General features: G+C 46.2%; 1 protein-coding gene across 2 annotated transcripts; it reads right to left on the bottom strand.

The window, feature by feature from the left end:
- Window positions 1-19,964: 19,964 nt before the first annotated feature.
- On the bottom strand, window positions 19,965-93,187 carry UBE2H (ubiquitin conjugating enzyme E2 H). Of its 2 annotated transcripts, XR_012637634.1 has the most exons (8): window positions 93,060-93,187; window positions 61,933-62,009; window positions 61,004-61,078; window positions 42,988-43,027; window positions 41,096-41,148; window positions 35,896-36,024; window positions 26,503-27,839; window positions 19,966-25,656 (listed from the first exon to the last, which is right to left on the bottom strand). XR_012637634.1 is itself a non-coding variant. In XM_074942735.1 (7 exons), the coding sequence occupies exons 1-7, from the start codon at window positions 93,110-93,112 to the stop codon at window positions 27,715-27,717; spliced, it is 552 nt and encodes a 183-aa protein (XP_074798836.1). In that variant the 5' UTR covers window positions 93,113-93,187; the 3' UTR covers window positions 19,965-27,714. The 2 variants fall into 2 exon arrangements, 1 of the variants encoding a protein (XP_074798836.1); XM_074942735.1 differs by having other exon boundaries at window positions 19,965-27,839.
- Between the last annotated feature and the right edge of the window lie 28,709 nt (window positions 93,188-121,896).

Raw genomic sequence — 121,896 nt, 5'->3', positions numbered from 1 at the left:
CACTGTGGTCTTCATTCAACAGGAAGGGCCGTCGCCTTCGGCCAATATTTCTAACTACAGATGCCCTGTGGATCAGCTGAGTCTGGCAGGCCCAGAGACGGCGAACCGCCTTGCTCAAGGGGGGCGGGCGCCTTTGGTCCAGGGAGATGTGATGAATTTAGATTCACTGTTTTCTCTTTCCTGCCAGCATCTGCTCTGTCTGGCTAGGGTTTTGATGATCCTCATCCAGGTCTCTGTGAGCTGTGTTGTGCTACAGGGGGCAGGGGAGGGGAAGGGAAGGGGTATGTTGGGGGCGGTAGGTCAGTGGTCATGGACTGCAGGCAGCTGTAGGGTTCCACAAGGTCATAAGCAGCTTGGTCCCTTGGCTGGGTTCTATCCTCTCTGAGAAGGGAGAGCCATGAGGGGTCCACTAGCACGGTTGGGCCATATTCCCTACAGCAAGGCAGTAGTTGTTTGACCAGAGTGGAGAGCGATTCCCAGGCCCCCAACACCAAGATCAAATATAGGGTGTGGCCGGCCTTGTAGGCAAGCTCTTCTGGTTGAATCCCATGGTAGGAGGGGTAGACGTGAGGTCTGGGAACAGTGTGCCTGAGTTACCAATGTAAGCACTGAAGTCTCTCAGTAACAATGAACCATGGAGACCCACCATCAACTGGAAGCAGCTCTTGGCCTTGCACAGAGTCACCACACTGATAGGGTGGCTTGTCAATGGGAAGAACCTTCCCCCTCTCCCCCAATCAAAAGGTCTGGCGGAGCTTCTCCCTGCCTGCAGGCCCCAGGGGAAGGGATCAATTTCCTTTCCCATACACCCTTTATTCTCATCTCTTTGTCTGTAGGAAAAGACCCCAGCTCCAGCAGACACTAGGAAATCTACAGGGAGGGCTAGGTACCTAGACACCCGATCCAAAGCCTATTGAAATCAGAGGAAACACTTCAAAGGGCTTTGGATCGGGCCTTTACGTACTTAGCTCGCTAGCAGGATTCCTCGCCCTGGACGCTGTTGTGAGTGGCAGTGTGCCTGGCCTTTGGCAGTAACACTTTTCGCAAGGGTAAAAGCATTTGCTGAAAGCTTACTTCCTTAGTGTTTGCCCAGCGCTTTGAGATCCCCAGCCCGCAGGCTCTCTAGGACCAAGGTAGTGTTATTACCAGCGAAGGGAGATCTGGACTGGGAGTGACTCCGATGCGTACAGGAAGCAGAGGGGGGCTCGCCCACGGAGGGCCTCTTGTGAGAACTGGGCCTACCCATTTGCCCTCATTGCAAGTTTGACTGTGAAAAGTGAGTGTAAGTTCACAGGGTGTCCCAATAACCTGTACCAACAAGGGAAAAGGTAGGAAAGCGAGCCAGACTGAGACACCTAAGGGACACTTGCTATTCTACCCTGTCCCCGTGCACTTGGCTAATACTCTAGTAACAGTGGAATGGAGTGGGCTGCCATTCCAAGAGTAACAACTCATCCTCGCTGCATTTCAAAAGCCGGACCATTTGAGCTCTTTATTTCACAAACACAGAGACGAGCAGCCAAGGGTGATGCCCGGACGTTGCCCACAGCTGTGCCAATCCCATGCAGCTGTGACCATCCCTTGGTCCCCGCAGCCTAAGACCAATACCAAGAAGTCACAGGGAGATTTTTCTGCTCTGCCGCTCCCCCCACAAGGTGACTTCATTCCTTCTCTGTGTCTGAGCCCCCATAAATATTTCAGTATCATGTATCCCTCGCTGTAACACAGCCGGCACGAGAGATGGCCTCCGATAATGACAAGCAGAGGCGGTCATGCTAGACAAGTCCCCTAATTAATAATCCCAACAACAGCAGCATCAGCAGGGCTCAAAATCCCATAATCGTCTCCTCATGCATAGGTGCTAGAACTATATACTATATTCCATTATATACAGGGTTTGCAGCTCGGTTCATTGGCTCTCAGCACCCCCACTTTACAAATTGTTCCCGCGCCCCTGCTCTCAGGCTCAGGACCTTACTCCTACCCTGGTGGGAAGAGGGTGGGAGCTGGGGGTGGGCAGGCATCAAAGCGTCCTACGTCTGTAGCCTTCAAGAAAGAACATTGTTACAACCCCCCCCACAGAACACCGCTCTGCTGGGCTACAGTCTGGGAACTGGCTCTGCGGTGCTGAAGGTGTTAATTACTGGAAGACAAAGGACTAGCGGGAATACTGGAGACCAGGGTAAGGATTGGCAGTCTCCATCCCTCGACAGAGGGGTGGATGCTGTAAGCCAGGGGCTAGGACGATGGCTGGGAGACTTGCCCTGCTGGACTGTGGGTTCAAATCAAGCAGTGGACAGCAGCGAGGGGAAGCCATTCCCATCCATGCAGATGCACTGTCTCCTTGTCTTAGTTTCTCCATCCTTGGTCCACGCACAATTCCAGCTTCTGCCCTCGCCACTGCTCTTGTTAAGGTCTCTGGCTTCTCTGTTCCATCCTGCATCATCTCCCCCATTCTCTCTAATATTGCCCACCCTTGGCTCTCACAGCACGGCCCTCTCCTAGCTCACCTCCTGCCTCTAGCCGTGCTTTCAGCATCTCTTTCGCTGGGTCCTCCTCCCCTCTCTCAATTTCCCACGGGGCTCTTGTCCTTGGCACCCTCCCTTTCTCGCTCCAAACCCTCTCTCTGGGTGATCTAATCAGTTCAATCAGTAGGCCCACCTCTTGAATACTGCGTGCAGATGTGGTCGCCCCATCTCAAAAAAGATATACGGGAATTGGAAAAGATTCAGAAAAGGGCAACAAAAATTATTAGGGGCATCGAACAGCTTCCGTATCAGGAGAGATTAATAAGACTGGGACTTCTCAGTTTGGAAGAGAAGACTAAGGGGGGATATGATAGAGGTCTATAAAATCATGACTGCTGTGGAGAAAGTAAATAAGGAAGTGTTACTTACTCCTTCTCATAACACAAGAACTAGGGATCACCTAATGAAATTAATAGGCAACAGGTTTAAAATAAACAAAAGGAAGTATTTCTTCACACAATGCACAGTCAACCTGTGGAACTCCTTGCCAGAGGATGTTGTGAAGACCAAGACTATAAAAGGGTTCAAAAAAGAAATAGATAAATTCATGGAGGATCAATGGCTATTAGCCAGGATGGGCAGGGATGGTGTCCCTAGCCTCTGTTTGTCAGAAGCTGGGCATGGGCGACAGGGGATGGATCGGTTGATGATTACCTGTTCTGTTCATTCCCTCTGGGGCACCTGGCACTGGCCACTGTGGGAAGACAGGATACTGGGCTAGATGGACCTTTGGTCTGACCCAGTATGGCCGTTCTTGTGTTCAATGCCATCTTCACATCAATGATTCCCTGCTCCAGTCTCCCATCCCAGTGTATTTCTCTGATGTCTCACTACTGGGTCCTCCTCCTCCACCATATCAAGTGCAAGCTTCTTCTTCTCGTTAATCTGCCCCTTCTCATCCCTTGGCCTTCATTTCTTAGCACATTGCCATTCTCCTCTTTGCCAACACAGCCAGTCTGGGCGCCCCATTTGACTGCTTCTCCCACCGCCATGCCTCATGGTAAGATAATGAACAAATGTGTTTTAAAAAAAGATCGGTATCTGGGGGCAGATGATTGTGAACTGAAAAACCAGACTAAATTCAATGACAAAGTTGTTGGCTATGAACACGCAACCAATGATTCTCCCCCATCTATACGTGACCTACACAGGATACGTTAGCAATGATTCCTGTCTTGATTCATGGACTCACAGTCCCTCTTAAACAGGAGACATTTAATGAACAACTAAATATTACAGACACAAATTAACAGCCTTCCACACTGCTCCCATTCCAGCTTGATCTAGCTTGTTTACCAGGAACAACACCCTGCTGGAACTCTATACAGCATGGAGACATCTAGTGGCTGAGTGATAGAACTGCAAGTAAACATCTCTGCTAAAACTGGTTGGAAATTTTTTGTTTAAACTTTTTTTTTTTTGGTCAAAAAATGCCAATTTGTCAAAATCTGAACTGTTCCAGGGGAATGGGTCAGTTTCAACAAATTTCCCAACTCAAAAAAGTGTTGCTTTTTTTTTCCCAAAAATGATCACACGTGCCATCTGACATTCACAAAATGAAAGGTTTTGGTTTTTCATTTTTAAACAATTTTTTGTTTTGAAATTTAACTTAATTTGCACTAAAAAAAGGTCAAAATCAGAACAAGATATTTTTAAATCTATCTGAACCAAAAAAACCCAACAAAAAACGTTTGGCTCGCCAGTTTGCAGAAACATTCAAGATTGAGGTTCCATCCTGTTTCAAGATGGAAACATTTTTCAGAACCTTGACAATTGTAGCAGGATGAGAAACCCATTTCCTGTCCAGCACTACTCACTGCAGCTCTCTGCTACGGGACTCAGATCTTTAGCTCAAACCCAAGGGGCTCCTGATTTAGTCTCGGAGATTCCCAGATTCCATCCCCAGTGACAACTAACATGATGGTCATTACAAGTGGTTTGCCTAGCTGTAGCCAAATCTGATCAGCTTGTCCTCAAGGGAAGGAAACCCCCCATGAGTTGACTCATTTTGGCTACAGGAGAAACATGATTTTGGTAATTAAATATTCATGGTAAATAGGCCTAATGGCCTGTGATGGGATGTTAGATGGGGTTGGATCTGAGTTACCCAGGAAAGAATTTTCTGTAGTATCTGGCAGGTGAATCTTGCTCATATACTCAGGGTTTAGCTGATCGCCATATTTGGGGTTAGGAAGGAATTTTCCTCCAGGGCAGATTGGAAGAGGCCCTGGAGGTTTTTCGCCTTCCTCTGTAGCATGGGGCACGGGTCACTTGCTGGAGGATTCTCTGCTCCTTGAAGTCTTTAAACCACAATTTGAGGACTTCAATGGCTCAGATATAGGGGAGAGGTTTTTCACAGGAGTGGGTGGGTGAAATTCTGTGGCCTGCATTGTGCAGGAGGTCAGACTAGATGATCATAATGGTCCCTTCTGACCTTAGTATCTATGAATCTATGAAACAGTTGCCAGCATCATATTTTCTTGCTGGGAAAGCAAATTGCAGATGCAGGTTGTGGTGAGAAAGGTCAGCTTTGAAGACTGGCTCCAGGCTTCCTTCTCCTGGAGCTGGCTACTGAGGCACACCAGGGACAGCTAACTTACCGAGCAAGTCTATCTACCCTGCTTCCACCACTGAGGGGATGGGCGGGAATAGCCGCTTTCTGTGGGAGTGGGAGATAGACTTCTATTGCCCCCAGCACCAGAGAGAGCAGAGAACCAGAGAAGCCCATTTGGGGAAGGTGTGTGAAGCAGCCACCAGCTGATCTGAAGAGAAGAGGAAGCACATGGCAACTCCAGGAGAGGCCCATATGCTGCAGGATGGAATGGGAAAAGCACAGAGGTGAAAGTAAACCCGGTATGGTCTGGTACGGCGTACCAGCAAGAGCTGGTACACAGCTGACCTTACCAACATGGGGCAGCTTCCCCAGGCCCCGGACCCTTTAAATTGCAGCCAGAGCCCCACTGCCAGAGCCCCAGAGCTCCAGTGGTGATTTAAAGGGCCCGGGGCTCCTGGCTGTAGCTACCACAGTGGAGCCCCTGGCTCTTTAAATCACTATTTAAAGGGCCTGGGGATTTAAAGGGCCCGCCTCTTCTGGTTGAGGCCCCGCCCCTTCCAGTCGAGGCCCCACCCCCCTGCTCAGGACCCCGATCCTGCGTACTGGTAAGTCCTTTAAGTTACTTTCAGCCCTGGAAAAGCTGGGGGAGGGTTCTCAGTCTGCACCTGGGTGCTGCAAAATGGTTACTCCTACAAGCATCCACCGGCACACTGGGTGCTTCACACAACCACGCAGAGACACGGCCCTGCCCCAAAAGGAATATAGACAGGAGACAAGTGATGGCCATAAAGTAACAAAACAGGTGGGGAAGAGGCAGGTGGGACAAGGGCTGCAAGAACAATTTATTTCCCAAGCTGTTCTGCAATCCCAGCCCAGACTCCTCTCCTGGAGTCTGGATTTCTCAATTAAGAAATCAACGACGAGATAAGTGACAAGAAAGTTGAGCTCTAACCTTCTCCCCTGACTTGGCTTTTCCTGCAGTTCCTCCTGGCAGACTGCTCAGCCCACACTCTAGATACTCTCCTGCTAGAAAGCCACACCTACCTCCCTTATGTCCAGGTGGGACAGAGTCACTCATTCCAGTGACTCAGCAGAACCTACTCAACCCTTTCCCAGTGGACTGACCACCTGCGAATGGGACAGGGTGCTTCAAGCTAGCCCGTGACATACGATTGCTAGGTAAGGGACAGGCACCGCTCCACGGCTCTGCAAGATACTTGAATTAACTCCCTTCTCATCGAGGGGAAGGCAGGAAGGCGTCTTAGGGAAGGGGAATTTCAGGCGATGGAGGCAGCTCGGTGCACAGATGGCAGGAGGGTGTCTAAAGCACAGCGTGGAGCGTGGAATACGCCAGGAGTGGGAGAAAGAACTTCAAGAACAAGGGAGGTTGGGGAAGAGGGAGGCCATGAAGCAGACAGGGTCAGAGGCATGGGTGTGGGAGGAGCGAGGTTGGCCTGTGAAGGCCAGGCCAAAGAGCATGAACAAGGGGGAACCTGCGGGGGGCACTTAAGGAGAGGGAATGATGTGGTCACAACGGGCCTGTAAGGTGATTTTGGTGGTAGATTGCCAGACGCATGGGCAAGAGGAGGTTGTCGCAGCAGCACGAATGACCTTGACGTGACAGGGAATGTGAGCTGCAGCCGTGCGCCGGACCGTGGATGCTGTCTGGGAGAGCGCCCAGCTCTGGGTACCACGTCCTGCCCAGTTCATGCTGCGTCTCACACAGGCCATGTGCTGAAGCCACTGCTCCACGAAGCACACATTGTGGCAATGTCGCCGAGTGGTTACAGCTGGGCACTGGCAGTGTAGACGTTCCCACTTGGGCTGGAGATCAAGCTCTGAGAGCCACTCCCTGCCCACTGCTGGGCTTCAGAGCCCAAGCGGTAGGGTGACCAGATGTCCTCATTTTATAGGGACAGTCCTGATCTTTAGAGGCGCCTATTACCCCCCACCCCCTGTCCCAGTTGTTCACACTTGCTGTCTGGTCACCCTCCCATGTGGGAACGTTGACACAGGCATTTTTAGCCCCGCAGCAGAAGCCCGGGTCAGCTGACCAGCTCTAAGGTTTGTGGCTGTGTAGACATAACCTCAGGGGCTTAGAACTCCTTGGGCGAGAGGGAGGGTCGGTGGCGGTGCGAAAGGTGAGCATTTAACAAATGGGATCACAGCACCGCAGAGACCCCAGCCTGCGTTCACGAAGCTGCCACGGGGCAGAGAGAGGCAGCCCTTTATGCCCAAGCAATGCTGCTCTGTGCCATTGCTCTGGCTCACCGGAAAGCAGCCTGGCCCCAGGTCTCAACACGCAGGCTGAGTTCCTTTCTCCATCAGCTCATCATGCATTAGTAATGGCCACCAATCTGCCCGGAGCTGACGGCCCTTTTTCCAGCTCCGGGGGGGGAGCTGCAGGAAGTAACCAGAGCCTGCAGCGCCTGGCTGAGTAGAGCAGGCTCAGGTATCATCCGTGTTCTCGATTTCCCGTGCACAGGAAGGGTCAGCGAGCCAGGCACACCTACAGCCACGCCACCCAGGGCTGGCCTGAGGTGGCCTCGATCCACCAGCAGGGCCTTCTCCTAAAGCCTCGTGCAGCCATCTCCAGCCAGGGGTCAAAGGCATCGAGCTGAACCACCCCGCTGGGACGCAGGCTTTGTGGGGAGCTCTCAGCTCTGCCTCAAGTCTCAGGACATCGGGCAGCACCAGAGGAAGGCTGGATGGAGGAGTTCTCAGCAAGCAGCAGCTCCTGATGCTGCTGGTTGGGTTACAATCATAATCATAGACTATCAGGGCTGGAAGGGACCTCAGGAGGTCATCTAGTCCAACCCCCAGATCCCTAAATGGCCTCCTCAAGGATTGAACTCACAACCCTGGGTTTAGCAGGCCGAGGCTCAAACCACTGAGCTATCCCTTCCCCTTGTAATGCTGGAGATTTATGATTTGTATTATGGAAGTCCCAGTTGAGACCAGGACCACACAGAGAGACAGGCCTGCCCTGAAGAGCTGAGAGTCTAACAGACAAGACAGGTGAAGGATGGAGGGGAGCCAGAGGCACAGAGCAGGGAGACAACATGCCCATGCTCGCAGAGCGGGGACCAGCAGTAGAAGCCAGGCCAGCTATAAGCCGGGGAGAAGCCAGGATCTCCCAGTCCAAAAACCCCAGGCTTCTCTTGCTTGCCCCAAGGCGAGTGGTTCTGGGTTTGTTAGCTGCAGGGGCAGGAGCTTAATCGAGGGCTTTCAAAATAAAACCAGTGGCCTCTTAAAGGCAGTGGCTCCGTGCAGCCAGATGCCTCCACACAGCTGCCGGTTGGGTCCCATGGGCTCTTTGCTCCCCGGTGCCGGGGTTTTCCCCGGAGTGGGAACGTTCCCCCGGCAACAGGTGCCTGGGCCTGACCCAGTCGGGCTGACCTCACTTCACCGCGTTAAGCGGCTGGGTGTCAGATCTGGACAAAGGACCTGCCGTAAGCCTGCTGTGTGCGTCCTTTTCAGCCAGGCCTGACGCAAGCCGGGGAGGAGCCGCCCCCGGAGACCCAGCCTGCCCTGCCAGAATGGCCCTCCGCTGGGGAGGGCGCCGGGCAGTGGGCGCAGCAAAGACGGAGGCTGCAGCTATGGGGGATTACACTCGTGTTGCTCACGGGGAACCATGCTTCCCTCCCACTAGTCTCCTCCACACCCACGCACGCCACCCCCCGGCACAAACACAACACTGGACCCTCCAGGGACCTCAGCCTGGCCCCGAGCTCAGGGCAGCTATGAAATAAACCTGGGGGAACAGGAAATGCTGCAGCCCCAGCATGGGGGTCAGGCTTTGGCCAGCACAGCATGGAGTGCGAGGCCAAACAGGACTAGATCATCTCATCTGATCTCCTAGGAATAAACAGAGCCTTGCACAGCATCTCTGTAAAGGCCTTTCCAGGTGGGGTGTGTGGGATGGGGCAGGTGATCGGAGACACGCCGTGCAGCCGTTCTCCAGCGTGTTACCGGGTCGGGTCCAGCCTGGGCTGGCTGCGGGGAAAGCTATACCCTGCGGCTGGCTGCGTGGGGGCCCTTATCTGAAATGAGCTGGGTCCGGGGAGCTGCGGCCCGTTTGCAGCGTACAGGGGCCAGTCACGTTCCGTGGCCAGAGGCCGACCCAGTGGCCAAGGACTGAACGGGCCATTGAGAGCGAGCCCCGGCTGCTCGCTGGAGCAGATACCTCCGGGTTGGGGCTGGGGGTGCAATAGCCACAGGCTGGGCTGAGGGACCCTTCCGCTGCCCTGGCCTCAGGGCTTATATGCCAACGGCAGCTCCGGGGCTGCCTTCCACCTACAGCAGAGAGAAGTGGGGCTTTTAGATGAGGGTCCAGGCCGATTCCAGCATCATGCAGGAGAGATGCCCCGGAGTGGGCGGGGGGGGGGGGGGGGGGGGGGGTCCCCCACTGGGGCCAGGGAGACCAAGGCCAGCTAGGCCCTCAGTCACGAGCACCAAGGGGCATCTGCAGCTGCCTGGTGTCAAAGCTGGGCGGGGGGCTGGGAAATGAGCCCCTTGGTACAGCAGAGCAATCCGGGAGGTGCTGCAGCACGTTCCTTCGGGGGGGGGTGTGTGTCACATGACCCGGTATCTTGGCTCAGGCCTGTCAAGCCTAGATGACATCATCCCAGCTGGAGCCCGGTGCCTGGCCCGCGCCGCCAGCACCGCAGAGCCGCAGAGCCTGAATTATTTAGTACGAGCTGGAGTTACTGCTTCGACCTCATCCGCGGCGCTGCAGCTGCAGCAGCCCCTCCCCCCGCATGGCCCCCCCTTCCCTGGGCCCTGCTTCGCCAAGCCCCAGGGGCTGAAGTTGCTCGGGAACCCCTGCGCCTGAGCTTCATCCGGCCCCGTCCCTCAGCTCCACTGCATGGCATCAGCAGGGCCTGGACTGCACTGCGGACCCAGCCAGCTGCATCTTCCTGCCCCGGCCCACAAATGGGGGGACGTCACCCCCTGGATACAGCTCCAGGAGTCAGGCACGCTCACTCCGGGTCCAGCCTGCGGTTTTGGGGGTGCCATGGTCGCCTTTGGCGTTTGATCCCATGCCCTCTGGAGCAACCCCCCACGTCTCAACCGCTTGAGCTCCAAAGCCAGGCTCTGTAACAGCTTCCCACGATCTGCGGGTCAGGGAGAGACAGGCAGACAGTTACAACTGCATTTCTCTGCCCTTTGATCCCAGCTGGCTTTAACCCCACTGCAGTGCCAAGCGTGACACACCGCTGTGGGTCTCTCGCAGGCTGGCAGGTCCTTTGCAACCGACAGATAAGGTCATGGGGACAGGAGTGGAAGGGTAACTTCCCCCCGCCTCCCTGCCGCTACAGGGGAGCCAGAGACGAAGGCAACTCATTGCCAACTTCCCTCCAAGCCTGGGAAGTTCCATCCTGGCCCTCTGGGACGTGGTCATCTTAGTGGGAGCAGGAGAAAGGGCTGCCCCACCCCTGCCTGTCTGTGCCCCTGGGGCCAAACAGAGGGGAGGGTGGCCGGACCGCACCCTAGAGACCCTGACTGAGTGCTCAGCTACTGTAGGATGCCCAGAGAGCAGCCACGGCCAAGTGTGATTTCATGTTTGGTCTGGAGGTTACCTCGCGGCGGCGGAGGGTCCATGGTTATCAGGGCTTTTGCTAGCCCTAGGCTAGATCACAGTCCCAAGCACTCCCTGGAGTTGCACCTGAAAGTCCTAGGGACCCTTCAGCTAACAGAGAACCTGGTGCATGGGCCAGCGTGCCACCAATCCCTGCACGCCCTAGCTTGCTGTGCTAGCTTCCCCCTGGGGCTAGGATCCACCCCGAGACCCCGCTGCTAGGCTCCAGAGCCCTGTGGAGACAGGGACTTTGTTCTCTTCAGCCCAGGCAGCGTGCACAGTGGAGGAGAGAAAGGCGTGCCCTCCTCCCCCGGGCCAGGCTTCACCTCAAAGGAAGGGGTGACATTCCCACGGTGCTACTGGAAAGTGGCAGGTCTGGAGGAACAGCACTGAGCCCAATAGGACTTAAGAACACAAAACACCATGCCAAGCAGAGAGCAGACACGCCGGATTGGTGCAGGAGGTCAGATTCTGCCCGGACTTCCTCCTTCCTATCCGCCTGCTGTCTAGCTAGTACAGGGCTTAAAGATAAGGGACATTAGAAGGCACCCAAGCACATTCAGGAGCTACTTCCAGACGGTTTTCCCCGAAGGGAGGAAGGACGGTCACATGCTTAAAGCAAAGAGCGAGGTCGCAAAGACTCCCTCCATGTGGCCCCGCTGCCCTGAGTGAGTCACTGCACCGATCTACATCTCCATTTCCACCCTATCTAAACCTGGGATCCCGGCGCTCACCTAGCTCCTGGTGAGGATCATCACATGGGAAGTGCTTCGAGAAACTCCGCTGGGAGGAGCTCCCGGGAAATGAGGCCCCATGCCTTGTTTGACCGATATGGGGGGTTAGCATAACCACAGGCGTCTAGACAAAAAGAACCCGAGCTCCTAGACTCGGAGTCTCTCTCGCTCCTGAGTTTTGCAGCCCTCTGGGCCGATCCCAACTCAGTCACTTTTGCTAGAAGTACGGATGTAAGCAGTGTCAGGATGAACTCCACCCTGACATCTGGTGGTGAGGTGTGGCAAGTTGTGGAAAAGAACTTCAGGGGCCGATCTCATTTGCATAGGCACACCCACCCCGCCTAGAATGAGGCCATAGCTGCCCAAATGGTCACTTTGGCTGCTGTGGGATCCCCAGTGTCTCTGTTATTGGGGCAGGAAGAATAAATTGTTATTACCCTGATTATGGGAACTGTGCTTGGAACTGTACTTGGCCTTTTGTTATGATGGAGGGACTCACCATCAACTAAGTGGCACTCGCTAGGCAAGGGTCATGGGTTCCAAAACTCTGTGAATTGAGAGAGGCTGGGGACAAGTATTAATACTTGGTGGTGTGGGCCTCTTGGTGAGGGCTTTACATGCTAATTGCACTTCCTCCTCTCTCTACTGTAGACTATCAGAGCTAATTTTGGTTCCATTAGGAGTCTAGTTACAGGCTGCTGAGCTCACTTTGGGCTAATGGTGCACCAGCACTGAGGCTCCCCTACTACAAGCTGAATTCACCAAAAAGCTGAACTGACTAAGAGCTGAAATCACTGAGCGTTGTGTTAAGTAGTGGGGGAGCCTGAAGATATATTGTGGAGCAGTTCGCGGGACGGCTGGAGTGCCTTGTGGGCAGGCTGGTGGAGCAGTTCATGGGATGGCAGGAGCTGCTTGTGGGCCGCCGAGCGGAGCTGAGCTGAGCGAAGGAGTTCGTGGGGCAGCTGGCGGAGCGGAGCGGAGCGAAGGCCTATGGAGCTGTGGGGCGGTCAGCTTCAGATCATGTAAGGTGCCTCTTACCCCCGTCCCATCTCCACCCAGGTTGGGAGGTAAAGCTCCGCAGATAAACTTTCGAACTCTGGGGCTGCCCTGACCAGGGACAGAGACTTTTGGGTCACTGGACTTTGGGTGATTTGGGGTTGCTGGACTCAAGAACCAAAGGGAAAGGGGCATGCCCCAATTTGCTTGGGGTGGGTTTTTTTTTTGCTCATGGGTTGTGTTATGAATCCTGTTCGTGGTGTTTCCCCAACATAATACCACATTGTTTCTCTCTGTTATTAAAAGGCTTTTTGCTACACTCAGACTATGTGCTTGCGAGAGGGGAAGTATTGCCTCTTGGAGACGCCCAGCGGGGGTGGTATATATTTGTCCCAGGTCACTAGGTGGGGGCTCGAGCCGGTTTGCATTGTGTTATTGGAATGGATCCCCTAGATATTGAACCCGGCCCTTGTTGCTGCCAACTCTGATGGGCAAAAGGGTTCCACGAAGAACCAGAGCTCACCCCCCTATCCCCCTCCGACATTGCTACAGAGGCTGGTCATCACCTTACACACACACTGCAGCTGCAGACCGAGACCAGGGTGCAAGCTCCAGGCAGATGGGCTGAGGCCGAAGACTGGAGGATTTTAGTGCCAGCACTAGTGGTTTTAAACAAAAAAAACCCCCTCCTTTTGTAAAGCAACATGGCCTTAATATACGCAATAGCGTTTCTACTGGGCCCTGGGGGGAAGGGGAACTTCAGGCAACAGCTGCTGGAGCCCAATCTTCAGGCCTTCATCAGCCCCTCCCAGGGAGCAGCTCCCCACTTCTCCTTTGGGGGGGTGTAGGGAGGAGAGAGCTATTGCAGACTAAGCAAGCATTGGGGAATCTTTTTAATATATACACTGCCCAGGGTACGACCTGCCCTCATTTCCCCAGCGGGGCAGCCCTCTGAGAAGCTACCAGACACCCAGCACGGCTGCCACGCTGCTTTTAACAGACTCAGAAACGGGGGGGGGGAAGGAAATCTGAAGTGCCAGGTGCAATCCCTCTCTGTATTAAAAGGTTGCACGCCCTTCCCCAGCACTCATTGCAAGAGCTTGCACAGCACTGGCGTACGTAAAAGTCATAGCTAATGATATCCTAGGGGGATGTCTCAGCGGTGTTGGACAGGAAGCTGCTGCCCCAGGGTGCCAGCTGGCAGCATGCAAAGATCCTCTCTCTGCTACGAGCCAGGGTTGGCGACACTGTTCTGCTCGGTCTGCAAGGTGGTGTGATAGACTGGCTCAGTGCACGTAATTATCGCCCCCTGCAGAAGGTGGCACTTGCAACAGTTAGCATCAGTTACTTCAATGAAGGCGAGCTCCTGTTGCGCAAGGAGCAGAGGACGCTGTGCTCTCTGCACAGCCGTGAAGGCCCTGGAGATCAGCTGGTCGCAGGTGGAGGAAAGTTTATGGAAATAGTGCAATCCAGGCCCCTGGCTGCAGCATTCTGAGCACGTTGCCCAGCCCAAGAGCATCCACCACCGGCCCACACAAGCCTGCACCATGCACATTCCTTCCCGATTTAGGCCCCAAGAGCTAAGAACTGATCCTCCCATCGCTATCAGTGCGGCTAGCTGTTGCCAACTGTAACCATCAATGGGGAAACCATCACCGTGCCGGGTGTGTTTCTAGGGGGGTCCCGTGGGGAGCAGTTTTAACATTTTCATCAATGACCTGGAAGATGACAATCATTACTGAACATTTGCAGCTGATACCAAGACTGGGGGGCAGAGGTGATGCATGGGGCAGGTATGTGGGTCATGTAGCCCCCTCCCTCCCCCCATTGCTCGGTGACATGGTGCGCAGGGCAGCTGAGCCGGCCGAGGCAGGAGGAACAGTTAGGAGCTGCAGGGAGGGGCCGCTGCTTTCTAGGAGGGGGTATGTGACTTGAGCTGTTCCAGGGTTGTGCCCCCTCAGGTCATCTCTGACCAGGGGAGTAGTATTGAAGAGGACAGGTCTCTGAGACAGAGTTAGCTGCATCACTTGGTAAGCTAGGCACAAGCAAACAATATGCAGCCCCATGTTAAGTGTATATCTTTAGGAACAAAGAACGCAGGCTATGCTTACAGGATGGGGGGGGGGGGAAGAAGGGGCTCGATCCTGGGAAGCAGTGACTCTGAAAAGACCCGTGGATGACGGTGGATAATCAGCTGAACATGAGCTCCCAGTGAAAGCGTGTGGCCGAAAGGGCTAGCATGATCCTTGGATGCATCAACAGGGGGAATCTTGAGTAGGAGGAGGGAGGTGATTTTACCTCTGTGTTTGGCACTGGTGCAATCGCTGCTGGGATCCTGTGTCCAGCTCTGATGTCCACACTTCAAGAAGGATGTTAATCAATTGGAGAGGGTTCAGAGAAGAGCCACAAGAATGAATAAAAGATGAGAAAACAGGCCTGATAGTGAGACGCAGAGGAGCTCGATGTGTTTAGCTTAGCAACGAGATGGTTAAAAGGGGATGAGATCCTGGGCTCTTCTATAAAGCAGACAAAGGTATTAACAAGACCCAGTGAGGCTAAACAAATTCAGACAGGAAACAAAAAGGTGCACATTTTTTACAGGGAGTAATTAGCCATGGCAACAACTGCCCCAGGGCTGTGGTGGATCCTCCCCCACTGGCAACTTGTAAATCAAGATTGGATGTTTTTCTAAGAGAAACTCTCTAGCTCTAGTGCAAATGGGAAGTAACTCAAGGCAGTCCTATGGCCTGTGGCATACAGGAGGTCAGACTTGATCTCAGTGGCCCCCTTCCGGCCTTAATCTATGATCTGCACCTGCTTAGGGTCTTCCATCGCTATTCAGCTCAGAGGTGAAGTTACATGAAAGGGGAGCGAGCTGCACATCTCCCACTAATGGTTTAGAAGGGGTGCCCCTACCCCCTGGGGGAGGATAGATCCAGTTGTACAGGGATAGATCAGAGGTAGCTCATAGGTTGGCTCTGAGTGTATGGGCCACTAAATAGAGCATTTATTAGCAATAAGGGCTGTTCCTTTGGCCTCTGAGACGCAGGAAATGCAGGGCTGGCCCTAGAGCAAATGGTGCCCATCCCCCATTTGTTAAACTTTTGAACACCTTATGTTGTATTGCATTTGTAGCCCATTTCATGACTTTGATGCATGACTGATTTATCCCTGGCATACAAGAGGATGCATTTGCATGCTAGGATCTGTAAATCTGCAAGCCTGGCACCCCGCTCTCCCCCAAACCCAGCACCCCTGCAGTTGCCTACCCCTATATCCAACCCTTGGGAAATGTATTGCTCCCCCACCATGCCCTCTCCAAAGCATTGGTTGGGAGGATAGGCTGGCAACTACCAGCATTAACAGGTGAGCAGTTAATTACCCCAAAGCACTAAGGTCAGCCCATGAAGCTGAGCTATGGACACCAGCTAAAAGTAAAGCACAAGAATTGAGACCAATCAGAGTGAGAGAGTGTGTGTGTATTTTTTATTTTTTTAATAAATAAAATATTTATACATACACACACACACACACACACACACACACACACACACACACACACACGCATCAGTCGGGCACAGAATGCTGGAAGAGGATCAAGAGCCTCTGGGTGTCTATTTCCAACTCTGCCATTGACCTGCTGTGCGACTCTGGATAAGTCACTTTGTTTCCCCATCCATCATGTCTTATTCAGATTGTAAGCACATTGGGGCAGGGACACTCTCACTCTGTCTGTACAGCACAGAGGCCACATACTAACAAATATGTACGCTTTAATAATTTATGGAGCTATAACCAGGTAAGAACTTTCATACAAGCATAAAGAGCACATCCCTTCAATTGTAATTATGTGGGCTTAATCACCTCCAAGCGCTTGACAATTATTTAAAAACGCAGCCAAAGACCAGAAATTATGCAGCAGCAGGTTCCACCCCACAGAACAGTAACTAAATGGACCTTTAATTAAACAAAAGGAAAAGATAACCCATTAATCTCCCTCACCCCAAAACCTACCTTAAGATGAGCTTTGCCACATACCCTCCATGTCAGTTAGTTTCAGAGCAAGGAGTGGTCGGGGGTAGACCAGTGCATTGTTAGAGTCAGATGAATTTTCATGCAGTAGTTTGGGGCATGATGTTTTCAAAAAGTGGAATTGTAGAGAAACAATAAAAGGTAAAGTTTCTATAGGGATAACACGGATTCAGTGCAAGAAGCCTTTTGTCTGTTTCTCAAGATGCTGTTCTGGAATCTGAAGACAGCTGCTGCAGTTTGGAGCCAAGATAACCACACAACTGAGCCACAGCTACCCCACCCAGTGAATATTTGACTCTAAAACTACTTTAGTTCTTTCATAACACCCCTCTTCCGCCCCCTTAAGGTGCGGGAGGATTTGGGGGCGGGATGGGTGAGGGTTTTCACGGTAAAGCAGCTCAGGTTCATGCAATTAAACCAGCTGGAAAGTTCACCATGCAAGGCCAGGTGAGAACAAGCTGTGTTCAGAAAAACAACGAGAGTCCGGTGGCATCTTAAAGACTAACAGATTTATTTGGGCATAAGCTTTCGTGGGTAAAAACCCCACTTCTTCAGAAAGTGAAGCACAAGGGCCACCTACTGGACTAACAAAGAATGGCTGGCACTTCTATCAGGTGCCAAGGGACACGAGTGTCTCCGCGAAGATGGTTAAGTGGCCCTGTGCAGGTAGCACAGGATCATGGCCAGCCATGCTGCACAGTTCTGCTGGGTGACCTGGGCAAGTCACTTCTCTTTGCACCAGTTTCCCCTTGCGTAAAATGGGGATAGACCACCACTGACTTCCTTTACAAAGCGCATTGACGGATACCAATGAAAAGTGCTATATAAAGAGCTAAATATTGGTATGGTAGGTCTTGTTCTAGGGGAGACAGCTGGAAAGTAGAGGTTCTTAAAGCCTCAGGTTAATTCCTGGCATTGGTCAGCAGTACTCACAAAGGTATCAGGACTAATATAGCCAGAGGCGTTGATCAGTTCAGGGCACCAGTGTGCTAGGCTCTGTACAAAGACAGACAGCCCCTGCCCCAAAAGCCCTTACAGTTTGTAGTGTTACTCTCTCACCCAGACCTACAGCATCACAGGAAGCAGGGACAGAGTATTGTCTTTCCAGAGATTGTTCTTCACGCCGTTGGTGTCTCCACCCCAGTGATGGGCACACAAAAATCTGTGCAGCCCAGTTTGAGACAGACCCATTATCTGTTTTCCTCAAGTGGAGGGATGCATCAGCTTCCCTGGCCAGGGGGAGAAAGACATCAGATAAACTCAGCCCCCAGCCTTCCTCTCCTGTGATCTATTGTGAACACACAAAATGGCAACAAACTCCAAGCTCGCCCTTTCGGTACCTTCCCATATGCGGTGGACCCAGTGCTAGTTGGAGGTTTTACGAATTTCTGCCATTCCAGCTGTGTCCCATAGAATGACCCAGCATAGCTGGCAACAGCCCTGCAGACACTGCACAAATGCACTTGGTCTCAGTGAAAGTAGTTAGCCATTGTTGGGCCTTAAACCCTTGACATCTGATGGAAACATGGCCTATGTCTTGTTTGGCCAGTAGGTGGCCCTTGTGCTACACTCACACAGAGACTGGAGGGGACATGTGCTGAGGCTTTTGCTGTCAGAGGTCTGCCTCCAAACAAACCTGCAAGCTCCTGGCCTGGAGGGTGCTATCCCCCTCGCTGATCACGTGCAACACGGGATGTTTCCCCAGATACTAGGCCAGGCCCAAACTATCGATATTGAGGATCTTCAAGTGCACAAGACACTGCAGGTATGCATCCGATGAAGTGAGCTGTAGCTCTCGAAAGCTTATGCTCAAATAAATTTGTTAGTCTCTAAGGTGCCACAAGTCCTCCTTTTCTTTTTGCAGGTTAGGGCAGTCTCCCAACCCTCAGCCCACTTCCCACATTTCAAACAGCTCTTTGCCCACATGGGACTACGGCACCATGAGATGTTACCAGCATGGGGGGTACGTTCTTAATACCCCAGCTTCCAAGGTATTGGAACTGCAGGTCAAAAAAGGCCCCGAACTGGCTGGAGCCAGAGCCACTGTACTAAACAGCAGACTGGTGGGGGAATGATGGTGGAAGGAAGAGCAAGGAGGATTGAGTAGCCATCCATAGCATGATGTGGTCTTGGGCTCCATTACGTTTGAGCTAGGAGCAAGTGAGAGCGTGAACACACTGCAGGCATCTGATCTAGAATAGATTGGACAGGCCCTGTCAGATCTTCAGAGAACTTCCGCTAGAGGAAGTCTGCAAGTGCTGGAGCCGGTGTTTGCAGACACAGAAGGGATGGCCTTACCAATCCTTTCAATTAACAGGGTTATGAACAGATCTTCTAGGAGAGCTAGCTGCTTTGACCTCTTCTGCCCATGGAGACATGTGCAGGATGCTAGGAATTGCTCAAAGTCCTTGATTGAGGTCACTAGGTGAACTCCTTTCATCTCTTTCCTAGCATGGCCAATTTAGCTGCTGGAGAGAGGAGGCGGGTGGGTCAGTCACCAGAGGCCATCAATAGCAACTGTTTAGAGGTTGTTGGTACCAAGGATGTAGGGCTCTCTGAAAGCAGCCACCTGACTGGCGCTGAATGCACCACGTCAAAAGCTATGGGATAGGGCTAGCATCGATGTCTGCGCCACACCCTTGGACTGGGAACTTGAAGCAGTCTATGGACCAGGAAAGTTGGCCACCTGGAGCACGTATGGTAAAGGGAAGCGGTGGCACAGAGGTAGAAGCTACTCACTAAGTCACATACCCTGCATTCAGGATGCCAAGAAGAGTGGCATTGATTGCCATGTTCGAGCGTATCCAGAAGGTAGGCAGGTGTCAAGGGTGTGCTAAGACCCAGGGAGTAGCAAGCGATGCCCAAATGACACAGGCCTCTGGCCTGTCTCCAAATGCAGCTCAAGGGGTGAAGCAGAGTCAAGCATCAATGGAGGCATGTCCAGTTCTGCCATTGCCTCAACTCCACTATACAGGCGCTGGTTAAATGCTTTCAAGACACTAGAGCAGCACTCAGGGAGCTCGGCAAGTCATGCCTAGCAACTGACGCAAAACACTGACTCCCAGCTGGGTCATTTTGCTGTTACCTTCAACTACATGCAAAGAAGCTGAAACACCTTTCAGGGGATTTCACAAGAAACCACCCTGTTCTCCCCGAAGCCTCAAGCAGACCACAGCCACGGGTCCCCTCTGACCAGTCTCAAGCTTGTATTTGGGGCACTTTGGAAAGCTCACTGGCTGGTTCCCTGATCTTCTGCAAAGAGGGAAACTTCTGAAGGACAGAAACACCCACAAAAGGGACCACCACCACAGATCTGAAAACCCCAATGCCAGCCATGGAGACATTGAAACTCTGTGGGCCTCAAACCCAGTGTTCTATTTTTTGAAGGCACAAGGAGAACAGATGAGGCACTTGCAGAAGGCAAACCTTGCTCTAGGAGAGAATGCAGATAGCTCTGTCAAGTGGTAACAGTCAAGAGGAACCAGTGGGCAAGCAAACCACCATTCATACAATTCAGGGATAGCAAGCATCTATTAGTTGAAGTAATCCATCCGCCTGGCCAGCGTAGGAGCGTTGACCACAGTATGTGCATTATCCAGTCTTCAGTAAAAGACGTGAGCCATTGGAGGCCAACAGGTCTCATCGCTAGGAAACGCTTCCTGATATTCAGACCATATTTCCTTTATTCCTAGTTGTAACCCATTGCATCATCCCACATTCCTCTCAATCACTGGTGTTCACTCACCCAGTAATTATAGATGCTTATAATCAATGAACCCAGGGTGCATTTACAGAGGGAGTACCACTGCAACCCCAGGGCATATGGGTGAGGATGGTGGCTTTATAATCCTAGTTTGGAGTCCACAGGATTCTTGTCAGCAGAGGTATTGCAGGCCTGCACTGCCAGGACAGAGTGAAGATTGGAGGTGCATCCCCACTCCAGGCAGATTTCACACTACCCGGGATCTGAAATCTGAGCTCTATGTATATCTTTCATTACAAAAACTAATCACTCCAGCCCCATAAAATTTGTTGGGTTTCTTAACTTTTTTTTTTTTTTTTTTTTTTTTAAGTGTATCTGGCACTTCCTGCAACTGAGATTCCCAGAATGAAGTGCAGTAATTCCAGCTACATCCCCTTCAGATATATGTAGATCTTCTTGCTGCTTCCTGCTTCTGCATCTAAATGTAATGATGGATGGTTTTTGCAATGCAACACACTTCCCCTCCCACATTGGAGAGGCAGAAGAACTGCATGGCAAATTTGATTCTCATTTTGTCTCCCTGACACCATTCCTAACTTCTCCAGGAAATCATTTTATGTCTATAAACTCACTGGCCTAGCCACTTCACCCATATGTGGCACTCTATTTGATCAGTTATAACGAGTTTACAATGAGCTCTACCTTCCTTTGGCATCATCCAAGCAATGGTATACTCAATGCAATTTAATTAGTTTCGATTCATGAATTCCACAAGTCACGTGACGGAAATGTGAATTCAGGACTTGGAAGTGGTTACTAATCTCACCCTGCTCCCTCAAACCCTCACATTGCAGTAGTGTCCAGAGGTCTCAATCAGAAACCAGTTTAGTTCCAGCTTAGAACGAGAGCTCAGTTTTTCTACAGACATTACCAAAAACTCCACTTTTGGGTCATGAACAAGCAAATTTAATGTCAAAAAAATTCGACACCTTTATGATCAACTAGAGACAATTAAATTACAATGAAATGACCAACTCAATGAGAACTATAGGCCCAAGACACTAATTGTTGCAGCAGCTGTGATAGACATCCAAAGTATTATCTGTGATAGCTTGCCTTGCTGTAAAATAAGCATCTTCCCTCTAAAACAAGCCAGACCCGAGAGGTTTGGAAAAGGGAAAACTTAATTCATGAATAAAAGTGCTTGTTCACCATAACAATTACACTGCAGCTAGGACGATAAATAAAATAGCCATCAACGTTTTCTCTCTTTATACTGTATTGTGTCCCGTGATTTCAGAAATACAAACAAAAGCCTTTAAAAAGTATGTCATAATAGCAGTTACTTTTTTCTTCTCATTTTCAAGCTACATCTTGTGTCTTACTGATTTACCAGCTGAAGAAACTGCAATGAATTAACTTTCAAATTATTTTTAGTAAATATTTGTCATCACATTTGTGTTATCAGATCATGCAAGAAATATATGGTGGTAGGGGGGAGAAAAGGACTGAACAGGATAATAGAAGAGTGCACTGCATTGTAGACAAGATACGGATTTTAATTTTCTCTTGGTACATATATCTATAGTGTAATCCTGAGAGGTGCACCACAGTTTAAGAAATGGACTCAGCCATTGGTGGTTTGTGAGACCACATGTGCCTATCACATTAACATTGGTCCTTCCTCCCCCATTACAAACACTTGATGCATCTTGTTTTGACTAAGCTCTTTAGTGGAGGGACTGTCCTAGTATGTCTGTATAACCCCTAGTACAATGGGGCCCTGCTCTTGGTCGGACAACTTGGCCCAACAACAATACAAATATGGAGTGCAACAAGGCAGCTACTAAACCATGCATTTCAACTGTGATGGCTGCTTAGAATAGGGCAGAAATAGCTTTTCCTATTTAAAAAAGTGGGGGGAATTCAGGTAGACCTGTAACTGGAATAAACCCAGCACACACATACCATATCAAAACACTAGAAAAATGAAGACAGCCACAACTATTGGAAAATGTAAATGATTTTCTTCAGAATTCAACCACAGGCATATTCCTCTGGAGAGCTAAAAGCAGTTCCATTGGCTTTTTTAGAATAAGCAAGTCCCCTCGCAGATGTAAATCAAGATTAGCAAATTTAGCTAATGAAACCAGAAGAAGCAGATTCGCAAGGGAAAGGCTATCGAAAAATCTTTGCAAATATTGTGTCTAGAGCATTGTACAGTGCCATATGCACTAGATATATGTCCCTGCCCCAACGAGCTTACAGTCTAGTTCAGACACGACACAAAGGGTAACAGACGAGATAAAGGGGGTCCATTAACAGATTGTGATGAACAGGCATGAGCCCAAGCCAGGTGGAAATGTTTAGTACACATTTGACATAGGGCTCTCCTTCCCTGTATAAAGTCCAGATTACATTGGCACATCCAACATAACTACTGTGAGGCATGTTTAATAGGGCACTGGCTTCATAAAAACCTCGAACTCCAAGGACAAGTATGCATTTTGAAGCTAAAAACTGTGTTTCACCTGCTGACCAAGCAATTGTAATCCCTTACTTGTTACTCAGTACTTGTTACTGAATGGCTGTGCTAGCTTCTGAATTCAGACCATTTCCTTTGATGTTTAATACATTTCAGATTCAGTTTTCAAGAAAAATGTACAGATCTCTTAATTGCTTCTTACATTTAGAGGAACTTATTGAAAGAGCATTGGTTATGTCCTTTAGGAGTACAATAAGAATGACTGACACACAGTGTGTACAATACTTTTATACCCACCCTTCAAATCCACTTTCCCCAAACCCTCCTGCATAGATGATCCCACTGCTGAGGTCTCAGCCTTCCAACTTTGGCACCGTTGTCTCCACATGGTCCTTGGCCAACTTAAATTGCAAACAACTTGGAACCACCCCCTTATTCCCTGCAATTCACATTTTATAAAGTACTTGGCATGATTTATGTAAATATAATGCACTAGGTATTTTCCTAGCAGAGCTCACTTAAAATCCATTCCAATAAGATGAAGAAGCCTGCTCATTTGCTTGCTCACATTACCAAACACATTTAGGGCATAATTTGAATTTACAGCAGTTTTGGTTGAAACACGCTTTACTAAAACCTGCCATAGCACTTTGTGGAAAATGTGGCAAATAGAGCCATTTAGTGTTGGCCAGAGGCAAGTTTCACAAACCATATCTGTGAATGGGCCTACAACCAAAGAAACCAATTTATACTACTCTAATTCGGTTCTTTTACTGCACCAGGTATAGTACAGCTATGTTCAACAAACTGACTTAATAACTTAGTTACACCAAACACTGCACTCTGCATATGCAATGGGATACATTTCCACCAAAGCATCTCCTACAGAAAAAAACCTGGACTGGTTTTGACGGCAAAATAATGGGCAGTCTGGTTAACAGCTGCTGTTGAACCTCAAGGGCTGGAGGTTTATCAGACAGGAGGCACTGGAGATGCTGCCTATGAGAGTGAGACCTTACTGATCAAGTACCAGTCAAGTGTCAAGGTATATACATCTTTTATTTAAAAAAGTTTACAGTTCTTTAATTATACACAACTATTTGAGAGGTTATATTCTTAGAGAAGAGGCATTTGTCATGGTGACAGGCATGCCCACTACATCATCACAATGCAAGAAAAAAGGGAAAAAAGAAAATAAAAGAAAAAAGCTTAGACTCAAATGAAGGGAAAACACCCTTTATCTCTTCAAGTATCACACAACAGGTATCAAATACAGTCAGTAAAATAATGGCCATTTCTCATGCTGCACACACTCCTGCTAAAGTGCCGGCGGAATTCAGATGAGCAGAAAGAAGCAAAAGAAAAACAAACCAACAGCCCTGCACTCTCCTCAATGCTCCCTGCATGGTGTGATATAGATCTGACATTAAAGGTCCGGGGGGTCCTTGCATACCTGAGAGCTGCCACTTACAGAGTGCCCTGTGACTAGTCTTGCTAGGACGAAACAAAGCCAGGGCAACCCAGCTGCAGCACAGGTGACAGCATTCTTCATCCCTTACGGGGGGAAAGGGACTCCCTCTCCCTGGTTTGTGTGCACTGAAGGCAGATAATGTGTGTGTGTGTGGGGGGGGGGCGGCGATCAAACGCGGATATGGGAGATTACAGAAGTGACTATGTAGTTAGTATTCCCATAAACCTAGTTGGCCAATTTGAACTTCAGAGGTAACAAACAGCATTTAACTTCCATTTTTTCCTCTCAGACCGAGGGTTTACACATTACCAGTTAATTTACAAAGCATTATTCCACTCAGTTCACATCAAGATGCCACTCCCTTAGGATCAGCTATCACCAGGACTCCCCTCCTTAATTATTTTTTAAGTCTAAAATTGTCATGATGGAAAGTCAAATGAACGAAGAAAATACACTTGGAAACCTCAAGGAGAGTCGAAAACACGTCTGATGAAATTCAAGATTAACCTAATTGGCAATGTATGTAGCTTCTTGAGACGCTTCTGCAGATCTGGGGCAGCTTTGATATTTCTCAATTTGTGTAAGTCACACAAAGCTCAAGAATAAGGTAACAAGCTATCAGACGTGAAGCCGAAGAGCCTACTTCCATAACAACCATAATAGGTTACTAACAAGCTTTCATATTCAGGAATTCATTGAGAGCACAAATCTACATACAGTGGATCAAACGTAGTCATGTTGGAGTAGGCTTGTTAATTTCCACCTGGCTGATGCTTTGAGATTCAGTCATCTGAACAGGGAAGAGAATGGCAGTGCTTCTTTCAGAAAAAGAACATTAGCATTTCAAAAGAAACTGGAACTGAAAAAACCCAACACTGGGCATCCTGCTTCAAAACTATTCCACTTTTCTCTTCCAGACTAGGGGTGTGTAGTTTATTTACAGACTGTTCTTGTTTGAGATGGGGAGGGAGGTGAAAGATGGGAGAAGGGGTAGAATGAGGCAATAAGCAGCTGTTCCAGTCTAGAAAGAAGGGAAATCCCTACAAGAGTTTTACACTAGGCCATATTCCTTTGAACTGCAGGTATTTTGACAATTTACTGTAGGCTTCCTTTCCTGCTCCTGCTGCTATAGGGGAGAATGATCAAACATGAAATATACCAAGAAGATGATCTTTTCAACATGCTGCAGGCAAGGGTATAGATTTCATGTGTAAAGCGCCATTAATATCCAAGGAAACATCTTGCTGGAGAAGTTCCAGATTTAGACCCACAAATACCTTGCTTCGGCTGCCTGTATGCACAAAGTAACGTGCAGACGAATCAGAGCAACATGGACAACTAATAGAAGCCAAGCTGCATCTTCACACCTAGAAATCACCGTGGAAAAATGTGTGCTTACTTTTCCAGGAGTCTACCTTAGACTTGCAGCTCTAATTGGAATTCTTTTGGAAGCTTACGACAGGAAACCTTTTTATTAGAAAACTGGCTTCTTCAAATGAGAGAGATGCATGAAAGTGTTCCCTGTGTTAAACCTGGTCATTGAATAGACTGGGGGAAGAGTAATACAGTTACCTGGAAAAAAAATTAGAGGTAATTAGAACACTATTTTTTATACAATATTGAAAAAATACAAATTTTTATTGTTTTGTTGTTTTTAAACTGATATCACCACCCAGCACTTAGACTACCCCTAATTAGCACCTACAGTTAAAGGTTATAGCACAACCAAACTCCTAGTTCAGCAGGTAAGCAAGTTAAACAGTGCCAACACAGTTCTGCCCCCCCTCCCCAAAGTAATGAGAAAACAGCGTGCTAGATAAGAGTTAAAGTACACCATTACATGTTAAATAGTTAATACTACCCTTCCAACAAGCCACAAATGCTAGATAGAGAACTTCAGCACAGTAACTAACCACAGTCCTACATTACTGCTTTTAGAGAAAAACCTTTTGCTTCATGCCCGTAATTAACATAAAATAAGTAAACCCTTTGTATGTTATTTTTATTAAGGAAAATAATCATGCTAAAGCAAAATTGTACTTTATAGTTTAAAAAAGGAAACTGATTGTGCTTTATGGATTAAAAAAGGACTGTATCTTTCAACCCCATCAACTCAAACCCAGGTGGCATTCCTAAAAGAAAAACATTTGTGGGACAATGAAAAAAAGTGTTTACTCAATCCAGTCTGTCATTCAAAATTCTCTGTTCAAGAGTGGGTTGAATTCCACATACTGTCCTGCAAGTTCCACCAAAAAAATAAAGTATCTGTCTATCCAAACCCTTCAGAAAACCCTAAGAATACAGCAAGTAACATTCAGATTTAAAATCCATCTTAGTTCGGATTTCAAATGCACAATTATCCAAATTCAAGTATCACTGGCAACCCAGGTAGGCGTTTACTGTATTAGGTTCTCTTACCATTAAATACAAAATAAAAAACTTAGTATGTTGAAATACACCAGAAGAAATCAAATTTTTCATTCAGAAGAACTCTTGAAAATATTATTCGCTTGTTTTCCCAATTTATGGTTTTTATTTTTATTAATCTCAAAGATTCCTAGAGCATTTTTCTTTGTTAAACTTTAGTTTGGTCTGTTGTACACACACGCAGATGGCTACCAAGCTGCTGCAGAAGGGAAAACAGAAAAACAAAAATGGGAGAAAGAACGTGCCAACGGATTCATGGACTATGGCCAATGGGCCAATCTTCATGGGTCTGAAGCTCTCAGCAAGGCTAGTCCATCTGGTCAGAAAACCCTCTTTTAGGAGATGGAGAGAGAGTTTGCAAGGTGTTTGATCATACTTCAAGCAAGAAAGAAAGCTTGAAGCTATTACAGGGTAGCAGTTTCAAAACTATGACAAAGAGTTTGCCTTTGTACGTGCTCCAGGTAAATTAAAGCACTGTTCATATAGCATTGTGTTTTTTCCCCCGAAAAAAGGGAACAGCTCATAATCCAGACCAAGAAAATGAGTAAAGTCCAGATGAAGGCTTTCCAAAGTCCCAAAAGCAAATAGATGAGTGGTTGTAGGTCCCTATAGTTCAGAGGGTGGGCAGAAGTCCAATATAAAAGTGTACTTAAAATCCAAGTCATTTTTTAAGCTTCGATGCTCTGAATAACTCCGTGCACTTTTTAAATGCAACTCCACATAAACTAGGATAGCGAGTTTGACCTGAAGGAGAACTTTATTTCACTGTCTGATCTAAAAATGTTCTCACATTATCCCCTAGACTTTTTACTTTGAGAAAGCGCTGTTCCATCTTATCATCCAAGGTGGTAGCTGTGGAACCACTGATAAAAAAGGAAATCTTTAAGTCCCTACCTATCAGAGCAGCTGTTTGAGCTGACAGTTCAGTAGCACACAAGTTGACTTGGCCAAATGGAATTATGAATGCATGCATTCGGGCTGCATATTGCTACCAAAATGGAATGTGGGAATATGCTATATACCTTGGGTTTGAGAAATGACCAAGAAATCAAGATCTAAAGGGTGATATATATATCAATGCTATTATTCATAAAAACCTTGTTTAGTAATAAAAAAAATTGCTTTGTTTAAATATGAATATTATAGTCTGCTTCTCATGGTTAGGAAATAATAGTCTCTCTGAAAAGCAGGTTGCTTCTTCTACTACAATTCCATATCCTGGGCCTCATCTTCCGAGAAGTCAGACATGGAGCTCTCTGATGAGCTGTCCCCGGTACCTTCTTCCTGTTCTTTTAGTGCTTCTTCTGTTGCATATTTCTGAATGTATTCTGTATGTGAGGAGAGAAAAGGGTATAATCAGCATATGTTTGATGCCCATAGCCATTTATAAAAATGGGTTTGTACTGAACATGGCTGAATAGGAAATTAACAGCCTGTGGGATAGTGCCATATATGGACAATAAAACAATGATTACATAAATTAACATAGGGATTGCCATATTGGTTTAGACCAAAGGTCAATCTCATCTGACAACAGCCAGTATTAGAGGCATCAAAGGGAGGATAATGCAGGAAGTCCTGAGGCATACATGTTGATAACACACACTGTTAGGACACTGAACACTAGACTTGGAGTTAGAAACAGCCAGTGCCCTTTCTACTTCTGCACATACACCAGTTTAAAAGCCTCATGTTCAGAACCCAATTGCTATAAAAATGGAAATTCATCCCATATTAAGGTGATCAAAGGAGAAAATCCAACCTAGAGGTCAGCCAAAAAACCCCAACAACCCACATTGTCATGAAACCCAAGATAAGAGCAGGCCCACAATGCTGTTAGGGGCACAACGGGTTAGGCTGTGAAAATTCACAGTCATAGCAGAAGTGATCCCAGGCCTCCTGGAAAGGAAATAAAATCTGGGACATTCTACAAGGGCTATCCTTGGTCATCAGGCAGGAAGGCTGAGAGCTACTGTACTGGTCTGTCCTGCTGACCTATAATACAAGTGGGTATTCTCCCACAAAAGCATATGCCCCAATATGTCTGTTAGTCTATAAGGTGCCACAGGACTCTTTGAGACCTATAATACAGTATCTTGAATACTTCGTTTTCATTTTATGTATCAGCAATTGCTGTTAGTACCACAGCGTGGCAATGCCATTGTGAATGGGAGGCAATACAGTGCGCACAATACCAAGGGGAAAGGAGAATTGGAGACCCTGTCAAGATACAACCCACATTATGGAAAAGTCTGAGAACACTGCTTTATGGAATTAGAGACCTAGGATACTGGCATAACTTCCAGAGAAGGAAAGAGATGAGAGAAGATGAAGGTTGGAGAAAAGGCTAGAATAAAGGAATAAAGATTTACTGCTTTTAACACAAATATTTGTGTTCCCAAAAATAAAACCACAACAAACACCTCTCTATCCCGCAAGAGACAAGCCTTGCACTATACTTTAGTATCAGACAAGGGCAGTGATAGGAGCAAAGAAAAAATTCCAGAGGGCTCTCCCCAGGAATTCCCAGCCATCAATTCCCAGACATTTAATTCTAGGAGCTCTAAACACAAGCACCCCAGCCAATGTCAGCTACTACAGTGGTTCCTAGAAAGAGATGAGGTTTCAAAGCCAAGACCCAAACCATGCAGGGCTCTAGTTATCTAGATCAACAGCTAGCATTACAACCAAAAGCAATTATGGAGCCAGCACAGGTCACAAAACTGGTTTAATAGGATTCTTGAAGGCAAATGCATTTTGTGCAAACTGTGGCCTGTGCAATTTTCTAGTGTAGCCCCATGCAGAATGTACAGTAGTAATCCAGTTTAGGAGCTGGATTATTGAGACTATGTCCAGATATGAGGGTCACAATCACCTTATTACAGGTGCCTACGGAGGAGGCTCTTGGCTGACACTACCTGACATTCCAAGAGCAGCCATGTCCCGAATTTGCAAACCTCTTGAAAAAAGGGTGTACATGCAGAGACGAAAGTAAAATCAGATAATTCCTCCAACCCAGTATCTTTGGGTAGATCTTCACTGCAAAAAAAAAAAAAATACAAATCCTGTGGCACTGAGCCTCAGAGCTTGGGTCAATTGACGTGGGGCTCAGGCAGCAGGGCTAAAAAGAGCAGCATAGATGCTCCTTCTTGGGCTGGAGCCTGGGCCCTGAAGCCAGGCAAGGGGGTAGGGTCCTGGAACCCAGCCTTCCACCTGAACATGACTGCCTACACGGCTATTTTTAGCCCTGCAACCTGACCCCACAAGCCTGAGTCAATTGACACATGCTCAGACCTGGTGTTGTGGGTTTTTCTTTGCAGTATTAACATACTGTATGTCTTGTCTGGATTGAACTTCAGACAGCTTGCTCTCTGATTCTGTTCTCAACTAGGCACTGGGAAAACATGGCACACCATCTAGGTGAACAGCTATGTAAACTGAGCTCAGTCTGGTCCATCCCTCTAGTCTGGGAGTAAGGTACATGAGCAAGGTGAGGAACTTTTCTTATGCTGTACCAGCTCTGTGGTTAGATTTCAGTTGCTAATCTGGCAGTTTTCACAGGATGGACATGAGCAGAAGGCAAGATGGCTTGCTTCTAAGCCCCAAAGCAGATTTTTTTTGAGCAGCATCCATTCCTTTATGCTTAACAATGTCTAGCTCCCACAATAGGAGATGTTAATGAATTCCAATTTGTATCAGGAAATTCCAATCTAAAGGACTTGAAAGTGTTGCTCTTTTCCTTAACTCAGTTTCATGGGGCAGAAAGGAGGGAGGATCAGTCTTGCACAATGTATTTTCCCTTCCACCAGCCCAAATCATGGCTAATTGGCAATCCTTTGTTTCATGTCATGCCAAGAGAGATGTGCTTATGAAACTGTGGGATGTCACTTGTAATGCGAGATGCCAAACACACATGACCATAGAAACTTGCATTTAAAAAGCTAGTTTTGTTTCTTAAGTAACATTGATAAGCTACTTGCATCTTTCAGTTCAGTAGAAGAGAATGTTAAGCTGGACGTTAAATCTTTGGCAACATCTTTCTTCCCACTGCCTCCAAATTTCTGCAGATGCTTATTTCTAGCATGATGTACAGCTACCCACAGTACATCAGACTCTTCAAACAGTTAATTGTCTATAAAGGCACCAGCTGGCTAAGTTGCAAGAAGCCAAGATTTCTGGAATTGAGGCTATGGAATTAGGCCACTAGACGCTTTAATACCTGCTACAAGAATAGACTCTGAAGTGCTGTTGAACTACAGGGACACTCTGCATTTAAAGTACTTGAGCCAAATGGCTAAAAGGGGCTTTCAAACTCCTATGGAGGCACATGCTGATGTCTAATGACAAGCAGCTTCTCTCTAATGGTTTAATTTGCATTGTTCACCTGTGAGAGGTTGCTGAAGTTTGTGTCATGAGGACTTGCACGAACTGCTCAATAACCATCGTTCCGTAAACACTAGGAAGCGTAGAACATGTGCAGTGACACTGCATGCAGCGTGAAGACATTCGGACTGTCAGGCTCCCTACCCTTTTGGAAACTGTATCATGAATATAATAATGTGATCAAGGGAAATGTCCTGGTCCTGTGCAACAGGATCTTGTATACTAACAAGAACGATCTGCTCAGAGGCAGCATTTAACTTCTTGGGTGCCAGTTTTGGTGAGCATCTTGCTTATCAATTGAACATCCAATAAAAAAAATTGTGTTATTGGCCCAGATAAACCTTTCAGCACACCCCAGCAAAAGGATCCCACCCTTCCTCTTCTGAAATTTTTGGAGATCACAAGACTGTCTGAGGTGTTGTGTGTGAACACCTCTTCCCATTCGTAACCACACAGCATCCCTGAGTTCACCACCACTACTGCTTATGTGGGGGAATAATATTAGGAAAGCAATTAGATACAGCAACTAGCTGTCACCCTGACATTTAGCAGGTAAAAACAAGAACAGGAGCCATGTGACCACCTGCCACTTCACGGACCCTCAGGAAGTGCTCCACCGGCCCAAGGCCCACAGCTTATAAAGCAGAGAGGCAACTTTAGTTCAAATAGATATTTACCATTGCCTAGCCATCAGCAGGATGTCCATTCATTTTAACCTCTGGAAATTCGACTTCCAGGGAACTTACATGTCTAAACAATTAACCCTCTTTTTGGGTTAAACTCATGTTACACTGGAGGATCTAGTCATTTTTCAATCCATTAAGGAAAGATGACACTGAAGTGTACATTCTGCTGGCCCTGTAGATACCATGGGAAGTACATTTTCAAGTGTCTAGCGTAAAGGTTTGAAATCAAGATTTCATACCAAGACTGACCCAACATTGCTTCAAATATTTTAGCCCCAAAGGAATGCCAAACAGCTATATCTATACCCCATTCACAGCTCTGTTAGTATTTAACCATTTACTACAAATATGCACCAATATCAAGTGCCAGCCCCAATTCTCTTTTTAAAGGCACAAATGGGAGTTAAACATTCAACTTCTTTTGAAGGCAGTGGGATTTGAGTGCCTAACTGGCTCTTTGTACCTTTGGAAAAAAACATCTTCCCCCCCCCGCCCCCAATTTCCTCTATTCTAGGATGGAAAGACTAAAATGGTTCTCTTACCTCTACGGCCATTAACAAGTTTATATATCTGAAGAGTGAAAAGCTGTACTTGTGTTAAACAAAACATTTTCCAGCTGTATACACAATAGTTGCACCAATGGACAACTACAGGTTTCATTATGAATCTTTATTTAAGGGTTTTGCACTTCATAAGGATTATGGCAGGCTGAGAACTTGCACCAGGTGTCAGTCCTAGGAACAATCCCCAAAACACACATCAAGCAGATATTTTATGCCTTCATAACTAAAAAAAGAGGAAGTAAAGGGAAGAGGCGACAAATTATGTATTCACAGTACTTAATTTTCCAGAGCAAAGAAGTTGCTAGAATCTATTGCATCAATTCCAGTGTGTCCAAGACTTTTTTTAAATACTACCATTACAAAGAGGGATTTCACAGAATGGCAGTGTTTAGTTCTAGCTTATTGTTGTCATGCAAAACTGGTAAGACGACAGTATTCAAAGTGGAGGCATGACTCTTATGCGTACGGTATGTAAGATAAATTGATTACAAAGTTCTGAAGGCATAGCAAATCACAGAATGTAGGACTGGAAGGGACCTCGATAGGTCATCTAGTCCAGTCCACTGCACTGAGGCAGGACCAAGTATTATCTACACCACCCGACAGGTGTTTGTCTAACCTGTTCTTAAAAACCTCCATTGATGGAGATTCCACAGCCTTCCTAGGTAAATTTGTCCCCAGTGCTCAACTACCCTTATGATGAGGAAGTTTTTCCAAATGTCCAACCTAAATCTCCCTTGTTGCAACTTAAATCTATTTTTTCTTGTCCTGTCCTCAGTGATTAAATTTAAACAATTTATCACCCTCCTTTTTATAACCTTTTACATACTTGAAGACTGTTATGTCCCCCTTCAGTCATCTTCTTTTCTCCAGACGAAACAAACTCTTTTCCCCCCCAATCTTTCCTTGTAGGTCATGTTTTCTAGACCTTTAATCATTTTTGTTGCTCTTCTCTAGACTTTCTCCAATTTGTGCACATCTTTCTCGAAGTGAGGTGCCCAGAGCTGGACACAATAGTCCCACTGAGGCCTTATCTGTGCTGAGTACAGTAGAGCAATTACTTCTCATGTTTTGCTTACAACTCTCCCAGAATGACGTTTCCTTTTTCGTGATAGTATTCTCTTGTTGACACATATTTAGTTTGTTATCCACTATCACCCCGAGATCCTTTTCTGCAGTATTCCTTCCTAGGCAGTCATTTCCCATTTTGTATTTGTGCAATTGACTATTTCTTCCTAAGTGGAGTACTTTGCATTTGTCCTTATTGAATTCATCCTATTTCAGACGATATCTCCAGTTTGTCAAGACCATTTTGAATTCTAATCCTGTCCTCTAAAGAGCTTGCAACCCCTCCCACCTTGGTATTGTCCGCAAACTGTATAAGTATGTCATTATCCAAATCATTTATGAAGACATTGAATAGAACCGGACCCAGGACAGATCCCTGCAGGACCCCACTCAATATGCCCTTCCAGATTGATTGTGAGCCACTGATAACTACTCTTCGAGTATGGTTTTCCAACCAGTTGTGGTTTTCCAACCAGGTGAAGGCAAATTACAGGCCACGGGCCAGATGCGGCCCGTCAGAGGTTTCAGTCTGGCCTGCGGGATTGCCAGCCCCGTAGCGCAGTGGGGCTAAGACAAGCTCCTTGCCTGCCCTGGCTCCGCACTGCTCCTGGAAGCGGCTGGCACCACATCCCTGTGGCCCCTGGTGGAGGGGAGCACAGAGGGCTCCGTGCGTGCCCTTACCTACAGGCACCGCCCCCCGCAGTTCCCATTGGTTGGGAACAGGAAACCGCGGCCAATGGGAGCTTTGGGGGTGGTACCCACAGGTGAGGGCAGTGCGCAGTGGAACCGCCTGCACTACCCCCACCCCCAGGAGCCACTGCCGGACATGCTGGCCACTTCTGGGAGTGGCGCAGGGCCAGGGCAGGCAGAGAGCCTGCCTTAGCCCCGCTGAGCACCACTGTCACCCCAGAGCCACTTGAGATAAGGGGCACCAGGCTGGAGCTCACACCTTGAACCCCTCCTGCACCCCAGACCCCAACCCCCTGCCCTGAGCCCCCTAACCCCCTGTCTTGAGTCCCCTGCCTCACCCCTCCTGCATCCCAATCCCCTGAGCCCCTTCCTGCATACTACACCCCCCTCCCACACTCCCTCCTGCATCCCAACCCCCTGCCCCAGCCCTGCATACAATTTCCCCACCCAGACATGGCCCTCAGGCCAAAAAGTTTGCCCACCCCGATCTAGGCTATATTTCTCTAGTTTCCTCCTGAGAAGGTCATGTGGGACAGTATCAAAAGCCTTACTAAAATTGAGATACATCACATCTATTGTTTCTACCCTGTCCACAAGGCTTGTTACCATCTCAAAGAAAGAGCTTAGGTTTGACAGGATTTGTTCTTGACATTTATCACCTTATTTTTTTCTAGATGCTTACAGATTGATTGTTTGATTTACTCCATTATCTTTCAGGTATTCAAGTCAAGTTGACTGGTCTATAATTCCCTGGGTTGTCCGTATTTCACTTTTTATAGATAGGTACTCTATTTGCCCTTTTCTGGTCCTCTGCGATCGCTCCTGTCCTCCACGAGTTCTCAGAGATCATCACTAATGGCTCAGATCTCTTCAGACAGTTCCTTAAGTATTTTAGAATGTATTTCATTGGGCCCTGCCAATTTGAGGACATCTTGTTTAAGTAATTCTTAACTTGTTCTTTTCTTATTTTAACCTCAGAACCTACCCCAGTTACACTGATATTCACCATGTTAGTCATCCAATCATTGCTAACTTTTTTGGTGAAAACTGAAACAAAAAAGTCATTTATTTCAGCCATTGCTGCATTTTCTCTCCTTTCCTCCTCGTTGAGTAATAGACCTTCCCTGTCTGTGTGCTTCATGGTTTATGCGAATCTCTAACTATTAGAGACCCAGATGAGACCTATATGGGGTCAGATTATCCAACACCTTTCTACTGAAGAGTTCCTATACCATCTCTGGAGGTATCTGGCACTGATCCAGCATGGCAATTCCTACATTATTTTAAGGGAAGCCTGACAGTCACATTTATGCACATGCACCCGCGCAAACACAACAAAATGGGGTGAGCTAATGGCATGACCAGTGCACAACATTTTTTGTTGTTTACTTTTAAACAAACTGGGAAAAAACTGCCAGAAAAATTTCTGTGCTACTTTAGCTACAAAAATATTCTTAACTCCTCCAAACTTCTGAAGTTTGCTTTTAAAGTTGGGGACCTTCGGAAACAGCCTTTAACTTAGTTCCCTTCTGTCTAACTTCTAATAGTTTGCCAAGACATTCCCCACATCCAAGCTAAACAGAACTGTTCCCACACTGTATTCATAGAATATCAGAGTTGGAAGGGACCTCAGGAGATCATCTTGTCCAACCCCCTGCTCAAAGCAGGACCAATCCCTAATTTTTGCCCCAGATCCCTAAATGTCCCCCTCAGGGATTGAACTCACAACCCTGGGTTTAGCAGGCCAATGCTCAAACCACTGAGCTATCCCTCCCCCCCTACAGACCAGCTTTAAATTTAAAAGGATAGTGGTTCATCCACTCTTCCCAGAAGACTATCCCCAGTCTAAAATTAAATCGATTTATTTTAGAGCCATAGTGGTCAGACGACGAAAAGGTATTTAAGATGTATAGTGAACAGAACAAGTTTCTTCTGAACAGCAATAGATCAAAGTGATACCATTAAATTTTTCAACATTCCATTGACTCCCTTACCTTTAATTTTCTGTTTGTATTCTTCCGGTCGGTGGAGATACATGGCTGCAGCGTCACCATTTAGAGGATCTATGGGGTTAGGATAGGCCAGCAACTGGGGCAGGAACGACTCAAATATATTGGTAAGATCTGCAATACAAATTAACACAAAAATCACATTGCACATCTACATCTCAAACCCACAGATAACCAAGTTAAACATCAGTGAAACTGTGTATTGCTATAGTCAGACATTAAGATGGTGTAAAGCTTATGGAAGCTTAAATTCATATAGGTTTTCCTGTCCTAGACTGCAAATATAGTTGAGAATTTGTGTGATAATGGAGCTTCCGACACTTTGTGCCCAAAGTATTTTACACTTCTATAGCATCTTTCATCTGAAGATCTCAAAGCACTTTACAAACACAAATAAACTTCTTCAGCATCCCTATGGAGATTCGTGAAACACTATTACTTAAAGAAAGGGAGGCAGAGGGTAAATGATATACCCAAGCTCATACAGCAAAGATAGCAGGAATTAGACCCAGACCACTCTTTTATTCTTTAAACTTTGGACACTTTTCCCTCCCAACTGCCTCTCACTAAATTCCGCATGCTTCCTCTCTCATTACTGTCTTTAAATAAATCGGTTCCTAGACTTAAAATTGACATCTCAGCATAATACAGTTTCCACAGAGCTTCGACAGTTATGATAATAAAAAGAGCAGCCAACAAGTTCATTCTCCCATTTCAAAACAATTAACAGGACGCGAAGAGATCCACATTAATGCCTTACTGCCAGTTGGCATTTACCACTAATAATCCATGGCAGGGAAACATGTTTCTGGTGCTGATGAGTCATTGTGAACACATGAAACCATCCTCCACACCCCACCTCCAAAAGAGACATATGCACCCTACTTCAAAGATGAGGGTGTGAAGCAACAGACTGCCATTCCTTCTTGGATGTTTCAGGCAGGCTCCAGAAGGGCTGTATACACCCACACAGATGGAAGAGTAAGCCCCCAGTGTGTGGTTAGGAGGGTGATTTTGCAATGTTTAACTTCAGCTGTCAAAGACTAGCAGGTGCATGTAGATTTTTTATTTTTATTTTTTTTAAATAAAAGCAGGTTCACCCTTTCCAATACTCAGTCTTTTTATTTTATGAGCATCCCCTTTTCATCTGGATAGTATGTAGGCTCCCCTCATCCTTCATCCCCTTTCTGGTGGCAAAGAAAACCTAATGGAGTAGCTATAGCACAAAGAAGAACAAAAATGTCTCTTACTGCTGCAAATCAAAAGAGGGCTTTTTGGGGCGGGGGGGGGAAGAGGGCAGGAAGAGACCCCACCCACAGTCTCTCAGCCAAGATTAAAAACTTATCCTGCACCTGGATCTTACCCCTATTGGTTTACATTGTAGGTCTACACTGCAATTAAGAACTTGCGGCTGGCTTGTGCCAGCTGACTCAGGCTCGTGGGGCTCAGGCTAAGGGGTTGTTTAGTTGTTGTGGAGACTTTCAAGCTCAGGCTGGAGCCCAGGCTCTAGGACCCAGTGAGATGGCAGGGTCCCAGAGCTTGGGCAGCTGGAGCCTGAGCATCTATACCGCAATTCAACAGCCCGTTCGCCTGAGCCCCATGAGCCTGAGTCATCTGGCACAGACCAGCTGTGCGTGTCTAACTGCAGCGTAGACATAACCTAGGAGAGCTAGCACCCTGTGAACTGCTAGCTCTCTGCAGACCACCTGCAAGTGCTCCTACAGAACGCACAGTGGGAACCTCTGGCCTAGACACGGCACTGGGGAAGAGACTACTCAATTATTGTCAAATCTTCCTTCCTGCGTTAACACATCCTGCATATGTAGAAACTCCAGGGTATTGACTAGCTGAGTCACTTCAGTGTGAACGTGGCATAGCAGGGACGGAAATTAGGGTTTGCCTACACACAGGAGTTGCACAGTTTTAAGCCAGTGCAACATCACACCTTTAGATAAACCAGTGCAACTTTGTGCAAAGACCAGCCCTTAGTTATTTGCAGCTAAGTTATACAAGAGACCATCTCTAAAATGCCAGTTTTTTTTTTTTAAACTTAATTTTCTATTAAACAGAAAAGCCACTGCTATTTTCAAGGGCAGGTAGATAGAGAAAGGAAGGCTACAAGAAACACTCTTAAGGACACAAATGTCTCTGGGCCAAGTTTCCCAAGGCTGGTGCATTGAGATGCCAGTTGTCACCGTCAGCTACTTGTGGGCTGAAGTGCAACAGCTTCTTGAAGTGTAGTCCTACTCTCAAAAGGGATCACAAAAATAGCATGGCACAAGCAAAGGCAAAAATGTTTTCCGATGGTATTGTAACTAATTCCTTCTGTCTACTGTAGCACTTAAGCCATTATTAGCAACAGGTTTGTTTCTTAGGCCTCGTCTACACTACCGGGGCAAGTCGACCTAAGTTACACTACTCCAGTTATGTGATAACGTAGCTGGAGTCGACATAGCTTAGGTGGACTTACTGCGGTGCCTACACCGCGCTGCGTTGACGGGAGATGCTCGCCCATCGACTTACCTTACCCTTCTCATTCTGGTGGAGTACTGGAGTTGACCAGAGAGCGCTCTGCAGTCGATTTAGCGGGTCTTCACTAGATCCGCTAAATTGACTCCCGCTGCATTGATCACAGCAGCATGGATCCCCGGTAAGTGTAGACATGGCTTCATGACTTATTTTATAACCCAGCTGCCAGTTTTAATTCCTTCCACTGGGAAAACTAGAAATATTTAATGCTTCCCAGTTTAAGATTAAATGGAAAGGGGAGTTTAGTTAGCGACAGAGCAAGAAAGCCTAAATGAAAGACAGCTCAAAATAGCCTCTTTCTTCTTTAAATGCCTGCCTTCTCCAGTTCTCTCTTCCAAGTCCCAACTAAACCAATGCTTCACTGTTAACACTGCTTGGATGTTCACAGTATGCCTAAAATGAAGGCACTGTTGTGCTAAGAAGGGTTTGGTGCTTTACTACTTAAATAAAAGGAATCTACTAAATTATGGTCTTAAATCTAGTGGATTTATTGGTAGCAACCATAAGAACTTTCCATCTAATTTCTGTTGGGTCAGCTAGTCCAGACCTTCTCTACCAATACAGGATTGGTTTGTTTTAAAGGTCAAATGCATAACAGAATAGTATATAGGAAGATTTTTTTTCCAGATTGCTTTCACCCTCCAAAATTAGATCCTCCTGTATTTCTGCTGCAGAGAGAAATTTCTTGTGTTCCTTGAATACAAGGCTGTGTGTCTAAATGTCAAGGTGACTGATGACTTATAACTGGAGGGGGAAAAAAGGTAGGTCTAATGCAGACTATGACACCAGCAACACAATCAAAGAACAAAAAGGAATTACCTCGTCACTGTTCCAAAGCATCCTCCAGAAAAAATAAGGAAGTTTGGAGTAAGATGAATGGTGTTAAAAAAGTGCATTGTTTGACAAGTGGTTGGTTGGTGTAGAATGACACCTATGTAGCACCCATGTGAAGGAACATACCAACAGTACATCCTGATTTTGTCTATAACGTATACTAGTTATAGATTTTTGAAAGCTCCGAGATCACCTTTACACATCATAGAAGAGCAGTAAGTACTGCAGTTTTCCCTCCCTTTACAGTCCACAAAAGTGCCAAAAATACAGAAGCATTCTTAGGAAACCAATTACAGAAAGTGTTCATATGACATTTTGTTCATAAATACTGTAGAAACCCTGCTGCAATAGTCCACAGTAGCATCTCTTAAAACAGGAAGCTATTTTTGCACAGCTTACAAACCAGTATCCAGATTGCTAGTGTACAACGTCAGAATAGCACAAGCAGTGAAGCAATTCTGATTAGTCAGACGCATCATCTGCAGCTGGCTTTAAGACTGTTGAACAAAAGTGCACATTGCTCATTTAGTACTCTAGCTACTTATCCCACTGTTGGGTTTTCTCAGGGTGAAGTCCACTGCTGAGAATGAACATTCCTGGTACGATCAGTGTAGAAGTAAAAGAAAGCTCTCCTCACCTTATAAACTACCACTCGTCTTTCCTGCATTCCTCAGCAAAAAAATACATATAATAGAAAACCTGACCCCTAGCTGCAGTTGCAGCATAATAGCATGAGTTTTTAATTGTGCAGTCCCAACACAAGTACTTTGGCATTTTTACTACAGGTATGTAGCAGGTCCAGTACTTGGATCCACTGTTTCCATTGCATAATTTGTAAGAAAATTAAAGCAGTTTGGTCTTTAAAGTAGTAATTTGTCACTTTGGCAATAGGTTCAGAACATTGACAGAGTCACGAAACCAGGGAAACTAGAAATAGGTGAGAGCTTTTCAAGGTGAAAAGTCAAAGGTAAAGCATTTATATTGTGTGCGTACTGCTTAACACCATACATCAAAGTGTGAATGTAGTGTCCATAAACTATACCCTGAGAAGTTCAGTGCAGCCCCGCATACAAGAGAATGAGCTATTAAATATCTGTTCTGTTTAACAGTTTCAGACTTGCATAAGAATTTTTTTTTCTCAGAGTCCTTGTCACTATAAATTGATCTTGTTAGACCTCTAAAGCTAAACAGAATCAAGTCTGGCCAGTAACTGGATGGGACACCTCCCAGGAAAACAAGTTCTGCAGGAAGCGGTGTAGACAAATTAGTAGATGGTATGACTTCTCTTAAGTGGTTTTGAAATAATGCCTCAATTTGATGGTGAAGGGGAATAAGTGTTTCTGATGGAACCTTCTTAAAAATCAGTCAAGGTCCCAACCAGTGTCAAAGAATGCCTTCACCCTTCCTATCTGAAATTCAGTTTGGCTTACTGCAGTCTGATTACTTAAAAATTTCCCCCATATTTTCATCTGGATACTGGAGCATTCTTCACTTCCTATCCTGAAGTGTTGCTGTGTTACTGTTGAGCAGTTGCCACATTCCACCTCAGAGATGGCTGCACTTTAGTGGTGGGTTGCGTGATGCCAGTACAACGTTTACAGAATACTTCAGCATCTTTGGGATGAAAGGAGCTGCGGAAGTAATATTTTCATATCAAGCTTCTGTTGCTAAATTGAACTTGGTTCAGTGAAAAAACCACTACAATTTGGCTCACATTTTCCAAGACAGACCTTCGAGCACTCACCTCCAACAAGCTGTATTAAGGTATTAAAACCAAATAAATGATGAAATGTGTCACCACACAGTGGATTGCCAAACTTACCATAGAGAGCTGTCCAAGTTTGATTAATTACATCTAGACATACAGTTCCTGACCTGAAACAGATGGAGAGAATGGAATTAAAACATGTACAAGTTAGCAAAATACTTGTAGGATATAGTAGTTTTAACCCCTCACACTCCTCACTACCAAGCAGGGACCAAATATTACACTTTGGATTAGAGCAAAATATAGGGCAGCCATAGTGACTTCCATACTATGTACAGAAACTTGATTTTTCTAAGCAAGGGATGAAGACAAAAGGGCACAGTAACTTGGAGCCAGAATTTACATAGGGGGAATCTCACTTGAGAGACTAAGACTGGAAAGAGAGGAGGGGCTTCATTTAACACAGTGGTTCTCAAGAGGGGGTCTGCGAGCCCTTTCAGGGGGACTGTGGGGCCCCACGGCTAAAACCCAGAGCCCGAGCTCCAGCACCTCCCGCGGGGCTGAAGCCGGGAGCAGCAGGGCTGAATTCTGGAGCCCCGAGCCCCAGTGCTCCCCACAGGGCAGAACCCCTGAGCACATGGGCAGAATTGGGGAGGGAGGGGGGAAACGGGGATGTTCCCCCCCGGCCCCCGAAACCACAGTGCAAGAGCAGGGCAGTCCCGAGGCAGCTCCAGACTCCCGCTCCACCTCCTCCCGCCCCCTGGCCAGATCGGAGGCGGGAAGCCGGAGCCAGGCAGCGTGGTCCACTGCTGCTCTGGCTGGTGCCATGGAGCAGGCAGCCGCGGCATTCATCTCCCGCTGCGGCTGGGGGTTGAAGCTGCTCCTCAGTTCCCAGACCCGCTTTGCTCACGCTGCCGGTAAGAGCAGCCTGGGTGCGGGGGGGACCCGGCTCCATGGCTGGCAGAGCCCTTGGGGAACAGGGCCCACAGGGGAGACCTCCCAGTGCACAGCCCCTAGCTATCCCCTTCCCTGCACCCTGAGCTACCCCTCTCCACACAGAGCCCCTAGTTACCCCGCTCCCTGCACTACCCCTCTTCCTGCACCCTGAGCTACCCCTCTGCCCGCACACGGCCCCTAGCGACCTCTCTCCCTGCACGCTGAGCTCTTTTCAAACCTTTTGAGCTGAGCCCCCCACCTTTGAGTTATAATTTTAAGTTGCCTCCCCCCCAACCCAAACAGGCTGGGTGGCCTGCTGAGGTGAGTCGGGGGTGGGGGTGGCGCTCCCTCCCTGGACCCCGCTGTGCAGAGCTGGCTCGAGCCCTGCTGTTTTTGGGGGGGGGGGGCAGGCACCAGAAGTCAAACTACACCTATGCCCAAGCCTCCCCCAGCACAAAGCCCTGAGGTCCCCCTCCCCCCGCTGGGCCCTGGAGTTTTTATTGCATGCTTTTTTGGGAGGGGGGGTCTCAAAGAAAAAGGGTGAGAACCTCTGACTATTCAACAAACTGACTATATGGAAGTGACCAGATTTTTATGGTTTCCTTTAAGAAGGGTCTTCTAGGATGTATTTTACATAATTTATGAACCAATGCTAACCGACAGAGGAGCTGGTGGGTCTAGCTAGAGTTATCGTCTTGAGAAGTATCTTTGAAAAGGGGAACTAGCAACCCTGGACCTTCTATGCCACAACATGTGCCTCATTTGTTTATAAAAGCACTCAATGTTGCCGGTGCACAGATCACACAAGGAAGACTTCTGCAGTATGTTTCCTACCAAGTACTTCATACAACCTGAACTCTACTGGAAAAGAGACCTGTGGGGTAGTTTTATGAAACTGTCCCCTCAGATCAAATTCTTACCCTGGACTGTTAGTGTTAGATTAGATGACAGCTTTATCTGGCCCTATTAGCACACTATGAAAAAGCTACTTTGGCTTTCTTATGAAAGCATAAGAACTAGAATTAAATAGTACCCCAATCAGAAATACCACGTACTAAGGATTTACTTACGCTTCGTCAATATTGGGATGGAAAATTTTATTCATGAATCCTGTAAAGAGAGAGACAGTGGTTAATAGCAGAAAGTAGCCACAAAAAATTAGCACACTTGGTAAGCAGTTTACAGAAAAGAAGAAGTGAGCCCTCATATGAATGATTTCAATGGAAACCTTGGCTTAGCTGTATATACCTACGTCACCTTTCAAATATACACGTCTATTTGACCCTAGGGTCCTCTGCTGTTCACTTCAAGCACACCAAAGCCCCTGTTTACAGACAAGTATATTGCAAGGTTTTGCATCCAGTATTATCGTGAAAAATCTTGCCCATCAGAACCATTAAGCTCATGGGGGTTTTTTTTTTGTTTGTTTTTAAGATAAAATGCTTTACAAAGCTGCAGGGTTTTTGGAACAAACAAAAAGATTAAGCTTAACATTTGCTCTAGGATTAAACTCTCTTTCTAAAATGGTCTTTCCAACAAAGGTCTTCTATAAACTTTCAGTCTCAATATTAAGCAGCCTTCGTAAGGCATTGAGAGGCATCTGGTACTGCAGAAACATACAGCTAACACTTGTCAACATTCTGTAGCAATAGTAAGAGAACAATTGATACCTCAGGTCTTTAGAAAACACAGCTACAGAAGTATTTCAATTTCAAGACTCAGGCAGTCTAAGAAGAGTGGTCTGAACTAAAAATAGTTGCTATTTTGATAATGCTTTTTGTTCTGGCTTCTAGTTTACAGAAATGAAAAATTCTATGGTTTGACAGCAACAAGAATGTCACAAACTAACTTGCTTTGCACTTTAAGATTACATCTGCTAACCAGCACCCAGGGGCACATTTTTCAGCAGTTACCTAACTAAGGTTAAATTAACCTCATTATTATTTGCATTACTGTAGCTCTTACGATCTCTAGTCATGGACTTGGACCCCACTGTCCAAGTCCAAAAAGCCTGTCCCTCCCCCAAAGAGCTTACAATGTAAGTAAAAGAGAAAAGAGATGGATATAGACAGGGAAGGAAAATGAGAACATTGGTCAGCATGTTAGGCATTGGTCTCTGCACACCAGCAACCTAGCTGTTGTCAAGTTTTTGTAGGTGGTATGGAAAAGGAGTGGTGTAAGTAGAGTTTTGACAGTGAATAAGGAGTTACTTTTGTGGATGTTCACAGGGAGCTCCTGGAGAAAACACAAAGGTGCTTGTTTGAAAATTTAGCAAGTGTGGGCAATGGATGTGACATCATGTGTTGATTTTAGTCAGGAATCAACATCTCGATAGTAAATGAGATAGATAGGGTGGGGCTAAGACATGACAGGGTCGCCAGGTGTCTGGTTTTCAACCAGAACATCCAGTAGACAAGGGACCCTGGTGGCTCTGGTCAGGCAGCTAAAAGTCGAGTTGGCCTCCCGCAACGGGGCAGACATAGTGCCTGCCTGGCTCCACCCAGCTCCCAGGAAGCTGGCAGCATCTCCCTCTGGCTCCTAGGCAAGGGGTGGCCCCGGTGGCTCCATGCACTGCCCCCAGCTCTAGCACCGGGACCGCAGCTCCCACTCGCTGGGAACTGCAGCCAATGGGAGCTGTGGGGGTGGCACCTGTAGGCAGGGGCAGCACGCAGAGCTGCCTAGCCGTGCCTAGGAGCCAGAGGTAGATGCTGTCAGCTTCCAGGAGCTGCCTGAGGTGAGCGCTGCCCGGAGCCCGCACCCCCCACCTCCTCCCACACTCACACTCCTTCCTGAAGCCCGCACCCCAACCCCCTGCCCCAGCCCTGAGCCCCCTCCTTCACCCCAAACCTCTCATCCTCAGACCCACACCAGAGCCTGCAGCCCCAACCAGAGCCCTCCCCCCGGCCCAGCCCGGAGCGCCCTCCTGCACCCAAACCCCTCACTTCCGGCCCCAGCCAGACGCCTCACCTCTTCTTGCACCCCAATCCCCTGCCCCAGCCCAGTGAAAATGAGTGAGCAAAGGTGGGGGAGAGCAAGCGACAGAGGAAGAGGGGATGAAGTGAGTGGGCGTGGGACCTTGGGAAAGGGGTGGAGCAAGGGTGTTCGGTTTTCTGCAAATAGGAAGTTGGCAACCCTAACATGAAGGGCCTTGAAAGTGAAGACATAGCTTATGTTTGATGTGAGAGAAGGAGCAGCCAGTGGAGGGATGTGAAAAGACGGATGACATGGTCAAAGTGACAGGCTAGGAAAATGATCTTTGCAGCAGCATTCTGAATGGATATATGCAGGAATAGACTGCATTTGTCAAGGTCAGAGAGAATGTTGCAGTAATCCAGCTGTGAGATGAGAGGCTGGACCTCATCTCAGAGTAAAGTGTAGATGGCACCTCAGATTCCCCACTCCCCACTGCAATAGAAGAGTACTTTTTCTTATAAACCTAATACTCAGCATAGTATTCTTATTTATGTTATAATATGTGCTGCATTAGGTGATGTATATTGTACACATAGAGGAACACAATCTCTGCCCCCAAAAGCTCAGTTTAAGTGTTTCATATACTCTTCCCACTGGTAGCAGATGCAGAGTTAGGCTTCCATTTACAGACTACATTTTGTAGTTTCTGCGATAAATGCCTAGCTTCTGTGGTGAAGGCACTTTAAGAGATGCATAACAAAGATTGTTGAGGGGATACAACGTGATGCTCAAAGACTATTTCCCTTCCAGATAAATGGATAGTTGTACATGCATCTACTAACTTGCCACTGAATAATTTCAGCTCTTTATAAATCCCGATCAGGGCTGCTGTCACTTTCATATCGTTTCCACCAAAAGCTTTTCAAGATCTTAACATGGCTGTTTTCCAAGTTTAAAATATAGCCTTCTTTACTTATGTTGTGCAGCAACATAACCCTGGAGGCCAGCATAGCTGAGGGAACACTGCTTGATAGGTAAGTGATCTGAACTTTCTGCAATAAGCATTGATTTGTCTCTTCTAGTTAATTTTTTAGTGACATGTATAAAAAATAGGAAGAAGCTTTACCAAATAACTTTGTTAAATCTTGGGCAAAGGTTTTATTTTGACACTTTAAGGTTACATGTCCCGTAAGGACACAGTAGGTAACCAATAACGTTTTTGTTGTTTCAGTCAAGACTTTTATCAGTTTTACATTCCTAATATTGCTCTATAGTCAACAACGTGTCTGAGTCCAGCAAACTTGTGCCACTGCAACCTTGTGTTTGGCTATTCTACGTGGAAAACTGAAGAAATATTTTGCTACCATCTCCAGCCAAAAGAGGAAGTGATCTCCATTTGTGAGAGACAGAATGGATCCCAACTGGAGCTGACATATGGAATTAACTGTTTCTTCCCATGTATTATAGCACAAGTATAATGTAATATTTACTTGAACTGCTCAAAACTCACGTACATGCAATAAAAGCCTAAAATGATGCTGAAATCATCCCAGACTGTTCCAGAGACATAAATATTACCTAAGCACATGAAAGTTCTCTGCAAACAGATATCCCTGTTCATCTAAAACATTCTTTGATTCTACATATTTTAATGCCTCCACTTTAAGTAACTAGCGTCAGATACAAAAACTATGAAAGGCCTTTCCATATTTCACTTTGAGAAACTGAAGCAAGCCTGGAATGGATGTTCTTCCATCATCAAATATTCATGTAGCAGTGGCATCTAGAGGACCAAACCATCTCATTGTGCTAGGCACTAGACACATATAGTGACAGTCCTTGCCTTAAGGAGCTTAAAATCTAAAAAAAGGTCTAGACTGAACAGGTGGAGGGAACACACAAGGGTGGGCAGAAAGTATAAGGTAACAAAAACAGGATACTGAAGCACAGACTAGCTGTGCTACTAGAATGACATCTTAATTCTGCTGTCTGTAACTCTCCTTCAGATTCAGAATTTGGCTCCCCTCTAATTCAGGTTAGGCTGTAGTATTCCATCCATCCCAAAAGGCACCCACATCTATATCTCCTTCACACTGTAGCCCTTAACTCCTCTTCTGACTAGTCAATTCCTGGCTCCACTATAGCAGTCTTCAAATTTATATTCCCACTCCTTAACAGGAGAGATCCCACATCCAAGAGTCTATCTGAAATCTCTACCAAACTCATCCTGCTCATTATAAGCCCAGATGGCCAGGCTTATATTTTAATATAAGGCCAAAATTGTACAGGTGAAGAGGCAAGTTTGTCTATTTAAGCACCACCCACACTTGACATCTTGATCACTCTACTCCCAGGACTTAAATCATTTCTTCATTGCTTCTTAACTGGAAAATTGCCACTCCCTCCCTTATAGGATATCCTAAGGCTCCAGTTCTCCAAATTTAGAGTGCCTCTTCTGTAAGAGGGAACACAAAACATCCACTCTCTTTGCCCACATTCCTAATTAGCTTCCTAATCCATTTTGAGATCTCATTCCAAGTCTTCAAGATTCTCCACAGGACTTGTCCTCCATCTCAGACATCTTTTCCTCTAGCCAAGCTGATCTGCATTCTAGCATACTTCCATCCCGTGCCCTCTTCATTTTGTCCTTGATTACCTTCAAATCTCACCTGTCCCACACATTACTTGAAATTGTGCAGTCACTTAGTCCTGCACTATTACAGGTACAGATGTGTTACCGTATGAGTTAGTATAATGAATGTCTTAGTCTATATTTCCAAATAAAGACTAGGCATGGTTGAAATGATATATACATATACATGATCCTTCAGCGAAGTGGAAGCTATAGGTCTTAAATATAAAGCTCTTTTCCAGTTGGCTAAGAACTTTAGCATGTTCGCCATAACCGTAACTTTAAATAATACAATACAGCTTTGATCAATATGTCAGACAAGGCTCTGAATAAGAGGATAATCAAGAGAATTTTCAATGTAATCCTGGTTTTGGATAATGTGGGTCATGTCTTCCAGTCAAGATGTGCATTACCAATAAAGGACAGAGGCAGAGGTAAAGCTAGTCTCCACAAGAGTAGCTATACCACAAGATTATGGCATCTTTGCTAGAACACCATACTGGACAGCTTTAGAAGCCTTAATTGTGTGGGTAAAAGTGAATGTAAAAGTTTAACCAGTGGTCTCGTGTAAGCTCTGTGCGGAAGACATCTACTGAAGCAACAAATGTTTGCTTGAAACTAAGTAGACTTCTGATGCGATAATAATCAGAGTCTCCCTTATACACATGCGCAGATGCTACGTGATTTGTATTCCACAATTCCCATTTAAGGTAAACCAGCATCACCTGTACAAAATCTGTACTGGTCACAAGAGTCCCTTTCATGCTAATTAGTAAAATAAGGCTGCTCATTAAGAAGCTACTCAGAAAATAAGATGCCCTCCCTTGATATCAAGCACATGTATGTACTGAGTGCCCAACATGCTCCTTGCAAAAGTCTTCTTGATGCTTCCCTGAAAGCCATGAAATAGCCATTTCTTTGGCTGACAGAGCCCAACCACACACAAATTTATTCTTGCACAGACCTCCTTTATATACATAACTTAGAGACTGCCAGTCTTTTCTTGGCTTCGCCAAACAAAGTAAGTTAACAGATCTCTAAAATTTCAAGAACTGGATAGATTTCAGTGGGCTCCTGGCACCTTAATGAAATTTCCTCTGAGATTTTGGCTCTCTGGTCAGAATGACAGTGCAGCAGTATCCTGATGTCTGAAATTTAGAAATAAGAGTCTAAACCTGTGAACTATTCTCAGAGTCACCTTATACTTCTGAACCTACAAAAGTCTGTCCTTCACTGAAGGAGCCATAAGCGAACTTGTGTCTTACAGACTAAGCGGCTACAGTAAGACGCTATCTTGATAGTCAAAATAAATTGAAGTTCACAAGGGACATTTTCTACAGAAACCAACTGACCTTTCTGGTATGAAGCTACAGACTTCTGTATCTGAGGACAGACTCCCAAATTCTGTCATCTACTTCAGATGGTTTCTATGGACAGATTTGTGCATTCAGGGCACTGGCTTCTCATTTTGTCAAAACCCTCATTAAAAAACACGCATGATGGTCACATACCATAGACCTCTGACACCTTGCAAAGATGGCCCTCTGAATGGAGTATTCACAGCAATGTGCCACAATGAATCATAGGACTGGAAGGGACCAGGAGAGGTCATCTAGTCCAGTGCCCTGCACTCATGGCAGGAGACCATGCCTGACAGGGTGTTTTTGTCTTATCTGCTCTTAAAAATCTCCAGTGATGGAGATTCCACAACCTCCCTAGGCAATTTATTCCAATGCTTAACCACCCTGACAGTTAAGAAGTTTTTCCTAATGTCCAACCTAAACCTCCCTTGCTGCAATTTAAGCCCATTGCTTCTTGTCCTATCCTCAGAGGTTAAGAGAAACAATTTTCCTCCCTTTTCCTTGTAACATTTTATGTACTTGAAAATGGTTATTATGTCCCCTTCTCGGTCTTCTCTTTTCTAGACTAAAGAAACCCATTTTTTTTTTTCAATCTTCCCTCATAGGTCATATATTCTAGACCTTTAATCATTTTTGTTGCTCGTCTCTGGACTCTCTCCAATTTTTCCACATACTCCCTGAAATGTGGCACCCAGAACTAGGCCTCAACTGGAGCATTGTGTCCAATAACTGCAGAGTAGAGCGGAAGAATTACTTCTCGTGTCTTGCTTACAAACTCCTGCTAATACAAAAAAAGCAAACATCATTCTGGGATGTAACAGTGTTACTCTGACTCATTTAGCTTGTGGTCCATTATGACCCCCCAGATCCCTTCCCGCAATACTCCTTCCTAGGTAATCATTTCCCATTTTGTATGTGTGCAACTGATTGTTCCTTCCTAAATAAGAGTACTTTACATTTGTTCTTACTGAATTTCACCCTATTTACTTCAGACCATTTCTCCAGTTTGTCTAGATCATTTTGAATTTTAATCCAATTCTCCAAAGTACTTGCAGCCCCTCTCATCTTGGTATTGTCCGCCGACTTTATAAGTGTCCTCTCTATGCCATTATCTAAATCATTGATAAAGATATTGAACAGAACTGGAACCAGAACTGATCCCTGTGGGACCCCCGCTTGTCATATCCTTTCAGCATTACTGTGAACCACTGATAACTACTCTCTGTGAACGGTTTTCTAACCAGTTTTGCACCCACCTTATAGTAGCTCCATCTAGCTTGTATTTCCCTAGTTTGTTTATGAGAAGGTCCTGCGAGACAACATCAAAAGCTTTACTAAAGTCAAGATATACCACGTCTACCACTTCTCCCCTATCCACAAGGCTTGTTACCCTGTCAAAGAAACTTAGGTTGGTTTGACACGATTTGTTCTTGACAAATCCATGCTGACTGTTACTTACCACCTTATCTTCTAGATGTTTGCGAATTGATTGCTTAATTATTTGCTCCATTATCTTTCTGGGTACTGAAGTTAAGCTGACTGATCTGTAATTCCCTGGGTTGTCCTTATTTCCCTTTTTATAGATTGGAAAGGAGCTAATATAGTGCCAGTCTCCTGGAATCTCTCCCATCTTCCATGACTTTTCAAAGATAACTGCTAATGGCCCTGATATCTCCTCAGTCAGCTCCTTGAGTATTCTAGGATGCATTTCATCAGGCTCTGGTGACTTGAAGACATTAATTTGTCTAAGTACTTTTTAACTTGTTCTTTCCCTATTTTAGGGTCTTCTGATCCTACCTCATTTTCACTGGTATTCACTATATTAGATGTCCAATCACTACCAACCTTCTTGGTGAAAACTGAAGCAAAGAAGTCATTAAGCACTTCTGCCATTTCCATATTTTCTGTTATGGTTTTCCCCCCCTCATTGAGTAATGGGCCTATGCTGTCCTTGGTCTCCTCTTTATGACTTCTTTAAGCTGACATCAAGGACGGTTTCTGGAGATACTGGCTAGCCAAGTAAGATGTGGCTATGAATAGCCCAAAGACAGGATTTAAAGTACTGGCAGTGCTTGCTCACCATCACAAACTACCTTCTCTGGGATAGACTTTTCCTTAGAGGCAGAGGCAGATTACCAAGATGACTAGTTGCTATCTCGAAAGGCAATTGTCCTGGTCCTACCTGATGAATTGGAACCAAAAGGTCTTTCTGTTGAAGGCTTATTTCATATTTTAATTGCTCTCTAGGTCGTTCAAACTTTAGGGTATATCTACACTGGAAAGAAACACTGTGGTGCCAAGTCTCAAAGCCGAGGTCAACTGACTTAGGCTCAGGCTGTGGGGCTAAAAATAGCAGTTTAGACGTTCCTATTTGGGCTGGAGCTGCTCCTCTCTTCACATCTCAGAGCCTGGGCCTCAGCCCAAGGGGGAACGTCTACACTGCTATTTTTAGCCCCACAGCATAAGCCTCGCAAGCGAGAGTCAATTGACCCCGGCTCTGAGACTCTGTACCCTGGGTGGTTCTTTCCAGCATAGACATACCTTTGGAGTTTAACCCCACGGACGGTTTGAGACAGACTGTCCTGCCTGAATCAGGGCCTCATGTCCACTTCTTCAGGCGGAATGACTGCTTTGGTACTAGAAATATGGTAGTTCAGGAGGAAGAATCAACAGGAACATGGACTGGAAGCTGTCTCACTATCCCTTCCACCACTGCAACTGCACAAACTATCTGCAGTGCTGGCCTGTAGCAGCTGGGACATTCTTGCACCAATCGCTACTTCCCCTCCATATCAGGAATTGGCTGCATTCCGCCAGACATTGCCTCAAAGGGCAGCCCATTGCTTATCTGTGTTCAAAGTACAGCCAACTAGCCAGTAGGTTGTGAGAGAGGTCCCATGAAGACTTTTTTCTGATGCATAGTACAGCCTTCTAACAAAAGCAGTGATTGGTAGCCCTGCTGAGGCAAACAAGACAAGAAAAGGGCAAAAACATAGCAAGTTTCAACTTTCAGAATTGTCTCTTCCCTCTTGACAAAGAAACAACCTTATGGGACTGAACTGCACCAGGAATAAAGCAATGCCACCTTTAAAAGGAGTTCAGGCCATTTCAGAAGTGTAGCCAGTTTATATCCACCACTTGTTTTTGGTTTCAACCCTACACCCCCAGTCCTTCCTGGTCCCCATGTGGGTATTCATCTCATAACTCAAGGCCAGTTGGACTTTTTAACCTCATTCCTGCATGACCCATTATGGCAGCAGATTCATCTCTCTCTTATGTAACGTGCCTCTGTTACTGCCACATGGACAGTCAAATACCATAACAAGCTTTGGTATGAGCTCGCCATTCCTGACCCATTATCTCAGCGCGGTAGTTAACATGCAAACCGTCACAAGGAAGCTGTGATTTTAGCATCCTGTTAGAGTGATTGTTGTAATTGTTCAGTTAGACTACAGCACAACTCTGTGGTTGTGCTCTTGCCTCCGAACCAAGAGGTAGTGGGTTCAGATACCATACAGTGGTTAAGCTTCTGGTGTGCTGGGACTACTGCCTATCATGCTGACCAACACTATCATTGTTTCCTTGTATTCCCCCATCTGTCGTCTGTATCTGTCATCTTGTCTTATACTTAGGAGTGTAAGCTCCTGGGGATAGGGACCATCTTTCTGTGCTGCGTTTGTACAGCGCCTAGCATAACGGGGTTGTGGACGCTATCACAACACAAATAATGATGGAGTTAGGTTCATATGAAATACAGACACAAAGAATGGGAAGGAAGTATACCAGTGTTTATAGGTGCCATCCTCCAGAAGAACTCTTAAAAACAGTGTAGTGTGATCTAGAGGGGACCAAGCACAGGGCTAGAAGCCAAGACCTCAATTCTAATCCCTGCTCAGCACAGACTCTCTGTGGACTCAGGCAAGTCGTTTTATCTATGTCAGTTTCCCTGGCTGTAAAGTGGGGATAACTACGCACCTCACAGTGGATGGAGGATTACTACCTTGTGCACACCTCTGCATTAGGTAACCTCTTCCCCTTGCCAATAACAGTTACGGATAAAGGTTCTTTTAAGGAGTCTCAGGTTAAGAGATTATTCAGCATGTTAACTGGTAATATCAGACAAGAAGTGCTGTATGCACTGCACCACCTTAACACAGAGGCATTCATTACACAACGGTAGAGATCCTGGAACCTGGTACTCCAGCGCTGGACCACAGAACCTATTTTAGTACAGGATTGGGCTGTTTGTTTACCTCTAAGCATTTTAAGCTAAGTGTGAAATGTGCTTTATAACACCAAATCACTAACAAAACAGCTTGGGACAGTTTACATTGCAAACATCACAAGTAATGTAAACTGTCCCACAGCTATTTTTATTATAGTACTTTTCACATCTGTAGCATTTTTAATACAGCATCTTCGATACTTCTGCAACATTATACCTACAAGCTCTGATGTATAAATAGATTAAATAAATAGTATAAACTCAGCCAGAGAGGTTAAATGACTTGTCTTTAGTCACATCAAAACAGTGGCAGAGCTGGGATCTCAGGACTCCTAGTCTTGGGTTAATCATTAGATAATCCCTTTCCTAACTAGGAGGACACTATTCACCAGTTTAACTAAAATCAAGGTTAAAGAGCAAATTCTAGAAAATCTAGCAAAACCTGCAGAACTGCCACAGTGGGAATTGTTCCAACAGTCAATTCACCTTTTTGCTTAGGTAAACTGTCACATGACAGGCTTCAGTGACTGGTACAAGAGACATTGTGAATCTGTGCCAAAGTCATGCTGAAAGCAGCTTCTACGTTTTGTCAGCCTGTTTCCACCATTCCCTGACTGTGGCAGAGAAGCTGTATCGAGCGTTCAGTACGTGTCAAGGGAACAGAATGGAGGAGTGGATACATATTGCCTTCTGGTGTTTCATCCTTCCTTCTATACAGGGCATAGCTTATTTGGAGGAATGGGCATTTTCAAGTTTCTTATAGGTTATAATAAGAACTGATATATATGTGCAAGAGCAAATTCATAATGATCAGCGGTGATAAGTGACTTACGAAATTTTAAGTACCAAATTGTAAGGCAATCCAGCTAGGAGATGGAAGTAAAAATAGAACTTGCAATAAAAAATAAAAATTGAGCACAGCCTAGGAGATATCTGGTGATCTTGTATAGTGTTGCCAAGTACTATTAAGTAGCTACCATGTTTCACACCAGAAGTGCCTACACTGATCCCTATATATAGCAGGTAGTTTACTTTGGGATGAAAGGTGCTATATAAATGCAAGATACTGTGGCTAAATTAGACTAGCCACAGAACTGGAGGAGAAACAAGGACTTGATATATGATTATATGGAAGTTATTTTGAGATATAATTGTGATATTTTGGAATATTGTGTGCACTTATAGCCAAAACACTGCAGAGAAAAGATAGTAGTAAGGAAGCAAATACGCAGCAATACACAGAAGCTTTTAGATGCCAAAGCAGGAGTTCAGGGTCCTAGGTTTCCATTTCTTCTACAAGCCATTGGCAACATCACTTAACATCTGAGTATGGCAGGAAATACTTGTCTTGGGTTTAGGTGTTTGTGGCATCAAGGACAGAGACCCATTAAATCCTAATCTCAGCCTTTGGAATTTTATGAACAGATAATTACTTTTATTTTTACATTTACACCAAGCATTCTCATGATTTGGAATATTGAAACAGTACATTTAAAAGAACATTTCTCAATTCTCCTTTTAAAAACAGGAAGAAGCTAAAAAGCATGTTCTCCTGAAGATATCAAATCCTAAAGGAAAAAATGAAAGGCCAACAGAGTATTTGAAACAGTAAACAACTCAAAACAGATCACCCACTGGAGAAAGAGAAGGAACCAACTTCTAAGTCTGACCGAGCTTGGTTTTTTAATAAATGTGAAGGGGATGGAACAACGAAAATAACTGCCAAGGGCACAATTAAAAGCAGCTTAAACCATTTTCAAAAGCCAACTATACAAATTTTGGCAAAATCAGCTACTTTTAAAAAATATAGTAAGTTTTAGAGTTGTCTGAATTGGGTGGATTCAGTTTAACACTCAAGAGCCAGGATTTTAGTGGCAGTGTGTAAATTTGCTCTGTTTTTCCCACACTTGAAGCCTCAAGTTCAGAGTCACAGCCGGACACAAGGATGTTGGGCTTATATGCATGCATTCTAAAAGGAAATGCCAGTTTCTGATAAAAAATGCACTTGCTTTGAAAGAAAAATCAGATCTTGCATCAAGACTATTTTCGGCCTGGTAGCTTCAGTGAGTTATATGACAGGCACAAAGATAACATGAATATGCATAGTCAGAAGTAGGTGGCAGGTACCCACAGTCCAAGATAATGAAAACTGCAAATGCATTAGTGATGACAACTCCCATTTCTATTGCTCCTTTCATGCAGGAAGAGCCCCGGATGCTTTATAAGCTATAAATGGGAAGCACTTGGGAGAGTGCCACCTCTGGGGTGAGGAATTATTTAACACAGCACAACAATATTACAAAGCTGAGTAGAAAAGGAAGTAATTCCTTACACACATTCAGTTACATAAGGAAAAATGACCAAAACTGGAAAGCAGGCACCACACCAGGGCTAATATTTCTCCTGCAAGATGTGCCATATAATCTTCAAAGACAAGCAGACAGGATTTCAGTTTTCAATCTATTCTGAAAGAGATTCTCCAGCAGCACAAAGTCACTAATACTTGCCTGGAGCACTGGTTTAATATTAAACCAAGAAGAGCAACATATGAATTATCTATACCACTTCTTGAAGCATCTGGATTTTCCATTGAGGTTCACCTTCTGGGTACTAACCTGGCCCAACCCCTGTTTAAACAAACTGAACAAAGTTATTTTAGTTACACTTCTCTAAGGAGAATATGTTGAAGCTCCCAATAGCGTGGTGGGTCAAATTCTTGTGTACCTTACTCTGTGCCATATTGGAATAAAAGTTGGTTTCTAAAAGGTTGGAAACTGACAATTGGGAGTCCACTTTAAGCACAGGAAAGACTAAACACTTCATCAAGAGCACCTTGGAACACTCAATACACTTCCCCAAGCCACTATGCTACTTTGTTGGAAAAAAGTGTTACATTCCAGTTCACATTAACGGTTTCTAAAACTTGAATGGACTATATACCCAAGTTCTTCCAGAGCACTTGAGAGAAACAGGGAAAGCTGCAAAAAGAGCACTCGTTTTAAAGTTTCAACATAAAAGATATAATTTATTAAGGAGAAAAGGGAACTGGTTCTATTTTATATGATCCACTGATTTACACAGACAATTTACACTGCCTTCTGCATGCAACTGGCGTAGTGTAATCCATATCCCTAGTGCTCTAGTGAGTGCAGTGACAGACAGTCATGTTATCTGTTTATAGGAATCTCCATCACACTGAAATTATCTTGCCTTTTCTCCTTTTGTTACAGATTAGTAAACTAGTTAGACCAAACCAGAGAAGAATCTTGCCAGTTAAACCATATTCATTCATTTCCCCGAATTCTAGTGATCCCAGGCTTGGGGAAGAGCAAATAGTGTCTTCAACCTCTTGCCTCATGGGAACGGAAGAGACTACCATTGGCTGAACAGCACACAACCCGGTCACAGATTACTGCTGTGTTTCCTCTGACTCTCTTACTCACAAGCCTCCTTCCAATCTGGCACAGCTTCTCGTTGAAGATGACTGGACACAGCTCCCCCAAAGCTTCCATCACTCCTGCATCAGTTACACTGGTTACTAGAGAATGACTTGAAGTACTTTCTCCCTCTCTCCACAAGAACATTATATTGAAATCTTGCTGTCCCTGGAGAGAAGGGCCAAAAGTTTACTCGGCTCTGGCCTATAAGCCAGACTGAGGTGCAGGAATAAAAGGTGGCAGAAATGTAACCCAAAGAAAACACAAACCTCCTCCCTGTTGCAGCTGCCTTATTGCCTCCTCTGGATACTAGTGTCTTCTGTACTCTCCCCCTGACCGTGACTGCCCAACTCCATTCCCAGCTGAAGCTCCCTCCTCCCAGAAGTTCCTGTGCTGAGCAGCTGATAGGAATTCAGCTCACTGTGCCAGGTCTGAGACTAAACCAGGGATCTCAAACTCAAATTACCAGGAGGGCAGCATGAAGACTAATACATTGGCCCGAGGGCCACATCACTGACACTGCCCTCAGGCTGCCCTGGCCCCGCCCCCACTCCACCCCTTCTATGAGGCCCTGCCCCGCCTCTTCTTACCCCTTCCTACCCCCATTCCAAACCCTTCTCCAAAGTCCCCACCCCAACTCCACCCCCTCCCTGCCCCTATTCCAACCCCTGCCCCGCCTCTTCTCCACCTCCTCCCCCGAGCACCCGGTTCCCCGCTCCTCCCCCCTCCCTCTTGGAAACAGCTAAGTGCTGCCAAACAACTGTTTGGCAGCAGGAAGCGCCTGGAGGTAGAGGAGGGGGGACATGGCGAGCTGGGGGGGGATGGTGGGGGAGGGGAGCCTGGCAGCCACAGGAAATAACTGGGGGGGGGGGGGGAATAACTGTGTGGGGGGGAGGGAGCTTGGCAGGCCACAGCAAATAGCTCCGCAAGCCGTATGCGGCCCACATGTATGAGACCCCTGGACTAAACCAAACAGAGCTATCTCAGCATTCCTCAATTACCTAGGGAGGCTGTTGAATCTCCAACACTGGACGTATTTAAGAGCTGATTAGACACCTATCAGGATGGTCTAGATAATACTTAGTCCTGCCTCAGTGTAGGGGACCTGACTAGTTGACCTGTCAAGGTCCCTTTCACCCCTACAAGTCTATGATTTATTCAGCCTGGAGACTCAGCTCAATGCCACTCCACCCAGCTGGTAACCTGGGCTGCTAGCAGCCTTCTCTCAAGAAGAGGAGAGGATGGACCCCAGAGCAGCAGACACTTCAAAGGGGGAGGAGGAGCTTCCGCAGCCACAAGTGGGTATTTGTGAGGCATAGTATGAGTGCAAGAGGGTATCTGGTGAGGTAAGAATGGGGTACTGAGAAACTCATCAAGACAATGAACAATGAACTTACAATCAAACATGTTCGATTTGGAAGCAAAAAGATGTTCTCTCTAATGGTCAGCTCTGCTAACTCAGTCTACTTCAGTCTCTGATGCCAGGTTGTTTTCTACCTTTCATAGCACAACCAGTACTAAAGGCTGTCCAGGAGAAATGTTGTCCTCAACGCTACCAGTGCAATGTCACTATCCTCAGTGTAATTGACTGGAACCTAGCAAACAACTGATGTACAAGGAACAGAATCTGGCTTACTTTTAGACGTGTACGTTCTACAGGGCTTATGGGAGCAAAACTTATTTTTGCAGCTAAATCAGCAGCGTGACTCCAATACACGCAAGGAGCAGATCCATTGAGTGAGAGTTTTCAGAGTAGAATTACACTTTGGAATTAAACTTTTTATCAATGTGTTAAATTAAATAAGATAGGCAGAGGTTGTGCACTTAGTGCAATTTGTCTAGGGCAGCCTCTCACTCCCATCTAAGATTGCTGGCATGGCAATGCCCTATACTTATAGTCTGCAAACTGATACGGTCTGGGCACAAAGCTAGGCACAGAGCTGGTTGAAAAAATGGGGCGGCACAGGATCGGGCCCAGCCTCATCCCCCTCCTCCTGGCCAGCAGGATTGGGCCCAGCAGGAGGCCAGGATGCTCAGCACACCCCCATCCCGCAGGTTGAGTGACCCTGGCTTGAGCAGGCTCCCCAGCACTAGAACTGCAGTGGCAGGCAGGGCAAATGAGCTACCTGCAATTAGGCTGACCAGATAGCAAGTGTGAAAAATCAGGACAGGGGTGGGGGTAACAGGCACCCATATAAGCAAAAGCCCCAAATATTGGGACTGTCCCTATAAAATCGGGACATCTGGTCATCCTACCTGCAATTGAGGTGAGACCAGTGGGCATGGGGAAGGTGGTGCATGGGGGACAAACTAGGTGCGGGGACTGGTGGCAGTCCCTGGATGGAGGGCTAGATACTGGGGCACAATCCCTGGACGCGGGGGTTGAGTGCTAGGGGCAGTCCTTGGGGGAGGGGGCTGGGAGATGCTGGGGTGCAGTCCCTGGATGGGGAACTAAATGCTGGAGGGGGCTATCCCTGGGAGAGCCATTCTGTACTGGACAGGGCACCCTGTCTCTGCAGGGAAGCCATGTATACCAGCCCAGTGTTGGGGCGGGGGGGGGGGTCTGGATGCTGAGGGAACAGTCCCAGGGGAGTTGGGTGATGGGGGGGCATTCCCTGTCTGGGGGGTACCCAGCCCTGGCCAGGGCTCCCCGCAGGCTCCACAGCTGCACTCTCTGGGCACTCAGCCCAACCACAGCGCTGAAGTGAGGATAGCAAACATCATGCCATGCCACCCTTACAGTAAGTTAATTTGAAGAGTTAATGTTTTGACTTATTTTGCTAATTTAAAAAGCTCTTGATAGACATTTGCCAGTGTTGAAATGAAAAGTATTGTATTGATTTGAATCATATTGCTGTCATATAATAGTAAACCTTATTTTTTGAAGATGTACAGGTAGCATATATACTGTGTGAATGCAGTCCATATAACACAGAGCTACATATGTGGCCCACAGTGGTAAATAGGTTGAGAACCACTGATCTAGAGATTGATCAATCTGCCACAGCCTTGGCTAGGAGCCATGTGGCTTTTAGCTCATGCAGTAGAGATTCATACACTAAGCTTCAGAGATCCCAGGTTCGATCCCACCTGCTGACAACCAGGGTCTGTCAGTGTTACAGGCAGACAGGGAGAGGAAGGCCAGTGGTAGCATAAGATCATGTGGTTATTCAGATTAGACGTGCATATAAGAATTTTTATATAAAAGTAAGATAAAGATACAAGACGGGGAATGACGACACTGTCTATACACAACGGGCATACTTAATATGAAGGACCAGAAAGATTAGTTTGCACGCAAGAGGCAAAGATTCTAAATAAAACAGTCTCCATGTAAGAGTATTAAGTAATCAGCAAATACCCACTGTCTTCATATCAGGATGTTGGGATTGGCAGGGACCCATCTACTCCAACCCACTTTGTCAAGTTTCCATATCAATTTTCCTCAAGCTGTTCTCAGTTCTTTAGATGGAAGACTCCTCAAAATACTTCAGTGGATTGAACTACAAGTCTGCCCTTTCAACGGGCAACTACCATGTCACTCCATGAGTTAGCAGCACCTATTTCATAATCCAAGAAAGGGATGTTGAAACCTAATCATGTCGCTGTATTTGATTCAGTTTTTCAAACAATATAAGCTATTTTTTTATTCATCATATTCAAACTACTGGAGAAGTTTAAAAATACTGAAATTAGATCACTGCTATTCAAGACTGAAAGACATAATGGACATGCCCTAAAATAAAAACTTTGCCTTACCAAGATATTGATTTGTTCAACGTGAACAAGGATAATTACTACTTCAGCCAAATGGGCACGACCCAATTTTATAGCGTTGCTGCTATTCTGATCATAGCAGCAGCAGAGACCTACATGGTTTCATGTACTACAAGAACACTGTTATTAGTAAATCCAAGGTGATTAGTAAAACCAGGCTTCAGCTTCTGCATTTCAGGCCTCCAAATCATGCTCCTGGAAAGAAGGTCACCGACAGCCTACTTCTGAATCTGAGGTCAATCCAAGAATGCACATTATAGCATAAAAGAGCACACAGACCATAGGGCACATTAATGAATAATGCTATCTACATACCTGTGAGTGAACCCCACTGCATGCACTGTAAGCATCTGAGCTTCTCAAACATTAATTTATCTTTACAATCCTGTGGGATAGGAAAGTATCCCCATTTTTACAGATGGGGAACTGAGATGGTAACTTGCCCAATGTCACAGGAAAGTCTGTAGCTCAGTCAGGGACTGAATCCAGACTTCCTGAATCCCAGTCCAGTAATTTAAGTACAAGACCATCCTTCTATACTTTAATGTTAATATTATGCTTTAACATTAAGGTTCTCAGAAACCTGCAGAAGGTCTCTGACTTCAGTAAAGTCTCTACATAAAAATCAGTGAAAAATTACAGCAATTGCTAGTATCTCTTAATTTGTGAAAATGCTACAAAATAGTTCTCTCTACTACCTGAGCAACAAGATAGATTTAGGTTGCAAGTGATGACTGTTACCTATAGATGGGGATTTGAAAGGGTATTTATCAGGAAGGTCCACTCTAACTTTCCACACTCCACCTTCATATGGTGCTGCAATCAGAGAAAAATGCAGGTGTTAGACATACTGCAGAACTCTGCCTAGAAGAAAAGCACAATGGCATTAAGTAAAAAAAGACCTGGAAAAATAATTACCATTTAGAATAAGCCCTCATGTCAAACCTCCTTTCTTTGACAGAGCACAGATAGAAAGCCCTATAGTAATGGCCATTCCCCTAAGACGTGAAGGGCACTGGTCTATACTGGGGCTCTGATTTTAACTAATACTACATTAGTTTTCAGCACAAAGGGCCCAGAGTCTTATTCAGACCACAAAAGTTAGAATAATCTACTTACCCTGAGAGGCATTACTAATTTAAGACACAGAGATCCAGCAAGAGAGCGAATTCTTTTGGAAAAAAAAAAATCTATCTTGGCCTTCAATCTTGTTTACAAGCACTTTATAAAATTCAACTGACAGGCCAGATTTTCCAAGGTGCCAAGCCCCACGAGTGGTTCCACTCAAGACCTTTGAAATTTAAGCTCTATTTTAAGATAATGCTGTGGCTTTGCACATCACTCAAAAACTACCAACCTGTCATTCAGCTATGAGAGAGGATGATGTTCACCCAATATTAAGGTTTGAAATTCTGCTCTCATCCCCATCTTCCCCTATTGTCAGCTGGGAGAAATCGGACAGGTTTTGGTCAAGATGCAACCTAAGTGCAATGGCATCCCTTGACCCCTTGCTCCAACTTGCAGTTTCCAGATTTTCTGGGTGCTCCCAGTTACTACATATGGACAACTGATGTAGTACTTGGCCATTTGCTTCTGTTTTTCCTAAAACCATCATGAAATGTTTTAACTATAAAAAAGGCATCATTATGAGGCACAGAACATATACTTACTTCCTTGTGGTCCATAAAACTTCACTACAAATTCATTGAGTCCTCCTAGGATTGTGACTTCATGTTTGCTCTCAATACTGATGTATTAAGTAAAGGAAAATGTTAAGTCTAGATGACAACATGGTAACTCAAATAGTCATGATCCTTACTGGAAACCTGGCACACTGAACAGTCTAAAACTTAATATTCAGAATATCTTTACCAGTGGTTCTCAACTCACGGCCCAATCAGCACACAGCTGCGGCCCAGGTGACATCCTCAGGGCCATGCAGTTAGTATGGGATGTGGCCCACAATGGTAAGTAGGTTGAGAACCACTGATCTTTACAGACATGAAATTTAATATCCTTGAAATATATCTGAATAATCCAATTATTAACGGACATTAGTTCCACAAGTGTTAAAGGGAGTTCCCTGCCTCCACCCCTCAATCCATGTTAAGTAGAACAAAGTAGCCTTCCTTTAACTTCTCTTTAACTTTGCGGTGGGAACAGTGTTCAGAACTTAAAAACTCCAGGAAGCTCTCTCTGAGTTGGGGAGGAGAGGGATGGACCATTGCTATCTGTTTCCTCAAGAATCTATGCTTTCATTAAAAACTGAACTCTTTGTTGGCACCACCTTAGTGACTGGTATGCAGCTGAGCAGGGGAATTAAAATTTAGAAACAATGGTAGCTGAAACCTTGATTGCACTTGCTCACACTGAAGTCACTGAACCATAGGAGCACCATCCTTGATGGGGTGAGGGCCTGGTTTAAAGACAACCCTCTTCCCCTCAAATGCATTGGGGCAACATCCACTAAACAGGAAGAGTGCAACTTTTCTTGCCAATCACATTTTAGTTTCTAAATTGGTATTAACTGTTTATACTTTTAAGCAGAATTTTTCCCATGTCTCTTCCATGACAATGGCAAGTCCTGGTGTGTTCAATTCTATTTGGCTGCCTTTAATTCTGTCAGATGGCCTCCCACTGAAAGAATGCAAATTATGGCAATCTAATGTTAATTTGATTTGCAATGCCAAAAAACCTAGAGGTCTCTAGAGAGATGGTAAAGGGGCCGATTATGATGTGCTGGTACAACACTAAAGAGAACTATTTTTAAACATTAAGTTACATTAACTTACAAAAAATCAAAGCAGCCAGTGCTTTGTGGAGAAGGGAATACAGCACTGAAAGGCAAAAAGCTTTGGATTCAGTAACAAGTTAAAACAATTAACAGTGATGTTTCAGTCTCCTAGTTTGCTGAAGTATTCCAATATAAAGCAGTGTTAATGGATCATGAATATGACCCAACAGGAATTGCTTTTAATCACTAATTTTAATACATGAGTTATGAGGGAGGCATCAGGAGAATTAACAGTAAGGGAACCCAACTTCTACTCCCATATGAACTTCAGTTAGTTACTTACGTACCTTAAGTATATCCCCTATTTTACAAATGGGGAACCACCATTGCAAAGCTCTTTGAAAGCCTCTGATGAGAGGAGCTAAGCACTATAAGGGTCAAAACATTCCTTCAGACTAAAAGGAATGCATGACAGAGAGAATTTCCATTTTCACAAGTGAGATGCTTCAGGCTGTCCTCCTAGAGTTCCCAGCACCACCAATACACAGGAAACTTCTCTACTCAACAGTATGCTAAAACAAATATTTATGCTGGCACCTTTTCATCTTCAAGGCACTGTGCAAAAAATCCTCCATACATCCCGGTGACATAAGTAAACCCATTTTATTGATGGGTTCAAATCAAGTTAGAAAACTTACCAACAGCTACTGAGTGACAAAGAGAACTAGAACTAGGGACTTCCCAAGCTCCCAGCTCACTGCTCTATCCACCAGACCACACGCTGTGAAGTCTATTTACTTCGGAACAGTCACCCTCAGCATCAAAAATATTCTATTAAGAGTTGATCTTGTAACCGGAAGTGTTAAGTCAAAATCTTTAAAGGACTGTTAGGGCAGGAGGGAAACATTGTTTTCAGATGGCACCTGAAAAGTCAGAGTGGTAAACAACATAGGCCAAGTCTTGTAATGGCTCCTGTGATAAAGTAGCAGGAAGATCATCACTTTGGATAGCTAATATTGCTATCTCACCAGCTCAGAAAGGCTGGCATGAAAAGTTCTGATAGCAAGCTAACAAGAATTCATATTAAGGGACAACTGTCGATCTTACTACACTGTCAAAGTGGAGCCATAACTCAAAATCCCCCCAAGTGTAGCATCACTAAGGAGAAATCTATTCAGATACAGAACAAAACATAAATCATGTTGAGAAGGACCACAAGGTACTGTACCAGACAGGACTGTGTCCCTAAGGGGTGATCAATCGTTCCAGAGAAAATTCAACTATAGCTAAAACACCAGATCTGATGAGTGAAGAATTCAGACTCTGACCTAATTATTTGCTTTCAGACATCTTTCCATGGCCTTAACACCAAATCTTAAATGAGAAGACAGTTCCAAAGGCTCCAACAAGTGAATGGTTGCCTCAGATTCAAGAACATCCTGCCACTTTTGGGACCTGTAGGATCCCAAGGAGTCCATCTGTGCCAAGGCACAATCAGAACCAACCTGCTGGGGAATAGTTCCTGCTGCTGGATCCTCAGCATGCCTGCCTATGTTGCCTCATTTTCAGAGCCACTGAAGGAATGTTTTGAGCCTCTCAAACACTGAACAGCTCAACCTGCAGAAATAGGATCCTATGACTTTGGATCCATCTCAAGACAAATCTAAATATGTCCTCATATCTGTCAGTGAAGGATCTAAGACATTAATTCAAGGATTTCTCACAGTCTTGTGATGCCATATACTTTGAATCAAACCTGTGACATCTCTTTCAGCAGAGCGCCCAGGAGTACTCAAGGCTTACTCTGTAAACAGACCTTGAGTCCAACTACATTTTCATCAGACATTGGGTATAAAATCTGCACAGAAAGCAATCTTGTTGAGTGCCAATTTTTCAAGCACATAAGAACATAAAAATAGCCATACTGTGTCAGACCACTGGTCTCGATAGCCCAGAATCCTGTCTTCTCTCAGTGGCCAATCCCAGGTGCTTCAGAGGGAACAATCAGAACAGGCAATTACTGAGTGATCCAACCCCTGTTGTCTACTCCCAGCTTCTGACAGTGAGAGGCTATGGATACCCAGAGCATGGGGTTGTGTCCCTGATCATCTTGGCTAATAGCCATTGACGGACCTATTCTCCATGAACGTGTCATTCTTTGAGCCCCATTATAGTTCTGACCTTTACAACATCCCCTGGCAATGAGTTCCACAGGTTGCTGTGCATTGTGTGAAGAAGTACTTCCTTTTGTTTGTTTTAAACCTGCTGCCTATTAATTTCATTGGGTGACCCCTGGTGGTTGTGTTATGTGGAGGATAAACAACACTTTCTTATTCATATTCTCCACACCATTGACCATGGAGGACTCTTGTCTGAAAGTGGACAGTTTATGGGGCAAACCCACCAACTCTTAGACCTAATTTCCTGCTCCATGTCCATTTGTACAGACAAGTTAGCCTCTCACAGTTTGTATGGTAACTTCCAACTTATCTGTATGCATATGTGTGTATATATATATGTTCCATTCTATGCATCTGATGAAGTGGGCTGTAGCCCACGAAAGCTTATGCGCTAATAAATTTGTTAGTCTCTAAGGTGCCACAAGTACTCCAGTTCTTTTTGCGGATACAGACTAAACACGGCTGCTACTCTGAAAAAAGAACCAACATTGATTTAGTCTCTATATAGCTAAAACTTGCCAAATCCTAACAATAGTCAGACCCAGGGAGAGAGCTCAGAGCACCAGAAAGAGAAATAAGAAATGATTAGAGGCTTTTTACATTCTTTGTTCCAGAATATTGACTAAGGGTTATACTACTTTGAAGTGTTTTCTTGGCCTGCATAGCAGGGCACACAACCCCTACAATGGGGATCTGCAAAGGAAGCATCATGAGTCTCCTATTTCACTAAGTACCTAACTTGTAACACATCAGACATCCTACAAGGCTTAAAAATGAAAACTGTTCAAGAGACCTGAGTTTATTTTGTTTCCACTAGCCGCAGAGATCTTTTTGCCCTTGCTGGTTTCAGGGTCTTTATCTAAAGATAAGAATTTTACTTTGTCATATTCAGTTAGTAAAAAGTCAGCAGGCTTATCTACACTTACATTTTATAGCGCTCTAACTTGTTAGCTCAGGGGTGTGAAAAATCACCCCCCTGAGCACAGCAAATCTGAGCGCTTTAAAGTGCTAGTGTAGACAAGCTCCAAGAGCTGGGAGCCGCGCACTCGGAGCTAATCCCCTTGTGGAGGTGGATTACCAGGAGTGCTGGGAGAGCTCTCCCCCAGCGCTCGCTTGTGACCACATTCGCAGCGCTGCTGCAGGAGCATTCCCGTGACAGCACTTTGAAGTTTCCAGTGTAGCCATGCCCAGCAGAAAGTACCAAAAGCCTAGATGCAGTTCAGGTTTGTTTGTAATGGATAAGAGGCTCAAAAGTTTTAGTTCAAGACTGAGAAAAGTGAAGAGGAGACTAAGTCCTGAAGATAATTATCCTTGTCTGAGATACTTGAGAATTTTAACAATTTGAAGTGTTGAAAAAGTTTAATTGACAATCTGGAAAATAAACCTCATTTAGAAATATCAGCTATGAAGAGATTGCTAAAGAGGGAAACAGGGAGGGGATTTTTGTTGCAACTGGTTACAAACTCCTGTACAGTGAGTCAGAGCATGACATAAGTGCCAGGGCCAACTGAGGGTTTTTTTGTTTTTGGTTTTTTTAATTATAGACAGAGAGAGGTGTGTGATAGCATTACAGTAACACAGACTTCGAATCAAAATCAAGGTTCTATTGTTCAGGGTGCTGTACAGTCAAAGACAGTTCCTGGCCTGAAGAGACAATACATTCGGAATGCTGAAACATCTCAAACTGGCAAAAGTCTGAATTCAGTTTTGGAGTTCCAGTCTCTCCCTGGCAGTCCACCTCATTACTGTTGGAACTTTAAGGATCACCCCCGCCCCGCCATTCCTTACATATATTTTCAAGAACCTTTGTGCAACTGCTGTTGTCCCAGTGGAAGACAGCTGGACGGATGACAGGTGTTTACATTTGGGAGGACTACAATGAACATACCACTCAGCTTACTTTTTAAAGAGATCAGTAGGACCCCTCAGCTATTTAAGGCATAAGTCTCCATATTTAACAATGGAGGATACTTTCAGATGAGATTAGTGTTTATATGGTACTTTTCATTTGCAAAAAGCATTACAAGTGATAAGCACTGTGAAAGGCCAGCCACCTCAAGAAAGGCCAGCCACACTGCTGTTTCTGGTGCAGGAACCAGTGCTCAGCAAAACAGGAATTCACACCTCTTTTGATGCCATTAGGAGTATGCATACAAAATTTTGCCACATGATTACTGTTCTCACTTTAAAAAAAAAATTCACTTTTTTTGAAGTGACCAACAAAGAAAAACCAATGAGTTTTGCTCTGAGGGATACAAGCCGAAAGGTTTTGTCTAAAAAGTTTGTTTTTAAACCCTAAATATCAAGAATATGAAGTCTTACCCTCTCTTACTAAAATATTTCCCTTTAATCAATCATATTTCACTTCCTTTATGCTTGTGACGTTACAATCCTACTGGTGTTCAAGGAAAAACCACCCCAAAACAAAAAAAAACCAAACAAACAAAAACCAGGATAGTCAGAATTTGAGCTTCTAACTTTAAAGTTTTTTTCCCTTATGCTTTTTACCATTTCACATAGCAGCAAGGGACAACACATTTTGTTTCCTTTGTAAGTCATCTTTAAATTTCCATTCTAGACAAATTCCCCAAGATCTAGGGTAAAAAATTAAGATTGACAGGTTTTTCCCTGCATCTAATGACTCCCAGCCTCCAGTTTTCAGCATTTTGTTTCTTGAAACCAAATCAAAGAACTTTGATACTACAAATATGCCAAACATTTGCCAAGTACTCTGAGCCCTAACTACCACAACTCCTGACCTATCCACTTAGTCATCTGCTCTGTACCAACCCATAGAGGTGGTGGAAGGATCTACCAGAACATTGCTAAGGTGATAGTTCACTCTAAAAAGATTCACACACCACTTATATTCATAGATTCCAAGGCCACAAGGGACCACTGTGATCATCTAGTCCAATGGCTCTCAAACTTTTGTACTGGTGACCCCTTTCACATAGCAAGCTTCTGAGTGCGACCCCCCTTACAAATTAAGAACACTTTTTTATATATTTAACACCATTATAAATGCTGGAAGCAAAGTGGGGTTTGGGGTGGAGGTTGACAGCTCACGACCCCCCATGTAATAACCTTGTGGCCCCCTGAGGGGTCCTAACCCCCAGTTTAAGAACCCCTGATCTAGTCTGACCTTCTGTATAAGACAGGCCATAGAACTTCCCCAAAATTCCTGTTTGAACAAGGACAGATTTTTTAAAAAGCATAACAATTGCCAGTGAGGACACAACTCATATCTACTATAACAAGGCATCAGCCATGAAAGGAGAAGTTCCACTATTTATATAAAGAATTGTGTTTCAGTTTCAAGGTAGAATCTTTTCCATATGTACACTTCCTTCCATATGGTATCTGTTTCATGGAAGGTTAAAATTTGGGGGTGGGGGGTGTTACAGACAACTGAACAGAACTGGGCATGTCCATTAAATAATATATGAACAGAGCAACAGAGATCTAGCAAACATTCCTATATTCTATTGCCAAGCCAGGAAAGGGGGATCACCGAGATCAGGAGTGAAGGGTGAAGTTTAATCATAAATTGTCCCTCTTTCCATTGGACAAGGTCCCTGCATTGAAAACTTCTATGCCAGACTTCAGCCTGATTAGTTTGGAAATCAGGCAAGGATTGTTTTATTGAGACTACAGCTCATTCTGAACTACAGAATAATCCTTCCATATGCCCCTTTTGAATGACAACCTTAAAATGGGAAATATCATCCCAAGAGCAAAGCACAGAGCAACCAGAAGCCCTGTCACAGGGTTACCAACCAAACAGAGAAGTATGATTACACTATGGAACTGAACAGGTATCAAACATGACCCTGTTGGTGTGGCCAGGGTCTTCAAAAGGAAGAGATCTCTTCTCTACTCAAACTCTCCCCCATCTGGCATTCTTTGACGAGCTGGTTTGGGAGTTGTAACTGATTTTCATTTGACCCATGTGTGTTACAGCAGTGATCTCCAACCTTTTTACACCCAAGATCAACTTTTTGAATTTAAGGGCAACCCAGGATCTACCCCGCCTTTTCCCTGAGGCCCCACCCCTTCCCTGAGACCAGGCCTCGCTCACTCCATTCCCCCTCTCTCTCCATTGCTCGCTCTCCCACACCCTCACTCACTTTCACTGGGCCGGGGCAGAGTGTTGGGGTGCAGGAGGGGATACAGGGTGCAGGCTCTGGGAAGAGGCTCAGGGCTGGGGTGCAAGAGGGGACCTCAGCGCTGGGGTGCAACCTCCTGCCAGGCAACACTTACCTCCGGTGGCTCCAGGTTGGTGGTGTAGCGTGGCTGCCGCTAAGGCAGGCTCCCTGCCTGCCCTGGCCCCACGCTGCTCCCGGAAGGGGCCAACGTGCCCTTGTGGCCCCTGCGGGGGGAGTGGCAGAGGGTACGTGGCTCCACATGCTGCCCATCTCTGCAAGCGCTGCCCCAGCAGCTCCCATTGGCCTCAGCTCCGTGTCCCCGGCCAATGGGAGCTGTGGGGGTGGTGGTTGCAGGCAGGAGCAGCATGCGGAGGGAGACCCCTGCCCCCAGGGGCCACTTCTGAGAGCAGCGTGGGGCCGGGGCAGGCTGCCCCACTGGGCCACCGGAGATTGCTATCGACTGGGAGATCCTCTAGGATCGACTGGTTGGTGACCACTGAGTTACAGCTTTACAACTAGAAATTGGAGGGCAAAGCCAAACAGTAACACACAGCTTTCACAGCTAACATTTTGTATGGCATCTAATAACTAACATTTAGATGGAATCTAAATCATCAGCACTAGATGTTTTTAATAGCAAAGACTTTTATAGTCTTTCAGGACCTCCCCAAAACCCTCCCGCACCACATAAAACCAGCACAAGCAAGTTTCCCATGACCCCCTGCTGGTACCGTTACACCTCTTAACTAAGCACTATTCCCAAAAATGTGCCATATCCAAGGTAACACTGGCACACAACAAAGAGCAACTAGAATTGCAGCTCCATTAGAAACAGGAAGAGTTGAAATAAATGTGTCAGTATTTGCCAGAGGGAAGACATTCTTCAGCTCCCAGAAATCAAACAGAAGTTTAATTAGTTCATCCTGAGTCCCAACTAGCTTCCCTGACATGGTTAGAACTGGTAGAGTAGCTGGGACATCACAGGTTAGCCACGCGGGGGAACGTGGTTATGGTCTCACTTCGTAGCCAGATCCCAGCTTGCTTGTAACCATAGTAGAAACAGGGCCTAGATCAGTGGCCACCAACCTGTATATTGCGATCAGCTGGTCGATCCTGGAGCCTCTGCCAGTCGATCATGATCTCCAGCTGCTAAAAGTTCAGCGGTGCAGTGGGGCTAAGGCAGGCTCCCTTCCTGCCCTGGCCCCACGCCACTTCCAGAAACGGCCAGCATGCCCACACGGCCCCTGGGGAGAGGTCTCCGCACACTGCTCCTGCCTGCAAGCACCGCCCCCACAGCTCCCCTAGACCGGGAACAGGGAACTGCAGCCAATGGGAGCTGCGGGGACAGTGCTTGCAGGCAGGAGCAGCACGCAGAGCTATGTGCCCCACCCCTCCACAGGGGCTGCAGGGGTGTGTTGGCCACTTCCGGGAGCGGCATGGGACCAGGACAGGCAGGGAGCCTACCTTAGCCCTGCTGTGCCGCTGACTGGGAGCTACCTGAGGTAAGTGCCATCCATCAGGAGCCTGCACCTCAACTCCCCTCCCCCAGCCAGCACCCCAACACTTTTCCCCAGACCAGAGCCCCCTTCTGCACCCAAACTCCCTCCCAGAGCCTGCACCCCCTCCTGCCCCAACTGAGTAAGACTGAGTGAGGGTGGGGGAAGAGTGAGCGATGGAGGGAGGGGGGCATGGAGTGAGTGGGGCAGGGCTTCAGAGAAGAGATGGGGCAGATCCTGGGTTGCATTTAAATTCAAAAAGTGATCTTGTGCAGAAAATGTTGGAGACCACTGGCCTAGATGGTTATGCAAAAGCATCCTCTGAAGTGGGCAAAAAGGGATTTGGGACAGTGGAGTCATCTGCAGTTATTGAAAAGGGATCATTTTGGAAGGAAGTATAGGATGTTTTTGTATTATTGAGCTGACATTGGGGAATCCAGGAGAAGTCATCATCAGTAAAAGTTTGCTCTCATATCAGTAGGCAAAAACATTTGAACTATTATGGGACATACCAGAGCTATAGTTTTGCTATGCTGTTCATACAGGCCACCTTAGTCCTTTCACCTTGGTCAGGCTGCACTGCCAGACTGACCCATAGCAGCCACAAGAACCACAAAGTCACACCATACAATGTACTTGAGTTTGTTACATATAATGTTGAAAGTTAATTTGAAGGAAACAGAATTTACACCTAGAAGAAACCAAAGGCGGATCTGAAATTATTACAGACTAGCCCACCAGTAAACCGAGTTTAAAGGGCCATATAAACTGTCTCCAAACTGGATCATTAAACTCAATTTCCGGTGTTAAAGCATTTAACAAGTTAAACACAACATCTTTACCAAAGTGATTTTACACATTTCAATCTTTCCAATAAAGTGATAGTCAACTTAAAATTCACATTTGTAAAACAGTAGGTCAAACTTTTTAGATAAGTAACTGAACTGAAACTAACTGAAAGATTACGGAAAAATGGTCTTTCAATTTTATTTTTGCCATTGCCTCTGTTCATGAGCCCCTTCCCACACCCACAGCAACCCAGAAGACAGACATTAGAGAAGGAGAGATGAAAGTGTGATTGTAAAACCGCAAAATGTAGCCAGACAACCCAGGAAAAGATGTGGTACCTGAGACTATTTTTTAAATTGTTATAGGTCATTGCCAATTTGAAATCTAGTCAAAGTTCGCAAAAAAGGTCACCAGTTCAGTTTTTTTGGTCAGACAGGTGTGTGTGGTTTTTTTCTTTTAGAACAAACGCCTCTCTCTAAGGAACAGCCTGGAAACAATTTTTAGACTGCCTAAGACACACATATTTCTAAAATGTGGCCTCTTTCTGCTGGGAGGTTTTTCAAATTCTATGACAGTCGATTAATGTGTTCTCTGCCCTATGTAACCTACACACCCATTTACGAATTGTGATCAAGCCTAACAACCTCAACCATGACAACAGCTGAACAAGAGCTGAGATTAATACATTTTAGCTTACATTTGTTCTTGGATTGTCAACTCTTCGGGGCAAGGATATTCTGCGTCCACAACTAATCTATCGCGCTACATAAACAACTAACAGTTGAGCTATGACCAGAAGTCAGGGAATAATGCGGATTTCCCCCAGTGGAAAACCCCATCCCCAAAAAGTCATTTTGACTAGTATTTCTCCACAGAAAGTTTTGGGATTTCAACAAAGTCAAAATTTTTGGCTGAAAACTGAAAGTTTGAAACAAAGTATTTTTTCAACTTGGCTGACCAGCAGAGTCAGTTTGTTGAACCAAATAAAAACCTTGAAATTCAGGGCAGCATGGCATTAAACTGTATTCACCTATGTTGCCTCACGGGAGTTGCAATTCAGATGCCTCATGCTCCCATTCTTCCCTATGGGACAGGCTCCCTGGCTACACTGTCTCCCAAGACACATCACAACCTGCTCTCTTCGCGACTTGTTGCGGTGCATTGAGAGAGACAAGGAAGCTCTGCTTCAGAAATGCCTCGCTGCTCTACGTAAGACGTAACTTATGGTTTTGTATTACTGCTCAGAGTATCTGGGTACTTTCCATACAAAACAGAGACCTTGCTATTGTCAAGCAGACTTTTTGAAGTCTCTGGCCCATCTCGGTGTGAGGATAGGATATGGTCTGCATGCGTTTGTGCTGCAACAAAATGCTTCGCTGCTTGATTCAGAATTCCTGGACATGCTAGCCAAAGCCCAGACCCTGGTTTATCAGCATCACTCGGAAGCAACTTTATAACAAAAATCTTTAAGAACCTATTAGATTTTTCTATAGCATGATTATAGGAGATGGAAGACAACAAATTGCATGACAAAGAATTAAGTCAGCGATTAAAAAAAGTTCCCTTGACCTTAAGTAACCCTGTTGAAAAGTCAGTGCTTGGTTTAAATTAGCTTTTCCCATTGTGGCCATTAATGCCAAATTCGAAGTAATGCATTACGTACTACAAGAAATACGGATGTTAGCTTCAGGGTGGATCATATTCCAGGCACCTGCTAATTTCAGTTCCTTTCAAGCCACTTTGGTTGAACTACATTCTTTCAAAGCAAATTTGTTTCTGCTTCTCCTTGAATTTCGAAGACCATACTCATATAAGTTTTTTGTCTAAAGTTGAGCAAAACTGCACCCCAGTTTAACTGGTTCACTGACTGGTAATAAAGAAAATTATAACAAACACTGGTTTGGGGATGTCTGTCTCCCTTCTCCCCATTGCCAACACCCGTAGCTTATACAGATGACTAAGTAATTTGATATAGCAACTACACAGTAACTAAGCATTTTTGAACTTTATGTTCAGGATTTAAGAAAAGACTACATCCCTCCCCTAACAGTTACAGGGTCGTGCAAAAAGATTCTTAGATATTAATTTAGACCCTTTTTTGCTTCTTTATGGTGTATAAAGAAGTCCTGAAAGGCTTAAGAAATTTTCCTGCTTGCTCTTTAGCTTAAAAATGCCAGAAATGAAAAGTATGGTCTTTCCCTTGGTACTGTTGAAGGACATCTTGGGATGTCAGATGTTTATTGGAAACTCACAAATCTCACCTGGAGTTTTCCAGTCTTTAACAAAGATGTCCTTTCTTCAAAACATTCATTTGGCATCAAAGCTAAACAGGTGTTCCACAAAACTTCAAATACTGTCCCCAACACATTTAATTGCTCATCTTACAGCCTCTTATGTCACAATGTTGTAAGCTCTCTCCAGTCACCAGAGAATTCCTCAGTAGACAACACATGAATTTCTAATACAGAAACAGAACAAGAAACAACAGATTTGGGGATAAACAGGTATCAGGCCTTTTTTATACATCAGAGATGCAAGAGGGCACAAGCCCAATTTTTCTTTTTTGGTCACCTTTAACCCAAAACCCGATAAGAGTTCTGAAGAACTACTGTATATACTCGTTCATAAGCAGAGTATTTTTTGGTAAAAAATGACTCAAAGAGCGGGGGCTGGCTTATAAACCGGTCTACACCAAAATTTGATTTTAAACTCTGTGAAATCATTGAACTGAACATCTAATACACTGTCACTTTGTTTACCTGGAGCCCCTCACCTCCCAGTGGCCACGGTTTGCCGTTCCCAGACAATGGGAGCTGCAGGAAGTGCCACTGCAGATGCTCCAGGTAAACAAAACGTCCCGACCCGCCAGCGGCTTACCCTAACAGGCCAGGAGCCGAAGTTTGCCAACCTCTGAAATATAGGGTTGGCTTACGAAAGGGTCATACACTGTTTTTACTTAGCCATCTTGGGGGTGGGGTGGGGGGGTCAGCTTATAAACAAACCGGCTTATGATGGAGTATATATGGTATTTGATTTTATAATCCCACTGTATTTTGCTTTTGCTTTAAAAAGTATACATAAATTTGCTTGGTACCCTTTGCAGATAGACATCTCAGTTTTTAAAACCAAGCAAATGCAGACACTTATTACAAAGTGCTCTCGTCTGCTATCATTCTACACAGTAACTACACCCACCACTGCAACATATTCAATACCTTTCCAATAGACATTCTTAAATAGCTTTCGAGATGGGAAGTCTCAGCTGCTGCTAGCTGCAGACAGACAAGATTCACAAGATGAGAGCTTTTGCCCTTGTCTCATTTTCTCAATCAACTCAACCATCAGTATTTAAGGGTTTAATTTATAAGGATGCTTCTCTCATTCAGATTTCTGGTTTGTTACACCAACATCTGGTTTGAAAACTTAGGCCAAAAGTCAGAATGGCTTCTGTTTTACATATACTCCTGAGCAAACACTAATAGATGCAAGTTTTCAGGGTCACACACATGGTAGTGACACATCATTTCCTATCCACTGAGCTAAATATGGGCCCAAGAAAGCTATGCCATGTTTTCAGCTAATAGTCAAACCACCTGCAAGTAAAGAGTTCACTTGTTTATTCTCCCATGAGATTTTAGTAACTCAGTCTGGTGCTCTGACTATTTTTTCCATTAGCTATTCATCTTTTATCCAATCCATGTTGACAGATTTAGTAGCAAAGAGTTAAATATCAGGATACCTACTAAAGGCAAGTATTTAAAAAACACCTAACCAGCCTTTTGGAAAAATAAAATTAAAACAAATGCACAGGGATTGAACACTACAAGGCTTTTCCTAAAGAAGTTTTCATTATGACAAAAGGTCCACTGCAGTGTTTAAGAGGTAGTGATTTTAAACAAATGCTGACTCAGTCTCAAAGTGGGATTCCTTCAGTAACAATGGTCCCTACATTAGCTTACTACTGCAACAGAAGGACAACCTTCAGAGATTAAAATAATGTTGCCAAAGAAGAAAGCTAAAAAGTATTTTGGACTTTGTTTTTACAAGTTAATATGCCAGTGCAGAAATTTCACAAATCATTAACAGTGCCTAGTCAAATCTAAACAACGCTCACAGCATTGTCCAATGCTTTTCAGTGTGTAGTGTGTCTTAGCACCAGAATGAAAGCAGTATTGTGAGTATTCAACCTCTAATTCATACAATGGCATTTTACTTGCAGAGTAGATCATCACAAGCCAATAATTAAACAGCTGCACCCAGAACAAAGTTAGCAAGATGTTCGGTGTATGGCACAAACACTGCAGCTTTCCCTTTAGCCTTGACACTAAGCCTGCACAAATGATACTAAGTTTGAGACCTGACTATGTATCTCACAGCAAGGCAGAGGCTCCGTTTAAAAACTAAACTTGGCAATGCTGGAGGGAGCACGCTGCCTCGTGGGCAGTGGATGAGGAAAGCAATAGATATGTAGTATATCACATCATTCAATATGATCCTCAAACATTAGTGGAGCAGTACGGAGTGTTCTGAAAGGGAATCCCATAACCTCATTTGGTTGTTTGCTGCTGTTCCATCTGAAAGACATCACACTGGGCCTTGTGAATGAACTGAGGGGGGAGAAATTGATGACGGTCTCGAGACTGCCATGGAGAAAGTTTCAGGAGTTCACTGTAGTTGGACAAGTTATTGGAATAATAATGATACCTTCCAACTAAGGATCCTAAAGTGCTTTACAAATATTGATCAATTAAGCTTCAACTCTATTAAGCAGCAAGTATCACTGTCCACATTTCAAAGGTGGGGAAACTGGGAAAAAGGATTTAAGTGACTTGCCCAAAGTCACATAAATCTGTGCAGAAGCAGGACAGAAGTCAGGCCCTCTTGACTCCCAATCCTATGCTTCAGCTACCAGACCTTGTTCCTGGTATATCAGATCAGGATTTACTTTTCCTCCTTCTCTCTTCCACTCCCTTGCGAGTTGCATATAATTGTCTGAAGATAGAGTTCTAGGGATTTTTATAAATTAACAATTTAAATGTATGTCCACACATTTCCAACAGCCAGAGAGAAAGAGTTCACCCTAAGGTTTCCCGAAGGGCAACAATCCTCTACATTTCTGTTCTACACATCAAAAGAACAGGCTCAGTTTAATAACTTCCCTTTGTAACTAAATTTTGCGTACATCAAGGTAATTTAATCTGCACTATCAACTAATGACAATGTAAAGGAATTTCATTGCTTGGACCCCCAGCTACTCTGTTTGAGCTTTGTACTCTATTAACTCTTTTGGAGGATGAGAGAAAGAAATACGGCTTAATTACAATTAGTTGACGAACAACAGAAAGAGTATTCCTTGACATTTTATCTTTGCATCAATACTAGACCAGGGACAAATCACACAATTGTAATTGCTCTGAAATCTAATTAGAGTGAATTTAAATCTTCGACAGAAGGGGTTCTCAAACTGTGGGTCGGGACCCCAAAATGGGTCACAACGCCAAGGCTGGTGTTAGACTTGCTGGGGCCTAGGGCAGAGGCCAAAGCCCAAGCCCCACCACCCGGGGTTGAAGCCCAAGGGGAAGGAGGGCTAAAGTTACATGCCCCCTGCCAGGGCATAAGCCCTTGGGCTTCAGCCTTGCCCCCCACTGCCGCCCAGGGCTGAGGGGGGTTCTGGCTTCGGTCCCCCCTCCTTGAGTTATGTAGTAATTTTTGTTGTCTGAAGGAGGATCACGGTACAATGAAGTTTGAGAACCACTGTTCTACAGCACAGTTGCCTTCATTGTAAGTGGCTTCCTATCAATGAGTTTGAATTTCTCCACCTTCAGAGGTGAACTGAAAGCAGAAATTTACACAACAGCATCAAAGTAAGAGACCTCCTGCTGAACTTGCACCAGATGCTATGAATTACAGGTGATCTCACATAGATCGGTAACAATTTCAAAGACAAGCATTTGTAAAAGCCTTCAGTAATAAATCAAAATTATAAACAAACCTGACACCTTTAACAACCTTTGATTACAGAATATCTACTAATCAAGTACAGAAACAACCATTGTGCTGCTGCAAATAAACAGAATCCCTCCAACATTCAACTAAGTTTAAACAGGAAGTAGCTATTAAGCCACTGCACCTCCCATTCTAAGTTGTTTCAATTTCCTAATCATAAAATAGTTAAGGAATAGAGTTGATCAAACATTCCATGCCACTTGATTCAGAAGCACATTTGCATTTACTGAAATTTTTCATTAAACTTCCCTACCTACACATCTCTCCATTAAAGCCATCAGGATGGCAATTAGGTGAGGAAAAAGAAAGAAAGAATTAGAAAGCAGGGAGCAAGAAATGCTTTTCTCCCTTAAAATTATTTCACATATTAATGAGAAAATAATGGTTTTCCCCAATTTCCCTGAAGTGAAAAAGAAATGTTTCCACAAATAACCAGCAGGCTTCAACGCTAACATAGAGAGCCACCTCTAGAGTGCAAAGAGTTCCCTTTTTGGCCTCTGCAGAGATTGCCAACAAATATCCTGTGATTTAGAAACTGGACAGACCAACTCATTTCATAAGACACCAGGCCCCTTTCAGTCACTACTAACCTGGGCTGGATTCAAGCCAGTAATTAGAGGTGGAAAAGGTCATATTCTATTACTAATTCACTGAACCATTCAGCCCCCACCCATTTTGTATAAAATGTTATTTTAGTACTTTTATAAACTGTCTAGGGTGTATTAATATGCAACATACTTGTGGAAATCAAGAAGAACTTGCAAACTCATACATCTTAGGGAGTCCAATGCATATGCAAGCTGCTGTCTTACATATGCAAATATTAGACCAGCCCTGGCAAATAAATTAGAAATGTGGGACTCCGGGACTGAGGGACTGGGATATGGAGCATCACAGTTGTAGCTTGTCTATTTGACTTTAGCCCATATCAATAGTGAGCCCTCTACTAACTGATAGTTCTGTGGATTACATGGAAGAAATTGGTGGATCTCATTCAGTTTTTAGTGGCAAGAGTCTACATTCCATATTTACCACACCAGCTGGTGAACCTGTCAATAGTCTCAGAAAGCAGCAAGAACTGACGAGAGCATGGAGACTGGTTACCAGCGCATGCCTAGATAGCACCCCTCTGAGTCAGCAAAGCAAACTTCTTTATCCACAGGCTAGGTATAGGATGAAAATTATGATACAGATGACTTTATTCTCCATGGCACCTTACATGAACACCAGATTAAGTGTGTGTATATAGGTGGGAAGCTGGCTAAAAGCTACAAAACCATAATGGCCAAAATATGCAGGCCTGTTACTGTACTGCCTGGGTCAGACTATGCTCTGGCACCACACCACCTGGTTACCTTCCTCCTTGGAGGAGATCATCTCTATAAGAAGTTCCAAGAAGCAAGAAGAAAAATCTTTAATATGCCAGCATCAAAGCCCTGGACTGGTGACCATTTTACGTGCAACTGCCTGGCCACAACAGACTCCCAACAATTACTACCATGGCTGCAGGTGCTTGGTATCACAGCAGTTTGAAACAGAACACATTATCTACTGGTGACTATGCTGAGGCTTCTACAGATCACAAACTTTATGCTGAACTGTAGAGGATGCAAGATTGTCCATTTTCTAAGTGTCTTCTTTGCAGGACTAATGAACTGCACCTCTGCTAGTAACAGCTGAGAAGTCTTGGGAAGCCTGTAGAGTTACATAGGAGGATTTGGAACCACAACTGCTGTTAAGACACTTAGAATATGTTTATTTTGACAAAATGTTTTTGAATACAAGAACAAAAGCCTGAGAACCCTGACTATTCCCTAAATATACTGGGAAGAATCCTTGCACATATAGGAAATTTAGATTTGTGAAAGGAAATTTCAACCTTCCAGTGAAGGCTTAGGTCTTGTTTAAGCAGCTTATGGAGAGTTACTGCCTGTATCTTTAACTGTTGGGGAGTAACAATGTAGAGATGCAAATAAGGACAGCTTAAAGGTCTGACCCAACCAGACTGTCCTCAAATGACCGTTACTCAAGTGAGTAACCCCAACCACAGGAAAAGGTGACAGGAGCAAGGCCTCAATTGAGTTTCTAGAAAGACACTGCTCCACCCACTTCCCCCCCACATTCAAGATGTTCGAGAGGAACACTGATAAATTTTGTATTCAGTTATGTTACTTGTGAAGTCATCTAAAGAGCCCAGTCTCAAATTGTCTGGTCTTCCATGACATCTCCACAATGTAGCCTAAAGAAGTGTGGTGGCTGCTGTCTATTTAGTGCCATGAGTGAATATTAATAAGATCCAATATGTCTTGCTTAACTGTGAATTTTCCTCTTTGATTTCCTCCAAAGTGTTAGGGTAAACTGACAAAAATACTCTTTCCTGTCCATGCAGATCAACTGACATTTGAAGAACTGACAATGCAGTTTAAGGGGCAGATTTTCAGGCAATATAAATCAGTGTAGCTCCAATGAAGTCAAAGGAACTGTGCTGATTTTCAACAGCTGAGGATTTGGCTTCAAGTCTTCATCTGTTTTCTGCGAAACCTTATCTGGACAAATCTGAGAAAGTAGCCCAGATGTTAAATACAAATTGACTCATTTATGTAACTCATTTATGGGTTATTGTTATAATCTATAACAGTCTGTTTTCAATCTTGACATGAGTTAGGCCATCAATATTTGTCTCCTCAAAACTCACTTTTACACTCTAAAAAGTAGCATGAGCTAAATGAGAAAGATGGTCAAACTAGATTACTTAATTGTTCCTTCTAGCCTTGAAATCTAGGAGACTGAACATAAAATGCTTAAATTTAGTTAAAGTATCTTCTTATTTCCTCAAAAGGAGATGTGTGCATTTATTTGATGAAGATTTTTAAATGGGGACATATGGTTCCTCTTTTTTGAATGTGAGGACCACTAACATTGATATCCTCTCCTATAACTAATCATTGCAATTTTACATCTTGTCAATAAAAACAAAAATTCTCAATGTCCCTGTTGAGAAAAAATTAAATAGCAACAAATTAGTAATGTAAATAGGGCTTCTAGTTTAAGTGACTACTTTAAGAAATACACCCTCACGTTTCAGTCTCACATTTAACCACAACCCTAGTTTGTGGTCATTTTTCCAGCTATTACCAGTGCTGCTGCTCTCAATTTATGCCCAGAGCACTGCACTTACTCTATGTATAGCAGGGCTTAAATATTTAACGTTAAGTCTCTTGCTGCTTACCCCGCCAAGCACAGCAATGTTTAAACTCATAATCAGAAGATTTAGGTATGAAGATATCAATATTGCCAACTCCAGGCAATACAGAATCACAAGTCAGGCCCCCCAAAGTTATTTTTAAATGAAAGCTGAGATTCTCACAGACTCACATGACTCCAAGAGCTGCGGCTTTAAGAAAAAAAAGCCACAAAATATTGTGGCAACCATAATAAAATTATAATGGCTGGCAAAACTAAGCCATAAACATGAACTTAACATTATATAAAAAGTCAGATTTAATAAGAAATCTAGTACTTGTGGCACCCTAGAGACTAAAATTTGAGCATAAGCTTTCATGAGCTACAGCTCACTTCATTGGAATGCATCAGATGAAGTGAGCTGTAGCTCATGAAAGCTTATGCTCAAATACATTTGTTAGTCTCTAAGGTACCACAACTACTCCTTTTCTTTTTGCAAATACAGACTAACACGGCTGCTACTCTGAAACCTGTCAATAAGAAATCTGACATCCTTTTAGTGATTAAAAAATTGAACTCAATTCTGTTCAACAAAAAATTAGTAATAAGAAATTTAAGCATCTGATTCTTATTTTGAGCCATGTGCCTGCTTTGTGAATGAAGCAATCCAAGAATGGTACCACTGTCAAAAGTTTCGTTTTAAATGAATTATTCTTCGTAAAAAGACAGCACTTCTACAGAGAAACACTTACTAGACTACCAGTTTGGTTTCCAGAAGACATTACCTTGTATTATTTTGGCCACGGCTTTGAAACTTCTCCTATCTTGAGCAGTGATGAAAGACCAACTTTACTTGTTTGATACAGTTGCAACTACAACAGAGACTGAGCTAGTACTCCTCCCTCCTCAAATACCTTTTCTTTCAAGGAGCACAAGGAAAGTACTTAGACACTGGTGCTAAGTTACAAGGATCTGATCTCCCCTATCCTAACTTTTCAACTGAAGAGACCACCAAATCTAAATGCCACGTTCTTCATTTTGGATACAAGTTCATCTCACCACTGTCACACATGGGCTTTCTGTAACTAACTGTGGTAGTTATTGAAATCAGAAGGACTAACTTAAGTTGTCTATGTCATCAGGTATGTTAAATTTATTAATGCCACACCATTTCTAGTTTCCTTTTGTTTTCACAGCATCCCTTATTTCAGAGGTGAAACATTGGCATGTTAAAACGATAGCCTAAAAGACAAAAGTGTGATACGTTTTAAACAGAGTTCAGGACTAAGTCAATACAACTCTGTGCTGAGTCACATCAGTGTGGATTTGACATTTTCCGAGGTGCAGAGAAATTAATTTTTTGGAGTTTCTATTCTTCCTTTATCTAATTTACAATACTGGCATTTGATTTAAGGGATTATGAAGGATGAATATGCCACTCAGACCTTAGTAAGAGCTCACCTGCAGTACATTGTCCTTTCTTTTCAAATGTGCAACTACTGTAAGCCAAACACAAAATAACTTTATGCAAATTGACTAAGAATAGTAGCAAAATCCATGCAAGACTATTCTAGGTACCACTGATATGGATGTATCACTCTCCCAGGGCAGTAGCGCAGCATGGAAGCTGCCAAGTTATTGTAAGATTTAATACTTGCATTACTGCTATATGTAACCAATACCCAGCAGCACATGTTGGTTTTTGGTAGGGCCAGCTTTAAAGATTTAGGGAATGTCAGCAACATTATTTCTCTTCTCTGCCCTTGTGTCTCAAACTTAACCTGTTTCATTTGACCTTAGTCCCCCCACACTTAATTTAAAAAGGGGGAGGGGAACATTTGGGCCACCGCCAGCCTCCTCGGATACAGAAGCACAAGTTGTCCCAGGCATAGTTGCCAATTCTTATGATTCCATACAAACATCCCAGAAGTGTTTCCCAAACAAGCGGGAAGCACCTAGGACATTCTGGGCAGTTTTAAATTAGCCTTGCAACAGTTAATTAATGCTGGTTACTCAAGATTCAGTGGGTGCCTCAAACTTACCAACCTCAGCCTTCCGCCCAACAGCCCAGGGACCACAAGCAGCCAAGGTCTGTACAGCCCTACCCCTTGGTGCTGTTTCCCTGCATTTCTTCCTACTTATCTAGCTTCCCCCTCTTTCTGGGTTTGCCAGCCCAAGCTCCCTCCTCCAGGGAGTGACTGTAGACAACTTCCGTGCAGTCTTTTGCTGCCCACAGCTCCTGGGCTTTATACAGGCCCCTCCTGTTTGTGCCCAGCTGGGCCCATTTCCAATTAGTGGCCGGCTCCTCATCTCCTCCTTGTGCAGCTTGGGCAGTTAGTTGGCCTGCCTAGCCACTTTAACTCCGCCAGGCCTTGTGTGGGATGGGCACTCCATCACACACCCTCCCTACCATTCCTATTTCTGTCGTCTTGTTCTCTTTGAAAACCTAGAATCCCATTTGCTTGTGGTTGTCTCCGTTCATCATTCGCTTCCTTGCTCACTCATGTTTTTCTTCCCCTTTGCTCTTATGTCCCATTCTTACACTTCCCACCTTTCCCCCTCCCCTGTCACACTATCAGTGGTCCTTGCTATGCCCCATCTTGAGATCCTCCCGATCTTGCCTCCTTTCTTCTTCCCTGCTCCCAAAGGGGTGCTATTACTATCCATCTAGGTTCTTACACTGTGCCCGTCACAATGGTATCCAAGCACTGTGGCTTCGAAGGATGGAGAGATAGGTCCACACTTCTGCCACATAAGATGCTATTAGCTGAACCAGCTCCTACATGGAACTGCCCCTACCCCACTGAGGGAGGCCAGAGTGGGAGGCTCAAAGGAGCCACCTCAGTTGCAGCAGCCTGTTAGGAGGGAGCTTAGAGTAGTCTTAGTGCTGTCACAAGAAACCCAAGCAGCCAAGAACTGGCAAGCTCCCCACCAAAACCAGGAACCAACAGCTATGAGCTCCAAAGCTAGCTAGCTCTAGGTGGCTGTAAATAATGAATGAAATTTATAAAAGATACCAGCAATCTGCTTCTGTTATGCTCTCTACAGCAAAGAGAACTAGAGACTATTTAAAAGAGTAGCCAACACCTACAGGGTCTCACTATTGCAGACCCCAAAGGCTTGTCTCCATTTTTGAATCCAGACAATAAAATAGCACATTTTAAACAAAAAACCACCCTATTTTTTAAAGAAATCTTTCAATTTAAGTTACTCAAGCCATTTGCGGCTCAGCATGACTGAGCAAGGAAACCCCATTAGCAAGGAACATACTTGAACAGAAGCGAGATAATAGATTCAGCAGAGTGTAGACAGAGCCTTGAAACCCTTGCAGAAGCAGGCCTTGTAGCTTTTAGACTAATAACTAAACTAGAGCCTCAGTTTCAGTCTTTATTCACTGCACAGTTTAAAAATAGAACTTCTCAGCTCTGCAGAGAGCCTTGTTTAAGATCAGAAATGTTCTAAAGCTCAGTCAAGTCTCTGCAGACAATACATTGCAGTTGATCTAGGTTCATTATCCATAGTTATTCCACTGCAAACCAGTGGATTTGTTGATAACATTCTCCCATGTTTCCAGGCTTTTCCCTTAACAGTTTTAGGGCATATGATTCTGCCACTGAGAGGACAGATGAAGCAACACCTAGTCTGCTAAGACGCCAAAGTGGTTATGTTAATATTTTATAAATCATTTCAATTTTGCCTGTATTAATCCACTGCATAGAAGGTAAATCAAGAACATCCAGAATTAATATTTCAGATACTTTGCAACTTTTAGCTGCTCTTTTATACAGAAAAGTCTAGAATTCTCTTCTATTATCCTATTCTGGACTGGAGCAGCCAAGAACCATCATAGGAGCTGCCATACTGGATCAGATCGGCTCCAGTGGATGAAATATCCTGTCCTCAAACACTGGGGAGTACCAGCTGTTTGGTACTCCCCCACACACAAGCGGAGGGTGAGAAAACCTGGATTTGTGCTGGAAATGGCCCAACTTGATGATCACTTTAGATAAGCTATTACCAGCAGGAGAGTGGGGTGGGAGGAGGTATTGTTTCATGGTGTCTGTGTATATAATGTCTTCTGCAATTTCCACAGTATGCATCCGATGAAGTGAGCTGTAGCTCACGAAAGCTCATGCTCAAATAAATTGGTTAGTCTCTAAGGTGCCACAAGTACTCCTTTTCTTTTTGCGAATACAGACTAACACGGCTGTTACTCTGAAACCTATAATTTAAACAGTTACACCAGAAGTCCCTTCAAAGTGATTAAATAGAAAGTGAAGTCAGAGATGTTACTTTCTGTATTTCACTACATACCTTTCACGTTGTGTGTAAAACATGCCCTGTAATCTATAGTTATAGTAGATCTGTCAGTCAACATGGCAAGTATAATGATACTGCTGACAAAGATGCTTCCATTCAACAACGGGTGAGATACGGCATCCCAAACCAAAAACAGCAGTGTGCGAAGAGCATGATTAACCTGGCCTCTTTTTGGAGACTAAGTCAACTTGTTATTCCAGGCGTTCATATTGCTATGGAAAATAAGGCAAGTGATTTAAGGTCATTAGAATGTCAAGATCACCATGAGAAATAGTGCCAGGAATGCAGCATCAGTTAAAACCACACTAGTTTTGAAGCTGGCATCAGTCTCAGCTGCAAATACGAATGAGAACACAGGGCCTGAAGGCCATGCAATCACAGATCTCTCCTTCCAGATACTGCATGCAATCCCCTCTTCAGTTCCAGGTACCTCATTACCAGAAAAATATTGCTAAATTGGAGGGAGAAAGAAGCTGAAGAACATAACACTTAGGTATATAAATAAAAGTGATCAGAATGCTACAGAGATTGATTTGTGGGGAATCTCTATGGACAGTTAGGCTTAGTGATGAATAACCTGGGGGTGGGGAAAATTACATTCTAGTAGTATTTGAAGTGTCAGCATCAAGGACAGAGGAATTTTGGGTGCTATAAGAGGGTAGAACAAGGAAAAACTGGATTAAATTAAAGAACTGAAAATGTCAGACAAAAATAGAGACACTTTCTGACAGCAAGATCTATTAGACTATAGAATAGTCATCCAAGTGATGTTAAGGAAGAGCCATCACTTGGGACATTTTCTAGTGTTTTCTGCAATTAAATTTCAAGTATTCTGTAGGTATCAATAGGTTGCTGGCATACAGACACACTGGATGACCTATTAGAACTAGAGACACTAAGATCGTAAGATTCTTTTGTCATGCCTGCACTATTTGGTGGGGAGAAGCAAACAGCAATCCTCTGTGTATGTGGGCTATTCCAGAAATATATGGACAGAGGCCACTGAAAAATGTGATGAAAGCAGGGGAGTTGACCACACACAATAAGAGAAGGCAAATAATGAATTGCTAAATACCTGCATATGCACCCACATATATAGCTGCATTTGACATTCAAAAATGTGTTATTCAGCAGTTACCTTTCATCTTTCTTGCCAAAAGCATGGGCAGGACTCCAGGAAAGGAAAAAATGACTGAGTACTCGGAAATGTCTCTTACCATCTTCAAACTTACACCTTAATAATGGTTATACTGGCATAATTCAGGATAGCTGTTTGGCTCGTAGGAAGTTCCATACTGTCCCCTGCCCCTTTAATTATGGGCACTTTTCTACTTTTAATAGTAATCTGTTGTCTATATGGTGGTCAATTACATTGTTTTAAAAGTGCACAAAACAGCAACAGGTGCTAAGAATGACAAGTTATGTAGCAACAGTGAATGATCATTCTATACCACTGCAGTGCTCAGGTGTTCCCTTCCTGCTTTGCTTCTCACCTCTTAATTGTCTGCAGTTGCCTGCTCCTGCCCCTTTAAATTGCTTTAAAAAACCCCAAAATTGTAATGCTTGAGGATGTTATCCTACAGCTTTTACAAAGCTGAAGTTGTATGCTGATCTACATCTACTATAATGAACTGACTTTTGCCCTCTATTGGATGGAAATGAATCACAAGACCTCATACTGTGTTGTCGAGCAGAAACCCAGGTTACTACTAACCGATTTAGACTAAGTTTGGCAAGGTAATGTACCAACAGCACTCACTACACCACTCCAACACCATTCTGCTGGGCACTTCAATAGCAACAGTGCAGGAACACAGAAGAGTCAAGGCGTGAGTTTTACGAGTATGCCCTTCCAGAAGATTTTTAGGGAGCACAGCTTTTTTCTTTATGCTACTGTAGCGCCGATAACAGGAAACAGTGTTTTGCAGTCCATTCTTTTACTTAGGACATTACATCTAAGGTTTCAGAGGCAAATGGAAACATAACCCAAAGAACCCAGAGAGGAGACGGCAAATATTCAACAGGGGGCATCTTATGGCTACTCTTACATGTTGAAATTTTACTAGTGTGTGAATGATTCACAGCCATGACAGATGTAGAAGGTTATTTGCTTTCTGCCAAGAAATTGTTTAACACATTTTGGGGTTCTCACCATAGCAAGAGCTTCCCTTTTAAGGGTAAGTACCTATACTACAAAATCATCCATAACTGACTTTGAATCTTTACCAATTTACGTAAGAATGCCCTCACATTACATAAAAGCATTATAACTGGTGCTAAAAGTAGGCCTTTCTAAACACGGCAATATTAGGAATAAGAATAAAGACACAATTTTACAAAGCAAGCCACTTAGCTTTTCTAAAAAGCATACACGCATATTTTACTTGGTAGTAACAGTAACAGCTTCCAAGATTTGCTTAATCAGTAAAAAGAAAAAAGGAGGACTTGTGGCACCTTAGAGACTAACAAATTTATCTGAGCATAAGCTTTCGTGCATGCATCCGATCAAGTGAGCTGTAGCTCACGAAAGCTTATGCTCAAATAAACTGGTTAGTCTCTAAGGTGCCACAAGGACTCCTTTTCTTTTTACTGATACAGACTAACAAGGCTGCTACTCTGAAACCTTTAATCAGTAAGTCTTTAGTAAAGCATACTTTACTCAATTCTCAATCTAATTCCAGTTTAATTTTACCAAGAATTGCTTCTGAGAACCATAAATGTAATCTCCAAAAAGACTGCAATGGCATACAGTTCACTAAAATCATTGCTCTGAAACCAAGTAGTATGGTACGCACAAGTAGTTAACAACTCAAATGCCAAAAAATCCACAAAGTCTTTGTTTTAAACAGGGTCAGATTAAAATGTCTGCTCTAGCTTTACAATCTAATGTTTTAACCAAATTCATGGTTATTGACATAAAACTATATTATTAAGCAGGTGCAGCACCCTTTCAGGTTTGTATTGCAAGTCTAACTTCAATGACCTCCGCAATCAGACTGACAAGGCAACAATGGTACTTACAGAGAGAGCGGGCGGGGGGGAATTCATCAGCTAGTAGAGGTAAATTCAGCTCTGAAGCGAACAAGATGATACTCTTGAAGGTTGCCATTGAGGCTGTGAGAATTTTAACTGAAAGTTGCTTTTATGTTTTAGCAAAACGATACATGGGGTTAAGTTCTTAAAATGGCAGGTAGGAGAACATGCACTCAGACAGTGAATATGAGGCATACTGGTCACTGTTCAACTGAGGTAAGTAACAATATCTTGTTTGCTACCACAGCCTAAGCTACTAATGCCAAAAAACCCCCACATACTCCCAAGCCCTAATTCTAAGCATTTTGTTTCCAAGTCTTCATCTGTTTGAAAAAGTATCCTGAGTTCTCCCATCCCTTCAGAGTCAATTAAAATGGAGACCAAGAGGTATAAAAACTTTCCCATGACATTTTCAGGATTTACATTCTACCTTGTGAAAGTTTTAGCTTAAAATGAAATTTATCCTGAACATAAGATGTTTTCTGTCCTCTGATTCAGCTAATCTAACACAACTGATATAAGCCAATACTACTGTCTTTTGCAATTACAAATCATCCATCAATACACAAGTAAATGGAGAAACATCTTAGCATTTTTCATTTTTAGCCTCAGATAATTTTGGAATAGCTTTAAAATGACCTAATTCTAACAAAGTCATCCCTCTGTCAACTGGTGTAATATATCTGTTCTTCAAAAAGTTTCAGCACTTTAAAATTTTTGCTGCAGCAGCAGCCATTTGTGTCCCAATGGCCGAAAAAAATGGAGATTCAACAAACTAAATGTGGCTGTATTTATAATTCCTTTCATGCACAGTGTGTGACATTCTTTTCTAACTTCAGCTCGGATACTTAAAAGTTTAGACAGTGTAATCAAGTCATAAGACTCTCTATATAAAAAGGGAAATAAAGTAAAATTGAGTTCAGAGTCTGCAAATAAACTGCATTCATAAGCACACTGCTATTCTGGTGCAGAATAAACTCCCAACCTCAATACTATTGTAATCCTACCAGAATCACCTCCAAGAGATGTAATTGCAGGGCTCCAAGCATCACACACATTAGCATTTCAGGGATACCCAATACCCGTTGTACTCATTTGCCTATAAGAAATTTTCCACACACACCAAAAAAACTCATTCCTCCAAAGATTGCCCTGAGCTTGTTTTCAAAGGCTTTCACTGGGCCTCCTTCTCTTTCCCCAGCCCCCACTCTCCAGCATATAAACACACTCTTGTCACACACTCTATCAGCTGTTCATGTTGCTCCGCCCAGGCCTCAGTTTCCGGGTAGTAACAGAGCAACCAATCGGCTGAGTTGCAAGCTCTTCCTGAGGCCTTTTGCCTGCAAACACTTTTCCAAAACAACCAGCTCGTCATTTCACAGGGGGCACTGGCTCATCCAGGGCGAGAGGGGATTGCAACTGCCATGCAACAGGGAAGGGAGCAAGTCCCACAAGCCTCAAGGACATACTGAGCTGCACGAGCTCCCCCTCCCCACTCCTGGGGAAGTATGGGGGTGGAAAGAAGGGGGAAAACTTACGCACATGCCTAGGCTGATCATAATATTTTTATTTATTTTTACAGTCACCAGTATCAGATCGCAGGTAATCTGAGTAATTCCCTATATTCTGGGTATAAAACTTCCTTGAAAGTCATTCCACAGTGGGGCAGAGGAAGCATCTGATCTTTTGTGCACAGCACTGCATGTAATAGAACAACTCCACTGGGCCTGGTATTTAGGCAGTGAGGAAAATCAAGAGGGGTGTGGGGAAGGAGACAATCAATCCAACAGAGTCAAAATGCAATGCAAATCCCTGCTTCTAGGCTCTTTCCAGTATTTAGAGAAGGGATCAGAAGAGAAACAATGAATGACTCAGTGTCAGAACATAATCATCCAGTTGATTATTAAACATCAGTTAAAAAACACACTCCCCCTTGCAATTTAGAGAGAGAGAGAGAGAGCACGAGCAACCAACCTCTCCCGTTCCCTGGTCACAAAGAAACATCTACAAAAGGACATGGACGTGTTGGGATTGAAAACAGGAATAATAAAGAAGGACTCCACTCCTCTCCTAAACCTGTCAGAGCAGTAAAAAGCAGCAGACTTGTAACTTGCTCTCTAGCCCCTTCCTAGACAAGGTAACTCTTGGCAGGCTGTAAATCTATGCCATGATTATATACTAGAGACATTAAAGAGAGGCTGAAATGGGAGATTGTAATGAAAATGGCAGCAAACAAAAAAATTCAAGCCACATTCAAGTACATTCCTTCAGTCCAGTTCTCTCTCATTTATTCACCACTAGAAAACAGCTTCAATCCCCAACCCGCCCGCACCCCTCACACACACACTTACTTCAGATAATGTGTAGATCGGTTTACAGATAGGAGGATTACACAGAAAAATGAAGTGGCTCAGTTGTTTAGGATGAATTCAGAGTGTAGGCCCAGAGACATGAAGGAAGGCCAGACAAACAAAAAGACTGGGAAAGGAGGAAGGTAGAGAAGAGAGTCATCTGACATACAAAACTTCCTAACTTTGCTGTCCACAAGAAACAAACCGATCTACCCCTGTCTCAAATACCAAGAACACGGGGGTAACAATAATAAGAGCTACAGTTTTAAAAAGCCTCTGGATTCTTTTGTCACAGGAAAAGAGAGCAGGAGATCGGAAACTAATTTGGATTGGGAGGAATGTCAACCTATTTACTTCTCTTCATCTACCACCAAGCCATAAATATACCAAAAAACTGCTTTGTCTCCTAAAATGCTTTAGTCATTCTAGATGTCAGCTACCAAGCAGAAAAAAAAAGTAGGGGAGAAAATGCATCAGGTCATAATGGGCCTCATCCCCACTCCAGCACAGTCCTCTTCAAAAATTATACACAATGAGGATTATTTCCACTAAACAGCTGGAGTTCTCAACCCTCCTCCTGGTGAAATTAACTATCAATTGAAATTTGCATTTGGGAGGGTATGACATGTTGTAACTCTAAACTCCAGAATAAAAATAGCTCAGATTCTACCATGAAGGGTAGTCATTTCCTATTTGTTAAAAACAACATTAAAAATAAACAGAAGCTTTGTATAAAAACATGCACACAAAACATTAACAAATTTTCTTTGGGTAAATTGTCCTCATGCTATAAACATTAGTGCTGTTGATTTCACCCCTTCTTTTAAAGCACAAAATCCAAATAAGTTTGTTTATCTCTGCCTCTAGCTACTAAATCAGGTCTGTTTATCAACCCCCAACCTTCCTACCACAATCAAAAAACAGATCCCTCACTCCTAAATTCTCCTGGGGGAGTAAATATTTCTGAAAGCATTTCAGTTGGTTATGTCAGTTCTCCCCACCACCACCATGTAAACAAAACTATTAATAAAATAATTCTATAATCGAATTCCCAATGATATTTCAAAAGCCACCCACACTCCAGACAGCAAAAGAGAGGGATACACCATCCTATGAGGGGTGAGAATAAAAATACTGAGAAAAATAAAAATAGATCCATTAGGAAAGAAAAAAAACCTACCCTAAACTGGAGTGTTACATAAACAAAACCTCTAGCAAGAAGGGAAGGGGGGGAGGAGGGGAAGAGAGAGAGACTTTTCAATTGCACTGAAACCCCTTCTTCCCACTCCGTGGCACCTTATTTTTGGTTTGTGGCAAACTAGGCTCCCCCGCCCCCCCCCGAAAAATTAAAATAAAATAAAATCGTCACAAATCCCTAGGCTGGCACCAGAACCAGCCTGCAGTTCCCAAAGCTGAAACCATGGAGTAAATAATAATAAACATCACAAAAGGTTTTCTCTAGGCTGTGGCTATTAGACAAGACCTCCCCATTCTCTCAGCCCCACTCCTCACAACCCTAAGCTGTTGAACTACATTCCAGGGAAGGGGGCTGGGAGAAAGAGGGGAGCCATGGGTGAAGGTGCCATCTGGAAAGGGGGGGAAATATTCCTTTGAAATACTCCTTCCAAGGCCGACCACCAGCTGTCATAATATCTGATGGGGGGTCGGGGGGAGGGGTTCTCTCCCTTACCCTGGGGGAAGTCACAATCCCAGGGGGAGGAAAAGGAGTTGCCCTAGGCTGGACTGAAGGATCCTGCCCCACTGGCCCACTCCTTAAAGGTACTAATTTCCCCCCAGGATAGGTGGTTGGGGTAGCCTCTATCCCCCAAGCTGAGTCTCTTCAGGCCTTAGGCTGAGGGATCTGCTGTTTGGGGGGAAGCTCAGGCTGGGAGAGAGAGAGATCTGGAGTCCCCAGGACTGGGGGAGAGGGGTCTGTTTTTGTAGCAGGCCTCTCCTCAGCAGAGTGCGAAGGGCTGGTGTTGGGGAGGTGTTTGCAAGGGGGTCCCCCAGGAGCGGGGCTGATCTAGGGAAGTTTCACCCTCTCCCTCCACAAAGGGAGCTGGTTTCACAGGGGTGCTCTCTCCCCTTTGCCATGGGAGATCAGAGGGACTGACCCCGGCAATTGTACACCATGGCGGGGGGGGGGGGGGAAGAGGAGGGTCTCTCCCCCGGGGTATTTTCCTCACAGGGGTCTCTCTCCTCCACCCAGGGGGATGGGGACTCTCTCTCTCTCTCTCCTCCCCCCACTGTCCAAGGGGGGAGGCCTTTCTCCCCCCTCCTCCCTGTGAGGTCTCCCCCCACACACAGGGGGATGGGGGATCTCTCTCTCTCCCCCACCCATGAGATGGGGGAGGGTCTCTCTCTCTCTCTTCCTCCCCCCGCACACTCATGAAATGGGGGAGGGTCTCTTTCTCCCCCCCACACACAGGAAGATGGGGGAAGGTTCCCCCGCCCCACAGGGTAACATGGGGGGGAAGTCACCCCCCCACAGAGGGACATGGGAGGGGGTCTCTCCCCCTCCCCTCCACAGGGGCTGCCCCCCGCGCGGGAAGGATACAGCTTGACCACGTCGGTGTCCATCCGCCTCTTGCCCGGGCTGGGGGAGGACATGGTGCCCCCGGCTGCCCGGCTCCTCCTCGCGGGCTGTCAGAGCCCCGGCTCCTCCGGGCTGCGGGGGGGAGACCCGGCAGGGGCGGCTCCCCGGGGAGGGGGGGGGCGCCGGGCACCGACCCGCTGGCGAGCCCCCGGCGGCGGCTGCGGCGGCGGCGGCTGGCGGGGCCTGGCCGCTCCTGCCTCCCCCAGCTCCGACTCGCTCTCCCCTCAGCCCCGAGCCCAGCTCCGCTCGCCTCTGCCGGAGAGCCTCTCTCTGGGCCCCTGACGTCACCCACAGTGACCTCACCGCCCAGGCCCGCCCCGATTGGCGGGGCGGCGCGTGACGCAAGCGCGTAGAGCGCGCCGCCCCCGCTAACTGCTGGGAGCTGTAGTCTCCGCCTCCCCCGGGAGAAGGATGTGCTTGAGCAAGGCGCTGTAGGTGTAAGAAGTGTGTGGCCCAGCCTGGGGGAGCAGCGAGCTAGACGCAGTTTAGGTACGTTAAAGCTGCGGGTTCGAGGCCTCCTCTATAATAGAGCCCGAGTACTTTTCTTGCAGGTGTTAAAGCCCCTGTTTCCCCCCTGCCTAAAATTGTAGGGTGAGACCCAGGTTTTCCCAAAGCTCCCTGGTACCTAGGTGCATATACATTCTGACACCTTTCAGAGTAGCAGCCGTGTTAGTCTGTATCCGCAGAAAGAACAGGAGGACTTGTGGCACCTTAGAGACTAACCAATTTATTAGAGTGTGAGCTAAGTGAGCTGTAGTTCACAAAAGCTTATGCTTTAATAAATTTGTTATTTCTGACACCTGCAGAGGAGCTGTCTGGAAGTTTGTCTCTTTCACCCACTGACAAGTTGCTCCCATAAAAGATGTTATCTTGTGTCTGCACAATGACAGCCTGCTGCTGGCCCAGATTTCATCTGTGTGCAGTCATGGTTTCCACCCTTGTTTGTGTTCTGCTTAGCTGATAGCGCTGGGGTTTGGTGAGAGACAAGCCATGGCCCCCTGGATTCCATTCGGAGGGTGGGATAGTCTGGCAGTTAGATTCCCGGCTTCTATGCCCAGTGTCATGACTGACTCCGCTATTGGGCAAGTCACTTAGCCACTCTATGCCCCATCTGCAAAGTGAGGCTACTGCAGGGAGATCCCATTTTTGTACACTTCAATTTTCCAAACTCTCTTTACTCCCATATTCGTTTACGTCCCACACCTTGATGCTGTCCATATTTTTGGAACCCCTGGTTTGTGAACATTTAGTGTGTCTCTAAGTCTTCTGTGAAAATCAACTTTTACCCACACCTTCCTCACACAGGTTTTGTGAGGCATAATAAATATAGCAATATCTTGTTGCAAGCTGGGTATTATTGGACTGTCAATACACACTGTATTCACACCACACAATAAATTCACGATTGACTCCATACATATCCGGACATGGGGAAGAGTCTTGCAGCCCCAATAGCTGGGTTTCAGCATTTGTTAACGTGTGACTTGTTCCATGGAGGTTTATCACATTTTCCACCAGCTCAGTTTCTGGTTTCTGCTTTTCCGGCTGTCAATAATTTACAGAGAAGTAATGCAGGGTCCATGTGCAAGGGACACCGATCGGAGCGAGAGGCTGGAATGAGTGATATCTCTCATAATCCGGTACAACTGAGCAGCGTATGGGAACGAACAGCTGTTCGACCTTGTGTGACCTTAGAGTGTTGCGATCTGGGAAATGTATTCTTAGGCCTGTCCAACCCTTTATATACAGGCTGTTAGCGGAGCAGGAACAGGGACACAGAGCAAAGTCGAATGTTATCAATGAATGAGCTTCTCCAATTGACTCTACTGCAAAATTAATAACATTCTGATTAATATGCCAAAGTGGAAAGAAAGGCTGTGTAGTTAAGACATGGGGGCTGGAACACCTAAGTTCTACTCCCACCTCTGTGATGGACTTTGGGCCGATCATTTAACTGTGCCTCAGTTTACCCACCTGAAAAATACAGCTAATAATACTTACCTGCCTCTTGGAACAGGGGATTGTGTGACTAAGTTAATGAAAATTTGTAAAGCATGTGGAGATTGTTGGATAAAAGTTACTACAGAAATCTAAACACTGTGTGAAGACTGCAGAGCGTGTGTAGGCACCTTCTACTGAATGGAATTGGTCCTATGCACTCAGAGGCCCTAGATCGCTAAGTGAGATTCTCCTCAAGCTCAAGTGGCGGGGGTTGGTACTTTTAGAGCAAGTGGATCAGAGCTCTGTTCCAGTCATCGCTGTGAAGCTTTGAGGGCTGATCTACACTGATCTTACATGGGCATAGCTACATCTCTCAGGGATGTGAAAAATCCACACCCTCAAGGGACATAGTTAAGAGGACCAAACCCCCTGACCTAACCTTCCATCGACCCAGGTACCACCTGGATTAACAACAGTGACGGGAGAACCCCTCCATCGCTGTAGTAAGTGATTACACTGACATGCTACAGCACTGCAGCTGTTGCTTTTTAAGTGTGGACATAGCATGAGTGTCTGTAGTGTGCAGCAAGGCCAATCACAGGGGGGCCAGAAGAGCCATTTGGCCTGGGCCTCAAGCTCAAAGTGGGCCTCAAATTTAGACACTTGTTAATTTTTTGGCATTTGTTAAGTTTCGCAACTTGTTTTTTTGTGCATCCCTATTGGACCAAAATGTGACACACACTCTCAGCTTAGAGCTGCAGATTTAAGCAAATAAGAGATTTGATTTGGTAAAAAACATAATTTTTTTTGTTAACTGATATAGATTTTGTCATGTTAAAGAGTTAAAAATGTTCATAAATATTAATAAAAATATATCGGTTCTGATGGCGCAAGATTAGACCGTGATGAACATGTCCTCTCAGATCAGCTGATTATGTAAAAAAACCACTACTAGTGGCTGGTGCTGGATCAAGTGAGTGTTGAAAGAGAGAGAATTGTTACATTTTAGTGTCTTTATAGTTTTACGTCTAGTTGACTAAGGAATTATGTGTGAGAATTCCTCATTATTATCTTATATGGTAGCTAAGAGAGGTGACTGGTTGGTTGGTTGAGCCCTAGCTTGGTAGCTTGGCCATCATCATAGGCTTTCGTAGGCTGTAGGCCCAGATTCAAGGGAAAATTTGTGAGGACAATCTTGTACAGTGAGTTTCGTGAGGACACAAGTTTGAAATTTTTGGCCATTATCCCTCTGACTATATCCATGTCTGTGTTTACTATATATATGTCATCCCTTTGTATTCAGCTCAGCCTGTTATATTATACCTTGCGTGCTTGAGTTTTTATTCAGTGATAAGGATAATAACCTGTCTGACTGTTTCATTTTGTGTTCTTAATTAGTATTCCTTCGCTTTAAGTCTTTTCAGCATTTGTGTACATGTTTACAGTAGAAGATTTCAAGTGTAGATAAGCTACTTATTTACAACAGACTATTTCAAGTGTGGATAGGCTACATATTGACCAGATAGATCACTCTGAAGAGGAGATTAGAAAGTGGTGCAAGCAAGAGACGGCAAAAACAACTGAGTGAAGCAGCAGCTAAGAGCTCAAAGCCAATAACTTCATTTCTCAAACCACTGGAAAACACACCTTACCCAACAAACAACGCTACAGATAATGAAAACTCCGCAACTGCAACAGGTGATATTTCAATGCCAATACCTGAACATGAGGACACTAGTCAAGAAGGAGATGTGCCAACAGTAACAGATGCAGCAGAAGATCCTATGTATGACCAAGAAACTCAACAGCAACAGGAAGATGTAGATCTTACGTAGCAAGAGCAATTCATGACTACTACAGATTTGACTGTGGCTGACATTGGAATTATTGACAAGACCAATGCTACCTAAATGCAATCTTTTCTTCAAATTAGTTGTTTTGAAATTCCAAGTAACATTCCATGAGATGCTGATAATCATGCTTTCCCTACTCGTTTGCTGACAAAAACTCTTCCAAATGGTGAGAGCTACACAAGAAATTGGTGATGCTGGACTACGGAAAAACAATCTCTGTACTGTGCACCCTGCTTCATTTTGAACAAAAGTGCTGCAAATGCATCAGTTCTCTCTGATCAATCAGGATGGAGCATCAACAGAGGTTGGAGGGAGTTGAAAGATGGAATACCATCCCATGAGAGTTCAACGTCACACAGAGAAAACTATGTTGCATGGAAATCACCCAGTAGGGCAGCATCAGCTGAAAGGTCAGTTGAGAATTTACTCTTGACTGAACTCTCTACAGAAACTAATAACTGGAAAAAACGTCTTAAGCGCACCCTGAATGTCATCCTTTTTCTTTCTGAGCGTGGATTGGCTTTCTTTGGTTCCAGTCAACGTATTGGTGATCATGCAAATGGCAACTTTCTAGGCATAAGTTGAACTCCTCAGCAAATATGACCCACTTTTATCAGAGCATGTTAAACGTGTTTGAGAATCGCAAGAGAGTCAAAAGCGGATGCAAGTCCATTATCTCTGCACGTGCATACAAAACGAGTTTATTGAGCTATGTGGGTCATTCATACAAACAATTCTTGATGAGAGTCAAAATGCCAAGTATTTTTCAATCATTGTTGACGCCACTCCAGATTGTCCTCACAAAGAACAGACTACTGTGGTTATTTGATATGTTAAGATTGTAGGAAGCTCAAAATTTTCAATTGAAGAAAGGTTTATTTTGTTTGATAATTTCACAAGAAAAACTGGAAAAGAAATTGCTGCTCGAGTACTAGCAATTCTAGAAGGTTTTAAGTTAGATTTTCAAGTCTGCATTAGTCAAGCCTAGGACAATGGATCTAATATGGCAGGGAAGTACATAGGTGGACAAGCAGTTCTGCTTAAGCATAATTCATACTGTATTTTCTCCAGCTGTGGAAAGCACACACTAAACCTTGTAGGTGTTGACTGTGCTGAATCATGCAAGGAGGCAATTACTTACTTGGAACTGTTCAGCAAATGTACAGTCTTTTCAGTAGCAGTCCACAAAGGTGGGAAATTCTGAAGCAATATCTTCCTGTTTCACTGCATGGGATGTCCAGACCTAGATGGTCTGCGTGGATTGATGGTGTTCAACCAGTTGCGTGGCATTTGAATTCTGTGAGAAAGGCTTTAAATGAGCTTGAATCTCTCAATCTCACTGCACAGGCTCGAACAGAACGTCAGTCTATTCAGAAGCACATGTCCAAATTTGAATGCATTCTGATGTCATCTTTGTGGATGAAGCTACTTACAATGATCTACCAAACTAATCTGGTAATGGAAGCACGCAATGCTACACTTGATGTTGAGAGGGATAACATTGAAAATCCTATCAATGACATTCAACAGATTCGTGAACAACGGGATGCGATCCTGACTGAGTCCAAATTAGTAACACAGAATATTGGCATTTCATCTGAGTTACCTACTGAATCCGATGCCAAGCAGCACTATAGGGACCATGTCTTCCTTGTCATCATTGACTCTATTCAATCAGGTCTTACACGTCAATTTGAGTCACTGCGACTAATTTGTACGCTTTTGGGGTTTCTTTGGCAGTTCAACAGACAGAGTATTGAAGATCTACTTTCTGCAGCTGAACAATTTCTGCAACAGTACAACAAAGAAATCTCAAAAGATCTCAGTGATGAGGTCATCTTCCTCAAACAAATATATTCCACAAACTTTAAATTGGATTGCAAGCCAAAGGAATTGCTTCAAGAAATACTCAAACTTGGACTCTCTGGGGTGTTTCCTAATATCACAATTGCATTGTGTATTTTTGTCAGTTTGCCTGCATCAGTGGCTTCAGCTGATCACACCTTCAATGCATTGAAGCAGGTAAAGAACTATCATCGTTCAACTCGGGGACAAGAGTGTTTGAATGGGCTCGCCATGTTTAATATCAACTGTGACATTGCACAAAAGCTAGATTTTCCCTCAATAATTAGTGCATTTGCACAGAAAAAGGCTAGAAAAGCATTTGTTAAATAAAAAAATATTCAAATTATGTCTCACCCTTTTTTCGGTGCCTTATTTTGTTTTCATGTATCGTCATTTTTTATTTTTATTATGACTAGGGGCCTCAAAAGCTGGAAGTGGCCTGGGCCTCTCTGGATTTCTGAGGGGGCCCGATGTGCAGCACACAGTGACAAGTGTGAAGGTCCACAAAGTGACCACAGATTTGTTAAAATACCTTGTGATGTTGCGGTCGTAAAGTGGTCACCACGAAACACTTACTGCCTACTCCAAGGAGCTTGGCTTTGCTGTGCAGTGGTTGCCGAGCCTCCATGGCTTGGTATGTGTCAAATCGAAGACATCTCGGGAAGATTCCCATACGCCCTTCAGCAGCTGGGAGAAGTCTACAGCATCCGGCATCTTCAGATGCTGATCTTCCCATTGAAGTCATAATGGGTAAGTCTACATGGCAGCTAGAGTGAGCCTGGGTAGACAGACTTGTGCTAGCAGGGCTTGTGTTAGCATGTGTGGACATTGCAGCACCAGCAAGAGGCTTGGGCTAGCCATCTGAGCTCAAGCCCACCCCATCCTTTGGCAGGGGCGGCAGGTTTGTATAATTTTTGGTGGTGCCCAGAACAGGTCCAAGTCTCCGTCCGTCCCCCCACCTGCCTTGTAAGCCAATATAAAGTAACTCCTCACTTAAAGTCGTCCCGGTTAACATTGTTTTGATGCTATGTTGCTGATCGATTAGAGCAGTGGCTCTCAAACTTCTTTTTTCCGCAGACCACTTGAAAATTGCTGAGGGTCTTGGCGGACCACTTAATGATCTTTCCAAATGTTGTTTGTACCATTAGCTAACTATTGTAAAGCGCTTTGGATAAAAGTGCTATATAAAAAAAACCCTTAATAATAATAAACATTTTTTGTTCTACACGTAAAAGCAGAAAACTCATATTTTAATTTCAGTCGTCTTAACTTTTCTAATGCGATGGATGTGCCTTCTCCCCCACCGTAGCAGCCCCCAAGCTGGGACTGGGAAGAAGTGGGGTTCTCTCCCTCTCTCCCCCACTGCAGGAGCCCCTGAGCTCGGGCTGGAAATGAGGGGGGGCTCTCCCCTGCCACAGCAGCCACAGAGCTGAAGCTGGGAACGAAGGGGGTCTCTCCCCAGCAGCCGCAGCCCTGGAGCCTCTTTCTCTGGCTGCTGTAGCCCTGCATGTCCCAAATTCCCCCCACCCCTCTTCTCACCCCACTGCCCCTTCCCAGCTACCCCCTATTCCCCCCAAGGCCACCACCTCACCTTACATGTGCATCTTCTCCAGGGTTTAGGCACCTAATTAGTGGAGCCACGCCTGTGCGGCTCCACTAATTAGGTGGGTGGCCCTTCATTCTCTCGTGTGCGGCCGCCCAGGAGTGCACCTTAGAGGGAACTATCCGCGGACCACCTGAGTGGAGCCCGCAGACCACTGGTGGTCCACAAACCACAGTTTGAGAACCTCTGAATTAGGGAACAGGCTCGTTTAAAGTTGCGTGATGCTCCCTTATAGTGTTGTTTGGCAGCCGCCTGCTTTGCCCACTGCTTGCAGAAGGAGCAGCCCCTTGGGGCGCTAGTGGTGGGGGCTTGGAACCAGGGTGGGCTGGCTGCCCCACTATCAGCTCCCCTATGTTCCCTGTGGGGCAGTCGCCCAGCAGGCTATCAATTGCCGGCAGTTCAGCTGTCCCTCCCCCCACTGCCATGTGCTGCTCCTGCCCTCTGCCTTGGAGCTGCTCCCCGAGCCTCCTGCTTGCTGTGTGGGGGAGGAGGGGAAGAGGGGTGCTGATGTGAGGGTGTCCCCCTCCCCCGTTCCTGCCCCCCCATCTCCACAGAGCTGGGGAAGGGGGGACACGACAGGGCTCAGAATGGAGGGAGCTTGCTGGCAGCAACTGCTGTCTCAAAGTACCAGATGCATTCAGTGGAAAATACAGTGGGGAGATTTATATACATAGAGAACATGAAACAATGGGTGTTACCATACACACGGTAACGACAGAGTGATCGCTTAAGGTGAGCTATTAGCAGCAGGAGAGCGGGGGGGTGTGTCTGTGCGGAACCCCGACCTGGGGTATTCTATATGCTACCCAAGATCCATAAACCTGGAAATCCTAGACGCCCCATCATCTCAGGCATTGGCACCCTGACAGCAGGATTGTCTGGCTATGTAGACTCCCTCCTCAGGCCCTACGCTACCAGCACTCCCAGCTGTAGCTCACGAAAGCTTATGCTCAAATGAATTTGTTAGTTTCTAAGGTGCCACAAGTCCTCCTGTTCTTTTTGCAAATACAGACTCACATGGCTGCTACTCTGAAACCTGTCTCAAAGTCTCTCTCTCACACACAGGGTGTGTGTCTCTGTCTCTCTCTGCCCTGCTGTCTTCCCCCTCGCGCCTCTGCCCATTCCTGCTGCCTTATAGAGTGTGTGACTACATTAAAAACGTGTTAACCCTTGAGGGCTCAGCCTAGTGCTAGTTCATCATTTAGCAGTAAGGCATTCCCTGGGAAACATCCCACCCTCTGACTCCACCACCTCAACCAAGCTTCCCAATCATCATTGCTGTGTACAGTATTCAATTGTTTGTTTAAAACTGATACTGTGTGTACATATAAAATATAGTCTTTTGTCCAGCAAAAAAAAATTCCCTGGAACCTAACCCCCCTATTTACATTCATTCTTATGGGGAAATTGGATTAGCTTTACATCGTTTCACTTAAAGTAGCATTTTTCAGGAACAGAACGACCACGTTAAGCGAGGCGTTATGGGATATTTTTTAAAATAATGTAAAAATGTGCGAGCTCTGGGGTTTGGCTGGAGATGAGGGGTTTGGGGTGTGGGAGGGGCTCAGGGCTGGGGCAGAAGGTTGGGGTGCAGGGGGTGAAGGCTCTGGCCGGGGGTGTGGGCTCTGGGGTGGGACGGGGCTGGGGATGAGGAGTTTGGGGTGCAGACAGGCTGCCCCGGGGCAAGGGCCAGAGAGGAGGATTCCCCCCAGCCCTCTCCACGCAGGCAACAGTGAGCTCCGGGGGAAGGCCCCCCTCCCATTTCCCCCCTGCTCCACACTCACTTCGCACCACTGTCACTGCACGTGCTCCTAGGGCCCCTCTCAGGTACAGGAAGCCCCCTCACCTCCCCTGTGGTGGGTGCCGGGGGGGGCTGCCATCACGTGTGGCCTCCTCCCCTGCTGCTGCCCCTCACTGTAGCCTCACTGGGGGTGGGGCTTCCCCTTGTCCAGAGTGGGGCAGGAGTGGTGACTGCAGGTGGAGGGTCCCGCTGGAAAATGAAAGGGTCTGAGGGGCAAGGGCAGGCTCAGGGTCAGGCTGCCCTGGCAGTAGTGGATGGGGGGCACTAGGATCCTGCGGTGGCAGTTGATGCAGGGAGGCAGCATGGAGCTGCAGGGGAGAGGCAGGGTCCAGACGCTCTGCTCCAGGGAGGTGCGCCGGGGTAGCAAGTGGGGGCCGGCCGGGGGACACTCGGGGGAGGTGCGCAGGGCCGGCCGGTGGGGCCGGGGGAGAGACCCGGCCCCGAACATTGGTGGAGCTGGGCCCCCAGGCCCTGAATATTGCTGGAGCCCGGGCACCACGGACCCATACAGCTTGCTGCCCCTGCCCTTTGAGTCTGAGTTTGGGTGGCTAGCCCCAGCCTCCACCAGGGCTGCAATATCCACACAGCTGTTTGCAGCACACTAGCATGAGCCCTGCAAGCACAAGTCTGTTAACCGGGGCTGGGGGCCTTGCTCCTAGCTGCAGTGTGTGCATACGCCACAGTTTTGCCATTAACTCCCTTGGGAGCAGAATTAGGCCCAGACTAAGCACTTTGGAAAATCCCACCCAACATTTCTGTAACTGCTCCTAGCACTCAGGGCCAGGTGCTGTTAACATTCAGGCCTCCCATCCTCCAGACACTCGCACACCAGTCACTGTGGGAATCCACCCCATGCAGAGGGCCAGCAGAAGGCCTATGCATCTCTTAAGTTCCCCAAACTGTCCCCTCACCATCCAAGCATCTGGATGGACAAGCCTTGTCCATCCACCTCCATCTCTGCGCCAGTCTCTGCACTGGTGTGGGCATGGGACGGGGTCACAGCATCTAGCACATCTTGCCACGGTCCTTCTGGTTGTGCCTTCCTGTAGTATCTGAGCACTGCAATGATAATGCATGCAGAAGCTAAAACCCAGCTTGAGTCTCAGATCCCATGTGGGGGTTGCTGAGCTGGCAGCTAAGAACAATAAACTAACCAAAACAGTGCATTTGTTCTGGAGACACAATAAACACAGGAGCCCCGACATCCTTTTGAGAGAGTCACTTTTCAGAGTGATTCTGCACTCCAAATAACTTGCAGAAAGTCACACAGTGAGTCTGTGGCAGAACCTGGAATAGAATCCCCATTGTCTAATTCCTTAACCACAAGGACCTCACTCCCCCAGCCAATAGCTTATCTTTTGCTCTCTGCTTAATTTTGCTTCTCCCCCTACCTTCCTTTTTTCCATTGTCTCTGCCATATTTCTCATTCTCTGATCCGCCTGGCATTTACCCACTCATTCACGTTTGCACTAGGAGGAAGCAGTTATGGGGCCTGTCTACACTGGGAAAATTCTCACCAGTTGTACTGCATTGATGCAATTATACCAGAGAAAACCCTCATGCTGGCCACTCCCCATCCACCTAGCCACATCTCCTGTGCTGGAGGCAGGGAGGTGGGGATATCGAGCTGGCTATAATGGCTCTATGCTACCTGGAGGCAGGTGGGAATCCTGAGCTGGCGAACTCCACTGGTTTTCTGGTAGCTTTGTGCCACAGGAGAAGGACAAAGTAGGTGGAATGAAGATCTGGTCCAGTTTGTGATCACATAATTGTAGACTGTAGTGTAATGCAGACATACAAGGGGGCAGAGTTAAGGTTATGTGTGCCACCTTAACTTGGCATTTCCTAACTTTTGTATATTTAACTATGCAACCTTAATATAGATTTCTGTATATAATAATGTTAACAATAAAACATTACTAGTGCTGCTTGGAAAAGGCTCTACAGCGGCCCTATAAAGTCCCATTAACCTGAGGGTGGTCAGATGATTATGTTTACCCAACAAGCAAGCAGAATATGATGCAATTTTTTTTCATGATCATCTTCAGTACTGTAAGGATGTTCATGAAGATTTGGCTAGGCTGCTTTACAAATATGAATTCACCCTTTCTATCCTCCCTCCCTACCCCAGGTGCAGTGAAGATTACAGATGGAACAATTAAGGCACAGGGAAGTGAAGTAACTTGGCCCAAGTCACCAGTGAATCAGCAGCTCAGCCAGGAATAGAACCCAGGAGTCCTGGGGCACAGTCATCTGCACTAACCATTAGAGAACACTTCCTCCTACAGAAACCTACCTTCTGGTGTATTGGCTAAGCTTTCTTCTCCTTTGCTTTTCATCCTCTGAGACTGCATCTTATTCCCTTCTCTCGTTATTGATATTGTTACCTTCTTGGTATTTATAGACTCTCTTGACCTCCCCTGCAGAGACATGACTATATTTTTAGCTGCCTTCGTGGCTCCACTTCCCTGCCCTCCACTAATCGATTCGGCTGCCTTTCTTTGCATGGTCCTGATCTACCCCCGAGGTGACAGGGACCTGGTCTGCATGTGGGAAATGCCAGGCGTGGCTGCACTAGGGCTATTACCTGCCTTGTGTTTGTTCCAGACGATTTCTCCCAGAGAGCAGCCCTGGCTTCTTACCGACAGAGTCACCCTGTGGGTTCCTAGTCAGATTCTCCCTATCTGCCTCTCCTGCCAGTCACACTCACAGGCCCCTCTGCGGGAGAAGCCTGGGCAGGAGAGCAGAGCGCATGGAGTTGCCTTCCAGTTCATCCATGGGGGCCCAGGATTTGATCTCCCTGCCCAAGAAGCTGGGGGCTGTGCCCCCTTCATCTGCTGATCCACCCAGATTTCAGGACGCAGAGCGGAGGATGTGGTCAGATGCCCTCTGCCTCTGCTCTGCCACCTGGATCCGCTCGTGCTGCCACCCCCCTGGTCAGCACAGCCATGCTTCCAGGTGCTCCCCTTACCACAGATCTGCCCCCCCAAAAGGAGGGAGGGGCTCCACAGTGCAGGGGGGGCAGGCAAGTCAAGACACCCTCAAGATCTAGGGAGGAATTCCAGCCCCCCCCACAACTCTCAGGAGGTGGAACCCCAGGGACCTTCAGGGTAGAGGTAAAGGCAGGAGAGAGGGAGCCTTAGTTCACAGCCTGGTTGCTACCAGCCCATGTGTTTCTGGGAGTCACTCCCTGCCCTCAGGTCACTTCCCCCACCCCCACAGCTCCATGTGCCCATGCCACCAAAGCCCCCTCTTGGTGAGTGCAGGATCTCCTGTGCCATGTCATGTCCACTCTCCTCCTGTCCCAGATGGCATCTGCTGGTCTCATCCCCCCACATCCCTCTGTGGTTTATGCCTGCCCCGCACCTTCGCATCTCTTCCTCCTCCAAAGTTGGAGGCACCAGCAAATTGGACCAGCCATGCTCTAGACAGCCCAGGAAAAGCCGTAGGTTCCATTAGCAGCAACTCAGTATAAAACCTCGGCACTCATCCTGGTACCTTCACCTGTGGGCCCCAGGCACAAATATTCATTCAGTTCCACTCACTGTCCGCCTCCAGAGGTGTAGCCAGTCACATTATCCCCATTTTCCACATGAATAAACCAAGGCACAGAGAGATGGTGGCCCTAGGCTGCCTGTGAGGTACTGAGCGCCCCCTACGTCCATGGATGTCAGTGGGCGTTGAAGGTATGCAGGGGCACCGTGCAGGATTGGACCCAACATCGCAGAGCATCAGTGACGGAGCCGGGGCGGAGCCAAGTGAACTGGATATGCTAATCCCATCCCTTCCTCCCCGCTTAGAGTTGAATCCAGAGGCCCTGGAGGTCAATTAGGTGCTTGACATGGGCTTCGGTGGGCTTTGGATCGTGCCCCTAAACAATGTGGATCCCGTTATTAACCCCTGCATCGTCCTGCTCTATACTGCTCCTCATGTGGCCAGTGTGCCGTGAATAATTATTCTGCTAGGTCGGATCTGCTCTCATTCCCCCCAGCATGATGCTGGCAAGGCCCCACTGATTTCAGAGGCGTTACTGCTGATTTTCACCAGTGGAAGTGAGAGGAGAGTCAGGCCCTTAATTCTCATCTGTGCTCTGCCATTCATCTCCTCAGTATTCCTCCAAGTCCACTTTGGCTCTGTATGGGCTGCCGGATGGAAATCCAGATGTCACCCCTAGCATTCCCTTTATGCCCTAAACCAGTAATTACACTAAAGGATGCTCTTTAAGACGATTATTCACTTTTTCCACACCAGTCAAGACTTTATAGACCTCTATCATATGCCCTCTTAGTCATCTCTGTTCCAAACTGAAAAGTCCCGGTCTTTTTAACCTCTCCTCATACAGAAGAAGTTCCATATCCCTCATCTTTTTTGTTGCCCTTCTCTGTACCTTTTCCAATTCCAATATATCTTTTTGAGATGGGGAGACCAGAACTGCTCCCAGTAGTCAAGATGGGGATGTACCATTGATTTATACAGAGGCATTATGATATTTTCTCTCTTATTATCTAAGCCTTTCCTAGTGGTTCCTAACATTCTGTTCGCTTTTTTGACTGCCGCTGCACACTGAGTGGATGTTTTCAGAGAACTATCCACAATGACTTCAAAATCTCTTTCTTGAGTGGTAACAACTAATTTAGACCCCCTCATTTTATATGTACAGTTGGGATTATGTTTTCCAATGTGCATTACTTTGCATTTATCAAGAGTGAATTTCAACAGGGAATTTGTTGCCCAGTCACCCAGGTTTGTGAGATCCCTTTGTAACTCTTCACAGTCAGCTTTGGACTTACCTATCTTGAGTAATTTTGTATTGTCTGCACATTTTAACACTGTTTAATGTTCACTGTTTACTCCTTTTTCCAGATCATTTATGAATATGTTGAACAGCACTAGTCCTAGTACAGATCCCTGGTGGACACCACTATTTACCTCTTGCCATTCTGAAAACTGACCATTTATTCCTGCCCTTTGTTTCCTGTCTTTTAACCAGTTACCAATCCATGAGAGGACCTTCTCTCTTATCCCATGACAGCTTACTTTGCTTAAGAGCCTCTGGCGAGGGCCCTTGTCAAAGGCTTTCTGAAAATCTATTCCCAGACCACTGATGATTTTCTGCGAGGCAGGGCTATGAAGAGGCCACAGTAGGGTATAAATGTTGGGGTTGTGGTCCCAAGAACTTCATTCTGCCTCAGGCTGCTGGTGGATCTGCTAATCATCACCTCAGACCATTAATTGTGCTAATTGTCCTGGCACCTGAACCTGCAGCCCACTGACTTCTGTGAAGTTTTTGTGTGTGAAAACTGCAGGATTAGTCCCACCCCCCCATCTCACTGACCCCAAAACACCAGAACTGGATATTCTGCAGCTCCAGGGAGGGGTCCCTGTACAGCACTGCACAGGGTGCAGTGCATATGTGGCCTGGGGCCAAAGCATCTACCATGGCATGGATCCTCCAGTCCTGATCCCCTCCAGCAATGGGGTTGGGTTAGGGTCGTATGGGGCTACCTCTAGCTGTTGTAGCCCAACAGCCACTCCATGGACTTGCCAGTGCCCAGTGCCAGAGCCTTGGGCTCTGGATTTGCCCCTTGTCCTATTTCGGAGAGAGAGCAGGTGGAGGTGAGGGGGACAGAGAGAGATGGGAGCAGCTGTGCTGGGGCATGGGAATGCCCAGCTACTGACCCACCAGTTGGGGGCACTGTAATAGAGAGAGGCTGGAAACTACCTAGTGGGCCTTTGCCGTCTCTGGCTCTATGGTATGATCCCGCTCTCTGCTCCCCCTATGGCCTCTGACATTCCCTGCCTCCTACATGAGATCCCCTGACCCCCCCACTGTCATTATTTACTTGTGTCACAGTTGTAGCCCCTAGAACAGTGGGGGGCAACCTGTGGCCTGCGGGCCGCACGCAGCCCGCCAGGGTAATCCGCTGGCAGGCCGCGAGACACTTTGTTTACATTGACCGTCTGCAGGCCCGGCCGCCCGCAGCTCCCATTGGCCGGGAACGCAAACCGCGGCCACTGGGAACTGCGGGAGCTGCGGGTGGTCATGCCTGCAGACGGCCCATGTAAACAAACTGTCTCGCGGCCCACCAGCGGATTACCCTGACGGGCCACAGGTTGCCCACCACGACTCTAGAGGGCCCAGCTGAGTTCAGGGCCCCACTGTGCTAGGTGCAGTACAAACACAGAGCAAGGGAGGTAGTGCCTGCCCCAAAGGCCTCAGAGACAAGACTGACGCAGAGCGAGCAGGAAAGCAGCAGCACACAGAGGTGAAGTGACTTGCCCAAAGTCGCGCAGCCCATCAGTGGCAAAGCTGGGGCTAGAACCCTGGTGTCCTAGTCCCCCATCCACTGCCCAGTCCCCTATACCACTAACGATTACCCATAGTTGCTTCAGTCTGGGTGATCTCAGGGCCTCTCACTCATGTTTCGTGCTTTCTCTCTTCTCTCCCCCCTTCACCTGAGCACAAAGAATCCAACTGATCTGCAGGGAGCTAATCCTAATGAGCCGCCAGGGTGGGGGCCGGGGTCCTCTTCCCCCGTGAGAGGAGGAGGACGGCTGGAATGAGCTAACAGGCCCTTTCTAGTCTCCGCCCTCCGAGCTGCTAAGCCTCACGGAGAGCGGAGGAGGAAGAAGGGGACGACTCAAGCTGCGGAGCAAAGGCAGGTTTCGAGGTGAGCTGTGAAGAAAGGGAGCAGGAAAAGTGAGTCAGTAACTCGGCGGAAGGGAGGAATAATCACCACCGAAGCTCATCTGTACAAACACCCGCTAATGAAGCCATTCCTCTAATGAAGGGAGCCAGAGCCTTCCGGAGAGATGGAGCAGCAGAATCCGGAGCGCGGCCTCCAGCTGTTTCTTTCGTCTGGTGCGGGGCAGGATAAAAGCAGGTTGCCAGTCACCGCTCCCCACCTCACCACAAAGGAAAATCTGTCCCTGCTGACAGCAGTGGATCCACAGAAGGCACTGGGCTGGGCCTGATCGATCTGGAGCAGTGGCTCTCAACCTAGTTACCGTTGTGGGCTGCATCCCGTACTGCCTGTGTGGCCCTGAGGGTGTCACGTGGGCCGCAGCTGTGTGCTGATTGGGCTGCAAGTGGCCCATGGGCCACAGGTTGAGAACCACTGGTCTGGAGTCATTGCTGTCCTGAGTCAGAGCAGTGGTCCACGTGGGAAGGCAGGTCTTCCCCCAGACACGGCGCTGATAGCACCAAAGCAAGCCGCCCTTGGGCAGCCCCCACCCCGGCCATCCACGACACAGGAGCTGTCTCTAGGCCCATGCAGCCCTTGGCCTCTCTGCTGAGACAGCCGACAAAGGGAGCCAATTGTGCTGGTGCTTTCTGTGAGGTGGACTCAGGTCCCCCTGGGCTCTGGGCTGAGACTCACCACCCAGTTTCACATGGGCCACTGCAGAGCCATCAACGGGTACCAGCGCCCGGTCACTGCCAGCCTAGGCTCAAGGCAGAATGGCCTGTGTCGCTCCCTGAGCTTTTGTTTGTCTGAATTCTGAATCGTCTGGCTCCTAAGTGCTGCACCTCTCTGAGCTTCGGGCCCTCAACCAGCCCCAGAACCGTCTTGACCTCTCCTGGGACCAGTGTGAGCAGGGCTTTTGGTCTGGAGGGTTTAGAGAAGGATCAGGGGCCTATGTGGAGAGGCAGCATTGTTCAGTGGTTAGGGCACTAGGCCCTGGTCTACACTAGGACTTTAGGTCGAATTTAGCAGCTTTAAATCGATGTAAACCTGCACCTGTCCACACGATGAAGCCCTTTATTTCGACTTAAAGGGCTCTTAAAATCGATTTCCTTATTCCACCCCTGACAAGTGGATTAGCACTTAAATCAGCCTTGTCGGGTTGAATTTGGGGTACTGTGGACACAATTCGATGGTATTGGCCTCCGGAAGCTATCCCAGAGTGCTCCATTGTGACTGCTCTGGACAGCACTCTCAACTCAGATGCACGATTGTTTGCCGTTGCTCTGACGCAGGGAGGGGCGACTGACGACACGGCTTACAGGGTTGGCTTACAGGGAGCTAAAATCAACAAAGGGGGTGGCTTTACATCAAGGAGTATTTCAGGCAGGACTTCACGGAGGGTTCCAATAAGAAATGGTGCACCTAAGTTATTGTTCTTATTGGAACAAGGAGGTTAGTCTGGCCTCTGATTGATACATGGGTAGATTTACCTCGCTGCACCTTCTCTGTGAGTGACTGCAGTGTGACCTAGAGGAATGAGTCCCCTAGACGGGGGACGGGGGTTTGCAAATGAGTACAAAACAAATCTGGTCTATTTCTTGTTTTGATACACTCCATCTATCTTTTACATCTGTGGCTGGCAGCAGACGGTGCAGAAGGACTGCATGCCATCCACATCTCATGGCTGCTCGGCAGAAGATGGTACAATAGGACTGCTAGCAATCCTCATCTCTTGCCTGCCCGGCAGAAGATGATGCAATAGGACTGCTAGCAATCTGTATCACCTGCCTGCTCACCATAAGATGGTTCAATAGGACTGACTGCAGGACTAAAGAGAATGACTTGATCCAGTCACTCCAAATTTAGTCCCTGCGCCCATGTCTGCCCAGGTGCTCCTGATTGACCTCACACAGGCGACTAGGAGCACCTCGGACATGACGATGACGGCTACCAGTCCTATTGCACCGTCTGCTGCCACAAGGCAATGGGTTGCTGCTGCTGTGTAGCAATGCCGTACCGCGTCTGCCAGCACCCAGGAGACATACGGTGACAGTGAGCTGAGCAGGCTCCACGCTTGCCGTGGTATGGCATCTGCACAGGTAACTCAGGAAAAAAGGTGCGAAACGATTGTCTGCCCTTGCATTCACGGAGGGAGGGAGGGAACGGGGGCCTGACGATATGTACCCAGAACCACCCGCGACAATGTTTTAGCCCCATCAGGCATTGGGATCTCAACCCAGAATTCCAATGGGCAGCGGAGACTGCAGGAACTGTGGGATAGCTACCCACAGTGCAACACTCCGGAAGTCGACTCTAGCCTCGGTACTGTGGAAGCACTCCGCCGAGTTAATGCACTTAATGCACTTAGAGCATTTTCTGTGGGGACACACACACTCGAATATATAAAACCGATTTCTAAAAAACTGACTTCTATAAATTCGACCTAATTTCGTAGTGTAGACATACCCTAGGTAAGGAGTTAGGAGACCTGGGTTCAATCCCACCACAGACCCCCAGGGTGACCTTGGGCAAAATCACTTGGTCTCTGTGCCTCCGTTCCCCATCTGTACAATGGGGATGAATGTCCTGCCTGCCGAAGAGCTCTGTGTAAGCTTGAAAGCTTGTCCCTCTCACCAATAGAAGATATTATATCACCCCCCCCCCCGTGGCCTCTAATATCCTGGTTCTGACACAGCTCTAACAACACTGCCTATCACAAGGGTGTTGTGTGGCTAAATCACTTGTGTACTGTACAGTTCTCATATCCTATAGTAATAGGCCTCATAAAAATACCTAAAACAGACAGCAGATATCTCACCCCCTGCAGTCCCAGGCCTCTGGATCATAACTAGAGTGGGTCTTATGCTGGCCTCTGTCAGACACTGGACTAGATGTCCCATGGGGTGCATCCAGTCTGGCCATTCCCATGTTCCCAGAGAGGTCTCCTGTTTGCCTACATTTCAGAAGGGATCTAAAGCCCTTTTTAGTTTTAAAGCATCTCCCCCACACACTTTGCCAGTGGCGTTCACGGATATTTGCTGACAGAGGAATGTGGAGACTCAGGAATCTTGGGTTCCCCTCCAGGCTCTGGAGGGCACTGTGGTCTAATGGGCACAGCTTCTTTTGCCCATTCCCCCGTGTGTGATGCTTTCTGCTCCATCTCCTCCAGCCTCTCCATGTCTCAGTTCTCCCCCGCCCCCGGGCCAGCCTTGTCCCAGACCCATTCTCCGCTCCTCAGGCGTCTCGTCCCAGTTCCAGTCTCCTTGCCAAGCAACTCCGAGTCTCACCCCTCCAGAGACTCTGTCCCAACCCCTCCACTACCACCCCCAGTCTCTTTGCCCAGCAAGTCCCAATTCCCCTGTCCCAGTTCCTCACCCAATCTATCTGTCTACCCCACTCTGGCCTCTAGTTGCCCACCTCCCTAGCCCACATTTCCACTCCCCACTGGTCAGAGGCACTGGAACAGGGTGGAGGGGCAAGGGGCCATGGCCCTTCCACTTTTTACCATCCGTAAGGGCGAGCGACGGGGGGGGGGGTGCGGGGGGTGTGGAAAGGAGCAAGCGGGGCCTGGGTCATAGTCTTGGGGGGAAGAGGTGACATGTGAGCGGGGCCTTGGGGGAAGGGGCAGCATGAGGGTGGGGCCTCAGGGAGAAGGGGCGGTGCAGGGGGCAGGGCCTCCCCACTTTTCAGGACCTTCTGCTGCTCTTGCCACTGGTTCCCGGTCCCAGTCTCCCTTCCTGGGCTCCTCATCCAGTCTCAGACCCCCTCACAGCTCTGTTGCCTCGTCTCGTTGCCCAGCCAGGCTCAGTTCTGCCCTGCACCCTGGCTACTTGTCAGATCAAGCTCCTCTCCCCCATCACGTCTCTCCCACTGGTTCCCAGTCCCAGTCTCCTCACAACTTCCAGTCCCAGTTTCAGCCCTCCATTAGCCTTCAGTCCCTGTCTTTCCACAGGCTCCTTCTCCCTGTCTACTCTCCCCACCCCCCGCAGGTCCAACTCTTGTCCTGGGTGCATGCAGACTAGGAAGCTTCCTCCTTCACACTGACTGTGCCCAGCAGGGAGGTCCACCGAGAGCACAGGAGAGATGGGCTCCTTGCTGTCAGTTTAGGTGTCTGGACCACATGCTGGCAAAGCCTACAGCAGCCGAGAACTGCAATTTCAGGAAATTCCTGCTCAGCTCCAGCGCGGAGTCTGCTCACTGTGGACACAGTTTTTGGAGTATTTATCTGTTAAAATCTAGAACATGAGAACATAAGAACTGCTTTATTGGGTCAGACCAATGGACCATCTAGCCCAGTATCCTGTCTTCTGACAGTGGCCAGTGCCAGGTGCTTCAGAGGGAAGGAACAGGACAGGGCAGTCTGAGTGAACCATCCCCTGTCGTTCAGTCCCAGTTTCTGGCAGTCAGAAGTTTAGGGATACAGTGAGCACAGGGTTACATCCCTGACCCTCTTGGCTAATAGCCATTGATGGACCCATCCTCCAGGAACTTATCTAATTCTTTTTTGAACCCTGTTATACTTCTGGTCTTCACAACATCAAGTTCCACAGGTTGACTGTGCGTTGTTTGTATGAAGAAACACTTCCTTACGTTTGTTTTAAAGCTACTGCCTATTAATTTCATTGGATGACCCCTGGTTCTTGTGTTGTGTGAAGGGGTAAATAACACTTCTTTATTCATTTTCTTCACACCATTCATGATTTTATAAATTTCTATCATATCCCCTCCCTTAGTCGTCTCTTTTCTAAGAATGAACAGGCCCAGTCTTCTTAATCTCTCCTCATATGGAAGCCGTTCCATACCCCTAATAGTTTTTGTTGCCCTTCACTGCACTTTTTCCAATTCCAATATATCTTTTTTTGAGATGGGGTGACCAGAAATGCACACAATAATCAAAGTATGGACGTACCATTGATCTATGTCATGGCACTATGATATTTTCAGTCTTATTGTCTATCCCTTTCCTAATGGTTCCTAACATTTTGTTCGCTTTTTTGACTGCCGCTGCACACTGAGTGGATGTTTTCAGAGAACTATCCACAATGACTCCAAGATCTCTTTCTTGAGTGGTAACAGCTAATTTAGACCCCCTCATTTTATATGTATAGTTGGGATTATGTTTTCCAATGTGCATTACTTTGCATTTATCAACAGTGAATTTCAACAGGGAATTTGTTGCCTACTCACCCAGGTTTGTGAGATCCCTTTGTAACTCTTCACAGTCTGCTTTGGACTTACCTATCTTAAGTAATTTTATATTGTCTGAAAACTTTGTCACCTCACTGTTTACCCCATTTTCCAGGTCATTTATGAATACGTTGAACAGCACTGGGCCCAGTACAGATCCCTGGGGGACCCCACTATTTACCTCTCTCCATTGTGAAAACTGACCATCTATTCCTATTCTTGCTGCCTATCTTTTAACCGGTTATTGATCCATGAGAGGATCTTTGCTTTGTTGGGATTCCCTACAAGACCTTTTCCACTCAGTTTATCCAGAACACCTTGTTCAGTTCTGGGAGAACACTTTATCCAGTTCTCTGGAAGGCAAAAACTCACTTCGAATCTGGATGTGTCACTGAGGGGTTTTTTTTGGCATTTCATAAAGCTACACCTGAGTGATCAGGCGCAGGTAAGGAGGGGGGGGGGAGAAGGCTAGGATGAACCACAACACCACAGTACATAATAAATCAGATGATATACATATTCTAAAACAGACTAACACATGTGCATTTCATTCTACATTGTATGACACGCTTTATGATTGGTTTACTAAGTTTGTAAAAAATCCCTGTATAGATCATGAGCTGTCAACGTGTTACAAAGTGTGTCAGTAAACAAAGCTGCTGCTGTAAGTTTATCACACACTACTCTGCCTATTATTTCTTTATCTACTGACGACATATTATTTACAAGGCCACTTGTGAATTCGTGCTTTGTCCATTGTTAACCTCTGTTTCCTTTCATTGTTCATGCAAGGCTTACACCCAAGAACACTATATCCACTGGATCACCCTTGTCCACATGCTTGTTGACCCCCTCAAAGAATTCTACTAGATTGGTGAGCCATGATTTCCCTTTACAAAAACCATGTTGGCTCTTCCCCAACATACTGTGTTCATCGATGCGTCTGATAATTCTCTTCTTTACTAGAGTTTTGACCAGTTTGCCTGGCACTGAAGTTAGGCTCACCGGCCTGTAATTGCCAGGATCGCCTCTGGAGTCTTTTTTAAAAATAGGCAGTACAGTAGCTATCCTCCAGTCACCGGGTTCAGAAATTGATTTGAGTGATAGGTTACATACCACAGTTAGTCTGCAATTTCATATTTGAGATCCTTCTAGGGTGACCAAATAGCAAGTGTGAAAAATCGGGACGGTGGTGGGGGTAACAGGCACCTATATCAGATAAAGCCCCAAATATCAGGACTGTGTCCCTATACAATTGGGACATCTGGTCATCCTAGTTCCTTCAGAACTCGTGGGTGGATAGCATCTGGTCCTGGTGACTTACTACTGTTTAATTGGTCTAAGTAATCTCTACTGAGCACGTGCAAACTGCAGTTTTTCAAAGGGCTTTAACTTGGCCAGATTTTCATGAGGATGGAACAAGGCACATCCCTCAGCCAAAGGCCCCTCTCCTACCAAATGTCAATGCCCTGCTCCAAAGCATGGGGGCACGAGAGCTTTTCAAAGAAAAGGTCACCAGAATTTTTTAACATAGGCCATAAACTGTGTTTTTTCCCTAGCCTCGTTCTCAGAAATGGCTTAACCATTGTGGCTGAAACTTTCCACAAAATTCAGCCTGAGGCAGACACTTGGGGTGGCAAGTTTCAGTCCAGTGGGTTAAAGTTTGATGAAGTTATACATACATGAAAACAGAGTCTGATAATGAGACTTGTTAGGCATCTTAATGATAGATGGTGCTACCAGACTGGCCTGTAATTAGGTCCCTGGTGGACCTGCTGAAGTCTCAACTCTTCTCCTTCCCTGCTGAGAAGCAGCTCTGCTTGGAGTGTGTATAAATATCAGGGTAATTATAAATTATTCCTGCAAGGGGGGAAAAGGCTTTGGCAAAGAGGAAGGTCTTGGCCATGGGATTCTAAAGGGATTCTGACCCTGGACTAACCTCCTCTGGAAACATATTGCTCAGCTGAATTCCCCAACCCGGCAGCAGTTGTGGCCACCAGCTTGGCTGATGCTGGGGATAGAACCAGGGAGTTCCAGAGCTAAAAGCACCAGTCTTTGCAGAACCAGCACCCGAGCTTGAGCTAAAGAGACAGCCTCTGCAGCTGGGGCAGTACCAGACTCATATCCTTGATGGCTCAGGCTCAGAGGGGGACCCCTAACATACCCTGACCTGTGGGCTGCACTTCATCTCCAGCTCCTGTATGCTTCACTCTGGTGGAAGTGCTGCGGTACCTTGGTTCTGCCGCACTGAAGGCTTCGCAGAGTAGAACCTGGGACTGACTAGAGAAGCAGGCTGGGAACCAATGGAAGGAACTGAGCACTGGAGTGATGGGCTCTGAGGCCAAGTATCACCCCACATGCCCTTGTAAGGGGGAAGGGCTGAAGGGCACCTGGTTTTGGAGTGGTTCTAGTCCCTCAGTTGTCTAGTCTCTCAGTTGTCAGCAGAGAGTAAGGGATGTCCCTGGTGGCGGTGCTATAGAAATTGCACTGCGTTTGGTATGGATAGCCCCTTTGCTGCAATTCCCCCTCCCGCAGACATTGTGGAGGGCAGATGGGAGCAGGAAAAGCCATGGGGAAAGGCAGCTGAGATCCAAGGGCAGTGCATAGACACTGTGCTGATGGGCCCTAGAGACAGATGATTCCCACCTCCAGGGAGTCATCTCTGTCCCCTGGGCAGGAAAAGAGTGGGAGGGGAAGGACCGCCTTTGAAAAAGCATGTCCTCTCCCTGCCCTGCAGAGTGAATGGGAATGGTTGGGAGCAGCACGCCTGACCCCCACGTGCTCTGTGGTGCCCCTCGGAGAAGCCGTGTAGCTGACAGAGGAACAGGCAGCTTCCACTCCCCCTTGGGTCTCTGAACAAGGGCCAATCACCCTGCTTTTGGAGCACCAGGTCTGCTCCAGTTTGGAGCTGGCAATGGTGCTAGGGAGGGAAGAGGGGAAGGCCTCCAGCCCCCCACAAGTGAGGAGACATCGGCCAGCAGTGATGGGAAATGCAGACTCTACTCTTAATAGAGTGTAGCAGGGGCCTCTGGACCTGGGGCCTGTCTGAGACACAACGCCCATAGGAATCTCTGCTGGGAGAAGGCACCCTCCAGCCATCAGCAAACCCAGCCACCTGCCCCTCCAGAGCCTGGCACTGTGTCCTGAGCCAGTGCAGTGCCCTCACATGGAGACGCCTTGCTGCACCACGAACACCAGGACTCGCTACATGGCAGGTCATCCCCGTGGCAAGATGCGCTGTCCCAGGCAGGGACACCCCCATCCCAAGAGAGGCAAGAATGGGATGAGTCATGGACACAGCTCCAGCATTTGCTCATCTTCTCCTTCCCCTTCCTGGGGGAGGGATGGGGGGGAGGGGAAATGAGTCACCCCTGGGCAACGATCTGCTGCAGAGCCTGGAAACTTTCCAGAGAAAGCTGCAACCCCCAGACATGCCAACCATCCCTTGGCTACCCATGGGGAAGCTCAGAGCTAGGGTCCTGAGCTCTGGGGAAACATCTGGCCCTGGATGCAGGTGCTGAATTATTTGGAATATTCTGTCCAGCTTTGAGATCTCAGGCAGCGGGCACGGGGAAGGGGCCAGGCACTGGCCATACAGGGTGCTCCTCCAAGCACAGTTCAGCGAGGGGTGCTCACACATGAGGACCCAAAGTGGGAAACTAGGCAGATCTCTAAGGAGCTTTGAGAGACCCAGTCTGTGGGAAAGGGACACCTTAGCCTCCATGCGGAGCACAATAAAAGAAGGCAGATCACATGGAGTGGGGTCTTGGCCTGGACAGATTGGGCGGATGGGCTAGATCAGTGCTTTGCTCTTCTCGAGGTCCCTTCTCAAAGGATCTCAAAGCACTCTGGCAATTTGGGAGATGTAAAACTATCCCCTTGTTTCGGGTAACCAGATAGCAAGTGTGAAAAATCGGGACAGGGGGTGGGGGGTAATAGGAGCCCATATAAACAAAAGCCCCAAATATTGGGACTGTCCCTATAAAATCGGGACATCTGGTCACCCTACCCCTGTTTTACAGGTGGGGAAACTGAGGTACAGATCAGGGAAGCAACTTGCTCCAGGTCCCCCAACAGGCTGGTGGCAGAGTCTGAAACAGAACTCAGGAGCCCAGGCTCCCAGCCCCCTGCTCCAACTACTGGATACACATTCCTACCCCCGCGCCAGCATGAAAACCCAGCTATGTTGGCGCCCAGTTCACTGCTCTGCATACCAGACTCTCCATGTCCCAAGCAGTAACTATTGGGTGGTGCTGGTGTCATTCTAGTTACACAGTGACTGTCTGCTGGGAGTGCCCCACCGAAAGAGTCCTTTGAGCAGCAATCTTACTAGTAGTAAGGTGTGACAGCAAAAGCTGCTCCACATAAGCTCACGTTTATCTCGTTTGGGCTCTCGGGCGTCTCACAAGCAAAGGGCTGGAGCGTGAGAAGTGTTTAGCACCGCGCAGAATCATGGCCTGGTTGGATTTTGACCTATTTATGTAGGTACTTACATCGTCTCAATCAAGGCAGTAGCTGAACACCCTTGAAATGCAGCCACTTCTGGGGTGGAGTGCTGTAGCCTGTGCAGAGCACAACAGCTGGGGGAAGGAAGGAGAATTTTAGCCAAGAACAGTGGAGCAAATCTCTTATAAAGAGAAGCCCAGGGATCCTTAACATTCATACAGCGTGGACATGGCTGTGTTTTTAAAGCCTCACGTAATAAATATGTTAAACTGGATGGAAGCCAGTATATCTCCATAGCAATGAGGGAAACTTGCTAGGGATCAGACCTATGATTTAAGGGACTGTGGTGGCTTTAGATGCAACACCCAATCCCTTGAGCTACTCCTCCTTGGAGTGTGCTATAGGAGAATGGCTGGCCCTGTTCTGAGTGTCCGCTTTGGCCTGCACAAGCCTTTGCCTTCTTTCTGGCCTAGTGCTCGCTACCAGACAGCTGAGGGTGCCCCAGCACTTGGCAAACATTCACCAAGTTTCAAAACTCCCCTGGGAGCTAGATTGGTATCATCACCCCTCCTTTACAGATGGGGAAACCGAGGCAGGGACGGTGAAGTTTCTTTCCCAAGGTTACACAGTGAGTCAGTGGAAGAGCTGGGAGTGGATCACAGGAGTCCGGACAGCCACTCACCTGCTCTAATCACTAGACCACACTTCCTCCCATACTGGCTGTTTGTTCATATTGCGTTCTCTCCTCTGGGAGCTCACTCTTACCCTCCGATGGGTCCATGCCTCAAAGTTTGGATTGGGACCAGCTCTGGTTCCAAACTCCCCAAAGCCCAAGGCGGTTTGAAGCCAGGGATTTGGTTGCAGCCAGTTTCCTGTCTAAGCTCCTGTAATTCCTGTATTTCTCCTTGTCCCCGCAGCAGGTAACTTTCACAGTCTCAGACCCAAATGAGTCACCAACCGGGCTGGAAACTCCACCCAGCTAGCACAGGCTGCAAAGCAGGCCAGGCAGGCATGTCACATCCTGCCACGTGGCTGGGCTGGGGACACCAAGAGGATGGAGAGATGAGGGAGGTTTGGTTGGCTCTGTTGGTGGGGATGTCACCTGCCCCATATTCCCTGGTGGGCACAGGCGGGAGGGTTTTGAGTGGAAAAGCTATCAGCGTCTTCATTCCTCAGCACTGGTCTTTTCCTCTTTCAAACCCCAACTCCTGGCCTGAAAGGACAGTACAAGTCAGGGTCCCTCTCAGAAGATTATTCATGCTGCATCTCCAACTAGTTGAATCAAATCACTGCTATCTGCATTTCACTCAGCCTGGCATCGACAGAGCTGGGGCGTGGGGGGGAAGCCCAGGGCTAGCATAGCAGGGGGGATGCGGGTTGGGATTGAGGGGCATCAGCAGAGCTGTGTGTGGGGAAAGCCCAGGACGGGAATAACTGGGGAGCAGGGAGAGGGGCTGTGGGGGAAGCTCAGTTTCTCTGTCTGTAATATGGGAATCATAATGCTGATGTACCTGCTGGGGGTTGTGGGATTCATCGAATGGGCCTCTGGCCATAAAGTGCTTTGGGATCCTTGGGCAGAAGGTGCGAGAGCAGGGCAAAGCTGATTTCGGGAAAACGCACAACCCTCTCCTCCCCATACCACCTGGCTTCTCCTTCCAGGCCTCTCAGGCTCAGCACTGCCCAGCTGGTGAGATCTGCCAGGGCCCCTGCCAGAGGGCAAAGATCCTCTCCTCTAACTGTGTTGCTATTCTGGGCCAGTGTGCACCAGGAACTGGAGTATTGTTAAGCCACTGATTGTGTGTGTGTGCGAGAGACCACCACCTGCACATGTGTGCGAGGGGAGTGGCTCCTAGAGGTCAGAGCACTAGCTCACTCTCCCTCTGGTAGCCGCACTCTGTGGTCTGGCAGTAGTGCCTAGTGGCCCACACTTGTGGGTGAGTAGTAGGGGAACCCAGATCCTTCCACTGCCCCGGGTTCCAGCTTAGGGCCCTGGGGCTGGCAGTTCAGATGTATCTCTAGGGGCAATGGTTTCCCCCTCCTGCTCCCTGGGTCACTTCCTATCACACACACCTTTGCCTCTCCAGAGGCCCAGTGAGGGTCTGGCTGCTCTGCACCATCTCTCCCCAGCTCCCTCTTGGGGTCTGCTCCAGGCAGTGAGGGGGTCTCTGCAGGAGCTACCAGCACAGCTCTGCTCCCTGGCACGGCCCACCCTATCTGAGCTGTGCCATGCCCTTTCCAGCTCCCCCTCCATTGCGAACACGGCCAGGCAGAGCCTCCCGAGCCCAGAGCTGCTCCATAACCCTCTGTTCCCCAGCATGGGGCTGGGACACCCCATCACATGCCAACATATGCGGGTGTGTGAGAGAGAGAAAGACCCATATCTATATGCAGAGCCATCCCTTGGGTATGGCGAATCGGGGCAACTGCTCTGGGCCCCGCGCTTTGGGGGGCCCCCATGCTTCAATGTGCATGTATCATGCGGGGGCGCTAGGCCGGCTATGGGGGGGCGAGGCTGGCCCGGGGGGGTTAGTGGGGGGCCTGGCGCCAGCAGAAGGGGTGGGGCCCGCACTCACCGGCGGGAAGCGCGCGTGGTATTTCTTTTTCTTGCTCACCCGCCGCCGTACTGGCCGCCCGTGTCCTGGTGCCGCCGAAACACCCCGGTGCCAGGCTGACCCCATCCATTGCCCCTCTGCCCCAGATCCCTCCCTTCTCCGGGACCCCCCAGCACAGGGGGCCCCCTTACCCCTAGCACAGCTGTCACCCTGTGACTCTCCATCATCCCTCACCCCTCAGCACTGGTGTCCCCTCCCCACACCAGATTTCACCTGTATAAAAAATGTTAAGGGGGGGGCCAATACAGGCTGTTTTTTCCCAGGCCCTTCACCCCCCTAGGGACGGCCCTACCTACATGTGTGGGGGGAGTGAGAGAGAGAAACCACTGCGCCATGTGTGTGCGAGACCACCACCGACACACATGTGTGTCTGAGAGAGAGAGAGAGAGAGAGAGTACCACCGACATACGTGTGTGTGAGAGGGAGCAATCACCACCGACACACGTGTGTGTCAGAGAGAGAGAGCGAGAGAGCGCACCACCGACATACGTGTGTGCAGGAGAAAGAACACTGCTCACATATGCGTGTGTGAGACCACAACTGACATACATATGTGCATGTGAGAGAAAGAGCGAGCACCACCGATATACGTGTGCGCGCGCGAGGGTGAGAGATAACCGCCAACATAAGTGTGTGTGAGAGAAAGACTACTGCCTACATACACGTGCGTGAGAGTGAGAGACCACTGCCGACCAGGGTGTAAGAGAGAGAGACTACTGCCGACGGGCATGTGAGAGTGAGAGACCACCGCCGAACAGCGTGTAAGAGAGAGAGACTACTGCCGACGGGCGTGTGAGAAAGAGAGCCCACCGCCAACGGGCGTG

The sequence above is a fragment of the Natator depressus genome, chromosome 1 (genome assembly GCF_965152275.1).
Source record: "Natator depressus isolate rNatDep1 chromosome 1, rNatDep2.hap1, whole genome shotgun sequence".
Taxonomy (NCBI): domain Eukaryota; kingdom Metazoa; phylum Chordata; order Testudines; family Cheloniidae; genus Natator; species Natator depressus.
The sequence above is the reverse complement of the archived record's forward strand: the minus strand, read 5'-3'. Positions and strand labels throughout refer to the sequence as shown.

Excerpts from the sequence above, each read along its gene's own strand:
- UBE2H (XM_074942735.1), bottom strand. The coding sequence starts at position 93,112 with ATGTCCTCCCCCAGCCCGGGCAAGAGGCGGATGGACACCGACGTGGTC. Across the intron at positions 61,079-61,932 it reads GTTTTATGGACCACAAGGAA|CACCATATGAAGGTGGAGTG; the intron begins GTAAGTATATGT and ends CTCTGATTGCAG. Across the intron at positions 27,840-35,895 it reads ATACAAACAGAAAATTAAAG|AATACATTCAGAAATATGCA; the intron begins GTAAGGGAGTCA and ends CCTCACATACAG.